The sequence below is a fragment of the Camellia sinensis genome, chromosome 10, assembly GCF_055761805.1.
Source record: "Camellia sinensis isolate YWXY chromosome 10, ASM5576180v1, whole genome shotgun sequence".
Taxonomy (NCBI): Eukaryota; Viridiplantae; Streptophyta; class Magnoliopsida; order Ericales; family Theaceae; genus Camellia; species Camellia sinensis.
Genome location: NC_138970.1, coordinates 172,652,594 through 172,796,772, shown reverse-complemented (window position 1 = coordinate 172,796,772; position 144,179 = coordinate 172,652,594). Strand labels below are relative to the sequence as shown.

At 35.2% G+C, this 144,179-nt stretch overlaps 5 protein-coding genes, 1 long non-coding RNA gene and 1 pseudogene across 11 annotated transcripts in view; 2 read left to right on the top strand and 5 right to left on the bottom strand.

Moving 5' to 3' along the window:
- Positions 1 to 5,919, bottom strand: part of ABCB26 (transporter associated with antigen processing protein 1) — a 16,455-nt gene extending 10,536 nt beyond the window's left edge. For 3 of the 5 annotated variants that reach the window (XM_028239426.2, XM_028239430.2, XM_028239428.2), the window contains exons 1-2: positions 5,111 to 5,740; positions 3,681 to 3,808 (exon numbers count right to left, since the gene is read on the bottom strand). In XM_028239426.2, coding sequence (XP_028095227.2) covers positions 3,681 to 3,808; positions 5,111 to 5,614 — 632 coding nt within the window. In that variant the 5' untranslated portion in view covers positions 5,615 to 5,740. Of the gene's footprint in view, positions 1 to 3,669; positions 3,809 to 5,110 lie in introns of all 5 variants that reach the window. The other 2 variants (XM_028239429.2, XM_028239431.2) reach the window with 2 other exon arrangements.
- A 5,169-nt stretch (positions 5,920 to 11,088) lies between these two features.
- On the top strand, positions 11,089 to 18,551 carry LOC114295213 (Tetratricopeptide repeat (TPR)-like superfamily protein). Its single transcript, XM_028239417.2, has 4 exons — positions 11,089 to 11,749; positions 12,374 to 12,526; positions 12,630 to 12,835; positions 18,073 to 18,551. Exons 1-4 carry the CDS (start codon positions 11,246 to 11,248, stop codon positions 18,278 to 18,280), a joined length of 1,071 nt encoding a protein of 356 aa, XP_028095218.2. The 5' UTR covers positions 11,089 to 11,245; the 3' UTR covers positions 18,281 to 18,551.
- A 10,608-nt stretch (positions 18,552 to 29,159) lies between these two features.
- LOC114295215 (large ribosomal subunit protein uL15x) lies at positions 29,160 to 29,875 on the top strand. The gene has a single exon (XM_028239419.2). The coding sequence runs from the start codon at positions 29,306 to 29,308 to the stop codon at positions 29,744 to 29,746; it is 441 nt and encodes a 146-aa protein (XP_028095220.2). The 5' UTR covers positions 29,160 to 29,305; the 3' UTR covers positions 29,747 to 29,875.
- A 12,789-nt stretch (positions 29,876 to 42,664) lies between these two features.
- LOC145800872 (uncharacterized) lies at positions 42,665 to 46,125 on the bottom strand. Its single transcript, XM_082890624.1, has 4 exons — positions 45,126 to 46,125; positions 44,321 to 45,020; positions 43,897 to 44,065; positions 42,665 to 43,408 (listed from the first exon to the last, which is right to left on the bottom strand). Exons 1-4 carry the CDS (start codon positions 46,123 to 46,125, stop codon positions 42,665 to 42,667), a joined length of 2,613 nt encoding a protein of 870 aa, XP_082746750.1.
- A 6,321-nt stretch (positions 46,126 to 52,446) lies between these two features.
- Positions 52,447 to 99,631, bottom strand: LOC145800871 (protein DETOXIFICATION 31-like; annotated as a pseudogene).
- LOC145801437 (uncharacterized) lies at positions 82,510 to 83,398 on the bottom strand. Its single transcript, XR_014342938.1, has 2 exons — positions 82,982 to 83,398; positions 82,510 to 82,846 (listed from the first exon to the last, which is right to left on the bottom strand). It is a non-coding gene; the product is annotated as an uncharacterized LOC145801437 (long non-coding RNA).
- Positions 99,632 to 106,838: 7,207 nt separating the features above from the next.
- LOC114301085 (protein DETOXIFICATION 29) lies at positions 106,839 to 120,890 on the bottom strand. Of its 2 annotated transcripts, XM_082892837.1 has the most exons (8): positions 120,495 to 120,890; positions 119,590 to 120,131; positions 113,789 to 113,875; positions 110,616 to 110,672; positions 110,269 to 110,507; positions 110,053 to 110,171; positions 107,348 to 107,434; positions 106,839 to 107,217 (listed from the first exon to the last, which is right to left on the bottom strand). In XM_082892837.1, exons 1-8 carry the CDS (start codon positions 120,816 to 120,818, stop codon positions 107,131 to 107,133), a joined length of 1,542 nt encoding a protein of 513 aa, XP_082748963.1. In that variant the 5' UTR covers positions 120,819 to 120,890; the 3' UTR covers positions 106,839 to 107,130. The 2 variants fall into 2 exon arrangements, with proteins under 2 accessions (XP_082748963.1, XP_082748964.1); XM_082892838.1 differs by lacking the exon at positions 113,789 to 113,875.
- Between the last annotated feature and the right edge of the window lie 23,289 nt (positions 120,891 to 144,179).

Sequence of the window (144,179 nt, the reverse complement as noted above, 5' to 3'; positions counted from 1 at the left end):
TATATCTGTTGGGTCTGTGTTATCGTCTGTTATGTTTGTTGTCTCTATTCCATCTGTCTTTTACGTTCCTCAATTATCTGTCAGTTTATTATCTATCAGTCAGCTTGATGCTTTCGGTTTTGATATTATCTTTTCTTCTTCTATATGTTCTGTGCAGGATTGGATGTCCAAGCAACAGATTGGAACTGACCATAGAGTTGGAGACCTCTATGTGGTGGAGAGCTTGTATCTGCCTATGACAACCTCTCCGACTGCCGTTTCCTCTTTTCAGTTAGATTCTCTATCCAGTCCTTTCTATTTATGGCATTCTAGATTAGGGCATTTGTCTACTAACCGTTTATGGTCTTTAGCTCAATCAGGTATCTTGGGTAAAGTTTCTCCTAGTGAACTTACTGAGTGTCGAGAGTGTAAACTTGCCAAAATAACAGCCTTACCTTTTCGTAAAAGTATTTTTATATCTGATACATCGTTTTCTTTAGTTCATATTGATGTTTGGGGCCTTTCTTCTGTTCCTATCAAAGGAGGTTTTGCATACTATGTATCATTTGTTGATGATTGCACCCTTTACACTTGGGTTTATCTCTTGACTCATAAGTTCGATTTTTATCAAATATACCATACATTTTAGTCTATGATTATTACTCAGTTTGGGTCTACAATTAAAGTGTTACGATCTAACTTGGGTGGAGAATATTTTTAAAATGAGATATGTGAGTATTTTGCCAATTTGGGTACCATTCACCAAACTTCTTGTACAGATACACTTGCCCAAAATGGTCGAGCCGAGCGTAAACACTGTCATCTCCTTGAGACAGTTAAGTCTCTTTTTCTCTCTGCCTCAGTTTCGGCTCTATTTTTTAGGGAGGCAGTTCTTACTGCTGCTTTTTTTCTCAATCGCATGCCTACTTTCCTTCTTTCTGGTTGGTCTCCTTATGAAGCTTTGTTCTCCCAAATTCCTAATTACTCCTTCCTTCGTGTGTTCCTTTGCCTGCTAGTAAGAATTTGGTTGATTACAAATGGGTCTACAAAGTCAAAAACTCATTCTGATGGTTCTCTTGAGCGCTACAAAACTCGTCTGGATGCCAAAGGCTATGAAGCACGGACACGGACACGGCAATTTTCAAAAAATAAGGACACAGACACAGCAGGGGACATGGCGAATTTTATTTTATTTTTTGTTATATATTTTTATGTGTTATGTAGATTCATATTACATTCATCCTAAATCAAAATTAACAAAAACTAACATAGTAACATTAATTCAACAAATATAACCATTACATTTAAACAAATTAATAGATCATACATTTAAAAAAAAGACATAATAAACGATAATAAGAACTAAGGCGAGAAGGGAAAAGCATTCAACATTCAACAATATTCTTCACAAAAGCACTAAATAAAAGAGGCAAAAGAAAAGAAAAAAAAAAAAGAAAAAAAAAAGTAAGCCCTATCGTGTCCCATGCCGCGTCCCCATATGGACACGCGTGTCCCCGCCATGTCCCCTACAAAAAAATCATTAAATTAAAGGGACACGCCATCTGGCTTGTCCCGTACGTGTCCCCAACGTGTTCGCGTGTTGGATAACGCCACGACACCGATTTTGGAGTGTCCATGCTTCATAGGCCACAGGAGTATGGTATTGATTATGAGGAGACCTTTACTACTGTTGCTAAAATGACTACTCTCCGTATTTTGATTTCTGTCGCTGCTGTTAGTTCTTGGCCTCTTTATCAGATGGATGTTAAGAATGTTTTTCTTAATAGCCATCTCACTGAGGAGGTCTACATGCGTCCTCCCCCTGGCCTTTACTATTCCTCTGGATAGGCTTGTCGCCTTCGGCATACTTTGTATGGTCTGAAGCAGTCTCCTCGTGCTTGGTATGATCGCTTTCAAACTGCGATTACTGAGCATGGATTTCATCCTTATGCCCAGGACTCTGCTTTATTTCTTCTCCACACCTCTGTTGGATTTGTTGCCTTATTACTGTATGTGGATGATATAATCATCACTAGTTCTGACTCTTCTGCTATCTCTGAGGTCAAACAGCATCTTTTCCGCACCTTTGAAATGAAAGATCTGAGCCCATTGCGGTATTTTTTTGGTAATGAGACAGCTTCTTCTCCCAAGGACTACTTTTTATCCCAGGCCAAGAATGCCAATAAGGTTATTCATCATGCCGGTCTTACTGACACTAAGATTTCTGATACCCTTATTGAGCTTAATGTAAAGCTCAACACTACTGATGGTGTTCTTTTGGATGATTATGCTTTATATCGAGAGCTCGTGAATTGCTTAGTCTATCTGACGGTTACTCCTCCTAATCTTGCCTATGTTGTTCATATAGTTAGCCAGTTTGTCTCTACTCCTCGCTCCACACATTGGGTTGCATTGGTTCGGATTCTTCGCTATCTTCGAGGTATTATATTTTAGGGTTTACTATTGTCCTCTACTTTCTCTTTGGATTTGGTGACCTATGCTGATTAGGCTGGTGACGTTACTGATCGCAAGTCCACGTCTGGTTTCTGTCTGATTCTTGGCGATTTCTTGATCTCTTGGAAATGCAAGAAACAAACTATTGTTACTCGCTCTACTGCAGAAGCTGAATATCATGCTATGGCTCATGCTACTGCTTCATTGTTTGGCTTCGTTGTCTTCTCTCTGACTTAGGTATCCTTCAGTCTTCTCCGACCCCCCTCTATTGTGACAACCGCAGTGCTATTCAGATTTCACATAACAGTGTCTTCCATGAGTGGACCAAGCACATTGAGATTGATTGTCACTTTGTTCGTGAGCATTTGCAGTCTGGCTCTATCTCACTTCCTTTCATCTCTTCGGCTCTGCAACTTGCTGACTTTTTTACCAAGACTCACACCACTGCACGGTTTCAATTTATTCTTGGCAAACTCTCAGTATTTTCTGCTAAAACACCTTGAGTTTGAGCGAGAGTGTGAGAATAGTGTATATATGTATATATGGTAGTGTATTGTGTATATATTCTGAGAGATTGTGAGAGATTAAGTGAATATTTTTGTTTCTTTTTTAGTCTTAGGGTTAAGAGTACTATATAATCAGATGTATCCTTTGTATTTTGACATAATTGAATATAAAATTCTTATTCAGAAATCTTGCACATACATGCCACCACTTGAAAACAATTCAGGCATGCATAGGCTCACTTGCCAAGACATAAATCTAATGACATTGGGTTTCTTTTCTGTGTCTAAGCCGCAATATAGGAAGGATATAAAAATTTATCAAAAAATATATGTATCTATAGGAAGGATATAAAAAGCCCAATATGAGATCGTGAATGGCTATTTATGAAGTTCATTTTTTTGGTTGCTTTTCAAGAGTTCTTCATAAAATAATGCTATATGCACCAATTAGTGTACTAACTAGTGTACTAACAAATGATGTGGCATAATTTTAAAGGTTTTGGGTATTTGCAATTTATATAATAGGTGGGGTCAGTAATAATGTCATAACACTAGTTGGTACACTAATTGGTGCATGTAGCACCACCATTCTTCATATTATAATACAAATTACTACAAATTGATGTCTAATGTTGAATCATTCCTTAAATATTGATATTATCAAAGCACTGGTGTAGAAAAAAAAGTCATTCACTGTGATGCATTATTGAGGAAGGATCCTTGACCATACAAGATTTTAACCTGCAAATTCCTGCAATGAGACATAGTAGAACCAAAAGACGCACATTCCAGTGGAACACCATGATTTCACCACTTTGCGCTGAAAAGATTGATGCTGTCAAGAAATGTGGTATGGAGATTTCTGAAAACTGTAACAGACAAATGGAATTCAGGTGCATTAGTAAATAAACTGGAACTTGGAACTTGGTAGCTTATTTCACAAAAGAACCTTGCATGCACATTTCCGCAGTGTAATGAAAATATCAAGCATGATTAAAAGATTGTGATTGCTGATTAGGTAGCTATATAACTTTTTCTAGCTCAACATTCACGTACAAACAATTGGAGTTCATATTGACCTCCAACTCCACACTCTTTTGACATTTATGTGGCTTTACTGCTTGAGCTTCTCCTTCCATTTCTATTACTATTGTCCTCCTTAGTAAATCAGAAAAAGAAAATAAAAAAGTTATATACAATGTTGATGGTGTTTATTTTTATTTTTGGTACAATAGGGTGGCTAAACCACAAATCAAGACAGGACGGCAAAATCATTGACCAAACATATCCTGAAGTAACACCTGTGCAAGGCCAGGGTGAACAGAAAGGAAGGCAAGACCAGAACCTTGGTTCACAGCTGCTCTAACTAGATGGTTAGCACATGCATTAGCATCACACCGTCCAAAACCAACTCACATAACCACTGCTGATCCATCAATTGCCAAATGAGAGCAATAACAATATAGCTCGGGTTCCATTAAGTTAATTGATAAACTCTTTTGAGGTCGGGGTTTTGAACTTTCCAAGGAGCCATTGAAAACAGCGTTCACCTAAAATTGTCTAAGGCCATCCGCAGCCCTTACTCAAAATTTTACTCAAATTTGAGTTAAGGCTAAACCCCAAGGAATTGGCCAAGCAGTAAAGACTTAGGATAAAATTCAAGATCTCGAGTTCGAGTCACCCAAGGGGCCAGTGGAGGATTGCCTGGTTGCTAACTTTAGGGCCGTGGAATAATTTGATGTGCGTTGCAAGCTGGCCCGAAAAAACTTTATTTGATATGAACCACTCCAATGGAAAAACTCATTTAAGCATAAATTTGAGTAAAAACTTTATCTGATATAAACCATTCGACTCAGACTTAAGCATGAACTTGAGTAAAAACTTCACTAATGGCATAATGGTAAATTTGAGAGCCACAAAACAATTGAAAATTTTGAGTAAACATTTGACTTTCCCTTGATTTGGTAAAGGAGTGGAAAGTGTTTAGAGAGACTTTTACCCAAATTTAAAATTGATATAAGAGTCTGTTAAGGATTAGAGATGCCCTAACTCATTGTCCAAACAAAAAGGAAAGGGCTTGTGGGTAATTGAAGACCAATAACAATATGGAAATAAGTATAGAAAAAACTAAAACAGTTTTATATGACATGTAGCAAAGAAAAAAGGCTCACAGCTGTAAGAATTAGGGCAGAAAAAGCAGCGAAGATGACCCATCGATCTGTAGCAATCAATTCCCACATCCGCCGGAGCGCCAGCCACACAGTCACCGGCTTGGCCGCCATTACAACTTCGACGTCCTTCGAAAAGCTCCACCAACTTCCTCCAGGCAAAATCGATCGAACAAAACCAATCCACCTTCGCAAACTCTCTGAGAACTCGACATTGGTTTGCCCAGAGTCTTCCGGAGAATCTTCCGAGAAGGTCTGCGTCGGAAATCCATTGATTGAAGCCGATTTTGGGGCAGAAATGTGAATGAAACGCGTATTAGGGTGCGAGAATGAGACATGGAATTGGAATTTGGATTTGGCGGAGAAACAGAGGAGGGTTTTGGTTTTGGTTTTGGTTTTGCGATGTGTGTTGTTGAGAGGGGTGGGCTTGTGGTGGTGGTGGTAGTGGTGGTGGTGGTGAAGAGAAGAAATGAGGCGAGATTGAAGATCGCAGAGAGGAAGAGCCATTGCTGATGGAGTGAGCAAACACTCACAGGTTCTGGATAAAGCTGAGGTTTTCTGGTTATAACTGTCCTTGCGTTTGTATCGCAGAGAGAGAGAGAGAGAGAGAGAGACGTGTCAGAGAGTGCAGGTGACTAAAAATGGGACCCACTAGGGTCTGCGGAGCCGAATATCCGTAGATTGTGTTTTAAGTCAAACCACTTCGACGGTCCAAAAGCGAGGGTCCGTTTAGAGACGGGAAAGCAAAGTAATTCATTCGGCGTCGTTCTAGTTGTTTTGCAAGCAAAACGACACGGTTTGCAGTGTCGTGTACTCGACGCCTTTGCGTTGCCGTGAGAAAACTCCACGAGGTTTGGACACACGTTAAAAATTAATTTTTAAAAAAATATATATATATATAAATAGAAAAGTCAAAAATAAATAAATGTCAAATTTGTTAAATTGGGCCTAATTGTTTAAAAATTTTGATGAAATTTAAAATTTATTTAAATTTTGGATTGTTTGGGCTACATTACCGATCTTTTTTTTTTATTTAAGTCATATTTTTTTTATTTAGGTTATATCAATTTTTTATTATATTGTATATCTTTTTATTAACAAATTAAAAAAATATACTTACTTAAATTATTCTAAATAATCCATTATTTTATTAAACTTTTGAATCAATTGTGTTTTAAGATTTGTTTGGGATGAATTATTATAATTAAATTAATCAATAAAGATAAAGCAAACTAATTTAATAAATAAGATAAAATATTATATTCAAATCATAATCATTTCATTTTTTTTTTCTAACAATCATCTAATCAATTACCCAAAAAAAATTAAAATTTATACCAAACACAATTTTTTTAACTAGACTAAAATAGCTAAAATCTAACCAATCAAGCTAAATTAGTTTATCCCAAACGGATGCTTACTTATTTGGTATTTTTTATTCTTTTCGTCTCAAAATATTAGTCATTTATTTCATTTTAATTGTGTCAAAATATTAGTTAATTTTTAAAAATAATATGAATTTTCTATTTTACCTTTTTTTAAAATTCATTTACAGCACAAAAAAATACAACTATGACAATTGATATTTCTAAAGAAAAATATACTATCAATCAAAGGATAATTTTGAAAAATTATTTTTTAAAAGCATAATAATTACACTACCAAAAAAAATTAAGGCCAAGTTTGGAAAGACTAAAAAAGTGCACTTTTTGTCTTTTTGGACTAAAAAATTGAGGTTGAAAATATAGATGTTTGGGTTAACTTTTTGACTTTTTATTGAAAAATGTGTAATAAAAAATTGTAAAAATTGATTTGTATGGAAAAATTTGAATTGGGAGTTGTGCAGCCGTAATTGTTGACTTTTGGTGAATAGTGTTAACTTTTTAGCTTTTTGAGTAACTTTTTGACTTTTTGGCTTTTTTGGATCTTCCCAAACTTGGCCTAAGTTTTCCAAAAAGAACTATTATTTTGAGACAGATCGTTTAGGATGTGGGTTGGCTTTTTTGTTATTTTAGCCTAAGGCTAAAAAACCTCATTTCATATTATTTTTTACCTTTTTGGTTTTTTTTAACTTTTGTGAGAAAAATTAAAATGATTATGATCTGAATATGACGTTTTATCTTATTAATTTTTTAACTTATTTTATCTTTTTGTAATTATTTTAGCCCCGTAGCCTTATACCAAACGAGTGCTATAATTTTAAGTTTATCGAATTAAGCCAAATAAACAATTGACTGTTCAAATTTTAAAAATTTTAACAAGTTTAAAAATATATTTAAGATTGATTTGTTTATTTAATTGACTAAGTTCAAAAAGAGTTTGCAGTGGTCCTAAGTGAGAATATGATTTGACTAAAATAGTCTATTAAAAGATAAAATATAAAATATATTAAAATAGTTAATAAGATAAAATGTCATATCAAATTCATAATCATTTCATTTTTTCACTCACAATCATCAAATCAACTAAAAAAAGTCAATCAACTTTCTAAACACAAATTTTTTAGCTAAGTTAAAATAGTCACAAAAAAAAAAAATAAATAAAGGTTAATGTACAGTCAAGTCCTGTTTTATTTAGGTCCTACTTACAAAACTTTAAACCCATAAGTCTTACGTTAATTTTATATGATCAATCTACCCTTACAAATTAAAAAAACACAAAAACACAAAAACATTTGGTTTCTCTCTCTCTCTCTCTATCTCTTTCTCTTTCTCTTTCTCTTTCTCGTGCCCTTTATAGCCATCGCCACTAAACTGCCGTCGGTGACCTCAACGCTAAACCCCACCGACAATCTCCTTCCTTCAACGGCGACCTCTCTCAGTCACCCTTCTCTGCCTTCTCTTCCCTTTCTTACACTCCACCATTTGCTATATCGCGACCATGTCGTCACCCATCGCTTCTCGTCGTCGCAGTCGCCTCTGCTCCTTGTCGCTATCGTTGCCTATCATTATTGCCATCGTCATCACCATCACCACTTCTCATCATCTCCATCATTACGTCTCACCATTGTAGCCCAGTCATGCTCATCTTGAACCAAATCTAGCTAAATTTGGAGATTTCCAAATCTGCAAAGTGTAGAAAGAGGAGGAGAATGAGAAGGTAAAGGTAAGAGAGAGAGAAAGAGAATATATTTATAATATTCTCAATTTTACTCGTGAAAAAAATAGAGAAAATTCTCAAAATTGATAATATTTTTAATTAATTTAGAAAAAAAAATAAGAAATTTCTTACTTTTGATAATTATAAACTGAAATCATTATCTATTTTAAAATTAAGAGCATTCTCAGTTTTGGCGTTGACTTAGTTTTCAGCGATGGACAACAAATTAATAGACGACGGCCGAAAACAAAAGCAGGAATCTACACGACTTCAATGGAACGGCACTATCACGGCTGTTGGAGGAGGCATAGCACAGCTTTCTTCTGGATTGCAAAAATTAGAAGAAGAGGTTGCAGACGTCATGACAACAAGGAGTAAAATTGTCTTATAAATAGAATTCAAGACTTTTTAGATTAAAAATGAGTGTTGATATTATCACCCCATCAATTATTTTAGACCCCCAATTTTTGAACCTTTTTTATTACAATAATAACCTTAAGTGAAATTACCAAAATGGACATAAAAAATTTTTTGACGCCCCATCTCACAATTATGCCCACACACCTAGTACATCATGAGTTAGGATTTATGAGACTACCCACCTCCATCACCACTCATTCATTTTCCTTAAATCTCACCTTCAAAATCTACCCACCCTCAAAATCTTGAAAATCCTTTGGTAACAATATTCCGATGGCAACAGTGGCAACCATTTGATTACATAAACTTCTCCGACAATGACAATGAGTGAAAGTTTTTTCTAACAACAACAACTCCATAAGACGATAGTAGTACACCAATAAAAGCTCGTAAGAGGTTCATAACTTTGATGGTGTTCTTACCTCATAAAAGATTAGCCTTATAAAGGTAAGTTTTAAAAAAAAAATGGCAAAAATAATAAAAAATGTTCGTCATTTTTCAAGACTCCTGAATATATGACCGAAATTTGGCAACCCAAGTTTGAGCATTATTTATTTGTTTAGGAACAGATAATCGAACATTTATTATTTGTTTATGAACAGATAATCAAATCAGTAGTAGAAACAAGCAAACAAATAAGGTTGGACCACCCTTGGGTGGTTGACCAGGGAGTGAAATCCTACCAAATTTTGCTCACATAGCCATTGTTTGGGAAGTGGGTTTGGGGTTAAAATAACTACAAAAAAACAAAATAGGCTTTTTAGCCTCAATAAGACAAAATATCACATCAAACCCATAATCATTACATTATTTATCTTACAAAAAAATTTAAAAAGCCAAAAGCCCTTAAAAAATTAGGTTTTTTAGCCCTAGGCTAAAATAGCCAAAAAAATCAAAAAGCCAAAAAGTCAACCTACTTCTCAAACCAAGCCATAGAGAGCATACACGTATAGTAAGGCCTTGGATAAATTACACAAAACAAATCAAAGAACACATGAAAGTGGATTGTGTTGTGTGTGTGGAAATAGATAATAAAAAAAATCAAGCAAATTAACAAACCTCGTAATTAAAATAGAGAAAAAACTTCTTAGTCACCATAAAAAAAATTCACTAATTTTGGGATGTTCCACCATCCTGGGTTTTGATAGGGTTTTGGAAAATAGGCTTTTTGGGATGTGGGGAGTGTACATTTGAATTGGTGAAAATATTTTTACAAGGATAATTTTGATATTATCTAGATGAAGAAAATAAACTTGAAGGATTTTAAAATTTACAAGTAGAGATCCAAAGAAGTGGAAGGTCCAAAATAGTTAGGCCTATTTTGGAAAGTGAGTTAAAAGATACTTCTTAATTTTTAACCTATTTTGAATTACACCAGATCTCATATTTTTATACATTCTTTCAAAAAAAAAAAAAGAAAACAAAAAAATTAATTTTTAATCATTTTTCCAAAACATTCCTTAATAAAGTGTTAATAATAACACTTTTAGGTTTCGTTTGGGAAAAAAGGTTGGGTTGAGCTTGAGACTATTTTAATCATAAAATGACAAAATAAACTTTTTAACCTAATAAGACAAAATATTTCATATAACTCATAATCATGACATTTTTTTTCCTACAAAAAGTCAAAAAAATTTAAAAATTATTTTCAAACAAATTTTTTTAATCCTAATCTAAAATAATCAAAAAATTAAAAAGTCAACCCGCTTACCAAACTCAAACAAGAATTGAAATACTTGTCTTGTAAACAGAACTTTTTGATAATTACCCCAACTTAGAGCATCTCCAACGGTGTACCAAATGTTTCACCAAATCTGAGTTAAAAAGGGGTCATTTCCTTAATTTGATACTTCGCGCTCCAACGGTTCAACATCAAATCTGTTTCATCAAATTTGTGCTGGGCAACCGGTCGGTTGACCGGCCGGTCAACCGGTAATGGCAAAAAATTTTTTTTTTTTTTTTTTTTTTACCGGTTTGAACCTTTTTTTTTTGAATTTTTTGAACTTTTGGTGGTCGACCGGGTGGTCAACCGGCTGGTCGACCACCTAGGCAAAAAAATTTTTTATTTTTTATTTTTTTGACTGGTTTGAGCCTTTTTGTGAACGGTCTGAACTTTTTCCAGGGCGACCGGTTGGTCAACCGGTTGGTCGACCCGTTCGTCTCATCCCAACGGTTAGGAACAGTGATTTGGTGAAATGTTTCACCTGCACTCAGTTTGGTACCATTTTTGCTGAATTCTGGATTTGATATTCATTTGATGCAACGGTTGGAGCATGGAAAAGTACATTTTTCATCAAAATTTAAATCTGATATCAATTTTGGTTCAACGTTGGAGATGGTCTTAGATACCAATTGGGTAGGTTTGAATTGTTGGGTTCGTTCATCACTTCTGTCACAATCTTCACAGACAATTTTACCCTTCATCATTCCTCTTTATTCCAACTAGCTCAATATATAAAATTACAGAATTGATGTGCTTTCTAGTCTTTCAACATCCAAAAAAAAAAAGAAAATGAAAAAAAATCCCAAGTAAGCAAAATATCTCCACCTCAACTCTTTCGGTGTCTCACTTCTCTCTCCTCTTTCTCTATCCTCTAGACCTACGCGCAGCTCGTCGACATGGCCGTAGTGCTCGGAAACCTAGCACTACTTCTAGACATTACCTCGCCGCGGACTGCAGTTCTCGATCGCAAGACTCGTCCGGTGCCCGTGCCCGTGCCGGTGCCGGCTGATGTCTTATTGAGCCTGTTCAAGAAAGAACCTCACCACCACATCTCCGCCGCCATCGCCGCCGCAAACAGCTTCGAATTTGATAAAGAGAATCGTAATCAGAGATCTGGCGTGCGAGGGAAGGCGAATTCGAAGGATAATGCGGTGGATTTCGCTGGTTTGAGCGACGATGATAGTAATGGAAACGGAAATGGATATGAGGATGAGGAAGAAGAGGCGTTTGATTGGGAGAAGGAAATGAGGAAGAGAGTGAAGGAGATTGAGGAGATGAGAGAGTTGGAGAGGGAGGCGGAGGAGTTGCAGAGTCGAATGGAAGATGGTGAAGGTGAAGGAGAGGGCAAGGAAGAGACTGAGGAAGAGAAGAGGATGAGAGTAAGAAAGGAGCTCGAAAAGGTTCGGTTTTGATTTTTTTTAATTTTTAATTTTTTTTTGGTCTCAACACTCAAATTAGTGAAAAGAAAAGAATATGTGAAAATATGTGTTTGATTGCTCAGAAAATGGAGTATAAGAGAAGATTAACAATCTGAAGCTTAGATTGTTCAGTTAAACGATTCTTTAGAGTTGTAATTATCGAGAGAGGCATTTTCACTTGCTTTTTTTTTTTTTTTTTTTGTTTTGGAATTAATTCTTATATTGTATTACAATGAATCCAATGAATTATAATCATAGGTTGCTCAGAAAATGGAGTAGAAGAGAAGATTAACAGCCTGAAGCTTATATTTTTTGGTTAAACGATTGTGTAGAAGTTCTAACTCAATCATAACTATGAAGATCAAATACAATACAATATTTGTACAATCATATTTCACTTACTTAAACAAGTTTGTTTAATTTCTAGTTTTTTCTCAGCAACCAAACAGAGGAATAAGCAACTCTAACTGTTTATTTTCTTTTCCTTATTTATCTAAGGATTACGGAGGCTAGTTCTGGCATAAATAAGATTGCCATCAACATATTATGGTTTTTTGTCAGTAGTTGTGAACCTAAAGGTTTTGTTATTTTGACATGGGAAAATAGGTAGCTAAGGAGCAAGCAGAGCGGAGAAGGATGGCTCAGTTGATGTTCGAATTAGGTCAGAGGGCTTATGGGAAGGGTATGTATGGACGTGCCATTGAGTTTCTGGAAGGTGCTCTTACAATCATTCCCAGGCCAACTCTGTTTGGTGGTGAGGTGGGTTTGATATCTAAACAGAGGAATGTCTATGGTGAATTTGGTTGTCTTACTGGATATGTTTGATTGAGGACTAATGTGAAACAATGGTTTTTATTTTCAGATTCAAATATGGCTTGCTATGGCTTATGAGGCTCATAACCGCCATGCAGATTGCATTGCTTTGTATAAGCAATTAGAACAGAAGCATCCCAGCGTCAGCATCCGGCGCCAAGCTGCAGAACTTCGCTACATCCTACAAGCACCAAAGCTCAAGATATCGCAGGAGGAGATGGTAACCATACCATTGATAGGTTCTAGCTATGATAGGTGAGTTGGGATTTTACTTGATTGTGCATTTCATTCATTACTGAAAATGCTATTTGTGGCTTTAGTTACTTTGTAAGATATCTCACATTTTCTACGGTAGTTAGAAATATGCGAATGATATGGGTGGGAGGGCTGGGGTCTAAAAAATAGTAACAATGCAATTGTTTGGTTTAGGTATCAAACAATGATAATGATAGCATTGATTAGGTCGGGAACAGTAGGAGCCCTAACTACTCTACAAACAATTTTAGGACTGAAGTAGTTTTTCCAGCCACACTGGGCATGTAGGAACATCAGTTTTGGGCCTTTATCAATTTCCAATGTTCCCAAACTGAGCTAGTTTGGCATACAGATCCGAAGTGCTTGGCTTCGACCGGATTCAAATGCAATATAGAAGTCACTCTATTAATGAGTCCCAGAACACTTGCGGGCTCAGAGCTTTCCGGGATCTACGCATCAGAACAACGGGTGTGATGGAGTCCAAACAATGGGCGTGATGGAGTCCGAACAAAGGACTCGATCCCGAGGACGGTGAGTGAAGATAAATTCACTCTTTAGTTAAACCAACCCATACCCGGGTTGAGATGACACTATCTAGAGGGTCTTTGAGACTCGGTAATATTTGCGGCAGGACATTCTCTTGAACTACCTCTGACCTTTTTGCGGTAGGGCGTCCTCTGAGATTACCCATGACCCTTTGGATGATTGGGAATCATTGGTTAGGTGTGGCTAAGAAGAAGGGTTTGTCGAGAGGTTGATCTCCTCTTCGGGATTTTCCTCATCCTCGGAGAGGTCACCTCCTCGGACAAGATGGTTAGGGAGAATATTCTCCATGTGCCTTGCACATGGGCTCCATCCTACATCATGAGGTGCCTGTAAATAGTACCCACCCATAGCTTCACAAGGGTTGGATTTTGAACATTTTTTGAAAAAAAACTAATTTCCCTTCTTCATTATCAACCTTAAGAGTGAAAGTGGGAAATCCATGGGAGCGCCTTGCCATTATTCTCTCTCGAACTAACTACTTTGCCTTTTTCTTTATCGAATCTCTTATCTCCATCATCTCTTTGCTATTGTGTTCTTAGTTATGACTGTTGAAGAATCAAAGCCTCTCATCATTTCTAGAGAAGAGTTTTCTTCAAAGATTTTCGAAGATCTTCAAATTTTCCAACAACATTCTTGAACCCTCTTATACATTTTCTCTTTGCTATTTTGTTCTTAGTTGTGACTGTTGAAGAATCTAAGCCTTTCATCATTTCTAGAGAATTCGGATTATCCTATGATCTTCGAAGATCTTCAAATTTTTCGACAACATTCTTGAACCCTCTTATACAGTGATAAGGAGGATGCAAGTGTCTTCCTTCTATAACCTACAAACGAGTGTCTGATTGCATATGAATTGAGCTATGGCTTGTGAATTATCTTTCCTTTATAAGGGATTGATTTTCCAACAGTAGAGGACTAACCTCCTTTTTTAATGGATAAATTACAATAACCTTCCATAAGGTTTATGACAAATACATATCCCTCTTTGTGATTTTGAAAATTACAGAGGTCCTCTAGTTGCTTAATGGTGGTAACGAAAAAATGAAAATTGCCTTATTATCTTCATAAAATTCTGAAAGGTTAGGCTTTGTTCATCCATTCCCTTTCCTTTCCTTCTCTCTTTAACAATCTGGTTATGTTTTTTTTTTTTTTTTTTTAGCATCAACAAAATTTCATTAAAAAAGAAAAGTGAAAGAGGACAAGAAGTCTTCGTACAAAGAAAGAGAGAGAGAAAGAGCAAAACAAAAGCACAAAACTCCTAACCCTAGGGATGGCAAACAGTAGCCCAATCTCTAGAGATCAAGAACAAAGGGACTCCTTGAAAAGGAGGGGATACAAATGCCCAAAATGAAGCCAAATATTTCGTCCTATACCACAAAGCCTCTACACTTGTTTCCTTGCCATCAAAGATTCTAGCATTTCTCTCCATCTATATAGCCTAGAAAATAGCAAAAAAAATGCTTGTCCACATTGTTTTGGCTCTCTTGGTTCTCCTAAACCCTTTAAACCTAATAAGAAGCATTTAAATGCAGTCCCGCAGAGCAACCCACTGCTCATCACATAAGCCAAAAAGACGCTACCATAATACACAAGCTATCGGGCAATGAAGGAATAGATGATCCACTACCTCCAAGTTCTCTTGCACATCACACACCATTGAGGGCAAAAAGAGTGATTAGGCCTTCTCCTTTGGAAAACATCATTACTTAAGACACTCTTTTGACCCAATGACCACATCAAAAACTTCACTTTATGAGGGACAAGCGCTTTTTAAATTTTCTTATGAGAAAGAAATAAGGGAATAGAGGGATTATCAATAAGTTATGAAGCATGGACACTCCAAAATCAGTGCTGTGGCGGCCGACACGGGACACGTTAGATGGTGTGTCCCTTTAATTTAATAATTTTTTTTGTAGGGGACACGGCGGGGACACACGTGTCCATATGGGGACACGGCAGGGCTAATTTTATTTTATTTATTTATTTATTTTTCTTTTGCCTCTCTTATTTAGTACTTTTGTGAAGAATATTGTTAGCTGTTGAATGTTTTCTCCTTCTTGTCTTAGTTCTTGTTATCGTTTATTATGACTTTTTTATAAATGGATGATTTATTAATTTGTTTAAATGTATTAGTTATATTTATTGAATTAATGTTACTATGTTAGTGTTTGTTAATTTTGATTTAGGATGAATGTAATATGAATCTACATAACACATAAAAATATATAAAAATAAATAAAATAAAATTCGCCGTGTTCTCTGCTGTGTCTGTGTCCCCATTTTTTGGAAATTGCCATGCTCCCGTGTCTATGTCTGTGCTTCATAGTCAATGAGCTTATCAAAAAAAGACTTACATGAAAAGACCCCTGAGAAAACAAGATTCCACACTCTAATATCACAAGAGGAAGAAAGAGAGACCCCCTTGAGCACTACCAACAAAGATGCCAACTCCACCGCCTTTCTATCATTCAAGTTTCTAATGAGATCAAAATTCCAAGAGAAAGGTGCCATAGAAGAGCATGCCACCGACACTACTGAAACATTTCAAGAACGAACCAACCGGTAAAGAAGAGGAAAAGATCTATCAAACGAGATATCTCCTAACCAAACATTCTCCCAAAAACGGATGGTCACCCCATTTCCCACTTTCAATAAAAAGAAGTTAGACACAAGTGGATGCAAACGAGAAATGGATTTCCATGGTGAACGACAATTGCTTCTATTAACCACATTAGAATCTCTACCATTGAGTTGAACTCCATACTTGCTTTTAACAATTGAACACCATAGCGATTCACTTTCAACAGAAAATCTCTACAACCACTTGCCCAAGAGAGCAATATTCCTAGCAACGATGTTCCCGATAGCCAAACCACCTTTTTTTTCCTAAGAAGAAAAACAGTCTCCCATCTAACCAAAATGAACCCCTTTGCCCTTTTCACACCCTTTGTAAAGAAAATTTCTCATCAATTTTTCAATTTTCCTCGCAATGCTAATCGGAATTTTGAAAAGGGACAGGAAATAAATAGGAATGGTTCTTAATACGGATTGTACCAAAGTATATCTCCCCCTTTTAGACAACAAAGCTCGCTTCCATCCCTCCAATCTTTTCCCAATTTTGACAAAAACAGGTTCCCAAAAGGATGCCAATCTAGGATCTCCTCCCAATGGAAGCCCAAGTATTTGAGAGGAAAGGAACCAATGGAACAGCCCAACATATCCGCCACCCTAGCTAAGATTAATACCCACAACATTGCTCTAGCTAAGATTGACCTTGAGGCCCAACACAATTTCAAAAATTCTCAAAATCTTTAGCAAACTCCCCACCATATTTTCCTCCTTTGATGAGAAGAATATAGTATCATCCACAAATTGTAAATGAGTAACTCCAATCCTATCACTTCCCACTACAAACCCCTCAATGACACCCTTATCCTTAGCTAAATCAATAATCCTACCCAACACATCAGCAACTAAAATAAATAAAAAAATGATAATAAAGAATCACCTTGCCTTAGATTCCTAGATGCTTGAAAAGAATCCTTAGCCTTGCCATTTACAATGACTGATATATTGCATGACGACAAGCACTCCTAAATCCACATTCTTCACCTGACTCCAAACCCCTTCCTTTTCAAAACAAAATCTACAGAGCCCCAATCAACATGGTTATATGCCTTCTCAAAGTCTACCTTAAAGACAACACCTTCTTTATGTAGTCCCCTATACTCCACAACCTCGTTAGCCACTAAGACTGCATCCAATATCTGCCGTCCCTGCACGAACGCACCTTGTGCTGAAGAAATAGTTTCCCCAAGGACAACTCTAATTCTCCTTGAAATTCTCCTAGAAAGCACCTTCGCTAAAATCTTATAGAGAGATGTAACCAAGCTAAAGGGTCTAAAATTCCCAATCTTGACCGATTTCTCCTTCTTGGGAATTAGACAAATGAAGGATGCATTGGTGTACAAATTAACCTTCCCACTCTCAAAAGATTCCCTTTTACAGTCTAGTTATGTTAGGACCTTAAAGTGCACCAATTAGGAAAAAGATTTGAGGAAATTGACTAAGATGGCTTGGTTATGTAAGAATCAACTATTAAGATCAATGACTTTGCCATGGGGAATGATTTGCTAGCTAAACACACTGCATGAAGTTATTTTACTTGTGGTTGGGTGCTTGTGTTTGGTGCAGGGGAATGGTCTAGTCTCTGGGCGTTTACTAGGGCTCCTTGTTGAGAGTTTGCTCTGCAATCAACTGCCATCTGTCTTTGTTTAAAAACCAGAATATTCCTTACATTGCTTCTAGTATAATGCCTCTTTACTAGACCTTTTTTCTTCTTGTTTTTTAAACTCCCTTTTTAGGGATATGTTCACTAGAAAGTTGTATTTCTATCTTCCCTATTTTGTCTGGAATCAAGTCTGTCGTATTATTTGAGCAAAATAATATCCAGGATTTAGTTATGGAGAAGCCACACTACTTTGTGTTTTCAATGAACATATTATTTAACCCTTTAAACAAAGGAAAAAACAGCCTTCTGGTCTCATTTTCAGGGTTTGTCTTTAAGAAATCATAAGCTTCTCCGAATACTCGTTGTTGTATGCCACAGTTAGTGTCTAGCCTCTTTGAAATCATAAATGCCTTCCCATGTCAAAAGGAACTGATGGAATTATCTATATTGTTGTTTCCAGCTATGCAGGAACATGGAGTGATAAATACAAGGACAGAGATGAAAGGAGATTTGGGTCAACAACAAATCAGCTTCCATCAACCAGAGACTTTTTAGGGGACTTCTTGGTATGGCGGCCTCCGGTTGGTTTGGAGAATAACCAAGCTTTCTGGGTAGCTTTAACATTATGGATGGGTGTGGTTGCGGCTGCACTCTTTCTTCAAAGATGAAGCATGTATGAATGCTAGTTGCAATTGTTCTGTCGGATCACAACTTGTAAGGTGTGGTCATTGTTGAACATGTATTATTGTAAATGAACTTTTATTCCAAGATCCTCGTGAAATATATCAAATGTTTGAAACAAAAAAAGTGTGATTATTTCTTGAATGCTATATTATTCTTTAATCTCTGAAATCTGTTGTGAATGTGGTGTTTCTTTTTTGTTGATAGCTACAATCATATCACGTTTCTTTTACAAAAATAGACAATCTATTCTTGAAAGTATGTGTAGGTGTGTTTTTTTAAGACAAATACGAGTTGATCACATAGTTACTTATGTCTGATCAATATGAATATTTACATGAATGATAATAAGTCTCACAAAAATAAGTTGTTTGGAGCACCAAATTAAACTTTGAAATGGGCCTAATAGCACCTCATGTCTTACGAGATGAGTTAAGATGAGTTGGACCCTTGATACCCTATAAGGTGCCAAACGCCGTCTAATTGTGCCATCCCAGTAAGTTTAATATGGTACCTTGAAGGTGGCCATAGGTTGAATTGGTTTATATTAGAATCAAATATAATTGAATGGACATTGAACAATAAATCTCAGCTTTTTATACCCAGAATTGAACTAGCTGTACAATGGCATCAAAATAACCAAATCGAGCCCTTTAATAACTAACTTTTGAAGGTCGAGTTGATTCAATACTTTAATTAGACGGTCTTTGAGTGATTTCTCACTCCAAAACAGGAGTTAAAAGAAAGAAATACTCTTTATTATTCCATGCGTCCCAATTTAGGGGTTGTTTGGGATGTCCTAAATAAATGTACTTTTTGTCTTTTTAGACTAAAAAATTGAGGAAGAAAATATAGATGTTTGGGTTAACTTTTTGACTTTTTATAAAAAAAAATATGTAATAAAAAATTATAAAAATTGGTTTGTAGAAGAAAATTAAGATTGGGAGTTGTGCAGCCGTAATTGTTGACTTTTGGTTAATAGTGTTAACTTTTTAATTTTTTAAGTAATTTTTTAACTTTTTCTGGACATGTCAAACTTGGCCTTAATGGCCCTTTTGAGAGTGTCAACTTTTTATTTTTTATTTTGATTTTTTAGAGACATGCAATCATTATACTTAAATTCAAAATTTAAAATATTTTTTCAATAATGCCCTTTTCTCTTCAATTTTTTAATATATTTATAATCATTCAATAGGGATAGGATAGTTTTGAAAAATCACATATTATTTACTTTGACTTTTTTAAATTGGACTATTATTTTGAGAAAATCTCAAAATAAAATAATGGATCAATAAAATGAGACCGAGGGAGTACTTGTTTTTGTTGGTTTTTATTCTTTGTTTTACTTGCATTATACGAAAATGTTAACAAATTTGAGTACTAAAGTTTGGATGTTATTTGAGTGTCATCAACGTTTCCATTGTATTTCATTTTTTCCATTTTCAATTTTCATTCTACTATCAATAAAAAAAAAAAAAAAATCATTTTCCTTTTCATGATTTGAAAAACAATTTCAAAAAGACAGGTTTTTTTTTTTTTATAAAAATAATTTTTATTGGTGTTTCTTACAAAAATTAATTATGAATAAAATAATTTTTTCAAGAATAATTTTCAAATTTTTTTTGGATAACTTATAAATACACCCTTGATGTATATTTAAAATATAAATTACCCCTACAATTTGAAATTATAAATACCCCTTATCAAAATTTGTCATTTACTAATAGAATTGATAGAAAAATAAAAATATTATTAATTGAAAATATCAAAATTGTTAATTGAAAATATTATTAAAAACTATTAATTGTTAATAGAATTAGTAGTTGATTAATAAAAAAAGTTATTTATTATGCAATTAGCAATTTTAAGAGGTAAAATGTAATTTCCAAAATCGTAAGAGTTATGAGTGTGTATCGTATGCACCTTATAATCAAAGAAGAAAATAATATAACAATTTCATACTTTTTGAGTCATAACTAAAATAAAAAAAACATAACCAAACAATACATGAGACATAACTAAAGATCTTATCAGTTATAACTTAATAAGAAAATTAGTCATAACTAAATAAGAAAATAACATAATGTAGGGATACATATGGTAGGAATGTATAATAGAATTTTCCAAAGGGTGTATCTATAATTTATGGCCTGGTTGGGGATATTGGCCCCGTTTGGTAAAGTTGTGGGAAAGTAATTATAACTTATAGTTTAACAGCTTATAATTGTGAACATAAGCTGATTTTTTACTTATAAATTAAGCTTCTCCTCCCCCACTCAAAGAATAAGTTGATTTTTGACTTACAAAAAGCTATAAGTTGTATTGTTAAGCTGAACCAAACACATCAAAATAGTTTAAATTAAGCTAAAAGCTTAAATAAGCTGGAAATAAGCCCTACCAAACAGGGCCATTGTTTTTTTGACTTTTTTTAGTTAAAATAGTCAATAAAGATAAAATAAGTTAAAATAGTCAACAAGATAAAATGTCGCATCTAAATTATAATCATTTCAACTTTTTTCTATCATAACTATCAAATCAACTAAAAAAAAAAGAAGCCAAATATCATCACACAACTTTTTAAGGCAGATTAAAATAGCCAAATAACTAAAAAAACCAATTAAAATAACCAAATTTCCATCCACCAAAATAAAATATCTAAAACTAAAAAACGAAAACATTCCATTTCCCTTCATACCCTGATTAGAATTTGATTTTAGTTTTCAGAAAATACTTTTCAAAAAATTTTACTTTTTTATTTTCTGTATTTTTTATTTTCAATGATTTTTTTTAATATTTTAAGCAAATTTTTTTAATTTTTAGGCACACCTAACATAAATACACTTAAAAAGTATAATATTTGTGAAAAAAATCTTTTAAAAAATCACTAAATACCAAAAATATAAAAAAATATGAAAATTCAGCATTTTTTTTTATATTTTTGTATATTTATTAATTTTTTAAAAGATTTTTTCACAAATATTTTACCATTTAGATACATCTAAGTAAGTTACATCTAAAAAAGTAAAAAATTGCTTAAAATTTAAAAAATATTCACTAAAAATAAAAAAAATACGACAAATAAAAAACTCAATTTTCAAAAAAACTGAATTCAAAAAATTGAAACAAAATATATTGAATAATTCACAACAAACTCGGAGGGCAAATATGTAAAACCAAGCACACCCGTTCCCCCTTCCAATAAACACCCCTCCAAAACCCTAGCTACCTTCCGCTATCATTTCTCTACTCCGCTGCTCAAACCTCTACATAGAGAGTTTTAGAGAGAGAGAGAGAGATAGAGAGAGAGAGCAACAATGACGACACGGTTGAAGAAACACAGGAAGAAGAGGGCCCACGTCAGTGTCGTCCACAACCGTATCGAAAAACATAGAAAACATCTTGGCGGATGACGAAACGTAGGAGGAATGCACTACCACAGCATCCTCTTCGACAAATACCATCTAGGTTACTTCAGCAAAGTCAGTATGAGGTACTTCCACAGGCTCCAGAACACATTATATTGCTCCATTGTCAACATCGACAAGCTCTGGTCTCTCGTTCCTCAAGAAATCAAGGCCAAGGCTTCCCCAACCAATGCTCCGATGATCGATGTCACTCAGTTTGGTTGCTTCAAGGTTCTTGGTAAGGGCGTATTGCCTCAATCTATGCCGATCGTTGTTAAGGCTAAGATTGTTTTGAAGACTGTTGAGAAGAAGATCAAAGAAGATGGTGGTGCTGTTGTTTTCACCGCTTAGGTTTGCTTTTGTGTTTTGAAATTTAGAGTTTTGAGTTTTACTACACTTTAGGCGTATTCAAGATGATATTTTTATGATTACTATTAGGGGTGGGCGCGGGTCGGTTGTGGGCACAGAACCTCTAATCCGTCATCCGTCTGCCAGATTGATGGATTGGAGAAAATCAATTCGCATCCGTCCACCAATCCGGCAGATGTGGATTGAGCGGATTGGCGGTTTAAAATTTTATAAATTTTCAACATAATTCAACTTGTTCACTTCCTAAAAAAAAAGAGAAAAAAGTATTACAGTTAATGACTTAAAAAAATATTACAATCACTGCATGCCTCATCCAAAGTAAGAAAGTTTAAAACTTTAGAATATCACAATCACTGCATGTCTCATCCACATACTACAATCACAGCATGCCTCATCCACATAAAGTATTACAATCTGTAGTTCTTAAAATATAAAAACAATTCAAACCACAAAAATCATGAACAGAGCAGCAGTAGACATTGTATGTCTTTGTATTGTCACATCTATATTTGTTTTTGAAAACAAAAATTAACCAGCATATATCATATTTTCTATTTATTATTTTTAGAGATAGATTTAAAAACCAAAAAATATATATAACTAATACGTTTATTTTTTTTCAATTCAAAAAAGATGTTCAAGTTGAAAACTTTTTTTCAACAGAATATTTAATTTTTTTAATTGAAAACACAAACAGAATATTTAAACAAACTGAAAACACAAAATCTTATAAATTACTAGGGGTACTCGCGGTTTGACGGTTTGGTTGCGGCCAAAGGAATCTCAAATCCGCCATCCGTTCGCCAGATTGGCGGATTAGAGAAATTCAATCCGCAACCATCTTGTTGTCATCACGCATCCGTCCAAAATGCAGCGCATCGGTTTGGTTCGATTTGGTCGATTTTGACGGATCGGTATATCCGCTGCTCACCCCTAATTACTATGTTTAGATTTTAATGATGCAATGCAATATTATTGTTTTTTTGTTTATGTTCAAAGTAATTTCTAAACTCATTTTGTTTTGGATTTGTCATGTTGGTTATGTGTGGTTTTGATTTATTGTTTTTCAGTTGGGTTTAAGTCGCTTAATTGAATGATGATTAAATTTTGGTTGTTATATTGAGGAGCAAATCTAAATTAATTACTGCCTACTTGGATTGAGGTCGTGTTTGTTTCATGGATTTGGAAAGGAAATGGAAAAAAAAAAAGTGAAATGTGAATGAAATATAATTATATTTTATACATATTTTTCATTTCATTTTTTAAATCTCTCTCCAAATTCATGAACTAAACACAGTTTGAGGGTTTTGGCAAGCAAAGAAAAGAAATGAAAAAAATGAGGTTTCTTATCATTTGTTTAGATGATTAATGAGACGAGTAACGGTGAGAAATGAGGAGAAATGATGAGAAAGTCAAATTACACCAAACTTATGTTTTGATATTTGGTGAGAAACCAAAACTACTCTTTTAATATTAATCCATCCAAATATGAAAGTGAGAAACTACAATTATTTTTTTTTTCTTTTTCTCACCTAGATAAGAAAATTAATCATAATTAAAGAAGAAAATGACATAAGTTAGGATGCATATAGTAGGGGTGTGTATAGTAGAATTTTCCAAAGGTTTATCTATAATTTATGGCCCTGCTTGGGATATAGCCTTTTCAGTTAAAATAGTTGATAAAGACAAAATTGGTTAAAATAGTCAATAAGATAAAATGTCACATTTAAATTATAATAATTTCATAACTATCAAATCAACTGAAAAAAAAGAAGCCAACTATCATCACATAACTTTCCATTCAAATAACTAAAAAACCAATTAAAATAACCAAATTTCCATTCAAATAGGGCCAACATATGTTTGGCTTCTGTTTTGAGACAAATTTTGATTTTTTTTTTTAATTTGGGGAGAGAGAGTTTATAATTTTTTTTAGTTTGTTTGGTTATATATTTTGAAAATAATTGTGAAATTTGAGAGTTTTGGATAATTTCATATTTTGTTATAGATGAGTAAATTTGTGTGAGAGAAAAAGTAACTGAAAATGAGAGCGGAGAGAAAAAAAGAGATTGATTGATGTGTAGGAAAAAGAAAGTGATTTTGGAAAAAAATTTCAAAAAATTTGAATCAAACAAAATTTTGAAATTTTTTCTAAAAAATTATATTTTGAGATACAAACTAAACAAGTTCAAAATTTTATAAGTAAAAATTAGGGTGAATTACACTAATGTCCCTATAGTTTGGGGTTCGTGTCACTTTGGTCCTTGATTTTTCAATTGTGATACATTTAACTCTAAATTTTCAATTTTGTTCTAAATAAGAACAATTGAAATGCCATTGTTCAATTTCAATAACAAAGTCGTTAATTTGATAAAATATAAACTAATTTGACCAAAAAAAATATCAAAAAAATACTTTTGAATTTTTAAAAATAATTTCTACCAACCAATGATAAAATTATGTAACATTGATAAATCTTTTAGACATTTATTTATTTATTTATTTTACCAAATTAATTTTTATTATGTGTTTGGATGATGATTATGTAATAGGTGATTATTAGGCTTTTAATGTGTAATCGATATATTTAATATATGAAACATTTTTAGTTTTAAATTTTTTAATTTAATAGATTGATTTAATAATGATATCGAAATTATTGCCATATTTGACTTTTGAAAAAATAGAAACTAATTTAATAAAAATAAAAACAATCACTCATTATAAGATTATCATGCAAATACATAATAAAAATTAATTTGATAAAAAAAAAAAGTCTAAAAATTTATCAATTTTACATAATTTTATCTTTAGTGGGTAGAAATAAAATTTTAAAATTCAAAAATATTTTATTCACATTTATTTTTATCAAATTAGTTTATATTTTATCAAATAGACGACTTTGCCCTTGAAATTGAGCAATGGTATCTTTAATTATCTTTATTTAGAGCAAAATTCAAAATTCAAGATTAAATATGTCACAATTGAAAAGTCAGGGACCAACGTGACACAAGACCCAAACTATAGGGACCGTTAGTGTAATTCGCCCTAAAAAATAAAAAGTAAAAAATGAAAACATTCCATTTCCCTTCATGCCCTGATCAGAATACCAATCAGTGTGTTTTGTTTCAGTTTTCTAAATTCAATTTTTTGAAAATTGAGTTTTTTATTTTTTGTATTTTTTTTAATTTTTAGTGAATATTTTTTTAAAATTTTAAGTAGTTTGTTCGTTTGTTTTTTACATTTTCAATGCACCTTATTTAAATATATCTAAATAGTAAAATATTTGTAAAAAAATATTTTTAAAAATTAATAAATACAAAAAATATAAAAAATATACTAAATTTTCGTATTTTTTGATATTAAATGTTAGAATTTACCATCCACTACACTACACCTCTCCACACCTACCATCTCCACTAGCACCCACTTCACCAACCACCTCCACTACACTACACCTACTACCACCTTCTTTTCTATTTATAGAAGTTGTAATTTGTAATCAAATACATATCAATCAATACAACAATCAATATTACATAAATTTCAACATGGTATCAAAGCGGGTTTAGAACCTGGTATTTTCGCTTCCCCGGCGGGCGGCAATCTCACCTTAGCCGCCCGCCGGACCTCAACCTAGTCCGCTAAGATTTTTTTTTTTTACACATACCTCGCCAGAGCAATATCAGCTACCTCCTCCTCAGCAGCTGCAACCCCCGCTTCCAGCACCGCCACAGCAACAATATCAGCCACCTCCTCACCCACCACAGAGAGAGACTTCCTTTGCTCCAGTTGGCCAAACCCAAGAACACACGTCAGCTCATCTTCATCTTCCTCTTCCTCAGCCACTGCGGCGGCGCAATCCCCGGAGGCCGTAGCCGTCGAGTCGGACTTCGTCGTCATCCTCGCCGCCCCCAACAACGGCCTCAAACAGACGATCCTCCAGTCGCTTCCGAGGCTCACTTACGACTCCTCCGCCGCCAACTTCAAGCTCGGCGAGTGCCGCTTGCTTCCTCAGTGCGGCCACGGATTCCATGTCGCCTGCATCGACACGTGGCTCGGATCTCCCTCATCATGCCCGTCGTGCCGCCAGATCCTCGCCGTGGCTAGGTACCGGAAGTGCGGTGATTGTCCAGAGGTGGAGTTGCAGGCCAGAGCAGACGGCGGTTCTTCGAGCGGCTTCTTACCAGTTTGGGTTTCCCACCCACGAGAGCATATGTTGTTTTTTGCGCAGAGTCAGCAAACCTTGCATCGCCATTCCTCTCTCTCCCTTTCCTTTTTTCACACCGACAGCTCTTTTTCTTTCATCCCATGCTTCCATTTCTTTTCTTTTTTTTATTTTTCACTTTCCAACCCCCTATTCTTTTTTTAATCTCCACTCATTCCTTTTTATGCAAGCGCACCTGCTTTCTTTTACTATATTATTATTCTTATTATTATTACAAAAAAAAAAAAAAAAAAAAAAAAAAAAAAAAAAACCACCCATGTGACTTCAAAATTATTATTTTTATTTCTTTTTATTTATTTCTTCAAAAAAAAAAAAAAAAAAAAAAAAAAAAAAAAAAAAAAAAAACACCAAACAACCAACCACAAAACAACCACATCACAGCCGCAACTCTACCTGCCGATGAGAGGCATTTCATTCCCCACGTCCTTGCTTTCTTCGCCGCCTCTGCTGGACTTGTCTTGGAGAATCTCGCCGGACGGTTCATGACGGAGGCCACCCAAAGACCATCTTCTTCTCACTCCTACCTGTTGAGCCCGTGGATAGACAATCTATGGCTGCTTTCAAAGATGAAGCACACATACACACACACACTTGCACTACACCAACCTATTTTAATATTTTACCATCCACTTTGCTGAACACTGCGCACTTTCTCATTCTCTTTCTTCTTATTTTTATTATTCTCACATGGCCATCACATGACCAGCTTCACATGGCCATCACACAACAGAACCCCTTTCTTTTCTTTTCTTTTCTTTATTCTCCACTCACCAAACCTTATCATCCCCGTTGCTCCACTTTTTCTCTTTTCTTTTATTTTTTTTATTTATTTATTTATTTTATTAAAATAAAAAAAAAATAAAAAAAATAAAAAAATAAAAAAAAAATAAAAACACGGAGGAAGAAGACGAACTGCAAAATTTTATTCATATCGGGCCTCACCCCGATCATCATTTTACACAAAACAAAAAAAAAAAAAAAAAAAAAAAAAAAAAAAAAAAAATACAAACAAAACAACCACAGTGGGATTTTTCTTTTCCCTTCTCTATTCTACTGCAGGTCTCTTCTTCTTACTTTTATCTTGGGTGTCCCGTGCCAGTCCGGTCTCCGTGTTTCCTTGTCCACTGAGCACGTTCACTCCCTCATACTCCTCCACTGCAGCATATGGAGGACCTCCAAATCGGAACATCACAGTGGCCTTCCGCTTCAGCTCCTTGTTTTCTGCCCTTAGCACGCTTATCTCTGCTCGCGCATCCTTATACATGCGTTGGAGCAGAGCCAGCTGGGAGTTTACATGCTGCACCTCATTTGTCCTACTCTGCAGCCGGTTCGACAAATTTGTGACCGCCGTCATGGTTTCCACGCATGACTTCAGAGTATACTGATTAGCCTCAATATCAGTTTGCATCGCCATTTTTTGCTCCACCGACCGCATCGGAAAGTTCAATGGAGCAAAACCAGAGGTGTTTGGTTGCGGTTCACTGGCCACCGCACCAGTTATTTCTCTTGTGGGCTCGTTCAGTTCTGGAAAGAGCGTGAGCAGGTTCTGGGTAACTGGACGGGAAGAAGAGGCCATGTTTTTGAGTTGCTAAGTGTTTCAGAGAAGGGTTGGTTTCCGGGTGTTTCGAGATTTGCAGAGACAAGCTCTCCGAGCGTTCAGAGGTTTCAGACTCGTATGCACAGCCTTCGCCTCAACCTTGTTTTAAATAGCCAGGGCCAGCCACGCGCATCGCGCGCCTTTTGCCGCCCGACAAATTGGCACGCCTTTTCATGGCACATCTTTTGATAAAGTGGGCACGCCTTTTGATGGCACGCCTTTTGAAAAATTGGGCACACCTTTTGAGGGTGCAACTTTTCCAACGGTCCGACATGACCCTATAAACTGTCCCGACATTTGATTCCGGTTAGCATCTTCAACGGTCCGACATGACCCCATAAACTGTCCCGACATTTGATTCCGGTTAGCATCTTCAACGGTCCGACATGACCCTATAAACTGTCCCGACATTTGATTCCGGTTAGCATCTTCATCGGTCTGACATGACCCCATAAACTGTCCCGACATTTGATTCCGGTTAGCATACAGTGTCCTCTACACCGTTATGACACCACCCTACAGTGTCCTCTACACCGTTATGACACCACTATCCAGTGTCCTCTACAATGTTATGACACCACCATCCTGTGTCCTCTACCACGTTATGGCACCACCTTTCAGAGTCTTCACCAACGGTCTGACACGACCATACAGTGTCTCCTATCTTTTTTTTATTTTTCTGTATTTTTTTATTTATTTTTATGTATTTTCTTGTTTTGTTCCTCTCTCCAAACTCAAGTTGGTTAGTTTCTATCCTCCTTGAGTTTGCGGGGGGCTGTTAGAATTTACCATCCACTACACTACACCTCTCCACACCTACCATCTCCACTAGCACCCACTTCACCAACCACCTCCACTACACTACACCTACTACCACCTTCTTTTCTATTTATAGAAGTTGTAATTTGTAATCAAATACATATCAATCAATACAACAATCAATATTACATAAATTTCAACATTAAATATATTTTTTAATTTTTTTTATAAATATTATACTTTTTAAGTATATTTATGTTAAGTGTGTTTAAAAGTTAAAAAAATTTACTTAAAATATTAAAAAAATTCATTAAAAATATTAAACGGTCTTGCTACATACCCCACTGGGGGTCGACGACAAGTGAGATTGCAGCCCCCATTGGTCCAAATCACAAAAAAAAAAAAAAAAAAAAAAAAACAAATTTTTTTTTGACCAATGGCAGCCCCCATTCATGACCCCCAGTGACTCCCACTGGGGGTCCGAGGCATTTTTCTTTCTCAAATCCGTAAAACCAAGCAAAACCAATCACACCCGTTCCCCCTTCCAATAAACACCCCTCCAAAACCCTAGCTAGCTTCCTCCTCCATTTCTCTCCTCCGCCGCTCAAACCTCTACACAGAGAGTTCGAGAGAGAGAGAGAGAGAGAGAGCAACAATGACGACACGGTTGAAGAAGCACAGGAAGAAGAGGGGCCACGTCAGCGCCGGCCACGGCCGCATTGGAAAACACAGAAAACATCCCGGCGGGCGAGGAAACGCCGGAGGAATGCACCACCACCGCATCCTCTTCGACAAGTACCATCCAGGTTACTTCGGCAAAGTCGGGATGAGGTACTTCCACAGGCTCCGCAACAAGTTCTATTGCCCCATCGTCAACATCGACAAGCTGTGGTCTCTCGTTCCTCAGGAAATCAAGGCCAAGGCTTCCCCAACCAATGCTCCGATGATCGATGTCACTCAGTTTGGTTACTTCAAGGTTCTTGGTAAGGGCGTATTGCCTCAATCTATGCCGATCGTTGTTAAGGCTAAGATTGTTTCGAAGACTGCTGAGAAGAAGATCAAAGAGGCTGGTGGTGCTGTTGTTCTCACCGCTTAGGTTTGCTTTTGTTTTTTGAAAGTTAGGGTTTTGAGTTTTACCACACTTTTGGCGTAAACAAGATGACATTTCTATGATTACTATGTTTAGCTTTTAATGATGCAATGCAATATTATTGTTTTTTGTTTCTGTTCTGAGTAATTTCTGATCTCATTTTGTTTTGGATTTGTCATGTGGGTTGTGGTTTTGTTTTATTGTTTTTCAGTTGGGTTTTAAGTGGCTTAATTGAATGATGATTAAATTTTGGTTGTTATATTGAGGAGCAAGTCTGAAACAGTTACTGCCTGTTTGGATTGAGGCCGTGTTTGTTTTATGGATTTGGAAAGGAATTGGAAAAAAAAGTGAAATGTGAATGAAATATGATAATATTTCGCACACATTTTCCCTTTTTCCTTTTTAAATCTCTCTCCAAATTCATGAACTAAACACAGTTTGAGGGGTTTGGCGAGAAAATAAAAGAAATAGAAAAAAATGAGGGCGATTAATGGTGAGAAATGAAGAAAAATGGTGAGAAAGTCAAATTACACCAACATTAAGTTTTGATATTTGGTGAGAAACCAAAACTACTCGTTTAAGAAACTGTAATCGTTTCTTGTCTGTCAATCCAAATGGAGTGTAAGCGATTTGATGAGAAATGGTAAGAAATGATGAGAAAAGGAACTCTATCTCATGTTTAGTTTACTACAAATTAGGTGAGAAATGGTGAAAAAGATGTGAACTAGAACTACACTTTTAGCCATTTGCCATGAAATAATTTGTACTGATACATACATAATAACTTCATTCTGGGTGATATGTATTTATGGTATTTTTTATTCTCCTCACAACATACAAGAAACTCAGCTCACTAGAAGGGCCAAACTTTTGGGTGATAAAGATTTTCGTTTATAGTTGAATTTTTTTAATAGTGGCTTGATTTCATTGCACATTGTCATCTTATTTCATGCTCTTCGTCATTCTCTTTGGGATTGACCTTCTCTCCCCATTCGTTTATTCATTGTCTGGTAATTGATGCCTGCATTTGATCACCACAGTAATTTGTTAGTCCGTCTTCAGTAAATCCATAACTAGAAATGGGTGCATCTTCGTATAGAGAATCTAGAAATGGCGAAATTGATGAATGTTCACTAATTATGATGCCTTGCACGTGTGGACTGTAGTTGTTGATTACCTCTTTGTTCCAGTTGGTTCTATAAATCATCCACAACAGGATGCATGTTTGTAAGATTGTTCCGGACAGCATTCCCTCTCAAATCCCCTGCAAAATTATAAGTAGTCGACATAGTTTAGGAGATGGAAAATGATTTGCAAACACGCTCACATTACACACTATCATCTATTATATGGCATTTACTCTTTATTAGCTGAATAGCAATTAACATCATTTTTTGCTTCCCGGGTTTAGGTTTGCATCTTTGAATTTGCTCTGCAGCGGCATGGGAAACTTTCAATGTTACCTTCAAAGGGGAGACCTACTTTCATAGATTATAATGTAAAAGTGCTATGGTGATTGAATTTTGGTTGTCAAATTTTTTTTTTTTTTGGGTGTCTTTTGATATGTTACTCGCTGCGTTACATGGACTCGGCACTTTAGGGCGAAGTACGCGTGTCGACACGACACGAGTGCGGGTGCGGGTGTGAGATTTGTGTCGGATTCGCTTGTTCTTTCTCGGACACAGCTCTTTACAGACAACAAAAGAGATGAAAGAGGGAGAGAAAGAGAGAACCTGGTCACCTGTCGAAATGGCGAAGACATTGGTCGCTGCTTCGACTGCTTCGACATGCTCGATCTCGATCTCCTGCTCTGTCTTCTCTCTCGTCTCTCGATCTGTCGATCTCTCTTCCTCTCCTCGCGTCTCTCGATTTCGATCTCCCTTCTCTTTCTCTCGGTCGCCGACTTCTTTCTTCTCTTCTCTGTTCTTTCTTCTTTTCTTTGTTCTCTCGATCTCCCTCTATTGGTATATAATATTAGTAGATAATATAATAATATAATATATTAGTAGATAATAATATAATAATGTATTGGTATATAATAATAATAATATATTTATTAGTATATAATATTAGTAGATAATATAAATCTCATAATATAATAATATAATATATAATATTATTTTTTTATTCAAATATAATATTATTCATCCATTATTCATATTACATTTATATTAACATATAGTATAAATTACATTAATATAATAATATATAATATTATTCATCCAAAAAAATTATATAATACAATATATCATAAATAATATAATTTTTATGTCTAAAATAAAAGTAACTTATTTTATCATATATAATATAATTTATTTTATATCTAAAATAATTTTTATTTGTTATTTATATAATATAACTCATCTTCATATAATAAATATATTTTTTTTGAAACAAATAATTTAATGTATCCCCGTACCTGTATCCAAATTTGGATACATACCCACGTATCCTTAATTTTTAATTTTGAAGTATCCGACCCTTAAATATGCACCCGACACCCGTACCCCCGTCCGTGTAACTTAGGTTACTCGTAAGCCATGAAAGGTGGACTCACTAAACTAATGCATTGATAGCATTTTACATTAGTATTCAAAATTTAGTACTCAAATTTAATCACTGGCATGCAAAAACAAGGAGATTTTACCGTAACACCCATGTCAAATGGGTAGCCCAGCACAAGACCTAGAGGAATGCCAAATAAATAGTAGCATGCTATGTTCACATAGGCAACATAAGCTTGCCACCCTGCTCCAATGGCCACCCCTGTAAACAATTCCATCAGATAGAAAACAAAATGGACCAAAAAAAGAATTTATACATACCGGAGTACGTTGTACACAGTCAATGACAATGCATATTGCTAACAGTGGTGTGAGCTCATACACAAGCTGTTTGACTTCTCTGCTTTCTAAAAACAAATCCGGGTACTGATTCCAGGCAACAATCAATACCAGCGCCATGATGAGGCCGAGCATAGATGATGGGGTGTTTGTTTCAGCTTTTCAGAGCTAACTTATGGCTTTTAGCTTTGAAAAAGTTATTTTGGACTGTTTGGTTAAACTTATTTCAAATAGCTTCTGATTCTAACAGCTTATTTTAACTCAAAAAAGCTGATTCTGAGAAGCTTCTGCTGTGAACATGTTAATTTATGGTTATACTCTTAAATTTTTTTATTTTTTATTTTCTTAAAAATAGAAAAAGACTCAAATGAACTATAGATTATTATTATTATTTTTTATGAGAAATGTAGACAAACAAAAAATAAAAATTAATTGAAAAAGCTATTTCACAGCTTATTTAACAAACACTACTCAGCAACTTAAATCTATAATCCAACAGTTACACCAAACAGATTAACAACTTCTGATTAAAGTAATAATCTATAATCTGTTAAGCTATAATCTATAAACTGTTTTAACAGCTACACCAAACGGGGCCAATATCATGGCGGCTACCACCACCGAGAATTTTGCGGTTCTCGGGTGTGCTGCCCTGAGTTCATTTGATACCCTCACACCGCACATTAATTGAAAGTTTTTGCTTGAGAGCCAAAATCATATGTGATCAATTTGATCAATGTTTGTTTTGTTAGTTAAAATTCTATGGAGGGTTTGTTTAAACCATATATGGCTGCATTGAACCCAATGCCTACCATGAGTGTCCATCCCAATATGTTCATGCTGCAAAATCAATAGCATAACTCAACAATTAGCAATAAATAAAGACTCCTCTCCTCATGTATGGGTTATACTTGTTTTAGTTTGTGTGTGTGTGTGTGTGTGTGTGTGTGTGTGTGTGTGTTGTATTAGATTTTTTTTTTAAAATGTCCAAATTAAATACCGGAGGAAATGCCCAGTCTACTGAATTATTTTCTATCAATTGAAAGAAACAAAGAAACTAGAGGTAATTTCTACTCATATCATAGTAGGCTGGCCAAATCAAAATGTGTTACATTCTTGTATCAATAGTGTAGTGGTTGTAACCAAGCAAAATTTCAAGTGCTATATGTTGTGGTGCCATTGTGGTGCCACTTGCTAACGTGTTTATTTTAGTTAAAAAAAAATAAAATAAAATTTGGTACATATATATATTTTAAAAACTTGTTGCGGGAGATGATAGCTAGAGTTAGTTGCCAGTAGCTAGAAGTAGTGATTGGAAGTGGTTGTCAGCCGTCGAAGGTTGTTTCTTGTAAGAGGTGGTTGCGAGTGGCGAGAAATGGTTGGCAGTAGTCAGATGCAGTTGCCTATTGCACTGCAAGAGGTGGTGGTCATAGGTGATTGCCGGCAGTCAGAAATAGTGATTGTTGATTATCAAAAATGGTAGTGGTGGTTGGAGGTGATTTTTAGTAAAAGGTGCTGGCCAAAAAGTGATTACTACAAATGGAAGGTTGTTATCTATAGAGATTGGCGGCGACGGTGGTTGGGAGGTTGGCCAAATGTGCTGGCCGTTGATGTGGTAAATGGAAAAGGTTGAAGAAGAAGAAATGAATGAATTTATTTATTTTAAATAAGTTAAATTAATTTTTTGTGGTTTCAAGAATTTAATAAATTTTATATATTGTTTACAAGCTTTTAAAAATAAAAATGGACACCAAATGAATTTGTTTCGTTGTTGAAGATTTTATAAATACATATATATACACAACACTATAAACATAATATGGGTTTTAGGGGTAGGCATCGTGTTGTGTTGTTTTTAGGTCATGTCATATCGGGTTTGCGTTTCGAAAACATGAATATAAACATGACCTGTTTAATAAACGTGTCATATATGTAAATACTAACATGATCTGTCAATAATCATGTCAACCAGTGAGTGACACGATTGACACGATTAATTTCTAAATCTATTTATTTACCATGACACGACTCGATTGACTCAACAAAAAACCTATTTGAGAGAGAGAGAGATGCAAACATGAAAAATACATTTTGAAAGGAAAAAAATGAAGAGAACAAAAAAAGAAAAGGGTGATTCTACTTACACTACTCTTTTACCACTTTACACCCTCCATCTCATTACACCACTAAAAAATTATTAGATTCTCATTACACCCAATATATTACCAAAACAAACCCTAAGGTAAAAAAATCTTCAAAACTTATCTCTTTACACCCATATTTTTGGAAGGAAAAGAAGGAAAAGAGAACGACACAGGGAAGAAGAGTGGACAACACCGGCGTAGAGGGGTTCGGACGGTGTGGAGGTGTTCGAACAGCGTGGATGATTGAACTCATTCTTCTCATTCACCAAAAGTAAGTGGAAAAACTCTTCTTTCGCTCTCTATATTGATAGACATAAATATGTATATATATATATATATATCTATATCATCTATTTCATCATTTTTTGTGAATAGACAAAGAATAGCACATTCCCAACATAACTTTGGTGGTTTTGATCTTGGAATTTAATTGGGTTTGTGATTTTTGGTGGTAGTTTTAAATGTTGAAGTTTAGATTTTGGTCATCTGTTTTATCAGATTTTTGATCCTCTGTTTTGTCCATTGTCTTTGTTTTTTATTTTTTTGAGAGTGATAGTTAAGTGGAAAGGGTTAGCGTTCTATGGGTAAAAAGCTGCCATAGAAGGTTGTCAATAGTTGCAGAAAAAATTAAATTTGTGGGTTAGTTGCTCCTAATATTGCTAATCCACCATTAGGCCAACCATCACTGCCACAAATATGCATATGCAACTACAATATACAAATTGCTTGTTTTTTAATTGAATAAAAGCTGCAGATAGCTAGGACATTGTTATAATTATTCATGCTAATTGAAGGCAATTGCTTAAGTTACATAGTTTTCACTAAAATTCAAAATCAGGCTGGAAGCTTACACTTTAGGGCATTACTTGGTTTAAAGATTTGGTATTGAATTAGGGATAAGATTTGGATCAGGCCCATTAAAGCCAAATCTTGCGTTTCAATCAATCCTTACATTGGATTACTCTAATTCCAAGATTTCAAATTGTTACCAAAAAGCAAAGTGTTATAATTTTTTTTTTATAAAAAAAATGAACTGTTATTTGCAAATCTCATGCACTAGATTCAAAGAAACGAAGAACAAAAATGAGAAATCTAAGAGCATTAGTATTATTAATGGTGCCACTCTAATAGTTGAAAGCTTGCCAAAATTGCTTCCATCCTCAACACGCATTTAGAAAAGCCCATTTCAAGCACAGTTTCTATGCACTTTTTAATAAGCTTAAACTATTTTTGTTTTTTTAAATAAAATATATTTCATTGATTTTAACTTTTAGATCATAGTAGTATTGAATGGGGCCTTGATGATTATACACTTCAAGATTGCATTCCACTGCTTACTTCACGCGTAGAAGCTACAACTTGCCATTTTAGTGTAATTCATTGTAAATCATGGCTAAGAAAAATCATGGTTGTGAATATTTTGCATAGTACAAGAGATTTTATGTAAAAGTTATGATTAAATTCCATATGATTTATTTTTTAGAAACTAAATGTCATATGATTTATGGGTCTCTTGATTTAGAAACTAAATGTCATATTATCCATTAATAGTTGTTTTCTAAAAATATGAACAAACCTACGTAAAATTTACACCTACAACATTTGTATAAGTGCACAAGACAAGGAAGGCATATTGTTTAATGGGCCTACATTGTTATTTCAAGTTTCTAGTTTTTCCTGTTTATTTTTAATTTTTAAATGCCTACTTTATTGTATCTTAAAACTCACAATCTAATCTTCTTGGGATACCTTGCCTTTGGATGTTACTTGAGCTACACAAGTTTTGAATGAACATTGAGACATATAATTTGATGCATGTACTGGTATAAAATATGTTGTCTTACATGCATGTGGAAGACCATAGTCAGTTGAACTCAAAAGACCTTGGTGTAGACTTTTTATAAACAACACCATTTCTTATTACAATAAATCCCGAATCTCCAATATTGGCCACATGAAGAACCTGAGGTATATTAATGTGACAACCCAACTTTGTGTTGTGTTAATTGATCTTAATTATGAACTTGATGTGATTTTGAGTGCTAATTATGTGTTTGTCATTTTGTATCTGTTCACCGTAAGAAAGTCTGTTTGATTTTCTGCTATAAAAATTAAATTGAAGGCCGTAGAGGCGACAAAAACTGAAATTGCCTGTATTTTTACGATTAGCATGATTTTTAGAGCCTACGGTGAAATTTAATTAGAAATTGCTTTGGATCAAAATAATCAATTACTTAGCCTTAATCAAATTTGATTAAGGCAAGCATATATAAAGGCCTAATTACACTCATACTCATTTCTTAAGAGCTCAAAAATCTGAAATAGCACTCTAGAGAGAGAGAGTGAGCTGAATTTCGAGAGAGAAAGAGGCCAACATTGAAGATTTTACAAGGGAATTGGAGAACTAAGTAAATTAGCTTAAGATTTAACTATATTTGGGAGGATTGGAGCCTCTAGGTGAGCAACTAACCTCTAATTCATGAGTTTAAGCTTACAATTATGTGAACTCAAGAGAATTGGTAATCAAAAACAGGATTTGAATGGTGTATGATGAAATTGAAGGCAATATATATCCATGCATGTAAGAATTTTCATGAACTTGTATAAATTGGCATGAGGCATGTTAAATATGTAGAATTGAGTGTCAAATTACTCATGCATGTGTAGTTTTGTTGAGCTTTATGACCTTGAGCATCATTTGTTGCATTTGAAGTGGAATTGGAGTAAATATTTCACATGTACATGATTCATGAAAATTAGAGGCTTAATTGCATGAGTTTTGAGATTTCAAGAAGAATTTGTGATGATTTGAAATATGAATCATGGTTTTTGGTCAATTGATTTCGAATTATCCATGTTTTCATGCCAGACATTGCTTTTTTTTTCCCCCCCATAATTTGATACAAAATATGCAAGCTCTGGACCTTTGGGAGTGTATATGAACTTCAAACGGAATTATGGAAATCTCAGATTTCGACCAGTCTGCTTGAGCGAGAAAAATCTCGCTCGAGTGTGAAAATTTAGCTCCCAGAAGTTTTGTAGAAATTGCACTGTGGCTCGAGTGGCAGACTTTACACTCAAGCGAACCCTGTTTTACAAAGACTCCTCGCTCGAGCGTTGAGAATCTCGCACAAGCGTGAATTACATGCAACCAATACTTTTATAGACCAAAGGGGTCGGCTTGAGCGACCAAAGCTGCACTCGAGTGGAGAACCCTGTTTTAGAAATTTTGAAAAGACGCTTTATGTTTTGTTTTTCGTTCTCTTTCATTTCTAAGCACTCTTAGGCATGCATTGAGTACGCTAAATGAATTAAAGAGTATGAAAAAAGCCTAAGAACATTAAGCAAATTAAAGAACAAAATGAATTATATTATGACCCAATGTGTTATGAATTATGAAGGATCAAGAGCAAGGACGAATCAAGCACTGGAACACAGTGAGTAATATCTTAGTAAAGATATTTTTGTGTATGCATTATTTTTTAAATGTTACCTACGTGGTAAATTTCTGACCCTATGAATTTGTACTATGAATGAGTATTCTATCCGTTTGATACGTAATAGAATCTGTAAAGTGATTGAAATGCATACTCTTGTTTGTTTAAGCTGTAACAAATTTTTCCTTGTATGGCTCTAACCAATTGGTAGTAACATACTTAATAGCTTTAGGATATGTACTAAATTCGGTCTTGAGATTGTTCATTGAATTCTGTTTCTGTTCTAACCAATACCAAAGCACTCCAACTATGCATGAACTTATCCCATTTATCTTTCGTCTCAAAAACCTTCTTGCACTTTATCAGAACATTCTTGCTAATATGCCATCTACATAAAAGATTAGTGGCCATAGGTAGAACTTTTGATATGCCTTTCATCAAAGCCAACTCTCTATCTGTAATAATGACTTTTGGAAAAACAGTATTCTCCATAATAGTACGCAATACGCCTAAAGCCCATGTATAGTTGTCCTCCCGTTCATGACCAAGATAAGCAAAGCAACTGAAAATGTCAAGTCCGTTTGTGACGCCCCAATTTTTTTTTTTTTTTTTTTTTTTGAAGCGTCATAAGATTTAAATAACAATAACTTACTAGATAAAATTTTAACTACTAGTTAGGAACTTTTAAGTTCTTACAAAGCCAAAGTCCAACGACAAAATAAACTACAAGTTCACACACAACGTCACAACATAGTTTAATCCTAATACAAGGGATAACAGGATTTTATTCTGATAAAATCTTGACTCTAAGTCAGCCAAGGTTCGATATTGGCAGCAGCTCCAGTTTCAGCCCTAGTCCCTTCTTCGACATAATCTGGCATGAAACGCCAGGGCAACAAAATATATGCTATGAGTTTTGCAACACAGTAAGAAAACGTAACCGACCTACCACTCCTTTTAAGAGAAAGATAATAAGATTCTAAACATGAGATAACAATATAATTGTACACATAAATTACAACCCTTAGAATAATTTCAGTAATTTTAATAAATTAGGTGACACTCGAAATCTCACCAAAGAGATTTAACTTACCAACCACTAAGCATGGCAACGGTTAATTTGAAACCCTCCCTTGGTCAAATACTTAAGTGTTACCAACCGTAACTACCAGAGATGCCCACGTCCGGAGTTATATACCCAAGTAGTGGCATCCGTGGTCTGCCCCAAGGAAACGGTTTGCCAGGGGTAAGTAACCTCCCTGTGTGCCACCTGCACATCCACCTTTATTCCAAAACCGAATACCGAAAAGGGTTCAAATAAGTCCCGTGCCATCTTAGAGTTTCGCAACATAATTTACGTGAGAATTCTCAAAATCAGGGCTCACCCTGAATACCCGGTATTAACCCTTCATCAGTAACTCATTATATAACGTTAATCCTTTTGGTTAATTTATATACTAAACACAAATTATTCAAATCTCAATCACTAATAACGTTATACCAACTAAAGAAAAACTCCCAACATAAAATATTATGCATGTCACCCAATAATAGTTCAATGTACAAAACTTAGTAAATAATTACTTAAAACCATGGTATGAACATAATAACTTAAATACAAGAAATAAACCATAAATGCACACCTGCACAAATTTTTGATTTACTAAATTAGACTAGTATAATATGAAAGTGGTGATTTTATCCTGTCCAGAAATTTTTTTCAGAATATATGTCTTGCAAGTAAAATTTTAAATACATTACTTATACAACTCTAAAATTCATATCAATCTACAGAATAATCCATAAACATGTTATGGTCATTTTTCAAAAAGCATTTTCCAAAAATAAATTATAAATAATTCATAAAAATTCTAAGGGTGTTTATGACACAGATTTGTCACATTTCCTTATATTAATTCCATGCTTAAATTTATAGATCAAACCCATAATCTAAAAATTTATCATGAAACTAGACTTCTCAAATTTCATCTTTTAGTTAGAAATTACCAGATTTGGCTTAGTGTAGAATTTTAAATAAATTTTCAAATACAAGGTAAAATCTGTCACACAGTTTCAGATTTAGTTAAAAATTTGTATAAATTCGTAGAAAGCTGAAAAATTGTTTCCAAAAATTTCTGGATAAACTAGACATCATTATAAACAACTTTGTAGAAGGAATCATCTCGAAATTTTGAGTATAAAATTATCTAAAAATTCGGGTAAACATGCTGGCAGATTCAAACAGATTATTCTCAACACAGTTTCAGATTAAAAATTTGTATAAATTCGTAGAGAGCTCAAAAATTGTTTCCAAAAATTTCTGGACAAACTAGATATCATTATCAATAACTTTGTAAAAAAATCATCTCGAAATTTTGAGTGTAAAATTATCTAAAAATTCGGGTAAACATGCTGGCAGATTCAAACAGATTATTCTCAACACAGTTTCAGATTAAAAATTTGTATAAATTCGTAGAGAGCTCAAAAATTGTTTCCAAAAATTTATGGACAAACTAGATATCATTATCAATAACTTTGTAGAAGAAATCATCTCGAAAGTTTGAGTGTAAAATTATCTAAAAATTCGGGTAACAGGTTGGCAGATTCAAACAGATTATTCTCAACACAGCTTCAGTTTTAATTAAAAATTTGTATAAATTCGTAGAGAGCTCAAAAATTGTTGCAAAAATTCCTAGATGAACTAGACATAATTATCAACAACTTTGTAGAAGAATTAATATCGAAATTTTTTTGTATAAAATTGTCTAAAAATTCGGGCAAACATGCTGGCAGATTCAACACAGTTTTAGACAATGTATCAAATGTACATAATCTGAAAAATTTCAATTATATAAAAAAATGAGAGGGTTGAGAGGGTTTTCTTACTTAGTGGTAGGGTTGAAATGGAATAATGAAATGGTAGGAAAATATGCAACCTCAATCTCCTCCTCTTCTTCCACCAGAATTCCCTCTATTTGGATGTAATGGTTTATGCTTAGTCTAGAAATATGAAGTCTCTGTGTAGAAATATGAACTCTACTAGATGCAATTTAAAGACTCCCTCCGAGGTTAGCTCTCTCTCTCCCACTCTCTCACACATTTTTTTTTTTTTTCAAAAAATTCCATTCCCTTTCTCCAATTTCTAAGAGCAAGCTTTCCCTAAATTTTATAAGCTTTTCTCTAAATTTTACAAGCTTTCCCTAAATCTTATGGCTATCCTAAATTCTAAAAGATGGTGGGTTTGGTAGGAGCTGTAGGTTGTTTGCCCACGGTTCGTTTGTTTGTATTTTTTTTTTTTTGTGTGTATTTGTAGGAGTTCTAAAAATTGATACCCTAAGATTTTTATCTAAGGTATTTAGTAAGAATAATTATTATATTGAATCCTAATTAAACTAATTTATAAACAACAAATATTGAACACTCACAAAATTATGATTCTTAATAGGGTCTTTGTCAGTGATAGGATTTGGTTAATTTAAAACTAATTAATTAATTTACTTATTTATTTTCTTTCAAGAATAATTTAAATATGGGTTTTCACAATCTACCCTCCTAAAAAGAATTTCGTCCTCGAAATTAATTCGTACCTTTAGACTCGAAAAGTTGAGGATAATTGACACGTATCATATCTTCTTGCTCCCACGTTGACTCTTCCGTCCCATGATGTCTCTAGAGAACTCGAACCAATGGTATAGTTTTACCTCGTAATTTCTTCTCGCGACGATCTAAAATCTTGACAGGCTTTTCTTCAATTGTCACGTCCTCATCAAGATTAATCTCCTCCCAATTGATGATGTGAGAAGGGTGTGGCTCGTATTTCTGTAGCATAGAGACGTAGAAAACATTATGTACTCCAGCCAGTTGAGGCGGTAGAGCCAAACGGTACGCCACATCTCCTATTTTGTCCAAAATTTCGAAAGGTCCAATGAAGCGAGGTGACAACTTTCCCTTCTTTCCGAAACGAACAACTCCTCGACGAGGCTGTATTTTCAAAAACACATGATCTCCAACTTTAAATGCTAAAGGTCTTCTCCTTTTATTTGTATAGCTTTTCTGCCTACTCTGAGCAGTCTCGAGCCTCTGCCTAATTAGTTTCACCTTCTCGGTAGTTTCTTGAACTAATTCTGGCCCTAAAAGAGGTGCCTCTCCGACTTCTGTCCAACATATTGGTGATCGGCAAGGCCATCCGTACAAAGCTTCATACGGTGCCATACCAATACTTGCTTGAAAACTGTTATTGTAAGAGAATTCGACTAGTGGTAAGTGTTTCTCCTAATTACCTTTAAAGTCCATCACACAAGCTCGAAGCATGTCTTCTAAAGTCTGAATTGTTCTTTCTGATTGACTGTCAGTTTGAGGGTGAAAAGCTGTACTAAAACACAACTCTGTACCCAAGGCCCTTTGCAGACTTTGCCAGAACTGTGACGTAAAATGAGAATCACGATCTGACACTATTGAGACTGGTACTCCATGCAATCTAATGATTTCTCTAATAAATAATCAGCTTAAAGATTCGAGTGTGCCTGCTGGTCCTATTGGTAGGAAATGTGCCGTCTTAGTTAATCGATCAACCACCACCCAAATGGCATCATGGCCTTGTGGCGACCGGGGTAATCCTGTTACAAAATCCATTGTTATGTGTTCCCATTTCCACTTAGGTATTGGTAAAGGTTGGAGTTTCCCTGTCGGCTTTTGATGTTCTGTCTTCACTTGCTGACACGTCAAGCACTTAGATACGAATTGAGCAACGTCCTTCTTCATTCCACTCCACCAATACTGTCGCTTAAGATCCTGGTACATCTTGTTTCCTCCCGGATGAATCGCAAAAACTGAATGGTGAAATTCTTTAAGTACTTTGTCTCTTAATTGTTCAATGTTTGGCACAAAAATTCTACCTAAATATCTTAAACTACCATCTTGATGGAGTGTCCAATCCGGTGAAGATTCCTCGGTCACTAATCGGGCCTTGATGAAGTCGGTCTCCTGATCAAATCTTTGGGCTTCCAACACTTTGGTAAGAAGTTGGGGTGTTGTAACTATTGTAAACAACCTACCCTTCCCATTCTGAGTCTCTGGTTGTAACTTAAACTCATTCATAGTGCTTACCATTTCCCATTCTTTAATTAATATGCTGGCTACAATCTCTCTTGTCTTTCGACTTAGTGTATCTGCTGCAACATTAGCCTTCCCGGGATGATAAGATATGGTGAATTGGTAATCTTCAAGGTACTCCATCCAGTGTCTCTGTCTCATGTTCAAATCTCTTTGGGTGAACAAGTACTTCAAGCTTTTATGATCGGTAAATATCTCAAATTTTTCGCCATAAAGGTAATGTCTCCAAGTCTTAAGTGCATAGACCACAGCCGCCAACTCCAGATCGTGAGTAGGATAATTTTCTCATGATTCTTCAATTGTCTTGATCCGTAAGCTACTACCATCCCGTTTTGCATTAACACACTACCTAACCCTTCCTTAGAGGCATCACAATAAACAGTGTACCCAACGTCACGTTCGGGTATGACTAATATAGGAGCGCTTGTCAGTCTCTTCTTGAGTTCTTGAAATGACTGTTCACACGCTTCGTTCCATTCAAACTTTACTCCTTTTTGCGTTAGGCGTGTCATCGGCTTGGCTAATTTGGAGAAATCCTGAATGAATCTCCTATAATAACCTGCTAATCCCAAGAAACTACGAATCTCAAACGTATTCTTAGGTTGTTTCCACCCCATTACTGCTTCTACTTTAGCAGGATCCACTGATATCCTTGATTCAGACACAACATGACCTAAGAACTTTACTTCCTTCAACCAAAATTCACATTTGCTAGCTTTAGCATACAATTGGTTTTCTCTTAGAATTTGCAAAACGGTTCTCAGATGTTGCTCGTGGTCTTCCTCCGATCTTGAGTATATCAAAATATCATGAATGAATACTACCACAAATTGGTCTAAATAGGGGGTAAAAATTTTGTTCATTAAACTCATGAATACCCCAGGAGCATTTGTCAAACCAAATGGCATTACCACAAACTCATAGTGGCCATAACGGGTTCAAAATGCAGTTTTGGGTATATCTTTTCCTCTGACATGAAGTTGATGGTATCTCGACTTAAGGTCAATTTTGGAAAAACATTTTGAACCTCTTAATTGATCGAACAAGTCATCAATTCTGGGTAAGGGATATCGATTTTTAATGGTGGCTCGATTTAGTTGTCGATAATCGATGCACAATCTTAAGGTTCCATCCTTTTTCTTCGCGAATAATGCTGGCGCTCCCCAAGGGGACATGCTTGGTCTGATGAACTTCTTACTCAACAGTTCTTGCAACTGCTCCTTCAATTCTCGAAGTTCAGCTAGCGCCATACGATGTGGTGCTATTGAAATCGGTGAAGTCCCGGGTTGAAGCTCAATCGTGAAATCTACATCTCGTTTTGGAGGTAATCCTGGTAATTTGTCAGGGAAAACGTCAGCGTACTCACACACCACATGGGGTAATCCTAGATCCTCTCGATTTTCGTCTTCCAAAATTAGGCTTGCCAACCATCCGTTTAGTTGATCATGCCATCGCGACTTGCGACACGTTGGAGTTAGAGAATCTTGTTTATCTCCTTTAAATTGAACTTTCGTGCCGTTAAGGGGGGATACTGTCACTGTCTTACAGTAACAATCAATAATGGCTCGATGAACTGACAACCAATCCATTCCTAGGATGATGTCAAAATCAGACATATCCATAACTCTTAGATCACAGATCAGAAATGAACCGGAGATTTCTAGCTCACAAGATTTACATACTAGATTTACTCGAGTTTGACCTCCTAAGGGTGAAGCGACACTTATAGCTATCTCTAGCGCCTCTGACTTTAAACCCAAACTTGTCATACATGCAGTGGATATAAAAGAATGCGAAGCCCCAGAATCAAACAATACTTTAACTCAAGAATTCATAAGGATTAACATACCTTGAATTACTGATGGGTTATCAAGATCTTCTTCTTCTTGGAGAGCATACATTCTTCCTACTGCCTGTTGGTTAGTCTCTCCCGGTCCCTTTCCATTTCCAGCTCCTTGTGGTTGTGTTCTTGGTCGGCCTGCATTCTTAGAGGCTTGAGGCTGCCCCTTGTTGGTCTGGGCATGTTGAGTAGGCTTAGAACCTTGCCCTGGTTGGCATTTGTTGTATGGTTGTGCCCCTTGCTGATCCATAAAATACTTCCCACCTTGAGGACACTCACTTCGACGATGCCCCTGTTGACCACATCCGAAACATCTTCCTTTCCACTCACTTACAAAGTTTCCTCCTTGCTGGTTTCCTCGATTCTGCCTTTGTTGCTGCTGCATCCCTCCGGCATAAGGTGTTGGCGTAGGATGGTTTCTGGTGTTGCGGACTGGGCCTCCTCCGCGTGGTTGGTTGTTGTTCCTTGATCGCTGATTTCGAATGCGTTCGGAATCTGCTAACTCTCGTTCCACAATTAAAGCTCGATCCACCATCTGGGCGTAGGTGGAGAGTTGCACTGCGATCAATCTTCCTCTAATGTCTGTGTCCAAGCCCCATTCGAATCGCCTAACCTTATCTTCTTCATTTGCTACTATGGCTGAAGCGTACCGTGAAAGAGCTTCAAAATGGTTCGCATATTGAGCGACTGACATTTTTCCTTGTTTCAGTTGGAGGAACTCTTGAATCATTTCTTGTTTTAGCGAGTTAGGAAAATACTTTTCCATGAACAGGTCTTCGAACTGTCTCCAAGTTAATGTCTCTACTTGTCGAGTACTTTTGATCATTTTCCACCAATGATCTGCTTCCCCTTCCATTTGAAATGCCGCCATGGTCACTCTATCTTGTTCATTTCGGATGTCGGAAGTATCTAGAAACTTCTTAATTTGTCTTAACCAAGCTTCAGCTTCATGGGGGTTTGGTCCACCAAGGAATTTGTGGGGACGTAGCTTTTCAAATTTTGCTATCATCTCCGATTTGTTTTGATCTTGGTTTCAGGGTGGTATATTGCCTACCCTATCAGCAATCGCGCGTATAATTCGAGCAACATCGCCATCAGGCACTCCATCACCATTACCGTTGTTATTATTTCTTGTTCGTCCAGCCATTCTGCATGATGGGATTTTCTTGTGATTTATTCATTTATTTATTATCATTATTATTATTATTATATTTACGTGCAAGGATAGTTAAAAAAAAAAAAAACTTCATTAATTAGGCTAGATAAGCTACAATTAGCAAAATACAAGTAAAACATAGAAAAGATTAAATAACATACTACGAGCAAAAGATAGCCCCTACAATCCGAGTTAACTCCTACACTCACAATTCTAAACTAGGCAATTTTACATGTGAGCATACAAAACAATCGGTTAGCCTAGTTTATAATTCCGTTAAGACCCCTTAAAATAGCCAAGGAAAGTCTCTCCACACCAGGGCTTCTGGCTCCCATGTGGCTTGGAAAAGTCCCATGAATCGCCACAGCACCCTTACGAAGATAGCAGTTTCGCACACACGATGCCCTAGTAGCAGCACTGGCTCCTCCTAATAAGTCCTCCAGTCCCTGAAGTTCATTGACCCATCTCTCCTCACAATTCTGCTTGGGTCGGGCATGATACACTGAAGGCTCCAAAAGTCAAAAAGGTCGCCCACCCTATCAGTGAAACCATCCGGGAAAGGGCCTAATTAATATACCCAGGGAGTCTTTTGTCCTAGAATCTGGATAGGTCCGATATAGGTACCCACCCAACTCTCAGCTTTCCAAGCACAACCTCCTAGGGGATAAAGTCTGACATATACAAAAGAGCCAATCTGCAACCCGTTTTGCACATCCCAACCCTCAAACGTGGCTCCTATATCTCCAGTGTTCTCCTCGGTATTGCCTTCCATAGGCTCATTTTCAGTGTCTGACTCAATCACAATAACCTCCGGGGGGTTGTTTATTGGTACAACTTCTTCAACTTCATCAGACTCAGACTCAGGCTCAAGTTTAGGATCAGGTTCAGGGTCAAGCTCAAGCTCAAATTCATAGTCTTCTATAGGCATCTCCACTTCTTCACTTGGGTCAGATTCTATGGATTCATAGTCTTCTATAGGCATCTCCACTTCTTCACTTGGGTCAGATTCTATGTCATAGTTTTCCACCGAATTTTCCTCGTTAGAGTTAATGTCTGATGACCCTGACATCCTACAAATAAAAAGGTTCTAACTTAGTCAAGTCACCGCAAAATACAAATTAACGTAAGGTTTTTTTTTTTTTTAAAACAAACTTCTACCCATGGCCCAAAGGTTCAAACCTAGGCTCTGATACCAAACTGTGACGCCCCAATTTTTATTTTTTTTTTGAAGCGTCATAAGATTTAAATAACAATAACTTACTAGATAAAATTTTAACTACTAGTTAGGAACTTTTAAGTTCTTACAAAGCCAAAGTCCAACGACAAAATAAACTACAAATTCACACACAACGTCACAACATAGTTTAATCCTAATACAAGGGATAACAGGATTTTATTCTGATAAAATCTTGACTCTAAGTTAGCGAAGGTTCGATATTGGCAGCAGCTCCAGTTTCAGCCCCAGTCCCTTCTTCGACATAATCTGGCATGAAACGCCAGGGCAACAAAATATATGCCATGAGTTTTGCAACACAGTAAGAAAACGTAACCAACCTACCATTCCTTTTAAGAGAAAGATAATAAGATTCTAAACATGAGATAACAATATAATTGTACACATAAATTACAACCCTTAGAATAATTTCAGTAATTTTAATAAATTAGGTGACACTCAAAATCTCACCAAAGAGATTTAACTTACCAACCACTAAGCATGGCAACGGTTAATTTGAAACCCTCCCTTGGTCAAATATTTAAGTGTTACCAACCGTAACTACCAGGGATGCCCACGTCCGGAGTTATATACCCAAGTAGTGGCATCCGTGGTCTGCCCCAAGGAAACGGTCTGCCAGGGGTAAGTAACCTCCTTGTGTGCCACCTGCACATCCACCCTTATTCCAAAACCGAATACTGAAAAGGGTTCAAATAAGTCCGGTGCCATCTTAGAGTTTCGCAACATAATTTATGTGAGAATTCTCAAAACCAGGGCTCACCCTGAATACCCGGTATTAACCCTTCATCAGTAACTCATTATATACCGTTAATCCTTTTGGTTAATTTATATACTAAACACAAATTATTCAAATCTCAATCACCAATAACGTTATACCAACTAAAGAAAAACTCCCAACATAAAATATTATGCATGTCACCCAATAATAGTTCAATGTACAAAATTTAGTAAACAATTACTTAAAACCATGGTATTAACATAATAACTTAAATACAAGAAATAAACCATAAATGCACACCTGCACAAATTTTTGATTTACTAAATTAGACTAGTATAATATGAAAGTGGTGATTTTATCCTGTCCAGAAAAATTTTCAGAATATATGTCTTGCAAGTAAAATTTTAAATACATTACTTATACAACTCTAAAATTCATATCAATCTACAGAATAATCCATAAACATGTTATTGTCATTTTTCAGAAAGCATTTTCCAAAAATAAATTATAAATAATTCTTAAAAATTCCAAAGATGTTTATGACACAGATTTGTCACATTTCCTTATATTAATTCCATGCTTAAATTTATAGATCAAACCCATAATCTAAAAATTTATCATGAAACTAGACTTCTCAAATTTCATCTTTTAGTTAGAAATTACCAGATTTGGCTTAGTGTAGAATTTTAAATAAATTTTCAAATACAAGGTAAAATCTGTCACACAGTTTCAGATTTAGTTAAAAATTTGTATAAATTCGTAGAAAGCTGAAAAAATGTTTCCAAAAATTTCTGGATAAACTAGACATCATTATAAACAACTTTGTAGAAGGAATCATCTCGAAATTTTGAGTATAAAATTATCTAAAAATTCGGGTAAACATGCTGGCAGATTCAAACAGATTATTCTCAACACAGTTTCAGATTAAAAATTTGTATAAATTCGTAGAGAGCTCAAAAATTGTTTCCAAAAATTTCTGGACAAACTAGATATCATTATCAATAACTTTATAGAGAAATTATCTCGAAATTTTGAGTGTAAAATTATCTAAAAATTCGGGTAAACATGCTGGAAGATTCAAACAGATTATTCTCAACACAGTTTCAGATTAAAAATTTGTATAAATTCGTAGAGAGCTCAAAAATTGTTTCCAAAACTTTCTGAACAAACTAGATATCATTATCAATAACTTTGTACAAGAAATCATCTCAACATTTTGAGTGTAAAATTATCTAAAAATTCGGGTAACAGGTTGGCAGATTCAAACAGATTATTCTCAACACAGCTTCAGTTTTAATTAAAAATTTGTATAAATTCGTAGAGAACTCAAAAATTGTTGTAAAAATTCCTGAATGAACTAGACATAATTATCAACAACTTTGTATAAGAATTAATATCGAAATTTTGAGTATAAAATTCTCTAAAAATTCGGGCAAACATGCTGGCAGATTCAACACAGTTTTAGACAATGTATCAAATGTACATAATCTGAAAAATTTCAATTATATAAAAAAATGAGAGGGTTGAGAGGGTTTTCTTACTTAGTGGTAGGGTTGAAATGGAATAATGAAATGGTAGGAAAATATGCAACCTCAATCTCCTCCTCTTCTTCCACCAGAATTCCCTCTATTTGGATGTAATGGTTTATGCTTAGTCTAGAAATATGAAGTCTCTGTGCAGAAATATGAACTCTACTAGATGCAATTTAAAGACTCCCTCCGAGGTTAGCTCTCCCTCTCCCACTCTCTCACACATTTTTTTTTTTTTTTCAAAAAATTCCATTCCCTTTCTCCAATTTCTAAGAGCAAGCTTTCCCTAAATTTTATAAGCTTTTCCCTAAATTTTACAAGCTTTCCCTAAATTTTATGGCTATCCTAAATTCTAAAAGATGGTGGGTTTGGTAGGAGCTGTGGGTTGTTTGCCCACGGTTCGTTTGTTTGTATTTTTTTTTTTTTTTTGTGTATTTGTAGGGGTTCTAAAAATTGATACCCTAAGATTTTTATCTAAGGTATTTAGTAAGAATAATTATTATATTGAATCCTAATTAAACTAATTTATAAACGACAAATATTGAACACTCTCAAAATTATCATTCTTAATAGGGTCTTTGTTAGTGATAGGATTTGGTTAATTTAAAACTAATTAATTAATTTACTTATTTATTTATTTTCAAGAATAATTTAAATATGGGTTTTCACACCGTTGATGTTACCCCAACAATCTCTAAGAGAGGGAGTCGATACCTATTAGTCTTGTATGTGTAATCCATAATCAACACATGTGGAAATGCACGTAACAACTCCAAACTAACTGAGTGTGCCTAGAACAAGTTAGTCACTATCTCTCTATCATCACATTGATGCCACTCAACATAATTTTGAATCGACAACTGCCCCAATAGTTGTTGCATCTGTGATCTTCCCACCCTCTGTACTACTCGATATCGATGATGTGCGTTATAGATTATCTTCATTATTGTCGCATTAAAGGCATCCCTTTGTTTCAATGTAACCAATATCTCTTTTGGTTGCACCATACACTTTGACATGTCAACTAATAAGGATGTTTCCTCCTTAGATAATCTGCTTGCAAATGAGTGCCCTTCAAGATGTTTAGCAGACGGATGATTGTGCACTCCGCATATGACATGCAACATCCACTCATTATTTGTAGGTAATTTTTTCTCCCTTAATAGAAATGGACATCAACACTTTTTAGAACCTATTAACCTCAATCGTTTCCCATTTATCTTCTTGTTGTCTTTATAGTAACCACTTCTTTCGCAAGCAAGGGTAAGTCTTGGTTTCCTGCCATTACCTCCTGTATCTGATGTCTTTATAACAATGACAAATCCAATCTTCCTTCTAACGTCAGAAGCCCATTTAATTAATGCTTGACGACTACTAAAAATCTAAACATAATAAATACATTTATACGTCAAATTATGAATAAAACTCAATACAAATTGAAAATAAGAAAAAATTGTATTCATAAAAAAACTTAACAAACCTCATCTGTAATGAATTCATGACTGGAGACCACTAATAATGCAGTACTTGCGTTGTTGCAATGAGTATAAGTATAATCCTTCCAAGCAAAAAAAAAAAAAAAAAATGAAATCGAAAATACATGGTAATGAGTAGCCGAACAAATTTAAAAAATTCAGCTTTACATTATCGGAAATATATCTTTTATTCGGCAGTTTGATACCAGACTTGTATTTTTTGTTCGATATTGTGATGCTGGACTATGTTATTTTGTTTGATTTCGAAATACTGAACAAAAGTCGACTAGCCTAGAAAATCGAAACAAAAACCTACCAAACAAATAAAAAAAACTCATCGTTTCACTTTTTTGATGGTTTTTCACCACCGTTTCTTCATTCATTGCTTTCTTTGATGATCAAAACACTATGATTCTCACTTTTTCAAAAGAGATGTGTAAGAGAAAAAAAAAGTTGAGAAAGGAAAAAGAGGAGATTCTCACTTTTTCAAAAGAGATGTGTAAGAGAAAAAAAAGTTGAGAAAGGAAAAAGAGGAGTAGGGATTGAAGACCAAGGGGTGTAAGGAGAAAATCAAATATTTTTAGTTTTAGTGTTTTGTCCTTAAAAGTAATTTCATACATGGATAAAATTGGAAGAAAAAAAAACTCATATGGAGAGTGTAAAGAGATAAAGTAGTGGTGTAAGTAGAATCACCCAAAAGAAAATATTGTTTGGAAGAAAAGAAAATAATATATATATATATATATATAAAGTTACACATGTCATAAACATGCCATTTTCGGGTCGCGGGTTATGTTCATATTAACGGGTGGCGCACCAAAATAACGAATTAAACGTGTCATTTTCAAATTTCGCGGGTTCAACACGAACACGGCTTGCTTATTATATGTGTTCACGGATCGTGTCATATACGTGTTCGTATCGAAAAATACTCAACCCTAATCCGCTAACTTCGTGTACGATTTGAGTCATGTTCTTGTATTGGGTCGAGAATTCCTATCCTTAATAGGTCCTTAGTGTTGTGGTATATGTTTGAATTATAAGAATTATTATTACTTTTTCATAATAGAGTAGGAGTAAGGCTACTACCTCTTATAGATCTTGTTATAAGTGAGTCTAAAATAAAATTGATTATACATTGATATATTTCAAATGAACATCACTCTTTATTTCTTCTGTTTGTTTATTTGTCTCCTTAAATAAGATTGGTTCATGAGATTATTTGTAAATCAGCATCAAAAGCTAGCTGAAAAAAATGTGCAAAACCAGCACCGCCGCTGCTATCATCGCCATGGCCATAATCTTACTCTGTGCTTGCAAAAAATTTGACAGTGGAAAGACTATGGCATTGGCAAAGAGTTGTGGAATCATCCACACCGCAAAAGTCCCGGCTGCCTCTGATAGCTCATTTGTTTCGCCTATGAGTTTTAGAATTGGTGTTACAAAAATATAAAGAAACATCAATACAAGTGATGTTGTGTTGAGGATGACCCATGATCTGTGTCTGCATATAGACCCCTAACATGTTTAGTTAGCTGACTCCGAATGCTTGCCCGCGTAGTGTCTCTAGGGCACTCCCCATTCGGAGTTGTTCAAATAAGTCATCGATCAGCAACACTTTTATATACACATTCAAATTGAACCAATCTAAAAAAAGAAAATTTTAAATTTAAAAAAAATCATGAAATTGTTTAGAATAAAATATGTTTTAGACATTAGATCAAGCCTAGTACCGATATTCAGACTTTCATGGTGGCATGAGCTAATTAGCCAAATTGAGTAGGTAGGAAGGACTCAAGATTTTTTCTTAGTACATAATGTTCCTAGACATTAGATCAAGTATATTCAGACTTCTATAGTGGCATAACCTAATTACCCAAAGTGAGTAGATCTAGGTGCAACATTACCCAGGGGGTACCCATGCGCGTTAAACAGTGACTCCCGAGATCTCTGCAATCTAGTCTCATGAATGAAATTTGAAACATAGATAAGAGTCCAAATTTGAAAACTTTTATTGACAATCCATTTTATTGCAATTTTGTCAAAAATGGATTGTGTTATCAGATTTCAAAGTTGCCATCTAATATTTTGGAAAATTAGGAAACCCATCACTTGTGCTAAGGCCACCGTTCGTCGTAATCAAAGATTCTTAGCTTGGAACCTTAGGTATGAGAGGGGGAAGGTCAATAATGAGCACCCTGCTCACCCGATCAAAGATCGGCCTCTACTAAACTATGATATGAATTTTATTTTCTTTATATGTTCATATTCCGATTTATTTAATAAATCCTAAAAATTTACTATGTGAAGCATACAAGTATAGATTATGTCATTCATCTTGGACCAATCCGAGTTTATGTATTTTTTTGAAAGAGTTTTGAAGATGCACAACTTAAAGAAATTGAGTTTACAAACATAAAAATTAACATCACTCCAAATTAAGCGACACAACCTCTTTCCACTGTCATTCATAGAAATATATCACATAAGCAAATAGCCACATGGTAGGATGCTAAATATAATAAGAAAATTATGTACAAGTGGGATGCTAAACATAATAACTTAAATATTTACCAATGTTCTGCGAACAACTACAAAACAAAGTTAGTAAAATATGCATGATCCTATATACAAAATTCTAATGTAATACATACACAAGAATGCTTCTAAAGATCCAGCTTTTAAAACATGACATATGAAACATTGCAAAGCATGCAATAGTGCATAAAATCACGTAATAATCAATTAAAGCACAAAGATGCAAATTTAGCCGGATCTAGACATGAATCATGTATGTAAAAGTATAGATATGCATGACATGGAAGATATATACATATGTACAGTTAGGGAAAGCGATTAAAGAATGAGATAGATAAGAAGCGGGGATGGAGAATCATTACAACACTTTAAATATTACAAATCTGAGGGAGATGAATAAATATTACAACACAATATAAAAATCCTCACAAACACTCAAAATAAAATAAACATAAGAAAATAGCAGCTTCAATTGCCTCAAAGACCATCGGAGGTTGATCTTCTCAATGTCGGAAGGCTTCCCGATTTTGCCTAGAGGTCGTGGGCACGGTCATGAAGGTCGCGGGAGCGATGGTATAGATTTAGATGGCTACCCAGCCAACTAACGGGCCAAGTAGCCCAGTAGGCATGGCCAAACTTTGTTTTCTTAGATTTCCACAACAAAAATAGAACTAAAAACAATATATATGGGAGTCTCAACTCACCACTTTCAATTAGATTACAACAATATATAATATAACAAGAAATCAAAGCAAAAGAGCAAAATAAGTAGGAAATACAAGAAAATGAAAAGTTTTTGAAATTCACTGTCCAAGGAAAGGATGAACTCCTTAGTTTACAAATTCCCTCTTGATCACCCTCAAGTGTAGGAAGTATGCTCTCAAATCCTAAATTCGAAATTATGGAGTTTATGGTATGGAAAGTGGCTAACTCTCTAGTTTTCCTCATTTTTAATCACTAAACACTCTTCCTTATGATCAAGGCAATTGATCTTTGGCTATATCAGAATTTTTGGAGTGGTTTTGGGATATGGAAATGAGAAATTTCAGTAGCTATGAAAGCTTGGAAGTGTTTTGGCTTACGGTTACAATTTAGACAATTTGTCATCTTTTGCTCTCTTTTCTCTCTAACTTTCTCGAATGATCTTTCTCCTCATTCCATCCCCCCCCTCTTTAATATACAATCTAAATGTATAAGCCATGAAGGAATAAACAAATCAAGGAATGAGGGACAAGGTGGAAGACAAAGGTGATGGCAATGACAAGGATGATAATGATGATTAAGACTTTGTTGCTTTTGATTCATCCTTTATGACAAGGCCAAAACCTCTTTTGATAATGGAGGGTGAGTGGAGATAATGGAGGATGAGTGGGTGCATTTGAAAGGATTAGAAATGGGTCAATGGGTTGTCCCAGCTGAAAAAAAAAAAAAAAAATCGGGTCTACTGCTGTTTCGGGTCGGGTCAAGAAAATATGCTCTTAAGCCTAACTTCAAACAGGCATATCTCTCTTATTCGGACTTGGTTTTAGGTGATTCTTGAGTCTAAATTGAAGCTCCATAAGTATAATTTCCAATGATGGTGGCCACACATCTAAATGCCAAGTGTACAAAGAGATATGCCTAATTTAGTGAAGGTTATTCATTTCTTTCTTAACGATTTGATGCTCATCATTTTCCTAAACCTGTTTTCTTCCATCCCCTCCTATTTTCTTCAATTCAAAACCTATAAAGAAGATGTTTTTAAATATTTTTCAAAGAGTTTATCTCTCTTCCATTTATTTCCACTTTGTCCTTACTGGGTTTACTGAAAAGTGCAATATTTTATGGGAACCTCGGAACATTGTAGAAACATTTGGAAAAATATTTTGAAAAGAGGGTTTTAAGGTATAAAATAGTTTGGCCAAAATGGAGTGTAAGGTTTTTGAGAGAAAATCAAATTCCATTTTTCTTGTTAAGGATTTTGTGAGAAACACTTTCGTGTTATTCATCATAAGGTGATCAAAAGAAAGCGCCTAAATCTTAAGGTCTGTCAAAATGGAGTGTCTACAGTTATCCCTCTTTGACAGAACTCAAAGTCATGTAGTGACGTGAGTGAATGTCAAAGTCCGAAGACGACCCTTTTGACAAGGCCATAAGCCTTAGGCAAACAAATAAGATGCAAACACAGGTTGGTCGAACCCAATGATTGCCTACGTATCCCTTTGCAAGGAATCAAACCAGTTTAGTTTAGGGGCATAATGCAAATGATATGCTTAAAATGCAATTACAAGTTGGACTTACATTCTTAGTGAAACCGATTTTATTTTTAAAAGTTCATGATCAATGCAATATAATGCGATGATGAGAAAGTTATAAACACATGGAATAAGCCTCAGGCTTAATCAAAACAGGTCCAACTATGTCACACACATAAATGAGCAAACGAACATCAACTTCGAACACATTTCACGTGAAAGGAGGAAAAATGGTGCAACCAACAGGCATACCTAACCGTATTTCATATAGAAAGGGGGGTGGTTTATCCTGATGCGTTTCACACGAAATGAGAAAAGGTGGTGTAACCAACAGGTATACCTAATCGTATTTCATACGGAGAGGGGAAGGTTTTAACTGAGTACACTTGAAATCCTAACATGATTCACGCGAAAAGAGAAAATGTGGTATAACCAGCAGGTCTACCTAACCGTATTTCATACGGAGAGGGGGAAGGTTTTAATTGAGTAAACTTGCAATCCTAATGTGTTTCACGTAAAATGAGGAAATATGGTGTAATCGACAGACGCATCTAATCGTATTTCATACAAAGAGGGGGAAGGTTTTAACCGAGTAAACTTGCAATCCTAAAGTTTTTCACGTGAAAGGAGGAAAGATGGTGTAACTGACAAGCGTACCTAACCGTATTTCATACAGAAAATGAGAAGATTTTATCGGGTAAACATCAAATCCTAACATGTTTCACGTGAAAGGAACAAAAGTGGTGTAACCAGCAGGCGTACCTAACCGTATCTTATACGGATAAGGGGAATGTTTTAACCAGATAAATGTAAAATCCTAATACGTTTCACGTGAAAGGAGCAAAGGTGGTGTAGCCAACAGGTGCACCTAAGCGTATTTCATACGGAGAGGGTGAAGGTTTTAACCCAGTAAATGTCAAATCCTAACAGGTTTCATGTGAAAGGTGCAAAGGTGGTGTAACCACAGATGTACCCAACGGTATCTCATACGGATAGGGGGAAGGTTTTAACCAGATAAACGTCAAATCCTAACACGTTTCACGTGAAAGGAGTGAAAGTGGTGTAACCAACAGGCGTACCTAACCGTATTTTATATAGAAAATGGGAAGGTTTTAACTAGGTAAACGTCAAATCCTAACACGTTTCACGTGAAAAGAGCAAAAGTGGTGTAACCAATAGGCGTACCTAATTGTATCTCAAACGGAGAGGGGAAGGTTTTAACCGGGTAAACATCTAATCCTAACACATTTCACGTGAAAGGAGCAAAGGTGGTGTAACTAACAGGCGTACCTAACAGTATCTCATACAGAAAGGGGGAAGGTTTTAATCAGATAAACATCAAATCCAAACACGTTTTACGTGAAATGAGCAAATGTGATGTAACCAATAGGTGTACCTAACCGTATCTCATACAGAGAGGGGGAAGGTTTTAACCGGGTAAACATCTAATCTTAACACATTTCACATGAAAGGAACAAAGGTGGCGTAATCAACAAGCGTACCTAAACGTATCTCATACAGAGAGGGAGAAGGTTTTAATTGGGTAAACATCTAATTCTAATACGGTTCACGTGGAAGGAGCAAAGGTGGTGTAACCAATAGGCGCACCTAACTGTATCTCATATGGAGAGGGGAAATGTTTTAACCGGATAAACATCTAATCCTAACACGTTTTACGTGAAAGGAGCGAATGTGGTGTAATCAACAAGCATACCTAACCGAGTCTCATATGGAAATGGGGGAAGGTTTTAACTAGGTAATCATCTAATCCTAACATGTTTCATGTGAAAGGTGAAAATATGGTGTAACCAATAAGCATACCTAACCGTATCTACGGAAAGGGGAAAGGTTTTAACCAGGTTTAAACGATGTACAAAGGCAACAATATACACAACAGAAGAATACATATATGTTAATATACATACACATACAAAAAATATACAAGAAGATATGCATATACATACAAAGATATACATATACATACATGTCTCTCTCCTCTCTCTTTTCCTTCATTTGCTTCGATCGTCGTGTCTGGCGCTCAATTTCAACAAACACGTCACTTGACCAATAGAGCTAGACCCTCAATTTTTTTCAACGATTGCCTCAGCACCTTCACCCCCTTGTCTTCTTCTCTTTCCTCGTTCTCTACTTAAACCGAGGCCTATGACCTGAAAGGTGAAAATGCGGCGGAACGAACAAGCATACCTAACCGTATCTCATACGAAAAGAGAGAAGGTTTTAACCAGGTTTAAATGATGTACAAAGGCATCCGTTTACACAACAGAAGTATACATATACATCAATATATATACACATACAATGTATATACAAGCAGATATATATACATATACATATAAAGTATATATAAGTATATATATACAAAGATATACATATATATATATATATGTCTGTCTCTCCACTCTTGTTTTTGGCTCTCTGTCTTCCTTTATCTACTTTGAGCGTCGTGTCTGGTGCGCGATTTTAACAAATACGTCACATGACCGACAAAGCTAGACCTTCCTTGATTTTTTTCAATGATTACCTCGGCACCTTCACCCCTTTGTCTTCTTTTCCTTCTTCGTTCTCTTCTTAAACTGAGGCCTGTGAGAGAGGCAGAGCAAAAAGCTGCGAACTCTCTGTGCCACCACTCTGCAACCCCTTTCTTTTGCATCACTTTCCTCTAACATGGCCTCTTCCTGTGGATCTCTCACTCTCTTTCTAGACCTCAACGAGTCCACGATAGAGATAACCGGTTTTGACTTTATTAAACCGCAACTGCGCACCCTTCTTCCTTCTCCTGTTCTCAACTTTCCAATGATGTCAGTTGAGCAAATAATGGCAACACAGTCTATCATCGAGGCTAACTCGTATACGCTGAGGTCATGTGTGGAGACTGTCATTGCGGTCTCTAACTTGTCTCGTCGATTGCAGAACAGGATGTTTGAAGTATATCAACTATCAGCGCAACTCTCCATGCTTCAACGTATGTACAAAGACGCTCGAGTAGAAATTAGTGCACTGCAAAAGTAGAACAAAGAGCTGAAACGACATGCCACCTCCGTGGCTCGATTTGGAGTTCCCTCATACTCTGCATTTGACAGCCAGCGGGGAATAATTTCTTTTGGAAACTCTGCCAAGGTTGAGGGAGAGTCTTCAAGAGCTTCAAAGGAGTGAAGATAAAACGAGAAAACTGACGGTAGAGTTGGGCGATAATGCTGTCTTTTTAATCTCTGCCGTGGGATTGCTGTCGGAAACTAAGAAAATAATTACCTCCTCTGTATTTCCTTTTTCGTTTTCTTTTTTTATTTTTCTATTTTTCTGTTTTTTTTGTTTTGGAGTGGGCACTTATAGCTTTAACTCTCTATTGTACAACTTTGATCAGGGATCCCTGAAGTTTAATAAAAGAGTTTTGTTTTGCAAATCCAAATGGCATGAATGGCACAACACTTGAGCATAAAAAACCATTTGTTTTGAATTTTGAATTTGAAAATGGTTGTATTTCAATGAATTCTGAGTTGGATGTCGAGCCTATGACTGACCAAAACATAAAACACAACTCAATAAAAGGAAAACAAAGCAAAAACAATCCCAAACGCACCCCTTTAGTTCATCACCCCTGGAATAAAATGAACACAAAAGAGAGTAGCACCGGTCGATCGCCCGACTGAAAAGCATCGCCAGCGACAATTACTGTGCATTTTTCGGCGATTACTTGATTAAGGTGATGAGAACTCGATAGTACGGGTAAAGGACAGAAAACCTGACTCGACAGTGCCCATAGTTCATTACTTTGCCCCCATTTTTTGTTTTTCCTTCATACTAAAGCGATTTTGATTAACATGAGAGGTAAATTAGCACACTTGTTCTACTTCTCCATTTTGAAATGATGTGAGTCTGGCTGTGAGCACTGGAAATTTTCTTTTTTTGGTCCAAAGAATGGTCTGAGTTTTGTAAAAATAGAATAATTTTTGAGAAAATCAGTTAACTTCATTAAAAGTTCACAAAATCTATTTTCACAAATGACCACTACCCGATTGACATGAAATCAACATTTGAGATGTATAACTGAATTCGTCTTGCAACTGAACCTGTCGTGAAAGAGAAATAGGACAAAAGAATCAAATGGGGACGAGCCAATCAAATATGGATCGCTGAGTCGAATAAGATACACCAATCAAACATGGACGAGATTGGTGAGTTGAAAAATGATTAGGGCCGAACTTCAAGATGAAGCTGCCTACGTATCCCAAAGATAGGAATCAAGCCATACGTAGTTCCGGCTAAGGTTCACTCAGGTATTAATACTCTCATTTTGTGCTCTAACTTTTGCCAAAGATGCCCTTTCAGGTTTTCAACCTTTTGAGTTTTTCATTTTTTATATTTATTTATGCTCTAATTTTTTCCTTGGTTGCCCATCTAGGTTTTTGGCCCAGCGAGCCTCTCAAGGATATTACTTCTTCAGCTTGTCGATGTTGATTGGTTATGAGAATTCTAAACCATCAAAATCCTTGAGAATGGCCATTACTCTTGACCAGATAAATTTGATGATATAAAGACCCCTCCAATTTGGGTCTAAATTTTCCCCTAGTGTCGTGGATAGGAACTCGATTTTCCTTTAGTAATAAAACTCATTCTCTTAGATTCCAGAATTTGACTTTTTTTTTCCGATTTAATTTAGCTTGAGAAACGATCCAGTTTGAATCTTTGTCACATTTGACATTATTACCCCTAATTCAAGGGCTACTTCCAATCTAAATCACATCTGACCTTATTGCCCCTAGTTCAAGGGCTGCCTCCATTTCGGCTATGCAAGCCTTATACTTTGGTTGATTACTGAACATTCTGAATCAATGTTTGAAAGCTAAGGAGGTCGGAGCTCAAGTTGAGAGGGATCTTATGCTGTGTAATCGCAAGATCAATTTCAAGCATGTCTTCATAGGACCACGCAAAAATATTTTTTAGAAATCTTTTAACAAAGTGAAAAATATCTCGTGCTCTTACGAAGATAATATATAACCAATCTGGACCAAGCCAAGATCCTTCTCAGTACCCATATTAACAGAAATGATCTCATTCATCAAGGGCTTAGCACACCTTTCTTTCTCTCAATCGATCAAAATTTGCAAATCCTAAGCAATTTCTTTCTCTTTGTTTTTATTAGAGTTTTGGAAAAAAGTTTTGTAATTTTTTGGTCAATGCAATAAATTAAAGGCACAAGAAGTAGGTAGAATCTATGGAAATTTTATTGAAAAGAAACTACGACTCAGCGATGATAATAGACTTAAAAGAAAATGACAAAGAAGACCTAGACAGGACATAAATGTCTAGGTTAGCACTCCCGAAACCAACAGACTCTGACTCAATAGAATGACTCGAGCCAGATCCCACCTCTACAAACTTGGTGGAATCAAACTTAGACTCAATATTCAATTCAAAACTCATAATAAAACAATTCTCAAATTGCTTGTCAAAGTGTGGGCCATCCACAACATTTAAAATAAAACCCGTGCAATCAACAGGTGGTTACTCCCTAATCACAGAAATGGTTAGATATCCCACAAGTTCTATTTATTTACACTAGTAGATTTTGAGGGATATCGGATTTTGTTGAAGTAATGGTACTATAACAACTTAGCAAAAATAAAACGGAACTTCCAATCAGAATTATTGCAGCATTTTGGCCCAATTCACATAACTGATCGTTGTATGCCTCCACTAAAAAAAAACTAAACCCTACAAACTAACATGCCTGAACTACTGTTCAGAATTTGAGAACCCCAAATCCTATACATTGCACATAGCAGGAAAAAGAACAAACACCCCTATGGGGGCTGGGGTTACCCTGCCATAGTTTTGAAATGATCTAGGGTTTCATTATTCAAACAAGTGGTATTATACAACTTATAAATGGGAGAGTATCTTGTCCTATTTTTGGAAAACACTATAGCTCAATATATGGATAAGGTCAGCTCTACTCTAGGGATTGAAGTCAAGGTGACATCACTAAAGAATCCTTTGAGCAATAACCAATGAAGATCCCAGGAAGTCAAAAGAGTTAATATAGTTTCTCTTTGAAGTTTGAGAACCTTAGATGGCGGAGCTACCTTTTTGACAGATCTCAAAAGGTTATAACACAAGCCCTCTAAAGTAACATAGAGATAGGTATAGTGTCACAAAAAGCTTGCTTGTGCTCCCACCAGTATCTGGGCAAACATAGGGACTTTAAATGCACAAATGCAGTGTAATAAACATATAATTGAAAATAAAAGTCATATCATGTAGTTCGATTCAAGGTTTCATAAAATCCTCAGCAGAGTGGCCAGAAACTGTAACATAAACCAGGGGGTACCCGCGCGTGTTAAACAGTTTGCATTCCTGAGATCTCTGCGATCTAGTCTCACGAATAAAATGTGAAACACATATGAGCGTCCAAATTTTGAAACTTTTAATTAAAATCCATTTTATTTCAATTTTGTCAAAAATGGATTGCGTCATTAGATTTCAGAGTCGCCACCTAATATTTTGGGAAATTAGGAAACCCATGACTAGTGCTAAGGCCACTGTTCGTCGTAACCAAAGATGCTTGGCTAGGAGTCTTAGGTATGAGAGAGGAAGGTCAATAATGAGCACCCCCGCTTGCCCGATCAAAGATTGGCCTATACTAAACCATGATATGAGTTTTATTTACTTTATATGTTCATGTTCCAATTTATTTAATAAATCCTAAAAATTTACTTTGTGAAGCATACAAGTATAGACTATGTCATTCATCTTGGAACAATTTGAGTTTATGTATTTTTTAAAAGATTTTTGAAGATGCACAACTTAAAGAAATTGAGTTTACAAACATAAAAATCAATATCATTCCAAATTAAGCGACACAACCTCCATCCACTGGCATTCATAGAGATATATCACATAAGCAAATATCCACATGGTAGGATGCTAAACATAATAAGAAAATTATGTACAAGCGGGATGCTAAAGCATACCAACTTACATATTTACTGACGTCTCGTGAATAGCTACAAAACAAAGTTAGTAAAATATGTATGATCCTATATACAAAATCCTAATGCATTACATACATAAGAATGTTCTCTTTTCTCTCTAACTCTCTTTAATGATCTTCTTTTGTTCATTCCATCATCTCCCTCTTTAATATACAATCTGAATGTATAAGCCATGAGGGAATAAACAAGTCAAGGAATGGGGGAGAAGGTGGAAGACAAAGGTGATGGGAATGACAAGGATGATAATGATGATCAAAACTTTGTTACTTTTAATTCATCCTTTATGATAAGGCCAAAACTTCTTTTGATAATGGAGGGTGAGTGAAGATAATTGAGGATGAGTGGGTGCACTTGAATGGATCATAAAATGGGTCGATGGGGTGTCCCAACCAAACCAAAAAAAAAAAAAAAAAAAAAGGGTCTGCTATTGTTTCGGACTGGGTCAACAAATTTGCTTCTAAGCCTGACTTCAAACAAGCATATCTCCCTTATCCGGAATCAATTTTAGGTGATTCGTGAGTCTAAATTGAAGCCCTAGAAGTCTAATTTCCAATGGTAGTGGCCTCACATCTAATTTCTAAGTGTACAAAGATATATGCCTAATTTAGTGAAGGCTGTTCAATTCTTTCTAAACGATTAGATGCTCATCCTTTTCCTAAACCTGTTTTCTTCCATCCCCTCCTATTTCCTTCAACTCCAAACCTATAAAGAAGATGTTTTAAATATTTTTCAAAGAGTTCACCTCCCTTCCATTTATTTTCACTTTGTCCTTACTCGGTTTACTAAAAAATGTAATATTTTAATCAAAATGGGAGCCTCAGAACATCATAGTAACATTTGGAATTTTTTTTGAAAAGAGGATTTTACGGTCTAAAATAGTTTGGCCAAAATGGGGCGTAAGGTTTTTGAGAGAAAACCAAATGCCTTTTTTCTTGTTGAGGATTTTATGAGAAACACCTTCATGTTATTCATCATAGGGTGATCAAAAGAAAGCTCCCAAGTCTTATGGCTGGTCAAAATATGGTGTCTACAATTGCCCCTTTTTGACAGAGCTCGAAGTCATTTCATGACGCGAGTGATTGTCAAAACCCGAAGACGACCCTTTTGACAAAGCCGTAAGACTTAGACAAACAAAAAAGATGCAATGCAAGTGGTTGAACCTAAATGTTGTTTACGTATCCCATTGTAAGGAATCAAATCAAGGGCAGAATGAAAATGACATGCTCGGTATACAATTTGAAAGTTGGACTTACACGCTTTGCATAGCCGGATGTTTTGAAAACTCATGATTATGTAATAGGATGCAATGTCGTAGAGTGATGATAAAGATATGAATATAGTAACATATGAGACAAGCCTCGTGCAAATGATATAAAGCATAACAGAGGGTATAATGCATATAAATGTGCCGCAACACAAATAATAGAGAGAGTGCATCGCATACTATAGCTTGCTTTTCGTGCTCCTTTTGGATACGATAGCCCTACAGTTCGGACTCCTATGGTTCTAAATCTGATTTCACAAGTGCTATGTGAAATAGATAAATACAAATGAGTTCAAATCTAGCAAATCTTTTGGAAAATCGATTTTGAATCAAAATGCCAAAAATGGATTGTTTTGCCAGATTTAAGAGTCTCCACCAAAATATTTTTGAAAAATTTAGGAAACTTGAGACTCGTGCCAAAAGCCACTTATCCGTGATCACCATAGTGTCTCGGCTCGGGAACTTAGGTACGAGAGGGAAAGGTCATGAATTAAGTACCCCACTTGCCCGATCAAAGATCGGCCTCTACTAATCATGATATGATTCTTATTTATATTATATGCTCTTGTTCCGGTTATTAGGCTAATTTACTATGTGTTGCATACAAGTATTGATTAATTTGAAAAAATTAGAACACTTCAATTTCATGTTTGTTTGAAAATTGTTTTCAATATGTACCACTTGAAAAGTGATGTCATATGTACATTAATCAAAATTCTCCCAATTTAAGCAATTAGTTTTCATCCATAGGCATTCAAACAGTTTATATCACTTAAGCACTTAGCCTTATGGTATTTATACTTGACATGGCAACAATCACACGCATACAATATGCTAAAGCAATAAAAGCTTGCCCCAATTCCCGAGGCGAGCCAAAAGAGAAACTACTTAGAAAAGATGCATGATCCTAACTAATGGAAGATGCCTAATGTAATACATGCAATATGCAATTAGAAGTCTGGCTATTAGCATAGCATGTGAATCAATTTGATAGTATGCAGTTTTAAACACGTTTTCAAAGAAGTATTTAAACGACAATGCTTATTAGAATGATGAATCGAACTTCATGCATGCAAGACTAATAGATGCTTTGTACATGGGAAATACTAAAAGAAACATGATGTTTTAAGCTACCCATTATAAGCAATTAAATAAAAGGAAAAAAGAATGGGGGTTGGGAGACATACACATTATTACATATTTTCCCTCACACAAGAGGGTCCGAATAAATAAATTAGCTAAACTACTTAACTAATTATTACAACAACAAATTTAACTAACTATTCTAGTTAATTAAATAATTACAACACAAGATTAATTATTCTAACTGATTAATTGCAACACAAAATTAACTTGCTACTTCAACTAATTAATTACGAGTCCACTATTTAATGAACCCCAAAAAGTGAGGGAATGGCTTATGCATGCACATGATTTTCTCTCTCGAAAATGCCTCTGTTTTGCTGCCAAAAGGGTTTTGTTTTGTGGTTAGAAAATTGTACTATTTCCACCTCGGCCTCTGTTTTGTTCTGTGAGAAAAGTAGTACTGCCTGGCTGAAAAAACTGGCTGGCCGGCCGACTAGAAGTGGTGGACGGCCGTTCAGTGGTCGGCCGACCACTAATTTTGGGTTTCTCTTGCTGCAACAGAAAACAAACAGAGGACCAATAGAGCATTCTTAGGGGATGTTTGTCCACCCTGCCTCTCCTTTTCATCAAACAGATCAAAGGAGGGATATGCTTAATTTGCAAGCCATCAATCAATGCAAATTCATTTCATGATGGCCCAAGAACCAAGGGATACAATTTCAATAAATGAAACTAAAGATCAACAAAACCTCTCCCTATCATGGAATTGATCAAGGGAAGTGGTTGATTTTGAATTTTCAACCATTTTCATCACGAGTTAGTATGAAATGTTCCAAGACTCAATGGGTTCAATTAATGTCCGATTGAACCGCAAACCATTTTATTATCTTGTTACCTCTTTTAAGCCATTGATTATCCCTTTTAATTACCTTTCCATTCATTAGTCATTTTAGTCCAAAATGAGCATTAAGTCCATTAAAGGAGAGGAGTGTCAAATCAAGGGTTGTTTTAGGCATGAGAGGGAGATTATGCTATTGGTAATGAACCTCTGAAGAGATTAAACCATTAAGCACAAGGTCACATCTCAAGCTTAACCAACACTCATTTTGAAGTAACTCTCAAAACAAAAAGAAAAAACCAAGAAAAATAGGGGGGTACAGAGGTGATTAAAGGTGAACACAAGTATGAAAAACATGAAATAAATACTATCAACTCAAATAGGTTGGTGTCTAATGCCTAAAACACCAAACTTGTGAGGACCCTTACTCTACAAGCATGCTATACAAAGCATAAATGAAATAAACAACCTAAAATAGGCCTAAAACACCTAAAAACAGTGTTGAAATTAATGTACAAAAAGCTAAAAGAGTAAGCTTAAATAATAGAGAAATCAAGCTAGTAAACAAGCCAAAGGAGGGGTGGCTAGCCCCTCCATTTTTGGGACTTCAAAACCACTTTTTTAGCCTCTAAAAATCTCTAAAAATCAGTGGTAAAAAGAACAAAAAAAGTTGATGAAAAGATGGGAAACACAAGGGTAAAGGCCTAGGAAGCAAGGTTTAATGAAGGGTAGTAAACCCCTCTATCTTTAATGGCCTTAAATCACAAGTTTTAGCCTATAAATACAGATGAAAAAAGTACAAAAACAACAAGAAAAGAAAGGAAAGAAATAGTGTAGAGATGCCCAAAATTATACCTCTTGAAGCAAGGTAACTCTTTTGTTAACAAATCCACAAGTTCTCACTCTCAAAGGCTGAGATTTGAACTCAAGAACCTCAGTAATAAGAGCTAAATTTTTGGTTTAGGAAGTGTAGAGAGAGAATGTGTAGGTTGAGAGAGAGAGAGAGAGAGTGTTATGCAAGTTTTGGAGTCTTTGGAATTTTTTCACTAACCTAAAATCAAGAGGGTTGGCCTTGTATTTATAGAGAAACAACCTCTCAGATCGGAAATATCTGTACATAGATAGCTGGTGCAGTGCATGCACCTGTGGGAACAGCTGGTAACAAATATCTGCAAAAAATCTATTTTTTGACACAAGTGGCCTGTCATACACTATTAATGGCCGGCCGGAACATCATAGAAACATTTAGAAAAATATTTTGAAAAAAAGGGTTTTAAGGTCTAAAATAGTTTTGTTAAAAAATAGAGTGTAAGGTTGGGATTTAGAGGCTCTTCTTGTTGAAGAAATCGAATTTTTGTACAGCATAACCTTCATCATGGAGTGATCAACCTGAGGCACCCAAGTCTTAAGGACGGTCAAAAATGGGGTGTCGACACATACAAATATGCCATATCATTGTATTAAATGTGCCATAACTTAGATGATAGGAGAACGGTGAACTCAAAATCAAAACACGTCTCACGTAAGAGGAGAAATAGTGAACCTGAGATCGAAACGCGTTTTACGTGAGTGGAGAAAATAATAAACTCGAAATCAAAAAGCATTTTACGTGGGAGGAGGTATAGTGGTGCGAGCAATAGACATTCCTAGCTGTATTTCATATGGAGAGGGGGAAGGTTTTAACCGGATAAACATCAAATCCTAACATGTTTCACGTGAAAGGTGAAAATGTGGTGTAACTAACAAGCATACCTAACCGTATCTCATACGAAAAGGGAAAAGATTTTAACCAGGTAAACATCTAATTCTAACACGTTTCACGTGAAATGAGCAAAGTTGGTGTAACCAACAGGCATACCTAACTGTATCTCAAACGGAGAGGAGGAAAGTTTTAACCAGGTAAACATCTAATCCTAACACATTTCACTTGAAAAGAGCAAGGGTGGTGTAACCAATAGGCATACCTAACTGTGTCTCATATAGAGAGGGGAAATATTTTAACCAGGTAAACATCAAATCCTAACACGTTTCAAGTGAAAGGTGAAAATGTGGTGTAACTAACAAGCATACCTAATAGTATCTCATACGGAAAAGGGGAAGGTTTTAACCAGGTAAACATCTAATCCTAACACGTTTCATGTGAAAAGAGCAAAGATGGTGTAACCAACAGGCATACCTAACCGTATCTCATACGGAGAGGGGGAAGGTTTTAATTGGGTAAACATATAATCCTAACACGTTTCACATGAAAGGAGCAAAGGTGGGTAACCAACAGGCATACCTAACCGTATCTCATACGAAAATGGGGAAGGTTTTAACCGAGTAAATATCTAATCCTAACACGTTTCATGTGAAAGGAGCAAAGCTGGTGTAACCAACAGGCATACCTAACCATATCTTATACGGAGAGGGAGAAGGTTTTAACAAGGTAAATATCTAATCCTAACATATTTTATGTGAAATGAGTAAATGTAATGTAACCAACAAGCGTACCTAACCGTATCTCATACGGAAACGGGGAAGGTTTTAACTAGGTAAACATCTAATCCTAACATGTTTCACGTGAAAGATGAAAATGTTGTGTAACCAACAAGCATACCTAACCTTATCTCATACGGAAAGGGTGGAGATTTTAACCTGGTAGACATCAAATCTTAACACATTTCATGGGAAAGGTGAAATTGTGGTTTAACCAACAAGCATACCAAACCATATCTCATATGGAAAGAGGGAAGGTTTTAACCAGGTAAACATCAAATCCTAACATGTTTCACGTGAAAAGTGAAAATGTGGTGTAACGAACAAGTATACCTAATCGTATCTCATACGGAAAGGGGAAATGTTTTAACCAGGTTTAAACGATGTACAAAGGTAACAATATCTCCAACTGAAGTATACATATACATCAATATACATGTACATACAAAGTATATACAAGTAGATATATATATACATACAAAGATATATATACATACAAAATATATACAAGCAGATATATATACATAGAAAGATATACATATATATATATATATATATATTTATATATATATGTTTCTCTTCTTTCTCTTTTTTTTAGCTCTCTGTCTTCCTTTATTTGCTTCGAGCATTGTGTCTGGCATGCAATTTCAATAAATACGTCACTTGACTGGCAGAGCTAGACCCTCTCTGATTTTTTTCAACGATTGTCTCGACACCTTTACCCTCTTGTCTTCTTCTCATTCCTCGTTCTCTTTTTAAACCAAGGCCTGTGAGAGAGGTAGAGAAAAAAGTTGCGAACGCTCTCCTCCACCACTCTGCAACCCCTTTCTTTTGCATCACTTTCCTCTGATATGGCCTCTTCCCATAGTTCTTTCACTCTCTTTCCAGATCTCAACGAGTCTACAATAAAGATAATCGGTTTTGACTCCATTGAACCTCAACCGTGCGCCCCTCCTCCTTAATCTTTTCTCAGCTTTCCAGCGATGTTAGTTGAGCAAATAATGGTAGCATAGTCTGACATCGAGGCTAACTCATATATGCTGAGGTCATGTGTAGAGACGTGACTGCAGTCTTTAACTTGTCTTGTCGACTGCAGAATAGGACGTTTGAAGTGTATCAACTGTCAGCGTAACTTTTCTTGCTTCAACGTATGTACAAAGACGCTAGAGTAGAAATTAGTGCACTGAAAAAGTAGAACAAAGAGCTGAAACGACAGGCCACCTCTGTGGCTCGGTTTGGAGTTCCCTCATACGCTGCATTTTACGGCCAGCGTGGAATAATTTCTTTTGGAAGCTCTGCCAAGGCTGAGGCAGAGTCTTCAAGAGTTTCGAAGGAGTGAAGATGAAGCGAGACAGCTGATGGCAGAGTTGGGCGACGAAGTTGTCTTTGTAACCTCTGCTGCTGGACTACTGTTGGAAACTAAGAAAATAATTACCTCATTTGTATCTGCTTTTTAGGTTTTTTTTTTGTTTTTTGAGTGGGCACTTATAGCTTCAACTCTCTTTTGTACAACTTTGATCGGGGATCCCTGAAGTTTAATAAAAGAGTTTTGTTTTGCAAATCTGAATGGCATGAATGACATAACACTTGAGCATAAAAAACCATTTGTTTTGAATTTTGAATTTGGGAATGGTTGTTTTTCAATGAATTTTGAGCAGGATGTCGAGCCTTTGCTTGATCAAAACAGAAAATACAACTCAATGAAAGGAAAACAAAGCAAAAACCATCCCAAACGCAGCCTTTTACGCTTGCTGGAATAAAATGGACACAAAACAGAGCAACACTTTCGACCGCCAGATGGAAAAGCATCGTCGGCGACAATTACTGTGCATTTTTCGGCGATTGCTTGATTAAGGTGACGAGAACTCGATAATGTGGTAAAGGATAGAAAACCTGACTCGACTGTGCCTATAGTTCATCACTTTGCCCTCCTTTTTTGTTTTTCCTTTCTGCTAAAGCGATTTTGATCAACATGAGAGGTAAATTAGCACACTTGTTCCACTTCTCTGTTTTGAAATCATGTGAGTCAAGCTGTGAGCACTAAATTTTTTCTCTTTTTGGTCCAAAGAATGGTCCGAGTTTTGCAAAAATGGAATAATTTTTGAGAAAATCCGTCAACTTCATTAAAAGTCCTCAAAATCTATTTTCGCAAATGACCATTTCCCGATCAAACATGAAATCAACCTTTGAGATGTATAACTACATTCGTCTTGTAACTACACCCGTCATGAAGGAGAAATAGGACAACTGAATCAAATGGGGCTGAGTCGAATAAAGATACACCAACCAAACATGGTCAAGATGAGTGAGTTAAAAAATGATTAGGGCCGAACTTTAAGATGAAGTTGGTTACGTATCCCAAAGATATGAATCAGGCCATACGTAGTTCCGGCTAAGGTTCACTCAGGTAGTGACACTCTCCTTTTGTGCTCTAACTTTTGCCAAAGTCTCCCTTTTGGGTTTTCAACCTTGCGAGTTTTTCATTTTTCTATTTTTCTTATGCTCTAATTTTTGGCTTGGTCACCCTTTCAGGTTTTCGGCCCAGCCTCTCAAGGATAGTACTTCTTTAGCTTGTCGATGTTGATTGGTTATGAGAATTCTAAATGGCCGTTACTTTTGACCACATAAATTTGATAATGTAGGGATCCCTCCAATTTGGGTTTAAATTTGCCCCTAGTGTAGTGGATAGGAACTCGACTGTCCTTTAGTAATAAAACTCATTCTCTCAGATTCAAGGATTTGACTTCTTTTCTTGTCTTCATTAGCTTGAGAAATGATCCAGTTTGAATCTTTGTCACATTCGACATTATTGCCCTTAATTCAAGGGTTGCTTCAAATCTGAATCACATCCGACCTTATTGCCCCTAGTTTAATGGCTGCCTCTATTCTGGCTATGCAAGCCTTATACTTTGGTTGATTAGTGAACATTATGAATCAAGGTTTGAAAGATAAGGAGGTCGGACCTCAAGTTAAGAGGGATCCTATGCTGTACAATCTTAAGATCAATTCCAGGAATGTCTTCATAGGACCACGCAAAATATTTTTTGAAATCTTTTAACAAAGTGACTAATCGCTCGTGCTCTTACGAAGACAATATATAACCAATTTGGACCAAGCCAAGATTCTTCTCAGTACCCACATTAACAGAAATGATCTCATTCATCAAGGGCTTAGCACCTATCTCTCCCTCTTAGTCGATCAAAATTTACAAATCCCGAGAAATTTCTTCCTTTTTGTTTTTATCAGAGTTTTGGAAAGAAGTTTTGTAATTTTTTGGTTAATGCAATAAATTAAAGGCACAGAGAAGTAGGCAAAATCTATGGCACTTTTATTAAAAAGAAACTACGACTCAGCAATGACAACAGACTCAAAAGAAAATGACAAAGAAGACCTAGACAGGACAAAAATATCTAGGTTAGCACTTCCGAAATTGACAGACTCTGACTCAATAGAATGACTCGAGCTTGATCCTAACTCTACAAACTTGGTGGAATCAAACTTAGACTCAATACTCAATTCAGAACTTAGAATAAAACCATTCTCAAATTGCTAGTCAATGTATGGGCCATCCATAACATTCAAAATAAAGCCCGTGCAATCATCAGGTGGTCACTTCCCATTCACATAAAGGGTCGGATATTCTACAAGTTCTATTTATTTACACTTGTAGACTTTGTGGGATATCGGATTTTTCTGAAGCAATGGTGTTACAACAACTTAGCAAAAACAAAACGGAACTTCTAATCAGAACTATGGCAACACTTTGGCCCAATTTGCACAACTGATCGTTGTATGCCCCCATTGGAAAAAAAAAAAACTGAACCCTACCAACTGACATGCCTGAACCACTATTTAGAATTTGAGAACCCCAGATCCTATACATTGCACATAGCAGAAAAAAGAACAAACACCCCTATGGGGGCTGGGTTTACCCTATCCTAGCTTTGAAATGATCTAGGGTTTCATTATTCCAACAAGGTGGTATCATACAACTTTGAAATGGGAAAGTATCCTATCCTATTTTTGGAAGGCACTGTAGCTCACTATATGCATAAGGTCAGCTCTACTCTACGGATTGAAGTTAAGGTGACGTCACTAAAAAGTCCTTTGAGCAATAACCAATAAAGATCCTAGAAAGTCGGAAGAATCAGTATAGCCTCTCTTCAAAGTCCGAGAACCTTAGATAGTAGAGCTAACTTTTTGACAGATCTTAAATGGTATTAACACAAGGTTTCCAAAGTAATACGGAGGCGGTATAGTGTCACAAATCACTTGCCAATGCTCCCACCAAGATTTGGGCAACACAGGGACTTTAAATGCACTAATGTATGCAATGCAATCAACATATAATTAAAAATAAAAATCATATCATGGAGCTCGAGTCAAGGTTTCATAATATCCCTAGCAGAGTCGCCAGAAACTACAACATCACCTAGGGATTACCTGCGCGTGTTAAACAGTTCGAACTCCTGAGATCTTTGCGATCTAGTCTCATGAATGCAATATGAAACATAGATGAGAGTCTAAATTTTGAAACTTTTATTGAAAATCCATTTTATTGCAATTTTGTCAAAAATGGACTGTGTCATCAGATTCCAGAGTCGTCACCTAATATTTTGGGAAATTAGGAATCCCATGACTTATGCCAAGGCCATTGTTCGTCGTAACCAAATATGCTTGGCTCGGAACCTTAGGTATGAGAGGGGAAGGTCAATAATGAGCACCCCTGCTCACTCGATCAAAGATTGGCCTCTACTAAATCATGATATGAGTTTTATTTGCTTTATATGTTCATATTTTGATTTATTTAATAAATACTCAAAATTTACTATGTGAAACACATAAGTATATATACTATGTCATTCATCTTGGAACAATTTGAGTTCATGTATTTTTTGAAAAAGTTTTGAAGATGCACAACTCAAAAAAATTAAGTTTACAAACATGAAAATCAATATCATTCCAAATTAAGTGACACAACCTCCATCCACTGGCATTCATAGATATATATCACATAAGCAAATAGTCACATGGTAGGATGCTAAACATAATAAGAAAATTATGTACAAGCGGGATACTAAAGCAAAACAACTTACATATTTACTGACGTCCCACGTACAGTTACAAAACAAAGTAAAATATGTATGATCCTATATACAAAATCCTAATGCAATACATAAACAAGAATGCTTCTAAAGATCCAACTTCTAAAACATGACATGTGAAACATTGCAACACATGTGATAGCACTCAAAATCAGGTAATAATCAATTAAAGCACAAAGACGCAAATTTAGTCAGATTTAGGCATGAATCATGTATGTAAAAGCATGGATATGCATGGCATGCAAGATATATACATATGTATAGTCAGGGAAAGCGGTTAAAGTATGAGATAGATAAGAAGTGGGGATGGAGAATTATTACAACATTTTAAATATTACAAATCTGAGGGAGATGAATAACTATTACAACACAATATAAAAATCTTCACAAACACTTAAAAGAAAATAAACATAAGAAAATAGCAGCTTCAAGCGCCTCAAAGACCAGCGGAGGTTGATATTCTCAACGTCAGAAGGTTGCCCGATTTTACCTAGAGGTCACGGGCATGGTCATGAAGCTCGCGGGCGCGATGTTGTACTTTTAGGTGGCTGCTAGGCCAACTAACGGGCTGGGTAGCCTGGTAGGCTCGGCCAAACTCTGTTTTCTTAGATTTTCACAACAAAAACAGAACTAAAAACAATATATATGGGAGTCTCAACTCACCACTTTCAATTAGATTACAACAATGTATAATATAAAAAGAAATCAAAGCAAAAGAGCAAAATAAATAAGAAATGCAAGAAAATGAAAACTTTGTGAAATTCACCTTCCAAGGAAAGGATGAGCTCCATAGTTAACAAAATCCCTTTTGATCACCCTAAAGTGTAGGAAGTGTGTTCTCAAATCCTAAATTCGAAATTATGGAGTTCATGGTATGAAAAATGGCTATCCTTCTAGTTTTTCTCACTTTCTATCAGTAATCGCTTTTCCTTATGATCAAGGCAATTGATCTTTGACTATATCAGAATTTTTGGAGTTGTTTTGGTGTATAGAAATGAGAAATTTCAGTAGCTATGGAAGCTTGGAAGTGTTTTGGCTCAAGGTTGTAATTTAGACAATTTTTCCTCTTTTGCTCTCTTTTTTCTGTAACTCTCTCGAATGATTTTCCTCCTTATTCCACCCTTTCCCTCTTTAATATACAATTTGAATGTATAAGCCATGAAGGAATAAACAAGTCAAGGAATGAGGGAGAAGGTGGAAGACAAAGGTGATGGGGATGACAAGGATGATAATGATGATCAAGACTTTGTTGCTTTGGATTCATCCTTTATGACAAGGCCAAAACCTCTTTTGATAATGGAGGGTGAGTGGGTGCACTTGAATGGATCATAAAAAGGGTAAATGGGGCTGTCCCAACCTAACCAAAACGCAAAAAAGCGGGTCTGCTGCTGTCTCGACCAAGTCACCAAATTTTGCTCTTAAGCCTGACTTTAAACGGGCATATTTTCCTTATCTGGACTCGATTTTCGGTGATTCTTGAGTCTAAATTGAAGCTCCATAAGTCTACTTTCCAATGGTGATGGCCTCACATCTAAATTCCGGGATTAGATGTTTACTTGGTTAAAACCTTCCTGCTTTCCGTATGAGATACGGTTAGGTATGCTTGTTGGTTATACCACCTTTGCTCCTTTCATGTAAAATGTGTTAAGATTAGTTATTTGCCCAGTTAAAACATTCCCCCTCTCTGTATGAGATATGGTTAGGTATGCCTGTTGGTTACACCACCTTTGCTACTTTCACGTGAAATGTGTTTGGATTAGATGTTTACCCAGTTAAAACCTTCCCCCTCTACATATGAGATATGGTTAGGTACACCTGTTGGTTACACCACCTTTGTTAGGATTATATGTTTACCTAGTTAAAACCCTTTCCCCTTTTCATATGAGATACAGTTAGGTATGTTTGTTGGTTACACTATATTTTCACCTTTCATGTGAAACGTATTAGGATTTGATATTTACCTGGTTAAAATCTTCCCCTTTTCCGTATGAGATACGGTTAGGTATACTTGTTGGTTACACTACATTTTCACCTTTCATGTGAAACATGTTACGATTAGATGTTTACCAGGTCAAAACCTTCCCCCTTTCCGTATGAGATACGATTAGGTATGCTTGTTGGTTACACCACCTTTGTTTATTTCACGTAAAACGTGTTAGGATTAGATGTTTACCCGGTTTAAACCTTCCCCCTCATCGTATGACATATGATTAGGTACGCTTGTTGGTTACACCACCTTTGCTCATTTCACATGAAACATGTTACAATTAGATGTTTATCTGGTTAAAACCTTTCCCCTCTCCGTATGAGATACTGTTAGGTACGCCTGTTAGTAACACCACATTTGCTCTTTTTACTTGAAACATGTTAGGATTAGATGTTTACCCGGTTAAAACCTTCTCCATTTCTGTATGAGATACGGTTAGGTATGCTTATTTGTTACACCACATTTTCACCTTTCACGTGAAACGTATTAGGATTTGATGTTTACCTATTTAAAATCTCCGTCCTTTCCATATGAGATACGGTTAGGTATGCTTGTTGGTTACACGGCATTTTCATTTTTCACGTGAAACGTGTTAGGATTAGATGTTTACCTGGTTAAAACCTTTTCCATATGAGATACGGTTAGGTATACTTGTCGATTACACAACTTTTGTTCCTTTCATGTAAAACGTGTTAGGATTAGATGTTTACTCGGTTAAAACCTTTCCCCTCTCTGTATGAGATACGATTAGATATGCCTGTTGGTTACACCACCTTTGCTCCTTTCACGTGAAACGTGTTAGGATTAGATGCTTATCCAATTAAAACTTTCCCTCTCCCCGTATGAGATATGGTTAGGTACGCTTGTTGGTTACACTACCTTTGCTCATTTCACATGAAACGTGTTAGGATTGGATGTTTACCTAGTTAAAACCTTCTCCTTCTCCGTATGAGATACGGTTAGGTATGCTTGTTGGTCACACCCCATTTTCACCTTTCACGTGAAACGTGTTAGGATTTGATGTTTACCTAGTTAAAATCTCTCACATTTTCGTATGAGATACGGTTTGGTATGTTTGTTGGTTACACCACATTTTCACCTTTCACGTGAAACGTTTTAGGACTAGAAGTTTACTTGGTTAAAACCTTTCCCCTTTCCGTAGGAGATACGGTTAGGTATGCTTTTCGGTAACACCACATTTGCTCCTTTCACGTAAAATGTGCGAAGATTAGATGTTTACCCGGTTAAAATCTTCTCCTTCTTCGTATGAGATACGGGTAGGTACACTTGTTGGTTACAACACTTTTGCTCATTTCATGTAAAGTGTTTTAGGATTAGATGTTTACCTAGTAAAAACGTTCCCCCTCTTCGTTTGAAATACGGTTAGGTACGCTTGTTGGTTACACCACATTTGCTCATTTCACGTGAAATGTGTTAGGATTAGATGTTTACCCAGTTAAAACCTTCCCTTTCCGTATGAGATACGGTTAGGTACACTTCTTGGTTACACCACCTTTGCTGCTTTAACGTGAAATGTGTTAGGATTAGATGTTTACCTGGTTAAAACCTTCTCCATTTCCGCATGAGATACAGTTAGGTATGCTTGTTGGTTACACCACATTTTAACCTTTCACGTGGAACGTATTAGGATTTGATGTTTACTTGGTTAAAACCTTCCCCTTCTTCGTATGAGATATGGTTAGGTGTGTCTGTTGGTTACACCACTATACCTCTTCCCGCATGAAACGCGTTTGGATCTCAGGTTGACTATTTCTCCTCTCATGTGAGACGTGTTAAGATTTTGAGTTCACTTTTGTTCTATTAACTGAGATGTGGCACATTTAATGCAATATGGCACATTTGTGTGCAATGCACTCTCTCTATTATTTGTGTTGTGGCACATTTATATGCGTTATACCCTCTGTTAGGCTTTATGTCATTTGCACGGGGCTTGTCTCTTATGTTACTATCTTCATATCTTTATTATCACTCCACAATATAGCATCCTATTACATAATCATGAATTTTCAAAACAGACGACTACGCGAAGCGTGCGAGTCTAACTTTCAAATTGTATGTCGAGCATGTCATTTGCATTATGCCCTGAACTACGCTGTTTTGATTCCTTGCAATGGGATACATAGGCAACCTTCAGGTTCAACCACTTGCATTGCATCTTGTTTGTTTGCCCATGTCTTACGGCCTTGTCAAAAGGGTCGTCTTCGGGCTTTGACATTCCCTCACGTCATGAAATGACTTTGAATCTTGTCAAAGAGGGGCAACTGTAGACACCCCATTTTGACCAACCCTAAGACTTGGGTGCTTTCTTTTTATAACCCTATGATGAATGACAAGAAGGTGTTTTTCACAAAATTCTCAACAAGAAAAATGAAATTTGGTTTTCTCTCAAACAACCTTACGCCCCATTTTGGCCAAACTATTTTAGACCTTAAAACCCTCTTTTCAAAATATTTTTTCAAATGTTTCTATGATGTTCTGAGGGTCCCATTTTGATTAAAATATTTCACTTTTTAGTAAACCGAGTAAGGACAAAGTGGAAATAAATGGAAGGGAGGTGAACTCTTTGAAAATATTTAAAAACGTCTTCTTTATAGGTTTGGAGTTGAAAGAAATAGAAGGGGATGCAAGAAAACTGGTTTAGGAAAAGGATGAGCATCAAATCGTTAAGAAATAAATGAACAGCCTTCACTAAATTGAACATATCTCTTTGCACACTTGGAGTTTAGATACGAGGCCACCCCATTATAAAGTAGACTTCTGGGGCTTCAATTTAGACTTAAGAATCACCTAAAACCAAGTTTGAATAAGGGAGATATGCTTATTTGAAGTCGGGCTTAAAAGCAGATTTTGGTGACCCGGCCCAAGAAAGTAGCAAACCCGTTTTTTTTGGTTTTGGTTCGTTGGGACACTCTATTGACCCATTTTATGATCCATTCAAGTGCACCCACTCACCATTCATTATCTCCACTCACCCTCCATTATCAAAAGAGGTTTTGACCTTGTCATAAAGGATGAATCAAAAGCAACAAAGTCTTGATCATCATTATCATCCTTGTCATCCCCATCACCTATGTCTTCCACCTTGTCCCCCATTCCTTGAATTGTTTATTATTTCATGGCTTATACATTTAGATTGTATATTAAAGAGGGAGAGGATGGAATGAGGAGAAATATCATTCAAGAAAGTTAGAGAGAAAAGAGAGCAAAAGAGGAAAAATTGTCTAAATTGCAACCTTGAGCCAAAACTCCCAAGCTTCCATAGCTACTGAAATTCCTCATTTCCATACACCAAAACCACTTCAAAAATTGTGATATAGCCAAAGATCAATTGCCTTGATCATAAGGAAGACTGTTTAGTGATTGAAAGTGAGAAAAATTAGAGAGTTAGCCATTTTCCATACCATAAACTCCATAATTTTGAATTGACGATTTGAGAACACACTTCCTACACTTGAGGGTGATCAAGAGGGAGTTTGTGAACTAAGGAGTTCATTCTTTCCTCGGAAGGTGAATTTCACAAACTTTTCATTTTTTTGCATTTCTTACTTATTTTGCTCTTTTGCTTTGATTTCTTATTATATTATATATTGTTATAATCTAATTGAAAGTTGTGAGTTGAGACTCCCATATATATGTATATATTGTTTTTAGTTTTGTTTTTGTTTTAGAAATCTAAGAAAATAGAGTTTAGCCAAGCCTGCTGGGATACCTGGCCCGTTAGTTGGCTGGGTAGCCACCTAAAAGTACACCATCGTGGCGGCGACTTTCATGACCGTGCTCGCGACCTCTAGGCAAAACCGGATAGCCTTCTGCTCTCTTTTCTTCCTAACTCTCTCAAATGATTTTCTTCTTTTTCACTAACTCATTTGCCTCCCAAAATAGGGCGTAAGAAATGAACAACATTCACTAAATTAGGCATATCTCTTTGTACACTTGGAATTTAGATGTGAGACCACCATCATTGGAAACGAGACTTCTGGGGCTTCAATTTAGACTCAAGAATCACCTAAAACTGAGTCCAGATAAGGGAGATATGCTCATTTGAAGTCAGGATTAAGAGCAAATTTTGTTAACCCAGCCCGAGACAGCAGCAGAACCATTTTTTTTTTTGGTTCAGTTGGGACACCCGTTGACCCATTTTCTGATCCATTTATCTCCACTCACCCTCCATTATCAAAAGAGATTTCGGCCTTGTCATAAAAGATGAATCAAAAGCACCAAAGTCTTGATCACCATCGTTATCCTTGTTATCCCCATCACCTTTGTTTTCCACCTTGTCCCCCATTCCTTGACTTGTTTATTCCATCTTGGCTTATACATACAGATTGTATACTAACGAGGGAGAGGATGCAATGAAAAAGAGGAAAATCATTCGAGAGAGTTAGAAACAAAATAGAGCAGAAGGTTGCTCGATTTTGCCTAGAGGTCGCGGGCATAGTCATGAAGGTCGCGGGCGCAATAATGTACTTTTAGGTGGCTACCCGGCCAACTGACGAACCAGGTAGCCCGGTAGGCTCAGCCAAACTCTATTTTCTTATATTTTTACAACAAAAATGAAATTGAAAACAATATACATGGGAGTCTTAACTCACCACTTTCAATTAGACTACAAAAATATATAATATAACAGGAAATCAAAGTAAAAGAGCAAAATAAGTAAGAAATACAAGAAAATAAAAAGTTTGTGAAATTCACTTTCCAAGGAAAGGATGAACTCCTTAGATCACAAACTCCCCCTTGATCACCCTCAAGTGTAGGAAGTGTGTTCGCAAATCCTAAATTCAAAATTATGGAGTTTATGGTATGGAAAGTGACTAACTCTCTAGTTTTTCTCACTTTCAATCAATAAATAGTCTTCCTTATGATCAAGGCAATTGATCTTTGGCTATATCACAATTTTTGGAGTAGTTTTGGTGTATGGAAATGAGGAATTTCAGTAGCTGTGGAAGCTTGGAAGTGTTTTGGCTCAAAGTTGCAATTTAGACAATTTTTTCTCTTTTGCTCTCTTTTTCCTTTTACTCTCTCGAATGATTTTTCTCCTCATTCCATCCTCCCTCTCTTTAATATACAATATGAATGCATAAGCCATGAAAGAATAAACAAATCAAGGAATGGGGGACAAGGTGGAAGACAAATGTGATGGGGATGACAAGGATGATAATAATGATCAAGACTTTGTTGCTTTTGATTCATCCTTTATGACAAGGCCAAAACCTCTTTTGATAATTGAGGGTGAGTGGAGATAATGAAGGATGAGTGGGTGTACTTGAATGGATTAGAAAATGGGTCAATGGGTTGTCCCAACTGAACCAAAAAAAAAAAAAAAAAATGGGTCTGCTGCTGTCTCGGGCCGAGTCACCAAAATTTGTTTTTAAGCTCGATTTCAAACGGGTATATCTCTCTTATTCGGACTCAGTTTTAAGTGATTCTTGAGTGAAAATTGAATCCCCAGAAGTATACTTTCCAATGGTGGTAGCATGACATCCAAATTCCAAGTGTACAGAGAGATATGTCTAATTTAGTGAAGGCTATTCATTTCTGTCTTAACAATTTGATGCTCATCTTTTTCCTAAACCAGTTTTCTTCCACCCCCTCCTATTTCCTTCAACTCTAAACCTATAAAGAAAATGTTTTTAAATATTTCACCTCCCTTCTATTTATTTTCACTTTGTCTTTACTCAGTTTACTAAAAAGTGCAACATTTTGATCGAAAGAGTTCACCTCCCAGAAACTGTAACATCACCCAGGGGGTACCTGCGGGTGTTAAACAGTTCAGACTCTCGAGATCTCTGCAATCTAGTCTCATGAATGCAATGTGAAACATAGATGAGAGTCCAAATTTGAAAACTTTTATTGAAAATCCATTTTATTGCAATTTTGTCAAAAATGGACTGCGTTATTAGATTTTAGAGTTGTCACCTAATATTTTAGGAAATTAGGAAATCCATGATTCGTGCCAAGGCTACTGTTCATCGTAACCAAAGATGCTTGGCTCTTTACCTTAGGTATGAGAGGGGAAGGTCAATAATGAGCACCCCCGCTCACCTAATCAAAGATCAGCCTCTACTAAACCATGATATGAGTTTTATTTGCTTTATATGTTCACATTTTGATTTATTTAATAAATCCTAAAAATTTACTATGTGAATCATACAAGTATACATTATGTCATTCATCTTGCAACAATTTGAGTTCACGTATTTTTTGAAAGAGTTTTGAAGATGTACAACTCAAAGAAATTGAGTTTACAAACATGAAAATCAATATTATTCCAAATTAAGCGACACAACCTCCATCCACCGGTATTCATATAGATATATCACATAAGCAATAGTCACATGGAAGGATGCTAAACATAATAAGAAAATTATGTACAAGCAGGATGCTAAAGCATAACAACTTACATATTTACTGACGTCCCACGAACAGCTACAAAACAAAGTTAGTAAAATATGCATGATCCTATATACAAAATCCTAATGCAATACATAAACAAGAATGCTTCTAAAGATCTAGCTTCTAAAACATGACATGTGAAACATTGCAAAACATGCAATAGCGCACAAAATCAAGTAATAATCAATTAAAGCACAAAGATGAAAATTTAGCTAGATTTAGGCATGAATCATGTATGTAAAAGCATGGCTATGCATGCCATGCAAGATATATATATATATATATATGTACATTTAGGGAAAGCGATTAAAGAATGGGATAGATAAGAAGTGGGGATGAGAAATTATTACAACACTTTAAATATTACAAATACGAGTGAGATGAATAAATATTACAACACAATATAAAATCCTCACAAACACTCAAAATAAAATAAACATAAGAAAATAGTAGCTTCAAGCGCCTCAAAGACCATCGGAGGTGGATCTTCTCAACGTCGGAAGGCTGCCCGGTTTTGCCTAGAGATCGCGGGCACGGTTATGAAGGTAGCGGGCGCGATGGTGTACTTTTAGGTGGCTATCTGGCCAACTAACGGGCTAGGTAGCTTGGTAGGCTCGGCCAAACTCTTTTTTCTTTGATTTCCACAATAAAAACATAACTAAAAACAATATATATGAGAGTCTCAAGTCACCACTTTAATTAGATTACAACAATATATAATATAAAAAGAAATCAAAGCAAAAGAGCAAAATAAATAAAAAATGCAAGAAAATAAAAACTTTGTGAAATTCACCTTCCAAGGAAATGATGAACTCTTTAGTTCACAAACTTCCTCTTGATCACCCTCAAGTGTAGGGAGTGTGTTCTTAAATCCTAAATTCGAAATTATGGAGTTTATGGTATGGAAAGTGGCTAATTCTCTAGTTTTTCTCACTTTCAATCACTAAACACTATTCCTTATGATCAAGGTAATTGATCTTTGGCTATATCAGAATTTTTGGAGTGGTTTTGGTGTATGGAAATGAGGAATTCCAGTAGCTACAGAAGCTTGGAAGTGTTTTGGCTCAAGGTTGCAATTTAGACAATTTTTCCTCTTTTGCTCTCTTTTCTCTCTAACTCTGTCGAATGATCTCCTCATTCCACCCTCCCCCTCTTTAATATACAATATGAATGTATAAGCCATGAAGGAATAAAAAAGTCAAGGAATGGGGGACAAGGTGGAAGACAAAGGTGACGGGGATGACAAGGATGATAATGATGATCAAGACTTTGTTGCTTTTGATTCATCCTTTATGACAAGGCCAAAACCTCTTTTGATAATGGAGGGTGAGTGGAGATAATGGAGGATGAGTGGTGCACTTTAATAGATCAGAAAGTGGGTCAATGGGGTGTCCCAACCGAACCAAAACAGGTCTGCTGCTGTCTCAGGTTGAGTCAACAAAATCTGCTCTTAAGCCCGACTTTAAATGGGCATATCTCCCTTATCCTAACTTGGTTTTTGGTGATTCTTGAGTCTAAATTGAAGCCCCAGAAGTCTACTTTCCAATGGTGATGGAATCATATCTAAAGGCTAAGTTTACAAAGAGATATGACTAATTTTGTAAAGGCTATTCATTTCTTTGTTAACGATTTGGTGCTTATCCTATTCCTAAATTAGTTTTCTTCCATCCCTTCCTATTTCCTTCTATTCCAAACCTATAAAGAAGATGTTTTTAAATATTTTTCAAAGAGTTCACATCCCTTCCATTTATTTATACTTTGTCCTTACTTGGTTTACTGAAAAGTATCAAAATGGGAGTCTCAGAACATCGTAAAAACATTTTGAAAAATATTTTAAAATGAGGGTTTTAAGGTCTAAAATGGTTTGGCCAAAATGGGGCGTAAGGTTTTTGTGAGAAAACAAAATTCCATTTTTCTTAAAAGAAAGCTCGCAAGTCTTAGAGCTGATCAAAATGAGGTGTCTACACTAGGATTAATTCTTTACCAGTTTAGCTAGTACTTGTAAATTAAATTTATTTTGAGTGTGACATTTAACACATTATTATTTTTGGGTATGTAGGTTTTTTTTTTAATTTATTTATTTTTATAATTTTAAATTTTCTATATCAATGCTAAACTGTTTGGTACAAACTTACTAAGATGCCGAAAGAGAATCCGGCAATGACAGAGTTTTCGACCGACACAGCAGCGAGTTCCATAGTTTTGACATGGCCGGCGGCGAAGACTTAAGTGATAGCTCCAAGAGGATACTAGCATATGGCGGTGGAGATAGTCGGACCAGCAAGGTTCCAGACATAGTTCTAAATATCAGAAAATTGGAGTGCTAATTCGGATATGGGCCGGTATACTGGTGAGAATGAAATTTGCAACCGTAACATTCGATTCTCGGTACGTATCGGCCTGAATCCTATACATGAGCGATACAGTTCTGATACACATTTGCCATCGCTAGTACAGATGAAATTGGAGCAGAGAACCTGCAAAAGCAAAAGCAAAAGCAATTGCAGAAAAGAAAGGAATAACCCATCACATACATGTACATCACTCACTCAGACCTTTCACTTCAAATGCTTTGTCTTCTTCAAGCAATTTCACACTTCCACGGACCATAAATTTAATAAAAGTTATAGATTTGCAGTTCACATTTCACAATCTAACTTCTTTGTGGCTTGGCTCTATAGATCTAAGCTTCTTTCTTTGGGCTGTGTGGAGTTCACTTCAACCTTCAACTTGAGGAGACAACAACCTGTAAACAAAATCCCTCAATAGGACCAAACCCAAATCCTCAATCAAACCCAAATCCAAACCCATCTCCTGGTGGCATCGATCTTGTAAAGTGTTACAGGGAGAAGCATTGAATCGATCATTAATGTAGGCCTGACTTTGCCCAAAACCAAAGCCGCCGCTTTCAAGCTTCTTCAAAGAAGGTTTGTCTCCCTCAGTTGCAACTTGCAAGTTATAATTTGTGCTATTGTTATGCTCTGTTTTGTTGTTGTTGTTGTTGTTGTTGTTCTGTTTATATTTTTTTCCCTTTCAGTTTCATAATTGCCTTTTTAAGCCATTGTTCTGCATCTTTTAGAGATAGAAAAAGAGAGAGAGAGAGAGAGAGAGAGAGAGAGGAATGTTTGTGGTTATATTATGGTATGGGAGATTGAAATGGATAAGAAGAGAGAGGTACTCAGGTACATAAAGGTGCTTGTGTTTATGGTGGATTTGTAGATTGTAAATGTTTAGGGTTTTTTTTTTTAATTTTTAATTTTTTTATTTGTTTGTACATGTATACCTCTGTTTATATTAATATATATATTTATTTTGTTGTCAGTTGAGCAAGGGAAAAAAAACAAGAAAAATAAATATTGAAATGAAGATCTTCGTCTGTCAAAAGCTTGGATCCACAAACAAGATTAGTGGAAATGTTTGTGATTGTTCATTGTTTTGTTTTGTTTTTGTTTTTGTTTTTTTTTGTTAAAGAGGTTTAATATTTCAGATTTTTTATTTTTATTTAAAGAGGTTTAATCTATCAGATTTTTTATTTCAGATTTTATTTTATTATTTCAGATTATTTTAGATTTTGTTTCAAATTTTTTAATCTATCAGATTTTTTATTTCAGATTATTTTTAAAGAGGTTTCATCTGTCAAATTTTTTTAAAGAGCTTTAATTGTTAAGTAAAGAAGTTTAATAATTTAGATTTTTTATTTTTATTTTAAATGCATTATTGTTACTATCTAAATTAGAATTACAATATTTGTCAATTGAAAATTGTTATTGTATATAATTGAAAGTTATAATGGCGCACAGAGGTGGTTCTAGTGGAAAACCTCCAAGTGATGATATTGTTTGGAAATTTGGAATTCCACTAGAAAATACTAGTCATAAAATTTGGTGTACATTTTGTGGAAAAGAGCTAAATGGTGGTATAACTAGGTTAAAGCAACATTTGGCCCATATGAAAGGTAAAGTAGCACCTTGTACTAATGTCAGTGGTGAAGTTCGGACACTAATGATGGATCATTTGAATAATTATAAGGGCAAAAAGCTTGACAAAAGGAAGATGAATGAGGAATTGACAGAACAAATTAGAGCCAGTTAGTGTGATGATGATGAAAATGATGAGGAGGACCTAGAAATGGTTATGGCGCGACAAATTAGGGCTAGTGATATTGAGGTTGCATGTCTTCCTGGTTTTGCTCGGCGAAGTCATAGTGTTCGTGAGGCTAGTACAGGTAAGAAATGGATTGATACATCCTCTCCAGAAGTTCAATTATTAGACATAGACGTGGATCTTCATAGGACCAAAGGCAACAAACAATCCAAACTCTCCTATAGATTCTTGAGAGAAGCAAAGAAAAAAATTAGAAAGAGTAGTTAGCCAGTTTGTATTGTTCACTCCGGTGCCTACTAATGTTGTTAATTCTAAATGGCTAGAACCAATGCTGGATAATGCAAGAGAGGTTGGAAAAGGAACAAAGCTACCTAGTTCTTATGAAGTAAGCCTCTAACTTAAAGTTTGAAAAACTTTTTCTATGTTTAAAAATAAATAAATTATTAAGATTCTTGTTAATAGTTTTTGTTTGTTATTTATTATTAAACAAGTAACTGAAGTTTATTTACCAATAGAGTATGAAGCTTTACAAAATTGAATAAAATCTCATAAATCTAGTTGGGCTGAGAGAGGTGTTACAATTATGTTCGATGGATGGTCTAGGCCCACAAGAAAGCACATTGTTAATTTTCTTGTGTATAGTAATCATAAAACAATTTTTCAAAAGTCTGTGGATATAACTGATGTACCTAGTAGGTCAACTGATTATTACTTGGGCCTCATGGACAAAGTAGTGGACGAAATTGGAGAAAAATATGTTGTGCAAATCGTAACTGATAATGAAGCTGTGATAAAGACAGCTGGTTACAAATTTATACAAAAAAGTGAGAATCTATATTGGACAGGATGTGCAGCTCATTGTATTGATCTTATGTTAGAGGATATTGGGAAGAAAAAAAGTTTGGCAAAGGTGTTGGATTGTACAAAAGTAATCATACGCTTTGTTTACAACTCCAATTGGGTTGTTGATTTCATGAAGAGATTCACAGGAATAGAGAGTTGTTATGTCCTGTCATCACACACTTTGCCACTAATTTCATTACTTTGGAAAGCATTGTTAATCATAAGACTGCTTGACAGGATATGTTTCATTCTCAAGAGTGGAAGCACAACAAATGGTCCAAAAAAGATGATGCAAAAGAACCGAAAAAAATTATACAAAGTAAAGATGTTTGGACCAAGGCAGTAGATGTATTAAAAGTTCAAGAACCACTTCTAAAGGTGCTTAGACTTGTAGAAGGAGATGAAAAGCCCACAATGTGTCTGTTTGGCAGAAATTATTTACAGCTTATTTCAGCTTTCAGCTTAATTTAAGTTATTTTGATGTGTTTGGTTTAACTTATAGCTTATAGCTTATAGCTTTGTGGAAGTCAGAAATCAGCTTATTCTTTGAGTGGGGCAGGAGATGCTTTAAGAATAAGCTGGAAATCAGCTTAAGCTGAAAGTTATAAGCTATAAGCTGTTTAGGCATAAGCTATAAGCACTTTTCAACAGCTCTACCAAACAGGGCTAATGTTGGCCATCAAACAAAATTATCGCTATTATGTAGATTATTGGAAGATTATTGATAATCGATAGGCTTTCCAACTACACACTGACTTGCATACTGCTGTTAAGTAATTTTTAATTTATTTAAATTATAAATTATGTGTTCCTTTGTCTCACTTTTATTATTTTTTTATATTTGAATGTAAGTTATTTTTTAAATCCCATATTCCAATATGAGGAGCACCTTTCTAATCATCGAGAAGTGATGAGTGGAGTTAGAAATGTGATTTCAAGACTTCTACAAGATTTAAACGAGCAAATACAGGCGATAAACCAAGTTAGTCATTATTTAATATTAGTTAAATTGATAACTTATTATTTGACTTGTGAATTGTATTTGTAAAACTGCTTATTGCCTTTTGTTCATTGCAGATCTCTTTATTTTGTAATTGAAAAATCTAGAAATCCCCTAAATATTGATTTGTGATTATGTATCAATTTTAAATAGTTAATAACAATCCCAATCAAACAATCAAAGACAAATCAACACAAAGATTTTACATGAAAAAACCACAATTGAAGCGCTTCCAATTGTGATAAAAAATCACAGGCAAAAGCCACAAAACAATCCACTAAAAAGACAAAAAAGAATTACACTAGTGTACTCTCAATTACCTAGCGAATCCACGCCCGAATCGAACCGACCCCTATGTGCCTCTTTCAGCCCCGTCTTCACCTCGGAATTGTCTTGCCCAACATTGAATCCACAACGACGATGTCAAATCACAACGATGAGCCACTTTGGAATCCACCAAAGCTTCAGGCCCGTATTCTATGGAATCCACTGAAGAATAACTCTCTCTTTTATATAGAATAAACAAACAATCTTTTGATGTATACTTCTTAAACCATGAGTTGAATACTCCATTAAACATCAAAGAAACCAAGCAAAATAGCCCCAGATATAAACCCTAATATCCAAGAAGAAGATCTGGAAACCAAAACCCTAAAATCTGACTGAAACACATATTTATAGTAATTTGTTCCGTGATCTCTACTCGAGTGCAAGAATGGCCGCTCAAGCACAGGAAATTCTGTTTGAGCAGAAAAATGCAACTCCCAGTATTTTTGTAAGCGATCAAACTTCTGGAACCAAAGATTCTTCGCTTGAGCACACAAACGACATAGTCAGCGAAGTGGCAAACACAAAAGAATTAACACCACAAACTTCTCTGCAAGGCACAATTCAGGTTGGATTCGCATCTAAAAACTCATAGCTTCACTGAAATAAAAGTACGAATACAAGTACAACTGAAAGGAGTTTTGTCAAACGAGATTGTCAAGAATAAAAACCTAACAGTAATAAAGAAGATTCTTTTGGTGTTGTGTTAGCACAAATAGCAGTGAAAGCAACAAATCCTGGAAATTATTATATACTCAATCAACTATTAACTATTTTAATTACATATCATTGTTACATTGTCAACACTTATAAGTCAAATTATAACATAATCACTAATAATTAATTGATTTGTATATAGCTGAATGGTGGATCCATTATGGTACATTGGCTCTGGCACTCCAAAAAGTGGCTGTGAGAGTATTGAGCCAAACCACGTCTTCTTCTAATTGTGAACGCAATTGGAGCACATTTATCCTGATACATACTGTACGGGGAGGAAATAATTCTCCTCGTATAATCCTGTTGACCAAATCCACGCTCCTCCGTACGACGTCGCTTTGTCACCTGAAAACACAAACGTGAGCTAGCCGGCGGGTGTGTGCCGGAAACCTCTCCGATGCCTAAGTCAGAAAACTTGACAAATAGACAAAGCTCTATGTTCTCAGAAAGTAAAATTGAATTACCTCCTCCAAGGTGTTGCTTGTGAGCTTTTATAGATTTCGAGTGGCACAATCCTAGTAGGACTTTTATTTCTCCATGCAGAGTCCTCCTAGGATTTATACTCCTAAAGGATAATGCTTATCCTTTTACACCCTCCCCCACTGCTTAAACCAAGTGGGATGGTTTTTACCACGGCCGAACTACCACATGGCCGAAATAAGCTTGCCTATGTAGAGCCACAGAAGGCCGAACTATCCTTAGTTCGGTCCTCTCCGAGAACTCCCTATCTCGGCTGCCCCTGCTCAGCCCGTGGTATGTCTGGACCGAACTACCGGTATGCGACCGGTATAATTGTAAGACCGGTATAACTCCAAGACCGGTCCAACTCTAGTTAACTCCAGACCGGAGTAGCTTTGCACATTCTTGAACCGAAGTAACCGCACCCTTCCTGGGCCGGAATAACTTCACTCCTCCTGGGCCGGAGTATCTATACCTCTACTGGGGTCGGAGTGACACTACGGCTTCTTACCAATCCTTTCATACTTTGGGCCGCATGGCCCAACTCCCAGCTCGGCCCAATTTTTCCCAAAAAATCACCCTCTCACATACAAAGACAAGGAATCGGTTGAAGTATAAAAAATTAAATAAACTTGTATATGTGTATTACAATATGAGGCTAAAGATCAGACATGAAACACGAAAAATCCAAGATGATAGAGAGGAATCTTTAAGCGCATCAATCTTGACTATATATTTGAAGAAGATGATCTATTAACTCCATGGCTTTAAGAGAGAGAACATGTAGTCTTGGATGATGAAGAAAACTCAGGTTGGTTGATTGTTAATGATGATGATAAGGGAGATCATGCCACTAGTAGCCAAGCACCTCAATACCATCAAAGAGCAGGGTCTGCTGGAAGTGGCTCTAGTGAGGGTCCCGGTTTGAGTCCACCTAGTGGTAGTAGAGATAATAGTGATGGCAGTCGTCCTCCAACAGGTGGTGGTAGTGGTGGACAATGAGAGTCTGCAGGTTCTGCACATGGTAGTAGACACAGTATTTATCATATTGATCATTATTGAAACAAGGACAGCAATGACGACATTCTATTTTTGCTCTTGATGTAGAAGCATCAATTGGGCATTCACAACATATTGATGATTTTTATGGTCATCGTGACCTTAGAAATCAATTTGGACATCTCAAAGTTAGACAAGAAGATGGAAGGGAAACTCAACATTGGCAACCAATATGCCCAGTACCATATCTTTATTACCCTCTTCTAAGTCAACCACCACCACACATCTATCAACCACCTTATATGGGAAATTGGAACTATTCTCAACAACCTCATCAATATCCATATACAGAGGGTTTAATTATGGTACAAGGGCGCTTGCAATGACACAACAACAATCAAGTAGCAATGGCAACAACAACACCACTTATGATCAATGCACTTTCAATAACTACCACTAGGAATATCAATATGGAGAAATAGGCCAACCAATTCATAGTGATGATCAAAGTGATGTGAGATATGGAGATCCTTCTGTACCACCACGTAATTCTTTTTATTAGTAAGTTTCAGAGTTGTTGATTTGTAGTTGATTGTTTGTATGTGATTATGACTGAAGCGAATGATTTATTTTCATGTTTCTCTTTCTCTTATTAATTTGTTGTGCATTTGGAAATATTTCATTGTTGAAAATAAGTAAAAAAAATATTTCCACATTAATTTTTTTATTAAAAGTTTAACATATATGCCAAAAAAGGGCTTGAGACTAAAATAAATACATATTATTTAGTTGAAAATGAGTCAAAAGTGCTCCTGCATATCAAAATTTCGATTAAAATGTGATAAATTAAGGTTAAAAGAGTCACAAAAAAAAAAAAAATTGCATAAAATTGAGTTTTAGAGGGATTGCTAATGATTTTTGAAATTTCATGGTCGCGACACCCGATTCCCGATATGTACCGGTCGATACTACCGATACTGATACTCCGCGATCGATACCGTTACGTTGCCCGATATCACGATATAGAAGTATGGTACTAGAGCTTTTTTGATTCAACGATGGATTCTCTGAAGAAATCATTGATGTTGTGAATTGGGTTGATATCGGCTTCATCGGCAACAAAGGATGAAGATAGAGAAGTGTTTGATTTTGTTATATGGTCACCAGCTATGGTGGAGAGAAGTGGCTACTTCCTATTATCCTCCTCCTCCTCCTCGTGCTGGATTTGGTGTGGTGGAATTTAGATTGCACGTAATTATAACATCACTGCTACACACATTCAAATTTTTTACTAGATTTGATTTTAGAAAAATCAATTGATGATTTAAATTCATTAATTAGGCAAATTACACCAGTAGTTTTTATATGTTATCCCTTGTATCATTTTGATTGCTATATTTTTAATTGGCTCAATTTTGGCTCGTACGCTCCATTTGTTTGAACGAAAAACATTTTTCGTATTTTCTGGTATTTAGTATAATAAAAAACGAAAGTCAACAGAAAATGTTTTTTATAGTCAATGGAAAACAAACTTATTTCTACAGAAAATGTTTTTCATTTTTAAAAGACATAAAAGATTTTTCGGACTAAAATTTTACCAATGTTACCACACTACCATCACCACTCTCACCTTCACCACCACACCACCATCACCGTCGCTGTCACCCCACCACCATGTCACCATCTCCATCTCCACCTTCGTTCCATCATGTCCATCACCACCAAAAATAGAAAAATATTTTCTTTAGAAAACATTTCCTAAAAAAAAATTCCGTAGACAATGTTTTCCATTAGAAAATATTTTTTGTCCAAACAAACGGAGCGTTAATTTTAGATTTTGTATCAATTTAGTTTAATTGATAACATTATTAGGATTTTTAATAGAAAATGATCACTGAGTTAGTTGAGTTTAACTCACTGAGTTGATTGAATTTATAAGTGCATCTAAAAACATGATACATATGCTGCTTTTGTGCACATTTTCCATTAAAAAAATGCTGACAATTGTAGCCAATTTGATCAAATTAAGACAATTATAAATTCATAATTAAAACCGAGTTAATTAAAATTACAAGGACCAAGATTATACAAAAATCAAAGTATATGGACTACATGTGTAATTTATCCTTCATTCTATAAATAAACATACCTACACTAATTCAATTTCTACCCCACAATCTCATTTTAAGTAAAATGTGAGAAACTTTTCTCAATTAAGTGAGTTATTAATATTATAAATGCCATATAATTTGATTAATAATGTTATATTTATATATCATATTTGATTTCTCTTTTTATTATTTGAATGATTTCATCTACAATTTTACTTGCCTTAATTATGTAAATTTAATGGATCCCACAATTCATAATGAATTTCATCTAAAGAGAAAATATTATTTAAAAGATAGTAAGATAAAAAATATCACTCACTAAAGAATTGAATGGTATGGCAGGAAAATCTTATGGTATACACCTCTTTAAGGAGTGTATATTATATGTATCTTATTATAAAAATGTATAATTTTATTATAAAATTTTATAATATTAACTATAAAATACGCAATCTTGTTATAAATTAATGTAAAAAAAAATGTCTAAATTTTTGTAATTGATATTGCAAAAGTTTGTGATTTGATTACATATTTGTTATTATGCCAATTTGTGATAAGGTTATACATTTTATTATTAATGTTACAATATTTTTTGATAAAGTTATACATTTTATAATCAAGTCCATGTTTCTAAAAAAAAATTTAAATTAGTAATAAATTTTATCAATTTTAAGAATTAGAGTTATACAAAATTTCTTAACTTTGTAAATATTTTATGATGGCTCCATTAATTTGTAATCTTCTCATTTTAGTTTCTATTGAGAGCAATTTCAAATCTTATTTTATTTTAAATTTGTTATGTTAGTGACTTAATACGATTGGTTTGGGGGGTGATTTTTTTAGTTATTGTATGTATCTAAAATAGAATATGCGTATAAAGACTAGTTATGAACACATATATATTATATATTATTGTGGGTGTTGATTTTTGACCACAACTAAACAGGGAAACTCAGTTGAAGAGCACCGGCAGAAAACATTAAGCCCAACAACCTATAACAAAAAGATGAGAATACCGTGGTGGTTCATCACCTGGGGGCACTCTGACGATCAAGTCAGTAATCTTTCAAATATATTAAATCAGAGTATAACTCATAAGTCACTGCTCTCAGTATATCACACATCTCTGAGACCCACGGGGGTGCTTATCTTTTATAGCCATTAGTGCCCAAATCCCCTAGAAGCCTTACTTTGTAAAATTTAAGCGCATAATGCTTATCTCGGACTCTCAACTAGATAGGAATAACCTCCTTAAGAGCTTTTTTCTTATCCAAGCTAGAACCTTCTTTCGTCTAGGATTCTTGTCCCTTATTCGCTTATTTTAGATTCCGGCATCTCCGTAGATAACCTCGGCCTAGCCGAGATCATCTAGGCAAGCATGACTAGGCGACGTGGCACCTCGGCTGACATTTCGGCCCACCTTAGCCACGTGCTGTCACGCACAAAATATTTCCCCACAACTACCTCTAGGTTCTATTACATCGGCAACCTGAGGTGATGGAACCTACATAGTCTGTCCAAATAATATGTCGGCTAAAAAAGCACTTATTACTCTGACTGAGATCATGACTCGTCGACTTCAGGTAATCAGGAGTTAGTCACCCACTTTATCAAGGATCAAGAATCAAGAACTAGCATCCTATCTGAGATCGAGTCCCTAGTCGAGGTTATTGCCTCATTATTTCAAGATTTGCAAGAGTTTCAACTGTGCATGAGCTGTCACGCACAGTCAATTCAACCATTTCTTCCACGTGTTCCATTTTCATTGGTTCGTACCTGACACGCGCTTATCAGGTCGCGTTGTTTCTGTCTACGCCGCCTGACAAACATATTGTCCAAGGCGCTTTCATTACATTTTGCTGCCTCTCCAGTTTTTGACAAAACTCTCTCTCTCTCTCTGTCTCTCTTTTCGCCTTCTCACTTTTGCAAATTCAATTTCTCATACTCTCTCTCTCTTTGAATTTTCTCTCTCAAACCACCATTGTCGTTTCTTCAAGCTCCTTGCAACTGCTTCGTTCCTCATTTTCGGCAAGCTTTCTGCCACTTTATTCGGATCAAAGGCATCATCTGACTTTGGCTAACTCAACTTCAGAGTCCATCTCTTCGTCTCCAATCTGTAAGTCTTTAATTTTAGTTCTCTATGTTTTAAGTTTTATTGTCTTTTATTCGTATCACATTTGCTTCCATGCTCTGAAAACTTCGTCTCACATTCTATCTTGCATGTTTCTGGCATTGTAAACCCATTTTTGTTCTTGAATTTGTATTTGTGTATGGATCTTGAATCACTATTTCTTGCTTCGATTGTGTTTTTGATTGCGCACCACTGTTTTACACACCGTCACTGAAGGGGTGATTTGAAATCTTTGTTTTTGCTTTTTCGTGTCTGTTTTCCAGATTCTTGCCTTTGCATCCTGTTTTTCCATAGAACTAGGTTTGGGATTTGATAGAAATAGTTGCCTTAGGGAAATTGAAACCAACTTTCCCCTTAGATTTCTAGAACCATCGCCCTAGTGCTTCATTAGGGTTTTGCCGAGGTCTTAAGAACCTACATAAAACACTTTTTAACAATAAACCTTACCTTCATCAGCCTAGCCGATATCATGGGTCTGTTCAAGTGGAGGGTAGATACCTGTGATGACCCAATCCGTAATATACTTAATTATGCATATGGTTATGTGTTTGATATGAATTTGCATGTTTAATTATGTGATTTACGTGATTATGAATTTATATCTGTTGAGTGTAGAAAAATCTATTGCAATTGGGGCTTTGAACTGAGAATTTATAGCCTTAAAGGTGCTAGAAGCCAAAACCGACTTTACATCTGTGTTTAGCATGATTTTTAGAGCTTGCAGTGAAATTTGGTAAAATTTCAATTCGTAATGAATTAATCAAGTTTAATTAGCATAAACCTTAGATTAAGCCAACCACACTATGTAAAAGATTTTATGTTTAATTGATTAAGGAGATTTGAATTTTAATTGGTTGTTACTCTAAGGTAATTTGGAATTTATGAGAATTTTAGAGTCTGATTCGTATTTGATTTTAATAAGGATTTATTTTGAAATTCGAAATTAAAAGCCTAAATGGCTCAAGAGAGTATAATTAATGAATTGAATTATTTTAATTTTGAGTATCGGATCGTATGGGAGTTTAATTAAATATTCGATTCAGATTTATTAAATTGAGATTTGATTAATTGGGTCCGAATTGGAGTTAATTAAGTTATGAGAATTGGGAATTAAGGTTAATATGGATTAAATTTATTTATGAGGTATTCAATTGAGTATGTAATGTATTGGCAAAGATTTTGAAGTTTAATATGAAGGCCTTAATGATTTAAGAAACCAAAATTGAGGATGAAAAAAAGTTTAATTTAATATTTGGAGCCTTTTGGGAGTTTGATTAAAAATCTGATTCAGAATGATAAATTTAAATATAATTAATTGGCCTATAATGGAAGTCAAATTAGACTGATTAAATTATGTGGGATTTGTGATTAGTTATGATTAATTAAGTTATGTGCTGATCAAGATGTATTAAGATCAAGTGTTGCCTAATTAAGTTCATTTTAATCATAAATTGAGTGTCTAAAATTTGAGGGTGTATGTGGGTGTGTGTGCAGTGAAATTCTCTGTGTGTGTGTGTATGCATGTCATTGTTGTGCTGGAGCTCAAAGAAGAGGTGCAAGTGTGTGCACACGTAGGGCATTAATATGAAGTGAAGTGTGTTATATGTGAGTCAAGAAGAAGAGAGGGAGCTCATTCTTGAGTCTCTCATTTCTGTTGGAAGAAGCTTAGAAAGAGAGTGAGGTTGAGAGCTCAAGGGTGTAGAGAGAGAAGCCCACTTTGTGATGGAAGTTGAAGGAAGAACAAAGGGAATCAAAGGAAAATCAACCCCATTTGCTGAAATTAAAGTTTAAGGTATAAGATTTATGCTTGATTTATGTAGAATCTCCTTATTATACTTGAGATTGAGAAGGGTTTGGAATTATATTTATGGAATTAAAAGGAAATTAGATAGTTGACGAAGAAAAGAGCTCAAGTTTTGTGCTGGAAAATTGGAACAAGTAAACTCAAGAATTCAACCATCTAAAGCTCTAGGTAAGAAATTAAAGTTTAAATCTTGTTGATAATTTACTTAATAGCTGAAACTAAGAAATGAGAGGGTTCAATTTCATATAATTAGAAAGAAATTAGTAAGGAGATGAAGAAATGAAATTAGGTTCAAGCTATAGAAGTTAAATTTAGAAATTTATTATTTTGAGTTTGATTTTTATAATCTTGCATGAAATCAAGTTTCATTGTTACATGCATGAGGGAATTCTATGAGTATTTGAGTCTATATTTACATGCATCAGAGATTTCTTAGAATTGATTTCATATTTTGATGAAATAAGAACTAAGCTTTGGCAAATTATGAGTTTGTATGTTTTTAGACAAGCCATGTATGAACATAAGTCTTGAAATTATTTTGAAAGTTCAATTCATGTTTTACAATTTTTCGGTCCGGAATTGGGCTTGATATGAAAAACGTGAATTAAATTGAAATTTGGATGAATATGGAAATAAATTATAATTTATATTTCAGAATAAAAAATTAGTTGGATTTTGATATAAATTTCATACACGCAAATATTTTTGAAAGGGCTTTATAACTTCAATTTATATTTCATAAAAAAGAGAAAGATGATTTTTGAAACATGGAGAATTTGGCACTAAATCACACATGCATACATAATTTTGTTGAATCTCATGAATTTGAGTGTCATTTCTACCATTTGAGATGAAATTAGAGTTTACATTTCACATGCATGCACAATCCATGAAAATATAGAATTTATGTGCATGAGTTTTGAAGTTATGGAATTGAATTTGAAATAATTTGGGCTTGTATGATGAATCCTTGGAGATTTGAGCTTCAAAACTTGTAGAATTGGCATTATATTATGTTAGAAGTTGTATGGTTGGCATATAGGACAAAACATGCAAGTTGTATCATTTAAAGTTATGTTTTGAAGCTCAAACAATATTCTAGAAAACCCATAAATTGACCTCATCGCTTGAGCGTAGTATGCAAACAACTAGTATTTTTGCAGACCAAGGGGCCCGCTCAGGCGACCAATGTTGCGCTTGAGCAAAGAGCTCTACTTTAGAAAATTTTGAAAAGCTGTTTTATATTTTGATTTCCATTCTCTTTCACTCCTAATCACTCATAGGCATGCATTGAGCATTATAAATGAACTAAAGGCTAGAGAGAGAGCCTAAGAGAATTAAACGAATTAAAGAACAGAATGAATTGTATTGTGATCCGATTTCTATGTGTGTTATGAACTGTGAAGGGTCAGGGTCAACTACAAGGGTGAACCAGACATCTGAACACTGTGAGCAATATCTTAGTAAAGATATTTCCATGTATATTATTTTCCAAATGCTACTTATGTGTAAGTTTTCTAGACTTGTGAATTTGAATTATGAATGAGCATTTTATTCGTTAGATTGTGCAAGACTCTGTAATGAAATTGATAAGTATGAAATCATCTGAATGGACCAAAGGTCGTTCTGAATGAATATGAAGTGGGCCTAAAGGCCGTTCTGTATATTTGATTACATGGACCAAAGGTCGTTCTGTATGTATATGAAATGGCCGTTTGATATGTGTGTCAAGGACACGAAATGGGCCTAAGGCCGTTTGAATACGAATGTGATCATGATCACAAATATGAATATGCGCATAGATATGAATATGGAAATGATGGACTTGAAGTCGTTTTGTAATGTGATTGGGCCTAAGGTCGTTCTGTGTTATGATTGGGCCCGAGGCTGTTTTGTAATATCATTGAACAAGTATTTTGGACCCGAGGTCATTTTGTACGAATGAATACTTTGGACCCGAGGTCGTTTTGTCCCTCTGATACGCCTTGAGTATGATAGATTGGACTTGAGGTCTTTCAAATTTGGATTTACATGTATTATGTATAAATAAGAATTACTTAATTAAGAATCTCATTTATATAACCTCTTTACTTTGGTATTATTCATTGGGCATTAGCTCACTCTTTATATATATGTGTAGGTGAGCAATTGGAGGATCATCAATAGAGTTTGCCCCGGAGTCTACCTTTTTGTCAAGCCACCCAAGAAGTGCCTCTGTGTAGAGGCTTCGTTTTATTTTGTCAAGCTTTGGTTGAACTTTGTATTTTGTTGAAAGTCTTTCATGTAGTGTGTGAGATATAAAATATGTCTTCGTACATGTATATGTGAAAGTGCGTTAAGAATGTTTTAATTACTACAGTTAATCATGTACGCACAACTCAATGGACATTATTATTTTTGTTTTGCTTCTGCTTTAAGCCTCGATATTATTTAAATATTTTAAAATTTTGTCTTTGAGGCCGTAGGTAATCTACGGATTACTGACCGGTTATGACGTTAAACCTATAGGGTCGGGTTTGGCTCGTGACAATACCCCTAGCAAACTAGAGTACTTCTGCTAGGAGTTCTCCATTCCAGCCGACGTTCAACTTAGGTTGGTTGGGAAGGAACACTCCATGATGCCTGGGGAGACCTTCTATCCTTTTCCGGTTCTGTCTATTATCGAGGATGGGGTTTGATTCCCCCTTGACATCTTCTTGAGGGAAGTCCTTCACTACTACAAACTCAACCCTATGCAGCTTGTAGTAAACACCTTTAGGGTCATTAGCAGCATTGTCGAGCTAGCATGTCGAGAAAACGCTAGGATCACATTGTTAGACCTCCAATATTACTATACCATGTGTGGCCTCAAGTTAAAGAGTGGTTATACATACTACCTTAAACCCAGAACCACAAAATACAAACTCATAGCCGACCTCCCTGACTCCAACAAAGGCGTTGGACATGACTACCTGATTGTCTCGGGCAATTGGAATTTGCACCAGACGACGATCTGCATCTCTACCCTCTGCGCTGAGGAGTTTTTAGGGAAAACGAGGGTAAGAACTTTAGTCACCCCATAGTTCTATTTCTGTCAACACTTAGTAGTTTATTTCTCTTAAATGTACTAATGTTTTCTCATTATTTCTGCAGTTTTTTCCCAGCCATCAAAGAACTTCCGCAAGAGTACATCCTAAGCCGAGATTTTATTTGGCTTCTGGGTCTGCCAATCGAAAAATGCAAGGCCCCCATCCTGTTGAATTACGTACTGACATACCGATCTCCGCTCCCCGACTTTCCAAGAAAGGGTAAGACATTAGCCTCTACTCAACCAGCCACTTCCTTGCCACGGACAGATCAGGGATTAACATCAGATCCAACTAATGAGCCATCTTTAACCCATCTTATTCCACCGTCCCAACGCCAACATCGTCGCCAACCTCCAAACGCTCCCATTGGCAGAACTCGTAGCCGACAGCACCGAGTTCAGGACGTATCGGTGTCAGACCCATCCAATCCACCCATTGCCCTGTTGGCTTTCCAACTTGGTCCAAGAGTTATCGTTGCTGCAACGACCGAGGAAATGGGACGCAAGCCTGCAATCGCCAAAGACTTGCTTGCCGGCTTGCCCGATGTCATTTCGGTTCAGTCCACGCTGTCTTCCTAATCCATTAAGAAGCCAAGAATAAACAAGTTCTACCCCTATCCAAATTCAACATCTCAACCGAGATCAACATTTCAACCAAGATCAATATCTTAACTGAAATCATCATGTCAACCAAGATCACCACTTCAACTGATATCGTCATTTCAATTGAGATCGTCATCTCAACAGAGATTGCACTTTTCAACCGAGATCATCATCTCTACCGAGATCAATATCTCAACTGAGATCGCACTTCTCAATCAAGATCATCATTAGATTGGAGTGTACCAATCATGTCCCTATTGTGTCGCATTAGTTTTGCCCCCCGCCGCCTGACGTCAGCACCGGCACGTCGCCTAAGGAATCGAAATCATAACTTTTTGCCATCTTTTTCCGATTCCAACAAAACTTTTTCACTTTTCCATATCATTTCTATCTGTGTCCCCAGACTTTCTCTTTTTGCCTCTGCAAACCATCATCGTTGTTCTTGAAGCTTTCATTACTATGAATACTCTGTTAGTGCCCAAGGTTCAAACTCTACCAGCTGAACCAGACTAATAGCCAAGCAATTCATTAGCTACTCCACGCATCAACCCACAATTTTAATGGCAGTGCAAATATTGACATGGCGATAATACTGCTACCAGAACTAAGAGCAGGAAACACCAAGGTCCTAAGCTCCTAGCCTACGACCTTGACAAACCTCCAATCGCTCTATTTGTTTTATACTAACGAGTAACCATCGTCGTAACCAATGATGACATGTCTCGCCGAACTCTTGTCATAGAAGACCTTCTTGCTGACATCCCTGATGTCATAATTATGCAATCCATTGCATCTCCTTATAGTCAATCCAATATGCTTATGCCTCCAGTAACTCAACATCTCAGAAAAAAAGAACACGAAGCAAAAAGACCAAGTTACTACTGTCAAAGCCGAGGCCATTGCTAAGGCCACTGAAAAAAAACTGTCGAAGTTGAGAAGAAACTAGCAGAGGCACTAACCAGCAAGGAATGGACGCCAAGGCCTATCAAGAAGGCCAAGACTCTGTCTGATATCAATATAAGGAACAGGTCAACATCTCAAATAAAACCATCATCTCGGATCATGTCATCTCGGGTATAAGTGTGATCTCGGATACCTGTGTTATCTCGAATACCTTTATCTCACCAAAATGTTGTGAAGATTTTACCAAGTATCGCTTTGAAATCACTAACTCAGTCGTCATTAACTCACAGATAGATAGGATTGTGTTAAACGATGAAAACAATGAAAATTATGTAAAAATATAAATTTAAGAAAAAAAAAATCTTATAATTTACAACCTTTGATATGATTATTAGAGTTGTCTTAAACCATGAAAGAGGTAAAATACCACTAGAATCCATGACAATTTAATTCTGATACTATTTGTCGATCGAGTTCCACCATTTTTTTAAAAATCAATTAGTGATAAAAACACTTCACTTATGTCTTTTATATTATCGTGCCCCACGAACTTATTTTTAGAATAGTCGAGTGGTACTGTTTGCCAACAAAATCAAATAAGATTTTTCATTTGGGTTGTTTTGGTGAACTCACATATAGATAGGATTGTCATTTCCTAGAAGTATAGCCATAGAATCTTTCCAAGCCTTCAAAACACACGACTCTTTTAGCCATTTTCAATGGAAAAAATTTTAAAAAAATATTTGTACTTATTGTTACATATACAATCACATTAATTTATACTTGGCTTTCATTCTGGATGATCTGTATTGTACGGACATAAAAAAAATATCGTATTTGATGATAAAAAAATCCAACAAATAAGATGATCAGTGTCACCATGCGATTGCCATCTGTAAGAAAAAACACCCCCAGTTGTAGCCAGGGGCCCTCCGACACCCAAGTTAGTTCTTCAATATTATCAAAATATTTAATAAACAAATTCATAGAAAAAAATTGCGTACCTCAATCCATGAGGTGCTACCTATTTATAATATCTATTGACTTACCTAACAAGTAGTTTGAATACTCCAGAAGTCCTATCCCAAATAATCTTTGGTTGTTTAGGACTTCTATATCGATAAGATTTCATCTTTTGATGAGTTTTGCATAACATAAAACACTAATGCAGTATTTGATAAGAATTTGACAACTGTTATACTCTTGATAATCCATAATTACATTACATGGAAGTGCTTGTACCCACATAATTCTTGTAGTTATTTTTATTCCCTCTTAATTGCCCTAAGCTTTCATTCTCTTTGAGCTCAAGAAAGAGTGGAAACTTGATGTTATTCATCCGATAAAAGTAACCGTGTAATATTGTCTAGAACTTATTCCGAAAATGCCTAATCCTGCTAAAATTTATTTCAAGAATACCTAACCTTGTTAGGACTTATTTCGAAAATGCCTAACCTCGTAGGACTTATTCCAAAAATGCCTAGCCCTGCTAAGACTTATTTCAAGAATACCTAATCTCGTTAGGACTTACTCCGAAAATACTTAGTCTTGCTAGGACTTATTCCAAGAATGTTTAATCTTATTAGGATTTATTCTGAAAATGCCTAGTCTTGCTAGGACTTATCCCAAGAATGCCTAACCTCGTTGAGACTTATTCCAAAAATGCCTAGCCTCAATAGGAGTTATTTCGAAAATGCCTAATCTAGTTAGAACTTATTGCAAAGAGTGTCTAGCCAAGTTAGGAAATACAAAAACACAAACTTGTTTTTTGCTGAGCAAAATCCTGTTCGACAAATATTTTCAAAATTGGTCAAACATGCCAACCTACTTCTTGCCAAAATTACCTCGGCAAAGAGATAAATTTTTTTTAACCAAGGGGTATTGTAATTCATCCTGCCCCCGTGACCCATAAAATGCAAACTCCATCTCAGCATATTTGACCAAAATATGGTCTCCATCCATGTGCGGTATACAAACTCATGTTCTGTGAATAATAAAGGTCCGACATAATATACGATAAAAATATCTCTATGCTCAGAATAATAATGCATAAAACCCATATGCGGCAGATAATAAAAATTCAATATAATTGATCTTCCATATCTTCGTGATCAGAATAATAGTGCATAAAATCTATAATTGATAATAATATCTTCATAGATAACGAAAATCGGCACAACGAATAATATGGCCGAAATAGAATTAAAAGTACTCTCGTAAATGAGACAAGGCTGAAAAGAATTCACCAAACAATGCTTCTAATACTTGAGCTTTAAAATACCGTCGTTGCTTGATTGAAATAGGTAATGAGTATGGCCTCTGAAAAGCTTTTATTACTTAGGAAAGCTTATGATCTTGTTCTCCAAAAGCATTATAATGCACCAATGAATAAATAATTCCCAATCAAAACTATCATAAAATAGTTTGATGATCTTACCTTGTTGTGGTCAGTGTTGTGAATCATCCATAAAATACGCTCTTTGAAAGGCTTGTTAGCGATGCCTCAAGCGATGGTTTTGTGCTCAATGATTGAATTTTATGCTCCGTGACGGTGACGCGGATAGTTCGAACTCTGGTTATCAAACAAACTGACTTAAGAGCTTGCTGTCCAAATGGTTATCGAATAAATCTTTGATACACGCCAGTAACAATGCAAGAATATTACTTTTGTTTTTTAATTTCAGCATCAGATCTTGCAATTTTGCATAACTAATTGCATAAAAAAACATCAAGAACAATGTAATCTTCTTCATTGAATTATGTCCCTTCTCACAGATGGTGCCAATTGTACAGATATAAAAAAAAATACCGTATTTAATGATGAAGAAATCCAATGAAGAAGATGATCAATGCTACCACGCAATTGCCATCTTGTAATAACCCCGATCCGTAATTAGCTACTAATCCGTAATTATTGATGCTAATGAGAGAATTAAGATAAATTATAGGTTCATTATGTGATTTGCATGATATTTGGCTTTTTATCTATTGCCTGTAGAAATATCTGTTTGGATTTTCCGCTTTAATATGTAAATTGAAAGCCTTATCGGCATTCGAAAACTGAAATTGATTACATCAATATGTTATTTGGAATTTTTAGAACCTTGTGGCAAATTTTATTAAAATTTCATTCAGTCTGATTAATTAAGTCATGTTTAGTTGGCCTAATATTCTAATTATTGTATTTTTGGCACCATAGCTTTATTTATGAGCCTTAAGCTCATTTTGAGCTCATTTCTTCATCCTCCTTAGTGCAAAAATCTGAGAGTTTACTAGAGAGAGAGAGAGAGAGAGAATAAGAGATTGAAGAGGAATTGAAGGAATTCACCAAGATTGTGCAAGTACCTAGCTAATTCAAGACTCTATGTAAGATTACAACCTCTAGATTGTGCATCTAAGTCATTTAACATGAGTTTTCTTCAAGATTATGTGTTTAAATGGTGTTCATGAGCTTAGGATGAAAGAATTGTTTCTAAGTTATGCATGCATGTATAAATTTGTCAAGAGCTCCCATGTTTGAGCATCATTCATGCCATTAGAGATGAAATTACAAGCTAGAAGTCACATGCATGTTTGAATTATCATGTTTTGAACCTTTTTTCATGTTTTGGAAAATAATTTCTTACATGCATGGAGTTTATGAGCTCCAATTTGCTAACTTCTTGAGTTTTGGAGAAAAGAGTTGTATGTTCTTACATGCATGGGAGTTTTGGTCCTAATTTTGGTAAATTCATGGGTTTTGACTAAAAAGAATTGGTGAAAATCATATATTCATGTTCATAAATAAGTTTTCCAAGTTTTTGAACAAGCTTTGCACGAATTTGCCATTGGAACTGCATTTTGAAGCTCAAAACTCTGCTTTTGGAAACCCAGAATTTCACAGTCCGCTCGAGTGAGGAAACCTGCGCTGAAGCGGAGATTGCAAGCTCTCAGTGTTTTTCTTAGACTTGAGCTCTTCGCTCGAGCGACCACTTGGACGCTTGAGTGAACCCTTTGCATGTTGTTGATATGCTCGAGCGTAGATTTCGACCAACCAGTACTTTTTCCAAGTTTGCAGGTCGCTTGAGCGTAGGAAGTCACGCTTGAGCGTCCCCTCTCATTTTGCATGTCCGCTCGAGCGAGGAAGTCTACGCTCGAGCGGGGACTTTATTTTCAGAAATTTTGCCTAAATGTTCCAACTCATGTTTTGGCATCCTCATTGCATCTTAGGCATTCCTAAGCCTTAATTAAGCTTTGATAATGAGGTTATGAATTAGAACCACACTAAGAAAAGAATGTATCAAGTTCCGAGATTGCAAGTGTGTGTGTGTGTTTTAATCAATGTGCTAAGTATGAACAAGAACCAACATAATGAAAGTTAAACTGTGTTGGCCATGTGAACGTGTAATAATGAGATATGTTGTGTTATGTACTTTTGTGATTGTAGGTCAACGTCTGAAGATTGATTAACTGTTTGCGAGAACCACTGTGAGTAACGTTATCATAAAGATATGTTTATATGAAATTATGTTCCAAATGAAATGTGATAAGCTTTGATTTCTGAGATGATATCTATTTACGTGAACGAACATCCCAAGTTTGAAATCTATTATGGCATCCATAGATAGTCCCAAGTCATGGGGGACGGCATGAAAATGCGGGTCCATGACATACAAGTTTACGAGATCTCGTTAGCCACTTCATTGTCGTGATATGTGTTTAATCGGTATCCGGAACCGATTACTCTAGTCGGAAGACGTTCTGTGATGTGTTCTATGGGATGTACCATTATTATGTTCTGATATGAGGATGATTATGCTATGATCTGTTTTCTGCTTATGATATGTTCGGATTTCGTTCACTAACCCCTTTACCTTAATGTTATTCACTGGGCTTTAGCTCACTGTTTGTTTATATATATGTATAGGTGAGCATTATGGAGTTCGAGCCTGAAGGCTTTTGTTTGGATCTGTGGTCCGTTGTTAGCCAACCATTGTGCCTCACGTGGAGGTTCCCGAAGCATCCTGTGTTTAAGTTCTGTGGTTTCTGGTTATATAAGACTTGATTTGATGTCGTTGGCTGTACTTAAAATATTGTAATGTGTATGGGTATAATGTATGAATGATTTTTGATTTTGTATACAAAGTTTTAAATATTCTGTTCATATAAGTCAGCACAGCTCATTGGACAACTATATTATGTATTTGCTTCCGCTAGCCCCCTTAATTTTGTTAATCTGTTCAGAGGCCTTCGGTAATCCAAGGATTATTGGCCGGTTACGATGCTAAACCTAAAGGGGCGGGTTTGGGTTGTGACACATCTGCAAGACAAAACACCCTAGCCGTAGTCGGGGGCCCTCTGATGCCCAAGTCAGTCCTTCAGTATTATCAAAATATTTAATGGACAAATTCATAGAAAGAAATTGCGTACCTCAACCCATGGAGGTGCTGCTTATTTATAATATCTATTGACTTACCTAACAAGTAATTTTAATGCTCCAGAAGTTCTATCCCAAACAATCTCTGATTGTTTAGGACTTCTATATCGATATGATTTCATCTCTTGATAAGTTTTGCATAACATAAAATACTAATGCAGTATTTGATAAGAATTTGACAACTGTCATATACTTGATAATCCACAATTACATCACGTGGCAGTGCTTGGATTCACATAATTCTTGTAGTTATTTTTATTTCCTCTCGTATATATGTTGCTTTCTTTTATTTTTCACACATACAAGTAACACACCACTTATGCCCAAGGCTATGAGTCAAAAAACCAACACTGCTCACCAGAAGGCCAAAACTTTTGGATGATGAAAAAAGGTTTTTTCATTTTATAGTTGAATTTTTCCCAATAATATTAGTGGCTTGATTTCATGCACATTCCTCAATTTGTTATCTCTTGCTCTTCATCATTTTCTTTGCTATCTACCTTTCCTCTCCATTCTTTTATTCTTTCTCCTGCGATGGATGCCTGCATTCATTTTATCATCATCATTGGAAAAATAATTTATATTAGTATTTCTTTTTTAAATTATTAACTAGAATGAATTGGTTGCATCTTTGTATAGAGAATCTACAAATGATAATCTACAGTTGTTTACCTCTTTGTTCCAATTGGTTCTATATATCATCCACAACAGGATGCATGTTTGTAAAATTGTTCCTGACAGCATTCCATCCCAAATCCCCTGCAAAATTATAAGAGAAAAGAAGAAAATGATGCACAAACTCTTTCAATTACAGACTATCATCTATTTTACATACCATTACTCTTAGCTGAATAACAATTGACGTCTCATTTTTTTTTCTTCTCCTGTTTAGCTGTGTGCATCTTTGAATTTGCTCTTCAGTGACATAGCCAACTTTTACATTCCTATATTGGGTGCCAAATTTTGGATATCTTTCGTTGATATGTGTGTGGGCTTACTGAACTAGATGTATTGACAGCACTTAATTTTAGTACTCAAATTTAATCACTGATGTGTAAAAACATTGTTCAACTTTATGACTGATTTGAGTATTTGGATTAGATCATTCTTAAGTTCTGTTTGGATCATGGGTTTGGATAAGGATTTGGAACGAAAAAGACAAAACGCAGGGATAAACACAATGTAGCTTGAGACTATGTTTCCCTGCCTTTTCTCTTTTTCTTTCCAAATCCTTAACCAAATTCATGATCTAAATGTAGTCTCAAGCTACATTAAAGCTTCGTTTGGCATTGGCTACGGTAGCCAACTTTTTTGTGTTGAGACTTTTTTAGTCTCGTTTGGTTTTTGTTTTGGGGCTTTTTTAACTTTTGTGAGAAAAAAATATAATGATTATGGTTTAGATGTGACTGTACGAGCACGAAATAATCTTCTTATATAATCCTATTGGTCAAGTTTGCACTCTTCCAAACAACATTGCTTTGCCACCTGAAAACACAAACGTGAGCTAACCGGCGGGTGTGTGCCGGAAACCCCTCCGATGCCTAAGTCAACAACTAGACAATAGACAATAAGCTCTGTGTATTCTAGAGTAAGAATTGGGATATCTGTACAAAGGTCTGGTCATGAGGTTTTATAGACTTTACTTGGCACAATCCTAGTAGGATTCCAACTCTCCCTATGAGAGTCCTCCTAGGAATTACACACCCTACTCACTACCAACCAAGTGAGATGGTTTTGCACAATCCTAGTAGGACTCTACTCTCTTTAGCAGAGTCCTCCTAGGAGTCACACTCCTGCTCACTGCCAACGAAGTGAGATGCTTACCTCTTTTATATAAGCTGCTGCAACAACACCGAGCTAAGTTACCTTGGTCACACACTTAGGTAATGATGTAGATGGCACCCGGCCGAGCTATACCAAGCCTGACATCCTTTCTCACCAATACCTTGGCTAACCACCAGGCCTACTTATTTCGGCTGACCCCTTTATCTCAGCTGACATCTTTACCTCGGTTGACACCTTTACCTCGGCTAACATTGCGGTCAACTAAGTTACTTCGGCTCTGTGAAACTTTAAGCACCACTGTCAGTCTTGACTTTGAGATAACGCCCTGCAGAGCTATCCTTTACCTCGATCCTCCTTTTACTAATTCCTCAGCCCAGGATAGCTAGGTCAGGCCATTGGTAGCCCATCTCTGACCGACCCGATGTTTAGATGATCAAGGACTGTGCTACATAAATAATTACCTCAGCCCATAGTTCGGCCCAAACTCGAAATATGAGATGTCTTTTTGGCCTAAGACCGAGCTACACCGGCCCTTATCTCGGACCATTACGCGGTCCAACTCCCAAAGAAGACTTTTCCTAGCTCGGCCCAATTTGTTTACAAATTACCCTCTCAATTGCCCCTTAATTCTATCTGCGTAGCATGATTGGGATTATTTTTCCTCCAGTCGAGCGAAGAACGCTCCATTCTGCCGAGCTAAAAAGTTTGTTCGGTTTCACAGCTTGTTCGGCCCCAATAAGCCTTGTCAGTTGCTCAACATGTCTTTCTACTAATTTGGTATGACGTCATTCCCAGGATACATGGCGTGCCCCGTTATCCTCGTTCTCTTGTTACCACCGTCATATACCTCCAAAATTTTGAACAACCCCTGTTTTTTTGCCTTCAACGTATATATCCTTCGAGTTTGTAATCGTACGGCGAGTCGCTCTTTCTGTGTCTCGCCGAGCAGTCTAACTTGGTTTATACTAACCCTGTAAATTTGCTTTAGCCGAGATAATCATCTCGGTCCAGGAATTCAAAAATTTGTTGGTCAAACCTGCCAACCTGCTTTGGTTGAGGTAACCATCATCCCGACCAAAGAGTTCAAAAATTTGTTGGTCAAACCTGCCAACCTTCTTCTGCCTAGATCTTGATCTCGGCTGAAAAGAACGAAGTGTTGGTTATTCCGGCCAACCCTCTCCAGCCTAGATCTTGATCTCGGCTGAAGAGAACAAAATGTTGGTTTTTCCAGCCAACCCTTTCCAGCCTAAATCCTGATCTCGGCTGAAGAGAACAAAATGTTAGTTTTTCCAGCCAACCCTCTCCAGCCTAGATCCTGATCTCGGCTGAAGAGAACAAAATGTTGGTTATTCCAGCCAACCCTCTCCAGCCTAGATCCTGATCGCGGTTGAAGAGAACAAAGTGTTGGTTATTCCAACAAACCCTCTCCAGTCTAGATCCTGATCTCGGCTAAAGAATGAAAAGTGTTGGTCAATCCTGCCAACCTTCCCAATTGCCCCTAGTCGGGCACAAACTTTTGTCTTTTTGTGCTTTTTTTAGCTCCAAAATGTATACCAAACGAGAACTAAGACACATGAACAAGGAGATTTTACCGTTACACCCATGTTGAATGGGTAGCCCAGCACCAGACCTAGAGGAATGCCAAGAAAATAGTAGCATGCTATGTTCACGTAGGCAACATAAGCTTGCCACCCTGCTCCAATGGCCACCCCTGCAAACAATACCATCGCCAGCATCGGTGATTAATCCGTTGAATAGACAAAAAAAAAAATTAATAAAAATTACAAAATAATGATTGTATACTATACCTGAGAGAGTAGGTTGTACACTGTCAATGACAATGCATATTGCTAACAATGGTGTGAGCTGATACACAATCTGTTTGACTTCTCTGCTATCTGAAAACAAGTCCGGGTATTGATTTCGGGCAATGATCAATACCAGTGCCATGATGAGGCCGAGCACAAATGACGTCACGGTGGCCACCACCACAGAGAATTTCGCGGTCCTTGGATGCGCTGCCCCGAGTTCATTTGACACCCTCACACTGCACATTAATTTCAAAATTTTGCTTGAGAGCCAAAACTTTTAAGTGATCATTTTTTCTCAATGTTTGTTTTCTTAGTTAAAATTCTATGGAGGGTTTGTTTTTAACCTTATGGCTGCATTGAACCCAATAGCTACCATGACTGTCCAGCCCAATATGTTCATGCTGCAAAACCAATAGCATAATGTAATAATTAGCAATATAGAATGCGAGTGTGTAGTTGCGATTGAATTGATGTATTGTAAGACCAATGTTTATATTTATTTGTAGTAAAATTGAAAATAAAAAATTTATTTGGTATATACATGTCTTTTGAAAATTTATTTAAGTGAGTTATGGCTAGTGTGAGAGATCATGGTCAAAAGTAATTGTCAACGGTCTTACGGTAGTCAAACGTGCTGGTAGTCAGAGGTGTTTGCCCGGTCACTAGAGGTGGTGCTTCGGAGGTAATTGTTGGAGGAAGTCACAATTTTTATTTATTTATTTAATTTTTGTGATTATAAGAATTTAAAAATTTAAAATGTTTCCAAGTTCTTAAAAATGAAAAATAAACGTAAAATGAGATTTTATTTAAGAAAGTTGGTGAAAAGTCTAATTTAAAGAGGGTATAAAATATTAGATCCAATGTAAAATATTATTTGGTGATAAGAATATGCCAGAAAGTCGTTGAGAATTTTCACCATAGCTAGAAATTTTTTTGAAAAATTGGCCAAAAAAGTTGTCGGCGACCGCAACTAGCGACCGGCGGCACCAGTTAAGTAGAGAAATATGAGATATTCAACAAATATGATGTTGAGTGACATGTGTCACATGTCAACAGATAAGTAGTTTGGTGAATTTTTACAGATAGAAAAATATACTCGGTGAATTTCAACAAGTAGACAAATTAATTAGGTGATTTTAAGAGATAAGATTATTTCAAGAGATGTTAATTTCAACAGATAGTTGTCTTTTTGAACAAATTGTGTCATTTTGACCTAAGGAGATTAGAACTTGGGGCTAATGGCCCAAAAGATTAAGAAATTGACTTATGACTTTTTTTTTTTTTTTTTTGACGTCAATTGACTTTTGACTTGAATGCCCATTTAATTTAATATTTTTAATTTTTTTTTTGTAAATATAAATAAAAAAATTATAAATATTAACATTATCAAATATGCCCTTCGTGTTGTGGAACAGAATTAGGAAAATTAATTTTTGGGTTAAATTCATATCACCCTCTCGTGATTTGGATTGGAGCACTTTACTTTCTTATGGTTCAAAGTTGGCCACCATGACTCTCTTAAGGATTTAATCTCTAGGAAGAGGTTATGTGTTCAACTCTCCCTAAAAGAGAGTTGAATCAGAAGACAATTTTTATATGTGCTAATCTAACAATTAAGAATTTTGCCGATCAAAAATTTTAAAAATATGGTTCACATATAGTTAGAAGCTCCCATATGGTTTTGGACCAAAGTGATACCATTGGTTTTTTCTTCAAAACTAATGGAAGATGTATCACACACACTATTTTTTAGAATGGGTTTGGATTTTTGAAAAAATAAAATGAAATTAATACAAGAAAAAGGCAATATTTTCTCTAAACCTAGAATCAGATTAATATGTTAATTAAAATATAATTAAGAATTGATCTAAAATATAAAATATAATTAAGGATTGATTTAAAATATAATTAAATAAAAATATAAAATAAATAATAATTAAGAATTGATCTAAAATATGTAATTAAATTAATATTAAATTAATATGTTAGGAATTATAATAAGTAGTTAAGAATTTAGGTTTAATTTTGATTTAAAATATAATTAAATTAACATTAGATTAAAAAGTTAGGAATTATAATAAATAATTAAATATTTAGGATTGATTCTAATTTAAAATATAATTATATTAAAATTAAAATCAAAAGTTAAGAATTATAATAAATAATTAAGAATTTAAAATATGAGTTGAAAAAAACTAAAGTGCTTGGAGATATTTTTTTGATTTTTTATTAAAAAAAAAGTGTAAAAAATAGAGAGAATTTAAACTTTGAAAAATTTAGTCTAACATCCCTCTTCAACTTTTAGTAATGAAATAAATTCACAATACGTTTTTTTTTATAACCTAAGGTCCATCATCCACAATATCAGCTCTCATGACAACGACGATGAACATCAAGAAGAAGGCGGCAAGATTTTCCTCGACGAAAGCGATATCTTTCACGAAATCCTCATCTCGACGACGAAGGTCCTCCCTCTTCCCTTTCTCTCTCTCTACCTCTCACTCTATATACAGATATATATATATATATATATATGTAGAATTTGGGTTTATTTGAGCCTTTAATTGCGGAAATAGTCGAAGCAAAAATTCTTCAACCGCATTCTCATCATCTCTCTCCACTATACTATATATATACACAAACATGCACTATAAGAAAAAAATTGAGTCAAACCCATTTGATGAAAAGAAATCTAAAGACTTATGCATCAATTAATAGCAGCAAGTAAAACACTTCTGTTATCAAAATACAAAAAAAGTGATTTGACTTTTTAAAACAATGAACTCATAGTCGACTCAGTTGATCTGTGGATGCTAGAAGACCTTCCAATGACTCATCATCAATTTTATAGTTCAATTTTCTTTGATTTAGTCAAAACACAGAAAAAATTGTGATCAAATCAGAAAAAATTGGTTAAAACACAGATAAATTTGTAAGCAAACTAGAGAAATTTCAATCAAGAAAAATTTCAAAACACAAAGAAAATTCAAAATAGAAAAAAAATCAAAAAAATTGAACAAACGAGATAAATTTCAAAATATAGAGAAATTTCAAATTTTTTTTAGAAAAATATTGAGAGATCCAACCGCTATAAAAATATTACATGTCTTTTGTCTTATAAAATTTTAATAGCAGGGATCTTAAAAAAAAAAAATTCCTTAAATTTTTTGTATGACTTTAATTTTTTTTTGAACTTTTTAAATAATTTTTTAATTAAATAAACCTATTGTCAAACGGGATTTTCCATGTGAAGATCTCGTATCACTTCTTATCTTATAAGTTATATTCTATATTTCCTTAAATCTGATTGGTTCATATTGTATCAACAAAAGTAAATTAAAAAAAAAATAAAATCTAAGAGAATAGAGAAGAACCAATGATCTGGATTCTTCTAGTTTGTTTTTGTTTTTTCAATCTTGATTATCTAGCATTACTCATACATGTCCATTATTATTGGTGTTTGGTGGTGGTTCATAAAAGGGGTGTGAGTGAAGACATGAAAATGAAGCAAACTCACCATATTGATAAGGCATCAACATTAACTTCAGCATTCTTTAGATATCCAGCGAATAGAATCAGTGCCATAAAATACCATGTTTCTAAGCTGCACAAACCTTAGAAAACATTAGATTAACACAAAAAAAAAAATTATTGGATTACAAGTATATATATATATATATATGATGATGTTATCTTATTTGAGTGTTGCGTGTCACATATCACATTATTAAAATGATTTTGATTTCATGCTTTGAAATTATTCTATAGGACAACATGTCAATAAAAAAAAATTGTATAACATTTGTTAGTTTGTGTAGTATTTTTCTATTAATTATGACCTTGTTGAATAGTACAATGAACTTTATTTAAAAAAATTGACTAGTGATGTTTGATTGCCATTTTATAGTACAACTTATTTGATTTTTTAGCTTATTTAATAAATGTGAGATTCAATTTTCTTATTTTTTAAATTTATTTAAAGTTTTTAAATATATATGGACAAAAAAAAGTTTCATCTCTTTTGTCTTAATTACCAATATAAAAAGACTGATAAGGACATGTTCGATATTTAAAAAAAAAAATTATGTGTCAACTTAATTAAATAGGTGTAACTTTTTTTTCGAGAGAATATAAAAAAACTACGTCAAATAGTTTGATAATTTATTTTAATTCTTTTAAATTAGTAATTTAATGTTGTATTTGGTTAAGAAATATGAGAAAGAGTGAAATAGAATTAATCTTTAACCTTCCTATCAAATTATCATTATTTTACAATGCTGAATAATGATTTCATTTATGATATAGTTATTATTATTTTTTTAGCCAATGAATGATAGGAATGGACATTCTGATTATATTACAATTCATTTTAGTGAATTAAATACGATCTAAAAACTTTTAATTATGAAAACTAAGATAGCCTATCGCATGTGTAGCTTAAAGTCTCGTTTGTCAACAATACATTTTAGTTAAAAAATTATTAAAATAACTTATTTCTAAATGAGGCCTACGTGTTTGAGGTTTTTTTTTTAGTTATTTTTTTTAATCTTTAGTAAACTTTAAAAAAAATAATTCAAATCTTTAACCTTTTGGACTCTATTCGACTAAATGGATTTTTTTTTTTTTTTATAAAAAATTTAGAAAAAAAGTTCAGAAAGGACAAATTTTTTTTTTTGACCTTTTCATTGAATAAATTACAAATGCCAAACGGCCCTAAATAATTTTTTTTTTCTTCTTTTGGGATGTGAATTGGCTTTATGATTTTTTGACATTTTTAGTATGAAACTAAAACGTTTCGTTTGGGATAGACTTTTTGACTTTTAAAAGATAAAAAATAAAATAATTATGATTTGAATGTTATTTTTTGTTGTATTTGGCTAAAATAGCCACTTGAATTATTAATTGAAATAAAATTCTGACATCAGTAAAAATTATTAACTAACTTATTTGTTATGAAATTAGAAACTTTAAAAGGCGAGATATAATTTTTAAAACTATAAAGGAAAAATCGTATTTTAAGTGAACTTTAGAAGATGTATTTGTAATTTGCCCTTTTTTTTTTTTGTTTTAGTGAATCTTTTTAAAAAATTTTAACTTTTTATATTTATCTATACCAGACGGATCTCAAAAATAATTTTTTTAATATAATTTTAAAAAATATCACTAGAAACAAAAAAATAAAATTAAAAAAAAATATATTTTTTAATTATATGCCAAACAGTCCTAAATAATTTTTTCTTTGTTTGGGATGTGGATTGGCTTTATAATTTTTTGACTTTTTTAGCCCGAAGCTAAAAAGTCTCGTTTGGGATTAACTTTTTGACTTTTGTAAGAAAAAAATAAAATAATTGTGATTTGAATGTTATATTTTGTTCTAAGGTAATGCTAGGAATACCAAATTTTCTACCAAATAAATGACCAAATATTTCACATGGGTGTGGGGTCCGCAATTTTGTTTGGTAGAAAATTTGAGGTCTATATCATTTTCTTTTGTTCTATTTGACTAAAATAGCCACTTAAATTATTAATTGAAATAAAATTTTGACATCATTAAAAACTATTAACTAACTTGATGATTTGTTAATGAAAGTGGTCATTTGTTATGAAATTAGAAACTTTAAGAGGCGAGATATAATTTTTAAAACTACAAAGGAAAAAATCGTATTTTAAGTAAATTTCAAGATATGTATTTGTAATTTATTCATTTTTATTTTATTTTTAGTAAATCTTTTTTAAAATTTTTAACTTTTTATATTTACCTATACCAGGCGGATCTTAAAAATAAATTTTTTTAATATAATTAAAAAAAATATCACTTGAAACAAAAAAAATAAAATAAAAAATATTTTTTTTAATTATATGCCAAACACCTAAATAATTTGGCATTCGTTTGGGATGTGGATTAGTTTTATAATTTTTTAGCCTTTTTAGTCATGGATTAAAAAGTCTTATTTGAGATAATTTTTTTAATTTTTTTGATTTTTATAAAAAAAAATAATTATAATTTAAATATGATACTTTTGTCCTGTTTAATTAAAATAAATTTTACTCTCTATAACTATTTTAATTGAAATGGACATGTTGAACATAACCTTGATATAAAATTTAAAGATTTCAAAAAAAAAAAAAAAAAAAAAAAAACTAAAAGTCATAAATGTGGTGGACCACTGTCAAACAATTTTGTCGACAAGCAATAATGTAATGTGTATGTTTCCATGAAAATGTCAACAGAGACGAGGCAGGTGAAACACGTTGTCAAATTTTAATTAAACATAAATCTAGAAAGATCTGGTCAAGAAGTAAAAATTGTGCGGATGAGATTTTAATTGAAATATTGTATAAATTTTAATTGGATAATTTTTTTTAGATTTGTAGTATTATTATAAATTAAATAAGTAAAAATATAATGAATTATAAAAATTTATTTTAAATTTAATTTTAAAAATAAGTGTTATGTATGAATTTAAAATTAATAAAATCTATAATACACCTATATTGAGGGTAGACCATTAAATATTTTTAAATATAGAATATTGTTGTTAAAGAAGTGTTAGCTAGGGTTACCCCTAAGGCCCCGTTTGTTTTGGGAGATAGAATGAATGGGATTGATAATGAGGGGATTGATAGTGAGGGGATTAATAATGAGGAATTGTTAAATTATTTTTATATAAAATAATAAAATAAATAAAAAAATATAAAAAATTAAACATTATATTTAAAAAAAAATTCCCAATATATAAAAAATAAAAAAATTTCTAATACTCTCACTATTTTCTAATACCATCTCTACCTCCTCCTTATCAATCTCCCTTCCAAAGGTATTAGCAATACCAAGGGACTAATAGTCCCAAGGCTTTCTCTGCAAACAAACAGGAGCTTTAGTAATACCTTGGCATTACTAGTCCCAATACCCTCCCTATAACCCAAAACAAACGGAGCCTAAGAATCTAACTTTTTATTTATTTTACATCGTATTACTTTTCACATAAAATAATAAAAAAAATTAAAAATGAATTGATTTTTTTTTCCCCCAACTTTTCAAAACATCACTCGGTGGAATGAGAGTGAAATATGATTGATAGTGACTCCATCATTAATCATCTATGCCACTATCCACATGATATATAAAATGCCAAAAGTAGGTTTCAAAGGACCTCGTCTTGAAATATCTCTCTAAATTTGTGTACTAAGAGATTTATAGTTATTTTTTTACTAGAGTTTATCAATATTTTTATAAAGAAAATTTAATTCAATTTTTTTTTTTTCTAATTTAAAGAAATTTTATCTAGTTTAAAGAAATTTTAGTCTCAACTTAAAAAAATTCAAAATTTCTCTAGTATAATTATAGAGAAATTTCAAAAATTTTCTGTAAAAATTAAAATTTCTTAGAGCCGTGCCGAAATTTCTTTGAGACAAAATTTTTTAAAGTCGAATTTTTTTTATAAAAAAGTTGAGAGACCTTAACTACTTTAAAATATTGTGTATCCTTATAAAATCTTAATATTAGAGATCTTTAAAAAAAATCCCCTTAATTTTAACTCTTTTTTTCCTCTCTCTTTTGGTTCCGCATCATTATTTATGTTTTTTTTTTTTTTTAAAATTTTTGCATCATTAAATTGATATAAACATTTCATAATTTTTTTTTACCAACAAAAAAGAGACTTTATTAATAAACGGCAAAGTACAAAATACGGATTCAACAACATCAATAAAGAATAACGAATGCAAAAAGCATTACGATATGCAACATTTCATAATTTATTTGGTATGTAAAGTATCAAATTGGATTTTTATTCAATAATTGATATTCAAATTATATATTTTTGTTCAGTAGTTAATATTAGAACAAATATATATAAACTAAATTCTTTTACAATGTGTAAATAGAAACTCCCTTACTCAAACGTTAGGCATCACTTTGTGTTAATTATTAATTATTGTTGAGAGTGATATTGTATATACATAATGTTTAGGAGGATATTTATAATTCCATCATTTGACTAATTTATAGTTTTAAAATTGTTTCACAGCTTGTGTGCTGGCACAAGCCTCGGATCCATAAAAAGACAAAGAAAGGGATAGAAAATAGTAAATCATCGTGGTTCCATACTTACGAATATTTTATGATGATTTTTCATACTTCAATGTAGACTTAGATGTATTTTGAAAAGTTGGTAAAAAATTATTTTTTTTGTCTTTTTAGTTTATTTTATCTTTTTATGAGTAAAAAAATGTAAGAAGTGATATGACTCAAAATGAATAAAAAATCAAAAGCTGACGTTTTTATCTCTTCCCAAAACAGCCCTTAATCTACAAGTCTATGCTTTTATTATGCATGATTGATGAGTTGATTTTGAGAGTTGATATAAACATTTCATAATTTATTTCCTACATCAAATCTTGTGTCTTTAAAAAAAAATATATATAAGAAAGACAAATTATTGGTTGTGAAAAGTTATACGTAGTGCGTGTGATTTATTTATTTTTTATGGACAAATGTTAGTTATTAATTGTCAGATTAGTATTTATAAGAAAAAATCTTCCTATCATTGACAAAACACATAAGTGTTTATACTCTTTTAATTTAATCCCGTGAAGAGAGTTGAACTCATAACTACATTGGGACTAAATCTAAAAAAAGGTATGGTAGCCAATTAGACTAGGCCTAGTTAGTTGTGACTGTGATTTATTTGTGCACCAAGTGGATGTGGATGCACGATTGGCTTAATTACATGTGAGATAAATGATATGTAACATTAAATTATTTTTCAAATTTTATTTCAAAAATAAGATTGGTGGTTCAAATTTGAAGTTGATATTGTGATCCATATAAATATTTTTTAAAATAATCTTTTAAATATTTTTCTAAGTTTTTAGTATTGTGGAATTATGTGACTCATAACTACTCACATTTTAATATCATCTAATGCAAAGCAAGCAAAAACTCTTTGAACACATAAACTAGGCACAAAAATAATGCAGAATGCATCTATATTCTGTATTCAATTTTATAATTGATTTTTGTAATCACAGCAAAAATATAATTTTGGACATCGTAGACATATTTTGGAATTGATTTCAATAATTTAAAGTATTTATTTTTTAAGATTTATTGAATAGAATATTTATATAAAATAAATAAATAATCAAATATCAATAATTATATATTTAAATTATATTTATTTTTAAAAAATAAACAACAAATAATAAATAATCTTTTTAGTGAACAATCTAAATTATCAAAATCGATCCACTAAATCCAACTGTCCTCTTAAGTTAGATGGCTAGTATTGAGAGAATCCAAACTTTTTGACTTACCAAAGCATAACAGCTGATGCAAGAGATAACTTGACAAACCCCCAAAGATTATGGAAGGCCTTCCATGAAAATCCAGACCAAGCTCGACCACAAGCTCCACTAAAGATATACAAGAGCTGAGCCACCACTATGAGCCACCATGATGCATTCAGCACCACTGCCGCCCCCACAAGCCCCCACCCCAACTTCAGCATCAGAAGCCAGCTGAAAATAGTGTGTAAAACCAGCGCTGCCGCCGCTATCACCGCCATAGCCAGCATCTTGCTCTGTGCCTGCAAAAACTTTGCCAATGGAAAAACCATGGCATAGGCAAACAGCTGTGGAATCATCCACACCGCGAAAGTCCCCGCCGCCTCTGATATCTCACTTGTTTGGCCGATGAGTTTCAGAATTGGTGTTGCAAAAATATAGAAAAACATCAATACAAGTGATGTGGTGTTGAGTATGACCCATGATCTCTGCATGTACACCCCTAACATGTCTAGTTGACCGGCTCCGAACGCTTGCCCACATAGCGTCTCTAGGGCACTCCCCATCCCCAACTGTTCAAACAAGTCATTGATTGATCAGTAAAACTTTGATATATTCCTTTGAAATGAACAAATTTTTAAAAAATTTTATGAAAGTGGTTAGAATTGAAAATGTGTTAAGACATTAAAGGTCTAGTACCTTTATTCGGGCTTTTATGGTAGCATAACTTGATTACTCAAATTGAGAAGATATGAACGATTGGGATTTTTGCATACCAAGTAAGCCCGAATCCTCTGGCTAGTACTTGTAAATTAAATTTATTACATTTAACTCATTATTTTTTTCCGAATACGTAACGTTTTTTATTTTTATTTTTTTATATTAATCCTAGTAAGTAGGCTGAGAATTATGTATGGTACATATATATAACTTACCAAGATGCCAAAAGAGAATCCGGCAATGACAGAGTTTTCAACAGACACGGCTGCAAGTTCGGTAGTTCCGACATGGCCGGCGAAGACTTGAGTGATAGCTCCGAGAGAATACTGGCAAATGGAGGTGAAGATTGCCGGACCGGCAAGGTACCAGAGTTTTTTTGATTCAACAATGGATTCTCTGAAGAAATCATTGATGCTACGAATTGGTTTGATATCGGCTTCATCGGCAACGAAGGATGAAGATCGAGAAGTGTTTGATTTTCCTATATAGTCACCAGCTATGGTGGACAGAAGTGGCTGCTTACTATTCTCCTCCTCCATGTTAGAGAGAGAGAGAGACAGAGAGAGTGTGTGAGTGAGTGAGTGAGTGAGGCTGATTAAAACCTATTTGATGAGGTGGGATGGGATTTAGATTCCATGCAATTTAATAACGACAACAACACTGCTACACAAATTCATATGTTTTATCAGATTTTTATTTTAAAAAATCAATCAATGTAGGGTGGACGCTGCACCAATTCATTTTCTACTGCACAATTTCATTCTAAAATTTTTCTGAATTAATACAATTACTGATTTAATAAATTTTGTAATGCTTTCACCCTATCTCCACATAGTTTGATCATTAATGTTACAAATATTGATTGAATAAGTCTCACAACTCACAATGATTTTCTTCCAAATAGAAAAAAGATAAGATTTGGATCAATTTTTTCTTTAATTTGTTTTGTTTTTTAATTGCCTGGTAGATAGTCAAACTATGGTACTTGGACCAGTGAATTTGCCAGCATGCAATACCTTATTAAATATGAAAAATGATACTCTTATAACTTTTTATTTTTTTTTAATTTTTTTTTAACAAGACTGATATGATATAATATTTTTGAAAGGGGAGGCTTGTCTCCAGATCTATTGTGTAAGTTGGTAGTGTTAAGTTATGTGGGATTTATTACGGAATTCGTTTTTTGACAAATTTAAATCGTTCAGGTTGTTGAATTTAATGTGTAGATCATTCACTCAAAAATTCATATTAATTCGATAATTATAATTATATAATTTTATTAAATTTATCAAATTATTTATTTTTTTATTTTATATAAATGATCTATATATAAAAATCAATAAAGGAAATAGTTTGATAGTTGAAACAAGCCTTGTGATAGGCTCACAAGACCTAGCAAGAATCCCCTTCTTGCATCATTTTTTACTTGTAGGGCTATTGGACCTACTTTTAGGTCCAATTTTGATAATTCAAATTGTTTATATTTTAAGATTTGTTCAGTATATCATACCTGTAAAAAATCAAGTTGATCGGATATTATAAAGTATATGTTCGGAAAAATTGAATTAAAAACTATTTTTTTTTTAAAATTTAATAAATAGTTTTCCGAACACATGTTTTCTGATATTCGATCAACTTGATTTTTTACAGATATGATATACTGAACAAATCTTAAAATATGAACGGCTCGGATTATCAAAATTGAGCCTAAAAGTGGGCACAATAACCCTACAAGTAAGAAATGCAAGGAGGAAGTGCAAGGAGGGGATCTTGACTCCACAAGACCCAACAATACTCTTAAATCCATAGTTGACTAGAGACAAATATGATATTAAAAAAAAAATATTATTATTATTATTTTTTTTTTGATAAAAAAATAATAAATATAAAAAATGAAGATTGATGGTAACGGGATATATTGCGTGGTAGGTGACGCTCTCATTGGGAAGACCCATCAATTTTTAAAATAAAATAATTGTGTTAAAATAAAAGGTGACATATAAATGTAACATAAAAGGTGAATTTCATAGGTGAAGTTTATTATATATATATATATATATTTTTTTTTTTTTATCAGAAAAAAAGGGTTCTATGGTGTCATCATGGCCCCATTAGGCCCTAGCCTTGGGGTAATCGATTGTTAGTTAGGAATTAACCCCCACCAAGTAAGGAACCCACCACTAGAGAACCAATGGAGGGCAACTACACGCCGCAGCAGAGGACAGGGTTCGAGAGGAGTATGAGCGTGTTCTCAAGAGAGATTTCAAACGTCCCTTCCAGAAATCGACCCTGACTTTCAGTTAGGAAATGTGCCGCATTCTCCGCCAGGAGTTTATTATCTTTGATACTCACTATTTATCTTTTTTCTATAAAAATTATATAAATTAATAATTTCTCCCCTCAGTCAATGATTAGAGTTGAAAGGTCTTAGTTCCTCATTACGGGCTCACATTTGATCTGTTTTGACCATTCGAATTATTTATTTTATAAATTTGTTGATTGTATTAATTATCTAAAAAGTAAAGTTGATCGGTTATTGGTAGTCATTTTATCGAATCATATTTGTTTAGAAAAAAAAAATTGATTATATGATTTTAAAGATAGTTTGTCTAGTCTTTTATTTTTTATTTTTTATTTTTTAAAAATATGATTCAATCAAATGATTCTTGATACCAGATTGATTTAATTTTATATAGATAATTTTCTGAACGAATTCTACAAGAGTAATGATTTGGATCGTTAAGACACATCCAATGTTGGTTTACAGTGAGCCGCAGTGAACCTATCCAATCAGATCATGAATTGAAGAGGAGTGCTGCCTATTAATTAAATGTACATAATAGATTTTCTAAAAACTATATGAAAGACGAAAAGACCATTACTAATGAATGTAGCACTTTTTGAGGGTTTCAAAATTTTCACAAATATCTCATAAAAACAAGGTTTTTATATGAATGCCATGCAATTAAATTTTTATTCAAATTTAGTTTATAAATTGATGTGGTAAATGAGTTATTCTTTGTTAGAATAGTAGAGAGAGAGAATAATATGTATTGTATTGAATGATTGTATTGAATGTATTCTATATAATATAAGACATGTATATATAGGCTGAGAAAGAGTATCCTACTAGAAACCTAATTATGACTATTCCTAAATATATCTAGGAAATCAATACCTAATATATTTAGGAATACCACATATATATTAACATTCCCCCTCAAACTCAAGGAGGATAAACATCTGGAGTTTGAAGAGAGAAACTAAAGCATGAAATAAAATTGAATAAAATAAAAAGTAAATAGATTGCAAAATCTGAACAGGAGCGCAAGGGTGCTTGAAATAGATCAAAGACCAGAACTAAAGCCGGGAGACAGTTTATGGTCATGTCGGACTATTGTGGGAGCTAACCGGAATCAATGTCGGGATAGTTTGAAGGAGTCATGTCGGACCGATGTAGTAGCTAACCGGAATCAATGTCAGAACAGTTTAAATGGGTCATGCCGGACCGATGTAGAGACAGATTAAAAGGGTCGTAAAGGGTCGTGCCAGACCGATGTAGAGAACTGGATGTTGAACCAGCAAGCATGACACACACATAACTAATGGCATGGTGCTGAACGATGATGGCAACAGATAACTGAGTGTGCTAGGGGATGGCTTGGATAGTACGCCAAGGGGCGACTTTGGTGGTGCGCCAAGAAGACGGTTTAAAGAGTGCGGTGAAAGGAGACGGCTTAGGTAATGCGTCAATGGGGCGGCTTAGAGAGCGCCAAAAGAGGCGGCTTAGTGGTGGTTTGGGGCTTAGGTGGTTCAGATGGTATATCACCATGCTCACTATGATATAGGTATAATACCCCCCTCAAACTCAAATAGGTGTGAAGATAGATACCTATTTGAGGTTGAAGCAGAAGGAAACACAGAGTGGAGCAGAAGTATAAAAAAAAATTAAAAAAAAAAATATGATAGAGATACTTGGGATAGGAATAAACCAGTGGATAGAGGAAGAGATCACCACAAAACGATACTGACAAGAAAATATGACAGCAGAATAGGTTGAGGTCTAGCGGGAGGCCAAGGCGAGGCTGTCGCCCGCCGGTGGAGCAAAAATATTAGATTCTTAACCTAGCTCTAATACCATGTTAGAATAGTAGAGAGAGAGAATAATATGTATTGTATTGAATTGAATGATTGTATTGAATGTATTCTATACAATAAAAGGCATGTATATATAGGCTAAGAAAGAGTAATCTACTAGAAACCTAATTATGACTATTTCTAAATATATTTAGAAAATCAATACTTAATATATTTAAGAATACCACATATACATTAAAATTCTTATACTCTAGAAAAAATCACTTTTCTCTTTCACCTTTTCTGTTAGAATATAGATGATGATGGGTCAATGAAACACACAATGCAATGGAAATTTCTTTTTCAAATTTAGTTTATAAATTGATGTGGTAAATGAGTTGTTCTTAATGTTTTATTTTTTTTAAAAATTAAGAGAATTTAAAAAGTTTAAAAAAAATGATTAAAAGATTTAAAAATTCACAAAAATTAAAAAAAAAAAGGAATTAAAAACTTCAAAATTGTTTTCACAAATTACAAAACCAAACAAATATCTTTTATAAATTTCAACAATCAAATACATATTATATAAATTTAGCCAACGAAACAACTAGCTCTGCACCGTGTACAACAGACGTTCCTCTGCACCTCTGCACCGTGTACAACAGACGTTCCAATTTTGCTTCTGCATGTGTGAAGCACATGTCGTCCACAGACACAATTATTGGTGTCTGTTAGAGAAAGGTTACTTTTGTCACTTTAATAGAACAATTCAAACAGCGCGAGTTTTAAAAGTTGATGAGATCTTGTCCCAAAAAAATATTTGATGAGATTTGATGTTAATAGGGTCAAGGGTAGTGAAAAAGTGAAAATCATAATAATTAGGGCTGGTTTGACGTAGCATAAAAAAAAATAAGAAGTCAAAAAATTATTAAAAAAATTTAAAATTTATCACTATTTATAAATATATATATATATATATATATAAAATATATATATAAAAAAATAAATTTACAAAAAAAATATAATCCAAAAAGTCATTGACGTGTCTGAACCAGATTGTACAAATTACCTAATCGACTGCATAAAAAATTTACAAAAATCGATGTTGGTCGGTGTATGGGGGCCTATCACGGGTCCCGTTTTAATAATCGGAACCGTTCAATGCGTAGACTTCGTTGAGTACTACATGCTTGTAAAAAATTACGTTGATCGGATATTGATAACTATGTGATCAAATCAAATTTTTTTTCAGTCGTTTATTTTTAATCATCTATTTTTTTTATTTATAGAAAACTAATTTGATCACATAGTTATCGATATCCGATCAACGTGATTTTTATCAAGCATATAGTACTTGACGAGTTCTACACATTAAACGGTTTGAATTATTGAAATGAGACCCGTGATAAACCCCTCCAGTCCGATGAAGGGCATATATGAATCTGAAGCATGTTTGCCCTCACACACAATTCAAAGCATTCCGTATTGCTTTCTTCAACCGTCACTGTCACTATGCATAGGGCATAGGAGTAAAATGGTATTTTTTTTTTATTTTATACAATATTTAGTACAAATTTTTTCGTAAAAAGTTAAAAAATTATCCCAAATAACCATCTTTTTCTCCTCAACTTTTTAGTCTAAAAAACTTAAAAAGTGTACTTATTTAGGACATTCCAAATAACCCCTTAATAAGAGTAAATTAGACTTTACCTTTTTATATTTGGTGTTTTTTTATTTTGACTTTTTATATTTTAATTTTTTTAATTTACTTTAAAAATTAATTTATGTTCAAAATTAGAAAAAAAAAAAGACATATTGACCGCCACGTGACATAGAATTTTTTTATAATATATATACCTCACACCTCTAACGGCTAACTTAAATCCTAATTTAATAATATACTTTTTATGTTATGTGGCAATTAATGTGACATTTTCTGTTCAATTTTAAACAGAAATTAGCTTTAAAAATGAATTAAGAAAAATTTTAACCTGAAGGGCCAAAGTGAAAAGGAAAATTTTAAGGGTCAAAGTGAAAAAATGATCAAACATAAATGGGATAAAATTTAATTTACCTAATTAATAAATATTGCAATTTTTTTTAAAGCCACATTTCTTGAGATTTAAAAAAAAATTACAACAAGCCCCACAATTTTGACCTAATTATACCGGTCTTGTTTTTAATAAGATTAAAGAGAATTGGAACTAATGTAGGTGTGTGAAAACACAATAATAAATAAGATAAAATATATATTTTATTGTAAAAGAGATGCTACTATCCATTTTTCATTTATATAACTAACAATTTACTGTTAAAAATTGGTTAAGTATCATGTAAATTAAAATTTTAAGAAAGTATAATGTAAATATGTGAAACTTGTAGGGTTTGACTGCATTATTTCTAACCTCAAGGGTAATTTATCTTCTTTGTTTTTTTTTTTTAAAACTAATTGAGCTGTTATTTAGTAAAAATATTTTTGAATGATCCTGTACGAGCACGAAATAATCTTCTCATATAATTCTGTTGACCAAGTTTGCATTCCTCTAAACGTCGTCGCTTTGCTACCTGAAACACCCATGAGCTAGCCGGTGGGTGTGTGCTAGAAATGTGATAACCGTGTTCCGTATTATGCTAATTGATCTTAATTATGATTGTAATAATTACATGATTATATGTGTTTCTGTAATTCTATCTGTTCACCGTAGAAAAATCTGTTTGATTTTATGCTTTAGAATATAAATTGAAGACCTTATCTACCACAGAAACTAAAATTGATTATGCCATAGTGACTAGCGTAACTTTTAGAGTCTATGGTGAAATTTAATTGAAAATTGATTCGGATTAAAGTAATTAGATTCAGAACGATTAAATTAAGCTCAATTATTTAGCCTAATTAAACTTGATTATGAAAGCCTATATAAAGAGCCTTATTACACTCAATTCCTCCTCTTTAATTCATTTTGGCTGAGATTACTCTAGAGAAAGAGAGAGAGGGTCGGTTAGAGTGAGGGAGTGAAGGCAATTGGAGATTTGAGCAAGAAACTTGAAGAATTTGAAGACCAACTCAAGATTTAACTACAATTGTGAGGATTGAAGCTCCTAGGTGAGTAATTGAGCAAAGATTTATGAGTATAAGTTGTAATTTTGTAGATTCAAAGTAAGATGGTGATCTAGAACATAAATTGAGTTGATCTTGATGAATTTGAAGTCAATGAATGCATGCATGTAAGAAATTGCCATGAATTTGTATCTTTGAGCATGAAATATATGATCCATGTTGAATTTTGATTAAAGTTCATGCTTTTGAACATCTCTACATCATTTAAGTTGAGAATGAAAGTTATATTCCACATGCAAGTACAATTCATGGAGGTATGAGTTTTGAATGCATGAATTTGATGTGTTGGAGATAGATTTGGTATAATTTGAGTATGCATGTGATTGATTCATAGGATTTGAGCTTCATAATGTTGTAATTTCGCATTTGTATCATGTTAGAGGATATGTATGTGAAGTATGAGTGATAATATACAAATTACATTAGTTTGAATGCAAGTTTGAAGCTCAAACAGCTTGCTGGAAAACCCAGAATTCGACATGTCTGCTCGAGCGGGGTAATGGCCGCTCGAGCGTGAAATGCTAGTTCCCAGAAGTCTTGCAGACTTTGATGTCCGCTCGAGCGGGGAGATTCACGCTCGAGCTCCAAGCCACGTAGTTTGACTTTCAACTCGAGCGTCCAAAGTCACGCTCGAGCATAAAAGTAAGGCAACCAGTACTTTTGCAGACCAAAGGGGTCCGCTCGAGCGACAAAAGCCACGCTCGAGCGGGGAGCCCTATTTTAGAAATTTTGTAAGGATGTTTTGTGTCTCATTTTCCGTTCTCTTTCATTTCTAAGTGCTCCTAAGCATACATTAAGCATTGTAAATAAGTTAAAAGAATAAGAAAGAAGCCTAAGAGGAATATATGAATCAAGAACGGATTGAATCGTTTATGACCCATTATGTTTCTGAAATGTGTAGGGTCAAGCACGAGAGCAAATCCACCGGTAGATCATTGTGAGTAATATCTTAGTAAAGATATTTTAAAATATGTTATTTGTCCTATTGCTTATTTCTTTATAAGCTTGTTAATTTGAATTGTGGGCAAATATTTGTTTTACTATATGATTGGGCCAAAGGCCGTTGGATACGAATGATTGGGCCAAAGGCCGTTGGATATGAATGAAACGGGCCAAAGGTCATTTGATATGAATGATTGGGCCAAAGGCCGTTGGATATGAATGAAATGAGCCAAAGGCCGTTTGACATAAATGATTGGGCCAAAGGCCGTTCGATATGAATGAAATGAGCCAAAGGCCGTTGGACATGAATGGTTGGGCCAGGGGCCGTTTGACATGAATGATTGGGCCAAAGGCCGTCGGGTATAAACGATTAGGCCAAAGGCCGTTGGACATGAATGAATGGGTCAAAGGTTGTCGGACATGAGTGAACTGGGCCCGATGCCGTTTTATACATCTAGAACTTTTGTCGTTTGATACATTAGATAGAAACATGAATTGGGCCCAAGGCCGTCTGATGTAACTGTTTCAAGTTCGTTCATGTATCTTCTCTACTTGATATTATTCACTGGGCTTTCGCTTACTCTCATTCATGTGTCTGTAGGTGAGCCAAGAGATGTACAAACCCAGCCTTGGTGAAGTTATGTGAGAAGAGTCAAGTTTTGTGGAGTCAGCCCAAACGTCTCACGTACGAGACTTGTTTTTGCCCTTTTTGTTCGTTGTTGTACTTTTGCTAATGTTGGCGAAAACTTTGGACCACCTTTGTACATAAGCTTTTTGGTTTGACTGATTATGACTTGAATGATCCTGTTGTGTAAAGTTCATATGTTAACTTTCCTTTTGGTGTGGGTTATTAACGAACACATATGTGAAATGCTATGATGTGCATGTAAGCACAGCTCTATGGACAAGGTTTTAAATTTGCTTCTGTTTTGGCCCCTTAACTCTGATGATATACATTTATTTGGTTTGTGGCCGTAGGTGATCTCGTGATTACTAGCCGATTATGACCTTAATCCATAGGTGCGGGTTCGGGTCATGACAAGAAACCCCTCCAATACCTAAGTTAGCACGTAGACAATAGACAATACGTAATAAGCTCTATATATTTTAGAGTAAGAATTGTCATACCTGTCCATAGGTTCTATCATGAGTTTTTATAGAATCCGCTCGGCACAATACTAGTAGGACTCTAACTCTCTTTAGCAGAGTCCTTCTAGAAATCACACTCTCAATGATAATACCTATCCTGATAACATCCTACTCACTACCAACCAAGTGAGATAGTTGGCATAATCCTAGTAGGACTCTAACTCTCCTTAGCAGACTCTTCCTAGGAGTCTCATGCCCAAAGATAATACTTATCCTTAGAACACCATCATCACTACAAGCCAAGTGAGATGGCCACACCCTTATGCTCGGATATACATTCCTGACCGAGCTGTCTTATCTCGGTCCCCTGCCGTTTGGGTTGTGTGACCAGAAGTCGATCTACCTAATGGCACCCTGCTGAGCTACACATAGCTTGGCCCTCTCTATTGACAACATCTCAGTCCGATAAAGGACTACCTTTAGATAGCTAGGTCCAGGTCCTAGTAACCCATCTTTGATCGACCTAGTGCTTTCTTAGCCCAAGACCGAGCTACACTAGCTCTTACCTTGAGCCATTGCGCAGCCTAACTTCCAAAGAAGACTTTTCCTAGTTCGGCCCAATTTGTTCACAAATTACCCTCTCAGATCCACTTTAATAATTTATATGTGTCACATCAATAAATAAAACAATAAAAATTATAAGATTTATTAAATATTTATGTTTCATGGTACGTGAGTGGGCAAACATGCTGATGATACAGTTTTGTTGGACGAGAGATGGATTGGACAGAATCCGAATGCTTTACGGGTTAGCCGAATTTCATCTTTTTAGCAGCATCTGCACCAAGTCCGGTAGGAAAGACCTAGGGGGTGGGGTTCCTTCTTGAGGACCCTTCGATGGTTCAGTAAGATTGGAAAAATAAAGGAGTCAAGAAATAATTAGAGAGTGTATGTATGTGTAACATGCCTGGGGATACCCGTACATGTTATACAGTTCGGACTCTTGAGATCTTTTTGATCTAGTCTCACTAGTGCAATGTGAAATATAGATGAGAGTCCAGATTTGGAAACTTTTAGAAAATCCATTTTATTGCAAAACCTTTTGCCAGAAATAGACTGCGTCATTAGATCTCAGAGTTGCCATCTAATATTTTTGAGAAATTAGGAAACCCATGACTCGTGCCAAGGCCACTGTTTGTCATAAGCAAAGTTGTCTCGGTTCGGAACCTTAGGTATGAGAAGGAAAGGCTATTAATTGAGCACCCCCACTCACCTGATCAAAAAATCGGCCTTTACTAAACCATGATATGAATTTTATTTATTTTATATGTTCATATTTCGATTATTTAATAAATCCTAAAAATTACTATGTGAAGCATACAAGTATAGACTATATCATTTATTTTAGAATAATTTGATTTCATGTAATTTTGAAAGAGTTTTGGAGATGTACAACCCAAATAAATTGAATTTATAAACATGAAAATCAACACTATTCCAAATTAAGCGACACAACCTCCATCCACTGGCATTCATACAGTTATATCAAGTAAGCAAGTAGCCACATGGTAGGATGCTTAAACATAATAAGAAAAACGCACACAAACGGGATGCTAAAGGATAAAAACTTACATATTTACCGACGTCCCTCGAATAGCTACAAAATAAAGTTAGTAAAACATGCATGATCATATATATAAAATCCTAATGCAATTCATTCATGAGATGCAACTAAAGATTCGATTTCTAAGATATGACATGTGAATCATCTCAACAACGTGAGGTAGCACACATAATCACATAGAAATTGATTAAATCCACAAATGCAAACTTAGCCGAATCAAGATGGATGAAACATAGATGCAAAGCATGGATATAATGACAAAAAATAAAATAAAATAAACATGATGCATATTCACAAATAAGGAAAGCAAGTAAAAGAACAGGATAGATAGAAGTGAGGCAAGAAATTATTACAACACTTTGAATAAATTATTACAAACCAAATTGGGGGGGTGAGAAAAATGTTACAACAAAATAAAACCTCACAATACACTCAAAATAAAATAAACAAAAGAAAAAAAAAGTTTCATGTGCCTTGGAAACCACCGGAAGTTGGTTAACATCGGAAGACAACGTCGTCTTGTCTAAAAGAAGCTAACCGGCCGGCCAACTAGGCCTAGCAAAACCTGTCTTATTGCGAAACCAAGAAAATGAACAAACAAGAAATATGTAGGTGTCTCAACTAACCACTACCGGTTAGATTAAAAACAAGAAAACAAATATAAAATAAAAAAAGTACAAACTTACAACAGAACTAACATGAATCTAAAACAATAAAACAAATATAAGGTAGAACATGCAAGATTACAACAAAACTAATATGAGACTAACACAAGAAAAATATAAACTAAGAAATGCAAGATTACAACATAATTATTATGAAATTAAAATAAGAAAACAAAAATAAGATAGAATATGCAAGATTACAACAAAACTAATATGAATTTAAAATAAAAAAAAGAATAAGCAAATATGACGTAGAACATGCAAAATTACAACACAATTAATATGAGACTAATATAAGAAAAATATAAGCTAGGAAATACAATATTACAACGCAATTACTATGAAACTAAAACAAGAAAGCAAATATAAGATAGACAAACCACTTGGATTATAACAAAACACTATGAAATAAGAAGTAAGAAAATAAATATGAGATATAAAATATAAGAAAATGAAAGACTAATTCACCTTCCAAAGAAAGATTGAACTTCTTGATTTCCCAACTTCCTCTTGATCACCCTCAAGTTTAGAAAGTGTGTTCTCAATCCTCAACTTGAAACTAGAATGGAACTTTGGGTATGTATGGTGGAAAAGTGGCTAACTCTCTTATTTTTTTTCTCACTTTCAACAACACTCACTCTTTTCTTTGATCAATCACTACTGAAATTTAGCCATTTCAGAATTTTTGGAGGAGTTTTGGGTGTAGGAAAGATGGAATTTCAGTTTGTATGGAAGGTATGAGGTGTATATGGAAGATAGGAATGTTTTTGGCACAAAAACTTAATTTTTCTCTCTTTTTTCACCCTTTTCTCACTCTTTTCTCTTCAATTTCGTGGTCCTCCCTCTCTCTTACAATATGGTCATTCTATATGGGCAATGAGGGAGAGTAAAGGTCAAAAAGAAGGTGGGAGACAAGGTGGGAGACAAGAATGTGATAAGAGGGCAAATTTTCAAGGTGATTGCATGGGATACTCCTTTATGGATGCAAACAAAACCTCTTTTTGACGATGGCGGATGGTTAGGTATAATGGAGGATGAGTGGGTGCACTTGAATGGATCATAAAATAGGTAAATGGGGTGTTCCAACTGATCCAAAACCAAGAAAAATAGGGCTACTACTATTTTGGGCCGAATCAACAAAATCTGCTATTGAGTCCAACTTCAAACGGGAATATCTCATTTATCTGGACTTGGTTTTAGGTGATTCTTGGGTCTAAATTGAAGCCTCAAAAGTCTACTTTCCAATGGTGGTGGCCTCGTATTTAAATTCCAAGTATACAAAGAGATATGCCTAGTTTAGAGAAGGCTGTTCATTTCCCTCGGGCCAGGTTAACAAAATCTGCTCTTAAGCCCAACTTCAAATGGGCATATCTTCCTTATCCGGAATTGTTTTTAGGTGGTTCTTGGGTCTAAATTGAAGCTCCAGAAGTCTACTTTCCAGTGGTGGTGGCCTCACATTTAAAATCGAAGTGTACAAAAAGATATGCCTAATTTAGTGAAGACTGTTCATTTTCCTCGGGCTAGATCAACAAAATATGCTCTTAAGCCCAACTTCAAATGGGCATATCTTCCTTATCCGAACTTGGTTTTAAGTGGTTCTTGGGTCTACATTGAATCCCCAAAAGTCTACTTTCCAATGGTGGTGGTCTCACATTTAAAATCCAAGTGTACAAAGAGATATGCCTAATTTACTGAATGCTGTTCATTTCCTTCTTAACAATTTGATGCTCATCCTTTCCCTAAACCAGTTTTCTTCCATCCCCACATGTTTCCTTCAAATCCAAATATATCCAAACCTATAAAGAAGATGTTTTTTAAATATTTTTTCAAAGAGTTCACCTCTCTTTTATTTATTTCCACTTTGTTCTTCACTCGGTTTACTGAAAAGTGCAATATTTTAATTGAAATTGGAGTCTCGGAATATCGTAGAAACATTTAAAAAAAATATTTTGAAAAGAAGATTTTAAGGTCTAAAATAGTTTGGCCAAAATAGGGCGTAAGATTGGGATTAAAGCTCAAATTCTATCTCTCTTCTGAGAATTATGTGAGAAACACATTCTGATTGTCATCATCGGGTAATCAACAGAAAACGCCCAAATCTTAGGGTTGGTCAAAATGGAGTGTCTACAGTATGTATTGATATCTTTCATACCTTTGTTGGCATGTTGGCTCAACGTGCTCCACTCATGATTGCTCCCCCTGTCTTTGTCTTTTCACGTTGTCCTACCAGTCGTAAGTCTATGGCTATCTGTAGCGGCCATGTCAATGTTGTCATGTCACGGAAATCACGAAAGAAAAAGGGGTAGCTTGTCTCTTCTTTTTGTCTGGCCCCTGAGACTAAGTTGGGTTAGGAATTATTTGGATAACCCATTGGACCACCTATTTGGGTTATGCTTATCACATGCCTTCAACCTTGGAGAAAATAATTGAGTTAAAAAAAAAAAAAACCTCGAGAAAATAATTAAAACAACAATATTAACATATCTTCTTTTAGCATGCAGAAGGGTACGAATTACTAATGTAATTGGTTCATGTGATTTTTAACAAATTTTAACAATAACGCTATGGCACAAAAAATAAAAAATAGAGTAAATTACACTTACATTCTTGAGATTTAGATTTAATACATATCACCTCCTGACATTTAAGAAATTACACTGCCCCTGTCATGGTAATTATTTAGACGGAATAAAGATATTGAAATCATGCACTCTCTCTTTTCTTGCTTTACTTTACTTTACTTCATTTATTTTTTTTAATTTCTTTTCCTTTGCTTTACTTCTTTTTTTAATGTAATTTTTTTTGTTTTTCTACTAGGAGTTGTTGCTTTTTATATACACAGGGAGTTTGTGAAACGAGATTATTAACCACAGAAGTGAGAACATAATTTCCAAAACGTCAGAGAGTAGGATGTAATTAGACCAAACCTTAGGGGTGTCAGTGTAATTTACACTAAAAAATATTCTGTTTGATTATAAATTTTGTGTTTTCTACTTTCTTATGTCTTTAGTTAATTTTTTTAATATTTTAAATCAATTTTTTTTTACCTTTTAAATGCACCTAAGCTAAATGAAGTTAAACAGTAAAATATTAGTCAAAAAAATCTTATAAAAATTCACAAAATATAGAAATATATATATATATATATATAATGCAGTACAATTTTGTATTTCTTAAAATTTTCTTTTAGATTTTTCTACAAATATTTTCAGTGTTAAGTGTATTTAAAAGAAAATTTGACTAAATATGAAAAAAATTCACTAAAGAGAATAAAACATGAAAAATAAAAAACTTAAAATCACAAAAATTGTATTTGAAAACTTTAAACCAAACAAAATGTTTCATGCTATGATGATTATATATATATATATATATATCATATTTTATTTGTTATCTCATATATTAATTTTACATTTATAACAAATATTAGTGATCAAACTTGTTAACCAATAAAATATTTTCACGTAAAGTGACTAAATGTGGTGGCACACGTGATGCATACGCATATAATTATTAATAATGATTGAGTTGAGGCCCATTTTTTTTTGGAACCCCTATAATTCTTTTTGGATCTTAATTATGGATGGTGTGGGTCCCACACATACATCAATGGTTGAGATCGAAAGGGTATTATGGGAATCTCTAAAAAAGAGAGTTCCAAGCATTTTTCTATAATTATTTTGTTTCAGAAAAATAAAATTATATATAATATGATTGAATTCAAAATTTAAAAATTAAAATTAATTTAAAAAAAATCAGACGTTGAGAGACTCTGGGAGGAAAAAAAAAAAAAAAAAAAAAAACCCCTTGAATTTAAGGCATAACTAACTGTCCATGTAATTGTTGTATGGGGTATTTTGATTTTTTTTGATTTTTTGATTTTTTGATTTTTTAAAAGAAGACATTGACACCAACTCTAGTTTTTGTTTTTGGGTATGACTTCTCCCATGTTCACAATTCAACTTAAGAGAGTATTTGGATTTAGTGAGCCTATTGTGAGCTCAATCTCAATCATCCAAACCTTTTACTTTTTTATACTCGTTGAGAAGAACATTCATGTAAAAAATAAAGATTATTAGATTTCAGTAGCTATATGTTTTGTGGGAGCCGAATTATTATTGGATCAATAGGGACGAATAAACCCGTCCGGTCTGGAACTTAACTTCTATTCGGCTTTTATCCTAGTCAACCGAAGAGCTGAATAGAAGTAATCGGCACTCCAGCCAGTAGAGCGAAGGCCGAGTAGAAGTACGTGTAAAGGATCATGGATGGGCCTGGCCTTAAGGCCCAAAGAGAATACTATAAATATGAGATCATCAGTCAGAGAAAGGTATGTGAGAACTATTATGCTTAACTTAGAATACAAGTAATCTTGAATGTAGTGACTGACTTGCCCGTCGGAGTGCTGATTCTGGCATCCCCGACCGGAGTGTTTATTCCTTTTTAGGTGACTAGCAGAGGATAACGAGCGTTTCCCAGGATCAGAAGAGTATTTCCAAACCACTTCTCCACAATTGGCGCCGTCTATGGAAATACTCAAACACATCCATGGCGGGCGTAACGGAAGACCCTCCGATAGTCACTGATGAAACCACACAGAGAGATGACCTCACTCCAACAAACATGCTTGGACCAGAGACTATCCCCGCAAGACGCGCTTTGAAGTTCGCCTCACCCTCGACTTCAGAGCATGAGGCAATGCAAGCGATCATGGAACAAGCAAAGCAAAACAAACAGAGGTTGGAGAACATGATTGCTGAGAACGAACGTCTTTGTTAGGATTTGGCCTTGGAAGTGGCGAAGTCCAAACAAGCTGTACGCCAAGATTCGGAACGACCTGTGAGGGCAGGTGGTCGACGATCTTGAGCCCGACAACAAGACACTGATAGCGACTTCGACTCATTATCCCCGGAGCCTAAGAAGAAAGGACGATCTGAAACTTCCAGTTCCTTTGAAGAGAGTCCACGTAAAAGGCATAAGCGCAAGAGAAACAGCTCAGATGAAGAAGACCAGCACGATCCCTTTCTACGACGGATCGCTAGGGCGGTTTTGCCCAAAAAGTTCAAAGCTCCATCGTTCACTCTCTATGATGGAAAATCAGACTCCACTGATCACATCCGTCACTACAAGCAAGCTATGACATTGCATGCAGACGACGAGGCCCTTATGCACCGAATATTTCCCAGCAGTTTGGGACCATTGGCTGTCAGGTGGTATTGTAAACTGGAGCCGGCTTCGATCAAAAGCTTCCATCAATTACAGAAATCTTTCAGGGCCAGATTCATCACCAACGAGGTCCAGCCGAAACAAGCCGACTCTTTCTGAACAATGCAGATCCAGCCAGGAGAAACACTAAGAGCGTATTCGGCGCGTTATTGGGAGTGCTTTAATCTTGTTGATGATGCTTGCAACGACTCCATGGCCATCACCGCCTTCAAAATGGGTTTGTATCCTGACAGTGCTCTCCGTAATTCCTTGACTAGAAGGCCCTCCAAAACAGTCTGGTCGTTGATGAAGAAAGTTGAGGAATACTGCAAAGTGGAGGATGACGCCTTGCGGGTTAAAGCCGGAAACATGGCCAACAAGACGACCCCTTCTGAAATTGCTCAACCAATAAATTCTGTAGCACCTCAGAGCCCAGAACCACGGCATCAGGCTAAACGAGACAAGAGACGGGATTCCTGCTGATCAAGCGACCAATGCTCCCACCAAGCAAATGAGCAACTGCAAGTTAATAGCAGGCGCATGAAGCGCGCCGACAAGAAATATACGGAGTTGACAGAGCCGATCAACACGGTTATGTCCAAAGTCCAACACCTTCCGTTCTTCAAATGGCCGTCCAAAATGGTAGGACCTCTCGACACGAGGAGACGGGATAGACGGTGTGAGTATCACAAGGACCATGGCCATAATACTAAGAGTTATTATGCATTGAAGGATCACTTGGAGGAATTGGTACAAGATGGTCGGCTACAACAGTACGTCCAAAAAGGCAACTCAACCAAAGCAATAGCCTTAAGACAGGATTCTCCTCCACTCGGCGTGATCCACATGATATACAGCTTGCCAATGTCATCCGCGGTGCATACTATTTAGTCAAATCCTGGCCCTCAAGCTCAACTCACTCTGGCTAAATGGCCCCATAAAGTTGCGAGGATTGCTTTTGATGATTCAGATTTGGCCGGAGTGACACTTCCCCACATTGATCCCTTGGTAATTGAGTTACGCGTAAACCGATTCACAGTTGAGCGCGTAATCATTGATCTGGGGAGCACATCAGAGGTTATGTACTACAAGACATTCACCAAACTCGGCTTCTCCGAATCGGATCTCTCCCCGGCCCCTTATCCACTATTCGGCTTCAACGCCAATCTAGAGTACCCGTTGGGAAAAATCACACTACCCGTTCGAGTGGGCTCTCGAATAGTGGATGTAGAATTCTTGGTCGTCAAGCTACCATCGCCGTACAATCTCATTATGAGGCGGACTTGGTTGCACACCATACAGGCCGTGCCGAGTACGTACCATCAGCTACTACGTTTCCCGACAGAATGTGGCATTGAGTAATCCGTGGCTCCCAGAAATCAGCACAAGCATGTTATCTCCTCACTGGAAAGACGCCAAAGGATTTGTAAGTGAATTCCATTGAGGTGCCGGATCGGGAGAGCCTCGACGATGTTGGACAGCTCCCAAGTGAAAAGGCCATGGAAGGCCTAGACCGAGTTGAAATCGACGGAAGCCCAGACAAGTTCTTCATGGTCGGCGCCTCCCAGAATCAAGCTGACAGACAACAGCTAATTTCTTTCCTGCTTCGCAACTTTGATGTCTTTGCGTGGACTCCATACGAGATGTCGGGTATAGATCCGTCCGTTTCACAGCATCGTTTGAATGTTGACCCTAAGTGTAAGCTGATCATTCAGAAAAGCCGGCGGTCAGCCGCAGAGCACACTGCCGCCGTTGTTGAGGAGGTTGACAGGCTGCTTGAAGCCGGGGAAATTAGAGAAGTGACCTACCCTACATGGCTCTCTAATATAGTGGTTGTGAAGAAGAAAAATAGGACTTGGCGAGTGTGCGTCGATTTTACGGACCTAAACAAAGCCTGCCCCAAGGACTGTTTTCCCCTACCCAGAATTGACCAACTTGTAGATGCAACGACACGCCATCAACGTATGAGCTTTCTCGATGCTTACAGAGGCTACCATCAAATCGCCATGCATCTAGAGGACAAAGAAAAAACTGCATTCCTCACTCCAAGAGGAGCCTACTGCTACAAGGTTATGCCTTTTGGGCTGAAGAATGTAGGGGCAACCTACCAAAGATTGGTCACTGCCATGTTCAAGGAACAACTCGGCCATACTATGGAAGTGTACATTGACGATATGGTGGTCAATTCCAAGGAAGAGCAGAATCATATAACCGATCTGGAAGAGACATTCGGCATTCTACGTAAATATAGAACAAAGTTGAACGCTTCCAAATTTGCGTTTGGGATCGGCTCTAGCAAATTCTTGGGTTATATTGTCAACCACCGAGGAATCAAAGCCAACCCAAGGAAAATCACAGCAATCCTAGAACTCGGCTCCCCTCGATCAGTCAAAGAAGTTCAGAAGTTAATGGGAATGGCCGCCGCACTCAACTGGTTCATCAGTCGTTCCATGGACCGCTGTCGACAATTCTTTCATACACTACGGTAGGGCAAGGCTTTTAAATGGTCCGCCGAGTGCGAAGCTGCTTTCAACGGTGTAATAATCCCGATCCGTAATTAGCTACTAATCCGTAATTAATGATGCTAATGAGAGAATTAAAATAAATTAAGGGTTCATTATGTGATTTGCATGATATTTGGCTTACTATCTGTTACTTGTAGAAATATCTGTTTGAAATTCCACTTTAATATGTAAATTGAATGCCTTATCGGCATCCGAAAATGAAATTGACTACACCGATATGTTATTTGGAATTTTTAGAACCATATGGCAAATTTTATTAAAATTTGATTCAGTCTGATTAATTAAGTCATGTTTGGTTAGCCTAATATTCTAATTATTGTATTTTTAGCACCATAGCTTTATATGAGCCTAATAAGCTCATTTGAACTCATTTACTTCATCTCCCTTGAGTGAAAAAATCTGAGAGTTTACTTGTGTAATAACCCTCGTCACTGTTTACCGAATAACTACTGATTACCGTTAAACTAAATTGATTGTGACTGATAAGTGAACTGAATAAACTACTGAACTGACTAACTGAAATATGAAACTGAATTGACTGAGTATATTTGTTCAATTGTATGTCTATCTGTTTGATCGTTTGATTATCTATTCGCGTCTTTGTGTTAAACTGCTAATTGAAGGCCTTATCGGCGGCCGAACAGGAAATCGATTAGTGTTTTATGATCATCGTAATTTATGTGATTTTATAGCATATAAACTGATTAGGAATGATTAAATTAGATTAAATGGTGCCAAATTACATGAATTGGACTTATTTACAATTAGACCACTTAGTGGCCACTACTTTGCACATTTTGAGACTTGTGTTCACATTGAATCAAAACATTTCATCAGTCCATTCTCCTTGTTCTTGCCGACTTGAGAGAGAGAGTTAGTTTCATCTCATTTGGCTTGGTTTGCTTGGAATCTTGAAGAAATTGTGAGAGATTTGCCTTCTTGAGCCTCCATACCTCTATTTCAAGACTTAGGTAAGGAATTCCAACCTCTCCTTGTTGTATTTAAGCTTGTTCATGCGTGGTTCTTGAGCCTTTAGTGATTTAAGTCAAGTTTTGGTCTCATGATGTTGAATTGGAGCCTAGTTCATGCATGCATGCCTTTACCTTGAAGTTTGAAGTTGTCCTTCACGAAATTGTCACATGCATGCTCATGGTTATGTTAAGTCCTTGATTTCATTTTGTTTTAAACAGAATTGGCTCATTAGAGCATCAAATTGAAGCTTTGAAATGGTTTAAATCCATGCATGTCATGTTTCTTGCATGCTCATGAAATTGGTTTGAATTGGATTTATTTGAAACACCCTTGGGCTTTAATTTTACAAATTGAGCTTTGAATCATGTTAAAGTATGAGTATTGATGTGTTTTCTGGAAAATTGGCCCAAGAGGATCGAAATTTATGGTTTAAAACTTGGTTTTGAGCTTGAGGTTCAAATCTGGAATTTCCAGAATTTGGACTCACGCTCGAGCGAGGTGACTGGCGCTCGAGCGTGGAAATCGTGCTCCCAGCATTTTTGTTCTGTTTTGAAGTCCACTCGAGCGGATTAATTGACGCTCGAGCGGGACATTGTGTCTCATGCTCGAGCGGGTGTCGAGCGCCCAATCGAGCGTGATTTTCGCCTATCCAGCACTTTTGACGGTTTTGCAGAACGCTCGAGCGGGTAATTCTACGCTCGAGTGGAAGCCTTTGTCTTCATGTCCGCTCGAGCGATTTAACATACGCTCGAGCGTGACCCCTGTTTTCTGAAAGTCTGGAAATGCTTTTTCAAGTGCATCTTTGTATCCTCATCTTATTCTAGGCATCCTTAGGCCTAGTTTAAGACATCTTAATGAGGATATAGATGTAGAACCACACCGAGGCAAATTAGGGATTAAGTTATTATTTTCCCAACTGTGTAGCTTAGTGTGTGTTAATCTGTAACTGTGTAGGGTTGGCGACTGGGGACGCGCTCTAGCTTTACTGTAGCCCAGAACTCTGTGAGTAACATCTGTGTAAAGATATGTTCAAAATGATTATCTTCTGAACAATTAAACTGTACTGCTTTCTGAACTGATTACTGTTAACTGAATGAATGTATGTCCTATATTCTGAACTGTATTGTGGCATCCTTAGCACCTACTGTTTACTGATACTGCTACAGAGATCTCTGTCGGTTCCCTCGTTGGAACCACTACTGTTACTGACTGATGGCCATCATTTACTGTTCGGTCTTTAAGACCTACTGTTTACTGTACTGTTATGCTAATGGATGTACCACATATGACTGTACTGACTGAATGACTGCAATACTGATTAAATGAACCGTTTTCATTACTGTAAGGACATTCATTCTTAACCCCTTTACGCATTGTGTTATTCACTGGGCTTTAACTCACTGCTCATATATATATATGTAGGTGTACAGGCATCAGACCGCAGCTAGAAACGTCGAGGTAAACTCCAGTTTTGTCGAGCCAACCTATGTGCCTCAATGCGAGGTTCCGAGCCTGTCAAGTTACGGCTTAGGGGTGTTTTTAATTTCCCCGTCTGTCTCTGTATCTGTTTTGTATGACTGTATAGACTGTACTGTACTGTTTAATAGGGATTAGGTCCCTAAACTGAATGATTGTATATATGTGCATACTATTCTATTCGACTATATATATATTTGAATGAAAATTCTTTTTGCATACAGACTGTCACAGCTCACTGGACATTGTTTAATTACTGCATTGGCTTCCGCCAGCCCCTGTACTCTGTATTACTGTATTACTGTTAAGCAGGCCTTCAGTAATCTCGGATTACTGGCCGGTTACGGTGCTAAACCCATAGGAGCGGGTTTGGGTCGTGACAACTTGAGAGAGAGAGAGAGAGTGCATTCTAGAGAGAGAGAAGAAGAGATTGAAGAGGAATTGAAGGAATTCACCAAGATTGTGCAAGTGCCTAGCTAATTCAAGACTCCAGGTAAGATTACAACCTCTAGATTGTGTAACTAAGTCATTTAACATGAAATTTCTTCAAGATTATGAGTTTGAATGTGTATATTGAGCTTAGAATAGAGTTTGAGTTGCAATTCATGCATGCATGTCCATTTTCTTACAAATTGAGCATGATTTCCAAGAATTCTCTCTTGCATGCTTGAAATTCATCTTCATTTAGGGAAATCATCAAGTTTTAAGTTGTTTTGTGGGGTTTGATCATGTTGTGAGGAGTTGGATACAAGAAAAATTCATGTATGTTGTGTTCATGAACATTCATCATGTTTTAAGTTGAAATTGTGACTTTTTAACAAACTCTTGAGCCATGATTTTATGAAATAATGCTTAATTCATCATGTTTACAAGTTTACTATGTTATCTCAAGTTTTGGGGCCCAAGAGATGTGTTTTAAAGGTTGGAATTCGAGTTTTGAGCTTGAAGGTGCAATCTGGAAATTCCAGAATTCGCATCTACGCTCGAGTGTGGGAGTTCACGCTCGAGCGACCATTTTGAGTGCGTGCACTTCGCTCGAGCGACAAAAAGTCCGCTCGAGCGTGAATTGCAAGCTCCCAGAAGTTTCATGTCGTTTACAGATCGCTCGAGCGAAGGAATGTGCGCTCGAGCGACCATTCACATTTTACATGTCCGCTCGAGCGAGGAAAGCTATGCTCGAGCGTGTTCCAAGGCATGTTTTGGCATCCTCATTGCATCTTAGGCATTCCTAAGCCTTAATTAAGCCATAGTAATGAGGTTATGGATTAGAAACACACTAAGTAAAGAATATACTAAGTTACGAGATTCAAGAGTGTGTTTTTATCTATGAGATAAGAAAGAACAAGAATCAATGTAAAGTAAGCTAAGCCGTGTTGGCCACTTGAATGTGTAATGATAAGACATACTTGTGTTATGTATTTTGTGATTGTAGGTCAAGACTCGGGGATTGATTGATCACCTACTGGAACCACTGTGAGTAACGTTATCGTAAAGATACGTTTATATGAAATTATGTTCCAAATGAAACGCGATAAGCTATGATTTCTGAAATGATATCTATTTTCGTGAACGAATATTCCATGTTTGAAATCTATTATGGCATCCATAGATAGTCCCAAGTCATGGGGGACAGCATCGGAACCGATTACTCTAGTCGGAAGACGTTTTGTGATGTGTTCTATGGGATGTACCATTATTATGTTCTGATATGAGGATGATTATGCTATGATCTGTTTTCTGCTTATGATATGTTCGGATTTCATTCACTAACCCCTTTACCTTAATGTTATTCACTGGGTTTTAGCTCACTGTTTGTATATATATGTATATATATATGTATAGGTGAGCATTCTGGAGTTCGAGCCTGAAGGCTTTTGTTTGGATCTGTGGTCCATTGTCAGCCAACCATTGTGCCTCATGTGGAGGTTCCCGAAGCGTCCTATGTTTAAGTTCTGTGGTTTCTGTTTATATAAGACTTGATTTGATGTCGTTGGCTGTACTTGAAATAATGTAATGTGTGTGGGTATAATGTATGAATGATTTTTGATTATGTATATAAAGTTTTAAATATTCTGTTCCTATAAGTCAGCACAACTCATTGGACAACTATATTTATGTATTTGCTTCCGCTAGTCCCCTTAATTTTGTTAATTTGTTCAGAGGCCATCGGTAATCTAAGGATTACTGGCCGGTTACGATGCTAAACC

Coding starts and splice junctions, on each gene's coding strand:
- LOC114301085 (XM_082892837.1), bottom strand. CDS start 120,818: ATGGAGGAGGAGAATAGTAAGCAGCCACTTCTGTCCACCATAGCTGGT. Junction 110,508..110,615: donor GGGTTCAATGCAGCCATAAG/GTTAAAAACAAA, acceptor ATTAATGTGCAG/TGTGAGGGTGTCAAATGAAC. Junction 107,218..107,347: donor GAACCAATTGGAACAAAGAG/GTAAACAACTGT, acceptor AAATGAATGCAG/GCATCCATCGCAGGAGAAAG.
- LOC114295213 (XM_028239417.2), top strand. CDS start 11,246: ATGGCCGTAGTGCTCGGAAACCTAGCACTACTTCTAGACATTACCTCG. Junction 12,527..12,629: donor CAACTCTGTTTGGTGGTGAG/GTGGGTTTGATA, acceptor TTTTATTTTCAG/ATTCAAATATGGCTTGCTAT. Junction 12,836..18,072: donor ATAGGTTCTAGCTATGATAG/GTGAGTTGGGAT, acceptor TGTTGTTTCCAG/CTATGCAGGAACATGGAGTG.
- LOC114295215 (XM_028239419.2), top strand. CDS start 29,306: ATGACGACACGGTTGAAGAAGCACAGGAAGAAGAGGGGCCACGTCAGC.
- LOC145800872 (XM_082890624.1), bottom strand. CDS start 46,125: ATGATAGCAAAATTTGAAAAGCTACGTCCCCACAAATTCCTTGGTGGA. Junction 44,066..44,320: donor TTACCCAGAATTGATGACTT/GTTCGATCAATT, acceptor GATATACTCAAG/ATCGGAGGAAGACCACGAGC. Junction 43,409..43,896: donor ATCCTGCTAAAGTAGAAGCA/GTAATGGGGTGG, acceptor AACATGAGACAG/AGACACTGGATGGAGTACCT.